This window comes from Lepidothrix coronata, unplaced genomic scaffold, assembly GCF_001604755.1.
Source record: "Lepidothrix coronata isolate B3197 unplaced genomic scaffold, Lepidothrix_coronata-1.0 Scaffold35, whole genome shotgun sequence".
Lineage (NCBI taxonomy): Eukaryota > Metazoa > Chordata > Aves > Passeriformes > Pipridae > Lepidothrix > Lepidothrix coronata.
The window spans coordinates 3273834-3418012 of NW_016690215.1; the positions used below are offsets into that span (position 1 = coordinate 3273834).

Below are 144179 nucleotides of genomic sequence, written 5' to 3' on the forward strand. Positions count from 1 at the left end.
GAGCACCATTATGTTATTAAACTACCTGTTTCGGGAACTGTGCAATAAAGTCAAAGTATTCTTACAAAGCATATTTTTGTCTCTAATACACCCCCTTTTGCTTTTCACTTATCCAGGTGCTTCAGCTGCTGTCATTTAATTGAGTCTTATTTTTTGTGGCTTGCAGGTGTAGCTATCCTGCGAGCATATAGCCCTGAGTCATCTTCAGATTCTGGCAATGAAACAAATTCCTCTGAAATGACTGAAAGCTCTGAACTAGCCGCAGCACAGAAACAGTCAGAAAACACTGCACGTATGTTTTTGACCACAAGTGAAGGCTACCAACCCCTTGTGGAAGAGCAGACTGAATTTCCTATTGCAAAGAATCAGGCTGGAGGGCCAGGCATGAAGCCCTCACAGCCTTTGTCTGGTCATCAGGCTGCAGAGCTACAGTCAAAAGTTGTGCCTTCAAAGCAGATTCTTCATTCTGATAACATGGAAATGGAGCCAGAGACCATGGAAACAAAATCTGTCACTGATTATTTTAACAAATTGCACATGGGATCCTTGGTGTATTCTTGCACTAGTAAAAGGAAAAATAAGATGACAGATAGCGAAGTAAAAGCACCCTCTGATGGCAATGCTACTGTGAAAAAGCAACAGGGAAATAAAAAAGCAGAGACTGATGAAGATCTAAAAGCTAAATTTGGAACTCTTTCAGCAAGAGACAGTCAACGCCTAAGCACTTTTAATGTGGAGAGAACTGCCTTTCGCCAAAGATGGTATGCTGCTGATGATGGGGCAGCAGATAAGCCAAGCCCAGAAACAGTGAATGGGAAAACTTTTCCAAGAGTTCCTGTCATTGGTAAAGCAGAAACTGACTGTAAGGATGAAGTGGATCCTGAGGTGGATCAGGATGATACCTCAGGGCTTAGCCAAGGTGAAAATTTCCTGTCAGATATGACTCCTGTGTCTTCAGCCAAAGACCTAAACGATGCAGAAGATACCGATTTATCTGCAGATGACCATCCTTCAAAGCTTCCAGAAGCAGAGCAGAGTGTGGCTAGGCTTTGTGAATATCACTTGGCTAAGCGCATGTCATCTCTGCAAAGTGAAGGCCATTTCTCACTGCAGAGCTCTCAGTGCTCTTCAGTGGATGCAGGATGCAGCACAGGCAGTAGCACGTGTGCTACCCCTGTTGAATCTCCTCTTTGTACCTCTGATGTTAAGCACATCATCTCTGACCCATCAATGAAGGGTATTTCCTATGTTCCAGCAGATGAAAGAGCTGCCATTCTTCCAAACCATGGAACGACATACAAAGACCTGCACCAGCAGCCGGAAGCTGTGTGTCACAGAATGACAGTGCCTGTTGTGCATTCAGCAATTAATGCTGAACCACTGTTTGGCACTTTGAGAGAAGGATGTCATCGGATCCCCAAGATAAAAGAAACTACAGGTACAGCAGTAATAAAGGGTTTCTTATGTTTATTTTTAAAGCTATATGTTAGCTTTGAGGACTAGGTAAGACATTTCTATTATCTTTACCTTGAACTATATCTTCAAGTTGTAGCAGATAATGGGGTTAGAACTTTATGTATCTATCCATTTTACTTGTACATGTTGAAATATTCTTAAGAGCTGCATACAGAGATTGACTTTTAAAAAAAACCCTCTCATTACAATTAAAAATATTTGGAGGGACACTGATGGTGAGGCCTCTTCCACTCTTTGGAAGCCTCTCCAAAATCCATAGTCACTTGAGTTCTAGGGTACTTGCTAGATTATAAGATGACTTCAGAAGGAATAATGATGTAGGAGAGAAAAACCTGTGATTCATTTTTTATGTATCCTATATGCTATTTCAGCAGGTTGTCAAAAGCATGCCAATATGAATAAAAAGCTCTAAATGTAAGGATGAGAAAATGTCACTACTTTATTAAGCATGTATTTACTTCACAATCTGACAGTAAGTGTTTCTTCAAAGTTAAAAAAAATGCACAGTTTTTCAGAGATAGCATTGGAAATTCTTTCAGTTGTATTTTAAATGTTTCTCTCTTCTTGTGGTTGCAACCCACATGTAGCAGTTCTGTGCGAACGCATAAGAATCCAAAAGTGCAACAGACTAGGAGCTAGAATGAGAAATACTCTTTCTCTGCCAAAAAAACCCCCATGTAACCAAACCAAAATTACCATGAACGCATCTTTCCATACTCTCTCAGGTGTAGTTAGAGGAGGTATTTTAATCTGAAAGAATTCATCTAATTAATAATAGAAAATATGCAATCCATATATTGGGGGAGATTTAGGATGTTTTATAGATAATTTTCTATTCCTTTTTTAAAATAAATTTGCTGTTCTGGAATGAACAATTAATTATTCATAATTTATAATTTGTTGATAGATTTTAAGAGGCATTTTAATGAAATACAAAAGACTAGTATTGAATTTTTTTATGGAATATTTTGAGGAATGGAAACCATTGGGAAATACCAGGAATCCATTTTTCCTGACTGATAATAGATATTTAAAAGTTCAGTGTCCAAATATTATCAGGGTGATGCTTAATTATTCTGTCTGCTCTTCTACTACCCCTAGTGTAGCTTTCACAGAGCCTGAAAAGGGAAGACAAGGAGGCATGCCTACAGCTTTTCCTAGACAGCCTCTAGCTGACTCCATCATGCTATCATCCATGCTATCAGAATCAAAGGTGCCAAGTCAAAATCAAGACTCTTGTGACATTCCCAAAGTAAATCAGGCTTGTGGGGCAACAGTTAGTTTACGGCCATATGACATGATAGGAGGAAGCCTCAGGATGCCACAGAGCAGGAAAGTGCTGAGACGCAGCAGCAGCATCATTGGAGGATCTGCAGGCATTGAGATGCTGTTTGAAAAGAAGGCAGCCACGGCCAGTTTGAAATGCCTAGACATCACCCGAAAGGACGAATCCAAATCGGAGAGAAGGGTGGAATTTTCCCTGGGCAAAAAGCTGTCAAAAAGTTATTCTCAGAGTTGTGTGTTCGTCAGCACTGATAAGAAGGACAGTAAGAAGTGTTCGGGCACAGGTGCCAGTCAGAAGGACTCCAAGCCATGTCGAACGTTGCCTTTGCGAAAGCTGGACACTAGCACCTGGAGGTGTCGTGGCCCCTTTAGCTATTGCTTCCTAAGCAGAGGAAATAATGACAACGATGATGAAGATGACCAAGACATCCATCAGCTCTCACATCTCTTCGAACATAAGACCCCCTGTGAGCTCACAGAACTAGCTGGTCAGTCGTTGTCCAGTGACAATGAGCAGAAAGTCTTGGAGTCTCCGAAAGCTGCTGAGCCCCCACAAGATGAGGCAGTCAATGAGAAGAGCAGTGCCGACACCCAAGGTGGCCAAATTGATGTGAATCTCAATGATGTGGCCTTTGATGCACGAATCACGCGAATAAATGTGATGAAAGAGAAGACTTATGCAATGCCTGATGGATTTATTGCAGCACAAAAGGATGCCAGTGAGCTACTCTCACTGGTCCGAGCAAGTATGGGCAAGAGAGAAGATTTACATCCAGAAACATATGACCTTAAACTTTCTAAGTACAAACAACTGTTATCTTTGGAATCGAGACAGTTGGGAAGTGCCTGCAGGAAAATGGCCATGGCTGATAAAAGCCCTGAGGAAATGCTTTTAGCTATGACTTCCAGCTTTCAAGTACTCTGTTGCTTAACAGAAGCCTGCATGCGTTTAGTTAAAGTAATGAACTCTGAAACACAGCAGCAGGAAATTATAGCTAAGATAGACGAGGTTGTAATAAACTACATTTGTCTTCTGAAGGCTGCAGAAGCAGTGTCAGGCAAGACCTCTGGTGATCCTAGCATTAAACTCTTGGCTCGACATTCGACTACCATGGCCGCTATTGTAAGCACACTAACACGTTCTCTTAAAATGCTTTTAAACAAATAAAATTCAAAAGTCACTTCATAATCTACCTTTGCAAAGCCATACATAAAAAAACTTTTATTTACTGTATGTGTATGAACTAGTGTAACAAACTCAGCTTTCTCTGTATATTTTGTTATTTTATATAAAATAGGTATGAGATTAAAAAAAAGTTAAAATACTGAACACTGACAAAAGTAATTAGTAGATCTGTCCTTCTGTTTATACAAAAACAAAAGCCAAAAAAAACCCTTTACCCAAGACCAGAAAAAAAGAAACAGAAAAAATCCCATATAGGAGCAAGTTGATGTTTGACTATTTTTCATATAGTCAAATTTATGGTTGTATGAAGTGAACTTCTAAAGCCTGTTATGTCAATGAAGTTGTTTTCTGTTTCATCCAAGTTTTCTCTTGGAGAATGCTCCATGTTTAGAAATGATAAATTAAATCATAATGTATATAACACAATATTTAATGTTTTAAAATTATAATTTTTAAGCATTGAAAATAGCAAAAAGACATTTAAAATCCAAGAGACTATTATAACTTACTAGAGAATATATATATAATAAATGACTCTTTTGTTCATATGGACTGAATTACCTGATTCTTCTTTTCTAGGAAATTCTGTACTTAAAAAAAAAAAGAGAAAAAAACAAACTATTGAATATACCAACTTCAGAGGGTATTTGATGTATTGAACATTAATGTTGGTATTTTAGACAGTGACGGTACTTGCGGAAGACTGAGGACACAGAAACCAGAGTGGTTGTGGTTTTCTCTCTGAAATGAAAGGTTGATGCCATAATGGTCAGACTAAAATGTATGGAGTGGGTCTATACACCCATTTCCCTGGTAAATGAGAGAGGGAGAACCATCAGGAAATTCATATGCTGTTTACTGTTTCATCATATACCTATGGTGCATCGGAACAACATGAACTGCATCTATTTTGTTAAATATTTTATACTTCATATTTTATGATTCTGAATGTTTAACTGTAAAAAAAGTTAGAAATAAAATGAAGTTTTCAGAATACAATAAATATCTCTGAAATATTTCCAGCTAGACACAGTTCTCTTGAATGATGACAAAGGCAAACTGTGAATTATCTCTCCCATCTGAACCTTTCTGGAAAACATTATGTAGTCTTGAGTTTGAGAGGCAGCCAAAGCAAAAGCTCTCAGTTCCAAGTGGCAAATAGGCTTTCATAAGAGCATCTGGTAAAACTTTTCAGTGACTGAGGAGCAGCAACCTCCATTCTCCAAGCTGATGTAGGTAGTTTTCATCTGTTTGTCACATACAAAGAGTATAACTGCTCCATTTTGAAAACTGACCCGTTCAGTTGAAGCACATGTGAAGCTTTCTGTGCTGAACTAGAGAGACTAAACCAAAAAAATTAAGGAAATATTTTCTTTCACTTCACTATGAAACCAAGACAGGCGTTTTCCTCAGATTGCAGAGAAACAGCTTCAGAAACACAGTATCAGAAGCTTAATCTGTTGTCCATAGGAGAAAAATCTGGTTTCTGAGACCAATTCACTTAGCACATGGACCCACTCTGGAGGGCAGCTCAGAGGTAGGCTATAGGCTGAATTACACTGTTGGTGGGTGACAACAGCTTGTCCTGTGTGGTGCTCACACTTGGTGCTCTTGTTCTGGCAGCCCAGAGAGTGGGACCAGAGCACTGCTCTGGTGCTGCAAATACTGTGGGTTTTGACTGTTTCATACTGGTGGAAAAAAACAGGATGAATTGTTGTATTGGTACATATTCCTTGGTTGTTTTCTGAGTTTATAAAAGTGTCATCAGTGATTTGGAACCATTAAGTTCCAAAAATTAATTTAGGATTGTCACAACTAAGCATTGACATAGTTCATAGGAATGTGTTGCTTTCAGCATTGCTAGTCCAGTCCTTTTCATTCCACTCCATTTCAAAAACTGATCTAATTAATTCAAAGGTAAGCAGATTGTTGTTGTTCTTTTGTTTTAGCGCTTTCCTGATTGTAGACGTGCTCCTTTTGCTCCCTAAAGCTAATCATGGCCTTTTTTTTTGTGTGTGGTAATATTTTTGGGGTTTAACTAGTGTGTGTGTGTGTGTGTGTGTGTGTGTGTTTGGGGGGGGGAGGGAGGGCATCCTCTCCTTTTTAATGCATTTTCATGGAATCATAAAATAATTTGGATTGCAAGGGTCCTCTGGAGTTCATCTTGTCCAACCCTTGCTCAAAGCAGGTCTAATCAGATCAGGTTACTCAAGGCTGTTTCAAGTTGTTTATTGGACACCCTCCAAGGATAGATGTTCCACAACTCCTCTGTGCAATCTTTAATGTTAAAAAATATAAAAATATAAAAATTCTTCATGGCTAATCCATTGCTTTTCATTATATCACTGTGCAGCCTCTAGAAGAGTCAGGCTCTTCTCTCTGTGCTTCCATCAGGCAGCTGTAGGCTGTAATAAAGTTTCCCCTGTGCCCTCTCTCCTCTGCTCTGAGTAAAGACAGTTCCTTCAGCCTTTCCTTGTATATTGTGTGCTCCAGCCCCTGACCAGCATGGTCACCCTCCACTGGACTCCATGGTGTGATTACATAAACCACCACCATGTTCTTGTCTCAGTTTTGATAAATAGGATCACCTAGCCAAGCTCTTTAAGGTATCTCTTAGCAGGCAGCTTCTTTCCCCAGGATTTCAGATATCTGCACGTGGTACCATGCAAATGTCTTTTTTGTGATCTTTCCACCGAGAATTGCATGCTGGCTTTTAAATGCTGCCTTATGAGAACTTGTACAATGGCACAGCTGCTGGAAATAATTTGTCTGCAGTCTCCTAGAATCACATGTGTTCACAGGCATTTTAGGTTGGTGTCTCATAGTTATCCTTTGTCAGGAAGTATGTTAATCTTTCTTCTGGGGCTCCAGGGAACCTTATTGCAGCTTTTCAAGACTTAAAGAAGGCCTGTAAGAAAGATGAAGACAAACTTTTTGGCAGGGTCTGTTGCAGTATGACAAGAGGTAATGGGTTTAAACTAAAAGAGGTAGATTCAGACTAGTTGTAAGGAAGAATTCTTCTATGATGAGGGTGGCGAGGCATGGAACAGATTGCCCAGAGAAGTGGTAGATGCCTCATTCCTGGAAACATTCAAGGTCAGGTTGGACAGGGCTCTGAGCAACCTGATGTATTTGAAGATATTTCTGCTCATTGCAGGGAGGTTGGACTAGATGACCTTTGAAGGTCCCTTCCAACAAAAACTCTTTATGATTGTAAGATCCTGTGATTCAGCTTGTGTTGTCCAGCTAAGGAGAGTCCTGGATGATAATAGACATACCTGCTATTAATTCTGGGGCATATGACCTTGCACATCAGTTGCTCCTGAATTATAACCTATTTTTATTAATCTTTCAGCATTTAGGTGACCTTTTCTTCCTATGTGGCGTCCTAATTGATTCCTGCATTAATTAATTGTACATCTTAACTTCATGACATCAGGGAATGTCATCAGTATGTACCTATTTGGACTAAGGCAGTAAAGAAATACTAAATAATGTCATCTGGAATATACTATATTTTTATAGATTTTTATATGTATGCAATTTTTTATATGTGTAGTGATTTTTTAACTTGACAAAATGGCAAGCATCTTCTTGTCTGAGTCCTTGTCTTCAGGCTGTTTTATAAATAACATTTGGCAAAATTTGCCATTTTGAAATTAAGAGTCAAAGTTGCATACCTACATATTTTTTCCTTCTTCGTAATCGACACACCATCAGTTCTTAATCACTGAAAGGTACAGAATGCTTCATGATGTCTTTGCTGCTCACCAGACGTGAAATAATCACACTAGCACATTATTTGAAGCTGGACTCTTGAGTAACTTTGTCAGAAAGTTTATATTTAAGAGAGACCCTGTGACTGCACTGAAATCCAGTTGAGGTTAGTAGTATTTTATCAGGGATTAATTTGGCTCAATAGGGTTTAACTATTGTAGCATTGTAGCAGCAGACGTTAAAAGCCAGAGCGTCATTGCACTAAGCACTAAACTGTTACAAACTGAAAATTTGGTTCGTGTCACAAATAGCTTATTGATGAACATGTGGCACTAACATTAACCAGCCTTTATAATTTGCCATTCAAAGTTCAGGATTAGCTTTTCTGCACAAACAGAAGGTGATCACAAGCTTCCACTGCACTACCTGTGGAACAACCCTAACAGCTTGGCTGAGCAGGGATCTTCTCTTGGAAATAAGGCAAAAACAGAAGGTGTATGCCCAGCGGAAGCAAGGTCAAGTGACATGGGAAGAACACAGAGATTCTGCTTGCCACTGTAGAGAAAATGCACGTGGCCAGAGCTCAACTGTAGTTGAAGCTCCCAGAAATGTGCGGGACAATAAAAAAAGTTTTTTCAAGTATATTAATGGCAATAGGGAGTATAGAAATATCATTGACCCCTTCCTTACAGGATGAGGATGGTCACCTCACAAATAGGGACAGAAACAAGGCAGAGGCATTTAATGCTTGGTTTGGCTCTGTCTTCAAGATGGATGATGGACCAAGGGGGTCTTAGTGACCTGAGCTGGAGGACCATGACTGAGAGAATGATCAACTCCTAGGTGACTCTTAAATTGTGTGGGATCTGCTGCTCCAGCTGGATCCCTACAAATCTATGTGCCCTGATGGGATTCATCACAGACTCCTCAAAGAACTAGCTGATGTCATTGCAAAACCTCTCTTTATGATTTTTGATCAGTCTTGGGAATCCAGAGAGGTCCCAGCTGACTGGAAGCTGGAGAACATTGTCCCAATTTTCAAGAAATGCAAGAAGGAGGACCCCAGAAACTACAGGCCTGTCAGTCTCACTTCAGTGCCCAGTAAAGTTATGGAGAAGATTGTTCTGGGAATTATTGAAAAACACCTGAAAGACAACACAGACATTGGTCACAGCCAGCACGGCTTCATGAGAGGAAAGTCCTGTTTATCCAACGTGATTTCCTTTTATGACAAGGTAACCCACCTAACTGATCAAGGGAAGCCAGATGATGTAATCTTTTTGGATTTCAGTAAAGCTTTTGATACTGTCTCTTACAGGATCCTTCTGGACAAAATGTCCAGCGCACAGCTGAATAAACACATCATGTAGGGGTTGAGCAATTGGCTCACAGGTCAAGCACAGAGAGTAATAGTGAATAGGGGAACATCGGACTGGTGACCTGTCACTAGTGGGGTTCCAAGGGCTCCATCTTGGGCCCTGTGCTCTTCAGCATCTTCATAAATGACTTGAACACAGGACTGCAAGGGATACTGAGCAAGTTTGCAGATGACACAAAACTGGGAGGAGCTGTTGACTCCCTCAAAGGCAGGGAGGCCCTGCAGAGAGACCTTGACAAATTACAGGACTGGGCAATAATCAACCACATGAAGTTCAACAAAGAAAATGCCATCTTCTGCACCTGGGATCCCTGGATGTTTCTGCAGACTGGGGAATGAGATGCTGGAAAGCAGTGCCACGGAAAGGGACCTGGGGGTCCTGGTCGCTGGCAAGTTGACTATGAGTCAGCAGTGCCCTGGCAGCCAGGAGGGCCAAGCGTGTCCTGGGGGGCATCAGGCAAAGCATCGCCAGCCGGTCGAGGGAGGGGATTGTCCCGCTGTGCTCTGCACTGGTGAGGCCTTGCCTTGAATATTGTGTGCAGTTTTGGGCACCATAGATATTAAGCTGTTAGAGAGTGTCCAAAGGAGGGCAAGGAAGATGGTGAAGGGCTTTGAGAGGAAGCCGTATGAGGAGCATCTGAGGTCACTTGGTCTGTTCAGCCTCAAGAAGAGGAGACTGAGGGGAGACCACATTGCAGTTACAACTTCCTTGTGAGGGGAAAGAGGAGAGGCAGGCAATGATCTCTTCTCTGAGGTGACCAGTGACAGGACCTGAGGGAATGGCCTGAAGTTGTGTCAGGGGAGGTTTAGGATGGATATTAGAAAAAGGTTCTTCACACAGAGGGTGGTCAGACACTGGTACAGGCTCCCCAGAGAGTGGTCACAGCACCAAGCCTGACAGAGTTCAAGAAATGTTTGGATGATACTCTCAGGGACATGGTGTGACTCTTGGGGATGGTCCTGTGCAGGGCTGAAGGTTGGACTTGGTGATCGTTGTGGGTCCCTTCTAACTTGGCATATTCTGTGATTCTGTCTTTTCAGACCTAGATTTGGCCAAAGCAATAGAGAGCTTGAGGCACTCATCATTAAAATCTGAACTAAAATAAATAAACTTAAATTAAAGAAATAAAATAGTAATTACATTTTCCTATAGGTGTTCTCAAGGTAAAATCTGAAATTGCATTAGACTCAATAAAAACTCTTCCTTTTGACTCTTCCTTTTGACTCTTCCTTTTGACTGTGAAGCAACAGATTCTGGGGAGAGGGAATTTTGGCTCATGAGATCTGGGAGCAAATCTTTGATTTCATTAGGGTGGAAAGGAAGGCAAACTAATCTAGTAGACTGTTGTACTGTAGTAAATGTAAACCTTTCAGTATCAACTTTGAAGTGCACTTCTTTTATGAGAAGAGACTGTAGCACATTTTTATGCAATAGGACATACTTAATTGCATTTTAAAGCTCATTCTATCATTCTGGAAAAAAAATAAATTTTTCTGAGTATGTGAGGAAGAGTAAAAAGGAATGTGTTATGTTTCCTGCTCCACTAAGAAAATATTCTACGTTCCCGTTTTGAAGTGGTTGTCCCATTGCACTGGGTTTATGTGGACCTTATTGCTCAGGTTTGGGGGATGTTTGCTCTTTATGGTACCTGCACTTGCAGCCATCTTCTATTCTCAATACATTATATTAGACACATGTTATCTACAACTGTTTCAGTTTTTCTCAATGGCCAACCAAGTTATTTCTTGTTTGTTTATTCTCATTTGTGTCTTCTTTCAGGAAGAAATTCATAACCCTGTGATTCCTTCTTTGACCTTATTCTTCAAAGATAACCTGTCTCTTAAGATGCAGCCATCATTTTTGGTGAAGGTGGTGTCTTTAGAATCACTTATTTTTTTATGTTTTCCTTATAAGAAACATGCTTTATTTTTTACCTTTAATAGCAAAAGAGCTTTATATTTGTATTCCAGGCTTTCTCAGAATTTACAGACTGTGTATATCTCTCAGAGATCCAGCAGTTGGATGGATGTTTGGTGTTTCAGTATTTGCTATAAAACTTAGGAACTGATACTTCCAACTGAGTATACAGCTTCTGTGAAACCGGTGAATTACTGAACAGCTATATGTATGCCATTCTTTCCCCAGACACTGTGCCATCTCTGATAAGCTGCCTCAAGAGCTGCAACAGCACTTGGTAGAGTCACTCTAGAAGTGCTGTTTTTATGAGGGACATCAAGAACCTCTGCTAGATAATTCGTGGCAGGAAATTTTATGAAGTCTCACAGTGTAAGCGAATGCGGAAATTAATTTGAGAGGGAAAAAAGAGAGAAGGCATCCTGAGCTCTACCAGCAGGTTTTCTTTCAATGTTTTATTCCATTTCTTTGTGGTTGAGAAGGAATTTAAACAATCTGTGGTATGATACTTTTTTTTTTAATGCCATTGTGCCAAGGGTGATGACAACAGTGTGAATACATGATCCGTGGTTACTGCAAAAGGAAAATCTCTGCAGTCTGGAGTGTTAAGGTGTAGGTGTAACTTCAGAACAGATTTACTTATAGACTGTGCATCCTAAAGAAGACTAATTACTGGAAGGTATGTTTCTTTCTTGAAGACCAATCTCTATTCTCTATTCTACCACTGAATTACTGTAAAGGATAATGGGACAGCAGTCTGTAGCAACAAAGACTGAATTAAGCTTATAATAATAAAATAGATTATTGTTGTTTCTTACTATAAGCAAAGGGCCAAGAGAAGATAGTTACCTCTAATACTGAATATGCAGAGAACTGGTAACAACAAGTAAAACAAGTAAAAATTCTTCCATATTGCTTATGCCTTTCAGATGACAGCATGAGGTGACAGTAAATGTCATCAACAGGTTTATCCTTGTAAATGTTCTTTTTCATGTGCTAAACTGTAAGTTTGTATGTAGGACAGGTTTGAAAGTGGTGTATCTAGACATTAATGGTAACAACCTGAAGGCTTTAGCCAGTGCTCCAGGCTTTGGTTTTAGCAGAAGTTCTGAGTTTCTTAATATAAATTAGAAGTCTCCTCCATGGAAGGAGGAGATCTTAGCACCTCCTGGGAATCCCATTTTCAGATGGCCAGGACTGGTTTTTGCTGAAACGGATGCCAAAGGATCCAGTTTTACTTTGATTCTTCTGTTGCCAATGAAATGGCCACAGATGCAGCTGAGAACCCAGTCTGTCCCTGGGTCAGCAATGCAGACATCGTGGGTGCCTGAAGCATTTCTGAATCTGTCATTTTCCTGAAATGGATCATCCTTTTATCCTCAGCAATTTCTGATACTCCTTCAATCTTCACGAACAGTCTGAAAAACTGGCAACCTCAAGAAAAAATAGCCCCAACATCAAACTTTTCCAAGTGCATAAGCCCATGCTTACTTCTCCAGCTTATCTTCTACTGCTTTCTGTAGTAAGAGGAAAGAAGTGCTTGTGCTTCCTCTCTTAGTTCTAGTCCAAAGTCAGCACGTTTTGCTGGAAAGTTTTAATGTTTTCCATCCCTGATGAATACTTATTTTAAGGCTTCTGCTACAGGTCGCTTGAACAGGAAAATAAATTATACACACAAATGCTGTACAACTAGTTGTACAGCTGAGTTTCTCCTTCCATAATGATGCTGAACAATCACTGCCTAAAGCAGCCAGTCACTTAGTCAAGTTTCAACAATGTAATGTCTCTGAAACATTGTTACCTATGCAGGACACTGCTTGGATTAGACACTTCAATATTGAATTTTGGCTTTTTATAACTGTGATTTCAATTTCCTTTCATACATTTCAGATAATTATATTTAATCCTTCTTGGTTTACATTTTTTTCCCCACTAGACTTTGTTATTTCATATTTTATTCTTCCCTCTTTTAATTGTTAACTCTTTTACACTTGAAAACCATGTCTTGAAAAGAGATGTATGTTTCTCATCAGGGATACTTCAAAATGTTTTACTTTTAAAAGCTGTTCCTGCCTTCTAGAAAGTAAAAAGTTTACTGCAGCATCTTCTCTTTAAATCACTGAAACAGCATATTAAAAAATAATCTTCTTTAAATAAATGGAAGAACTATGAGAGCAAGGCAGCAGTGCATTCCTTGAGGAGTCAGGAAGGGTAAGTATTCACTAGAACAAGTGAGGACATGCCTTTCAGCTGTTTCAGTTTGTACACTGATAGGACTTCTGGTAAAATATTGTGTCTGGAAAAAAACAAAAACAAAACCAAAAACCAACCTTTGACTTGGAGATGCTTCTAAGGAGCTTCCTGGCAGCATGCCCTCCATAAAGAAAAAGCTGCATCTGATGGAAAGGTTCAGGGACCTGCATCAAAACTCAATGTTGTGAAGAGCCTGTCGCGTTGTGTCTCTGAGGAGGCAGCCTGCTCAGCCCACATGGCTCTGCTCATGACATGAAGGTAAGATTGCAAATTAAATATTTTTTCACATTTTGTAAAGTAATTTCCAAAGCTGCTGTTCTTTTTTTCTGATTGATTTTTTCTTGCCAGTCTTACTGATTTAAAAAAAAATAAATAGCTTTCAATGTTTCTTCTCTCTTCTCTTGCTGTATGAAAGACCACATAAATGAGTAAATTAACTACTGGATGATGAAAAGAAAACTGATTCTACACAAAGGCTTGTCTTGCATGTAAAACAATACATCAGTGCAGTCAGTATAGGTTTGAGGTCTCCTATTACAATTGTAATATTGTGATTAAAAATTTTTAAAAGAAAATTAATTGTATGTAACTGAGTTACCCACTGGCAATATATTTAAAAAAAAACAACACATTGGAACATACTGTGGCCTGGTTGGGGGTTTTTAAATTTATTTGCTGATTTTTAAGCTTTATTTTTCTTTCCCTGCTTATTCTGAAATTCAGGAAAACACAGTTCTCTTTTCAAAGTTTGTTGAAAAGGAATCGTTTAAAATTACATTATTCCTCCTGAATGTCCTTATTTGTACTTCACAAGTTACACATTAATATGTTGAGAGTCTTTTTCCTTGCAGAAAGTTTGCACTGTTTATATCTCTTATGTCAATAGTACCTTTGGATTCAAAGATGCCTTCTTCTCACTGAGTCTGGTTGTGTTTTCTCAGTGCAGACAGGCAGCATCAAGACCCATCTTAAAAGCACTTGGGGTTTTGATAGTCTTTCTTTGTAGATGGCTGTTCCAGAACATCATTGCCTTTAATTTCTTGCCAAAGCCTAGGATAAAAAGCTAGTTCTAATACTACATTTTTGATTTAAATAGGTCTCTTCTGTTACTTGTGCATCAAATTCCAGATGAGATCTGACCCATCTTTATATAGTGGCAATATTTCTTCTCTGTCTATGGAAAATTTCTTGTCTGGCATATCACAGGATCCCTTTTACCTTTCATGCCTGAAGCATAGTGGTGGCTTAGAGTCGTTCTGTGAATTACTGTTATGCACAGTTCTTTCTCCTTAATGAATTAAAACTGATGAACTCCTGAGTTACAGTGGACCCTTTTTCCTCAGGGCAGAATTCATCTTGCTTGACTCTAATTGTCTAAATGCTGGGTATCATGTATAAATCATGGAAAAACTCTCTAGTCAATGCAGGAAGAGAAAGAGGCATCTCCAGAGGCGCATTCAAAGATGTCTGGGATAAATCACCTCCTGGATGTGTTTTTTTTCTCTCTTTCTGTTGACAGTATAGAGAGCCTAGACAACCAGTTCATCTCAGTGATGAATATATGAAGATCTCTGCTCCCCGCTCACAAACCCCATTTTTCTTCACACTGTACTATTTTAAATTTTAACTCACATCAATTAGTATTTGTCAGTATTTGTACTCTTCACTTTTGCTAGTGGCATGTGATCATCACTGAATTGAGTATGCCTCCCATCTTTGAGTCAACAAAGTGCTTTGAAAGGCACCAAGCACATTGTTTCTCCAGAAGAAATGCATTCAAGTCAAGTGATGTGCAGCTGTTTCCAGTATGTTTGAGGATGTTGTTTAGCCAGTTTGAACACATATCCCAGATTTTCAGACTTTTTTCTTGCTTAATTTTTATTTTTTTAATTGTTAACAATTAACAATTGTTAATTGTTTTAATTGTTTGCCTTATTCATACTTGCATTTCTTAATGTTTTGCTTTCGAAGTTTTAATAAGAATTCAGAGGAAAATTTATCCGAAGTTACTGGAGAAATTTGTGTGATCACTTTTCATATTTTTCATGCCACGTTATTCTGAAATTGGTGTCTTTTGTTTGATCGTCCTGCTGATTTAAGACTGAACAGAATATGAATTCCACCAAAGGTGCTTAAGAGTAAAGCTACAACTCACTAAGCAGTGAACAGTAAGAAACTGTTCCAGAACTAGTAATATTAAAGGGTTTCTTTGAGTTGCTAGGGCTGAATATTGTGCGCTTAAATGCATATGAGGTTCTTGAATCAAAATTTCTTTTACTGATTCACTAGCAGAATATGGTTAGGGAAAGAGGAAAATTTAGGATTCATTTAAGTAACTGGAGATGCTTTTATTGGAGGTCTTCAAAATATGAGCTGGTCATGCTGGCTCCTTTGAACTGGAGAGAAGTAGGCACTACTAGATGCTACTCATATCACTTGGAAGTAGAGATCAAAAATCTGTAAGTGAATTCACATCTTGGAAATGCCCATTTCTCTCTGATCAATTAATAAGGGAGTCCAAGTTAACCAGCTCAAATCTTCATGCTTGCCTTGTAGATGTTTAAAGTTTTTTGTTCTTACAGCCAGCAAATGAAAGAACTTAGCTGAGAAATGTCCATTAAGCTTTCTATGTTTTCGTGGGGGTTTTTTTGGTTTGGTTTGGTTTGGTTTTTGGTTTTTGGTTTTTTTTTTTTGGTTGGTTGTTTTTTTTGTTTAACATATATCACTAATTTCATAGTGTTTTCCCTTCCTACTTTTATGTCATGGTATCCTGTTAGCCCTTTTGAAAAGCATAGTCAAGCCAGTAGAGGAAAGCATGGAAGAATAACTTTGATTTTATCACGATCATGTCTGTACTCATTCAAACTGGGATGTACCAGCCTTCCCAGTCTCTCTGAATGCTCAGACCTTGCACTGTCTGCCAGAGCTCCTTGTACATGTGCAACACGTGGCCTTCCTAAGTGCTTTGTACCACCAGTGCTGGAGATAAAGCAATGAGCTTTGGTAAACTGAAAAGGAGGGTTTAGTTTCTGCATAAATCTCAATATTTTATTTAACCTCATACTTAAATAGGAGTGATTAACAGCACTTCATAATTGTTCACAGTTTAACAATAGATCTTTCTGAATCCTCAGTAGTGTTTGTACAGAAATTAAATAAATTGTATTTTGCAAGATTTACAGTAGGCAGAATTCACAACTAGATCTTTTCTCATATTTCGAAATCCTGTTTCAAGTAAATTACAGGTCAGTATTAGTAAATACTACCAGTAATAAATAGCAGAAAAAGAGGCAGATGGAGAATGTGAAACATTATTTCAGGAAGAATGCCATAGTTGTAAATGAGAAGTCAAAAGACTGTTTCCCTTTTCTTAGGCAAATGCCATGTTTTTTCTTAGAACATATGTTGATAATTTGGCAGAAGTGCACAAAATCCTTGCATAGTTCTTACATTCCAATTCGAAGCCTGAGGTTTTGTACAAATGGATCTCACACTCTCAGATGGGCCATTTTATGGGAATGTAACAGCTGTTTATTTACATTTATTGTTTAGGATGCACATCCATTTCTGTGAAACTACTCACATTGCATATTCACAGCTTTCATTAAATCTCTTTTTCAATTCAAAATGGCCAAGTAGGATATCTGCCTGAAGGTTAAACTGTTTTAAAAGCAGTGTTTGTTGACAAAGACCAAAGTACATTTTGATGATTTTGAAGTATTCTGCCAGCACTTCAGAAGAGAACTGCATCAAAAGCAAACCAGACCTCTTCGCTTTTTGCTTTGAATGCGCATCATCAGTGATGTCAGTGGGACTCTAGTAAAATGGTTGTTAATTAACTTATGTCCCTTCTTTCAGTGCTGCACAATAAAAGCACAAAATGTTGTAGGAGCAATCTGAAGAGCAAACAGTAGTTTGTTTGTTTCTTTATTAATAATTTATCCAGAAATGTTATCAAATTCTCCCAACCTGTGGCAACATTTCTAAGACTGGACCCCATGAATCTTGCTCCATTTGAATCATTATGATACAAGAGTTACTGTAACACTTGCTCCTGCGAACACTTCCTGACCTAGTTTTTGGCTGGCAGCTTAGAGAGACAGTCCCCTTTTGAGTTATACCTTTGCAAACAGAAAAAAAGAGAGGTTGCAAACCTAAAATGAAATTAATTTAAATTAATTTGAATTGAAGTTGTTTTATGAGCTGTCCTGCAAACAGACAATCAGAGCATAATGGTGGTTCTTGTATGAAGATCAGAAAGTAAAACAGACCGGAAAAAAACCCCAAACCCTAATTCCCCATATTATTTTATTCAAATTTGGAAGAAACCTGCATGGAATAAACATTGAAAAATAGATATTATTACAATATCCTTAATTTATTAAGGCAAATTGTTTTGTGAGTGAATAATTGTTCCCTTAATTTAAAACAATGATCAGCACTTGCCTCTTTAGATTTCCCCATTTCACTTAGTGAAAAATGTTGAAGTGTTGATACTGAGATTTGGTTTACATCAGGAAAAAACAGAGACTTTTTGCTCTTGTGTTATGCAGGCAGAAAACTATAGAGAATGCTGTGAGCCATCCTAGAAATAACAACTTCTTTGACAGAGAAAAGAGTAGAATCCCATTCTGTATAACCATATCTGGTTATATAGAAGGCAGTTACCATACTGCCTTCTTTACATACCTTTTCTTTCTACATGTACTGCTTCATATACCACTGACATCCTAGTGCCTGTGCAGTGAGCAAGAGTGCTGTGGAAATCATACATATGGGAAACAGCAATACAATTTTGCAGAGGAAGACAGGTTTAATTCTGAAATGTCCTAACTTTTGAGTACTTGACTTAAGACGTTTCCTGATACTTTTAGTGAATTTTTAAAGCAATTTTCTAGAGTTACAAACCCCCAACAAATCTCTTTACATGCTGTACTGATATTCACACAGGGTTTGTACCCGTTCCTCCTGGATGGCTGTTCTGCAACCTCGCTCCTTCCATAGCTAGAAACTTCATTTTTATTTCCATATTAAAACAATACTCATATTTGTTGCAACTGGGGCCTTTTAAACAGTTCTCTTCCAACCTCTGATAGCATCTTTCCAATTCACATGGTCAGGTTCCCTCTGGTTTTCTTTAGCCTAGTCAGCAAACTCTTTTAACATTTTGATATAGGAGATTCTTCAGAATATACTTAATCAGGCCATTGATAATCATCTATCTCTACTGACAGTACCTCATATGTACATAATATGATCTCATTAACATTTTTCAGTATCAGCACATCAGTAGCTCCTAATCATTCTGGCATTGATTAGTGCCAGCAGTTAAGGTTGTTACCATTATCTGTTGACACTGCACATTTATCCCACTTCTATCACTTCTAGTCCTGAATGATGTTTGATTCTTCCTAGATTTTATGCTCACCTTCCTCCCTAAACCAAAACAAAATGAAATGAAACAAAACCAAACAAAACAAATAACCAATACAAGACAAAACCAGCAACAAAATAACAGTTCTATAAAAATGCTGTCAAATCTATATTAAAGTACCTCAAAAGTGAGTTTGCTTAGTGTAAAGAAATCATCATCATGGCTAGGCTTCACGAACGAAGATTTGGGAAGGGCTCTACCCACATTTGCTACAAGCGTGCTGGTGGCTAAAGAGGCCAATGCAGGATAGACACATCCGGTTGCAAAAGGCACAGCAGAAAGACTCCTTGGATGGTATCGGCAAGGCACGATTCTTTCTGCATTGTCTTTTCTCTTCGATGGTGATCCTGCGTGCATTCTCAAAGAAAGCAGCAGCTTTATAGATGGTGTGTCTCCAGACCTCCAGATTAGAGGTCAGAGTAGACCAGCAATGAAGATCAGTGTGGCCAAGGCTGAGATGTTGCTTCAGGGAGTCCTTGTATCTTTTCTTCGGGGCTCCTCTCATGCGGCAGCCAGTGGCAAGTTCACCATAAAGCAAGATCTTAGGAAGGCGGTGGTCCTTCATCCTTGAGACATGCCCTGCCCATCACAGCTGTGTTCTCAGTAACATGGCCTCAATACTTGTAACTGCTGTCTGTTCTAGAACAGATGTGTTGGTCACAAAATCTGACCAGTGGATGTTTAGGATTGTACGGAGGCAGCGCTGATGGAAGTGTTCTAGGAGTCGCAGGTGGTTGGTGATAAATGACCCATGGTTCGGATCCATATAAAAGAGTAGACAGCACTAAGGCTCTGTAGTGTAAAGAAATAAAGAGGGAAAATTTCACTTAATGAGAAGTACAGAAGAGTTACAATCGAGATCCATGTTTCTGGGCATGTTTCTATCACCGAATGGAAAATATTGTTTAATTCTGCTGACCAAAATATTTTTACACTTTTCTACACTTCTTTTGTAAACACTGGAGACTTGCAGTAGAGTTAAAGACAGAAAAGAGGGAAAAGTAACAATCAAAATAATTTTCTAGTGTGAAAATGAGGCACAGTATTCTGCATTGAAGGCAAGACTCATAAAAAGCAAAGGATGTNAGAAAAGAGGGAAAAGTAACAATCAAAATAATTTTCTAGTGTGAAAATGAGGCACAGTATTCTGCATTGAAGGCAAGACTCATAAAAAGCAAAGGTTCTTTCCCAGTCACATGAGGTCATCACTCAAATTATGTACGGAACTAACAGATATTATGCCTTCTGAATCCCATGAAGGAGAGCTCAGCCATAGGACCTTACTCCTGCAATATCTGAGATGCAGAGTCACAGCATCAACTGAGGTTTGAAGGTCAGGTTGCTCTAGGACAAACTGATTTCTTCGTATCTCCAAGGACAAATATTTCACAACCTCTCTGGGAAACCTGTTACAGTGTCAAATCACTTCAAGGCGAAACAGATTTTCCTGTCTTTAATCAGAATTCCCTATGTTTCAGCCTCTATCAATTGCCTCTCATCCTGTTTTATTGTGTGCCTTTGAAAAGTCTGGCTCCACCATCTCTATAACCTACCAGTAGTTACTATATAGTTAGAGACAGCAGAGGAGTATCCTTCTGGGTCTTAGGATTGAACCAGCCCAGTTTGCTCAGCCTCTCCCCTTCCTTCCTGTGTGTTGTCCCTGTGACCATGCCAGTGGCTCAGTGATAGCTGCACTCCAGTGAGACAGTGTCTTTCTTGTACAGGGGAGTTCAGTGCTCTGCAAAGCACCTCTGAAGGGGTCTCATGAGTGCTGAGCAGAGGAGGAGGGAAGCACTTACCTTGGCTTGGTGGCCACACTGTTGCTAATGAAGCCAAGGATGCTGTTCATGTTAAACTTCCTGCTTTCAGCACCCCCTTTTCTACAAAGCTGTCTTCCAGCCAGTTGTCCCCTGGGCTGTACTGGTACCTGGGGTTATTCCTCTCCAGGTGCATGGCTTTGCCTCTGTACACCACCCCAGTACACAGACAAGCAAGTCTGCTGTTCTTAGCCCATTTGTGGTGGTGTTCCCAGAAGCCCAGTGCTTTTATGTATCCTTGTAGAAGAGTTCAGAGAGTATGTGAGAACTTCTAGTCAATAGCGTGGTTAATGTTTGTAGCCAGTGTTCATAGTTACATTCTTTTTAACTTTTTGTATAATTTTTGAGTTTTGACTTGGAGGATTTTATCTAGAAGATTTTATTTAAGACTGAGTCTTAAACTGAACTTGGCTGAACTTCCAGAATGTCTCACTGGAATGTAGAAAAAGTCTTGTAATGAGGGATGGGCTTCTGGAACTCTGTGAAGAAAGAGCAGATGTCTTACAATTATCTTAAGTTCAGTGTGCCTTTAACAACAGGCATGCCAAACAGCTGTGCTAGGCAAAACGAGAAAGTTACATAGTAGATGAAAGCTGTCATGAGAGTAATATTGATGGTGTTTTTAAGCTGGGGACATTTCTGTTTCACAAATAGCAAAGAAACAGAACAATGAAGCCCATAAACCAAAAACTCATCAGACACATGAATAGCTTTAAAGCTATTTCAATGTTTCAAAGGAAAACAAAGGTGCAGAGTTTAGGGAGTTCTCAAAGAATTGGGCTTTTCCTGCAACATGTCAAAGCCCAGTTGGGGAGGGATGGTGACATAGATTTAAAGATACCTGAAATCCCAAGGAGAGAGTTCCCAGAGGAAGCAGAAAAAGAACAATAGCAAAGAAACTTGTTGTCACTTTTCATTCTTAAAAATAGTGCAGACTAGGAGCTTTGCCAGCCCCAGCAAACCAAAAGTATTGAATACAAAAATGAATTTTTTTTCGAGCAGATGAAACATTGGCAAAGCTTGGTGGTAGGGAAAAGCAGACAAAACTGAAAAGTAGGACAAGAACTTCAGACATGAGGATGGGGACTCAGTGCCATTGGAACCTCTTTGCAGCATTGAGTTGTGTGGCCTATCCAAGTAGAATATCCCATTTTTCCAAGCAGGATGGGAAAGAAAGTGACTGGAAATGGTTCCAGTATTATATAAAAACTCATGCCATTTTTTCATTTAAAAGTGTGAACCAAGGCTGGGGAATAGGTAGAGGCAGGTGCAGCCAATGTGTTCACATTGAAGGGTCTAGGGTACTTCAAGATCTCTGCTGTATTACAGCAGTGCCACTACTGAGCATTGGTTGCTGGATGGTGATTCTCAGAAAAAAAGGGTTCTTTGAAGAGAGACGTTTTAAAATATTTCATTGAAAAGTTCCTGATTTCACCAGGAGAAATCAAGTAATTTTACAGTAAGACTGAGTCTTTTATTTTATTTTCATGGCCAAACTCTTAGTTCCCTTATACATTAAATATCTGCAAGTGGAATTGAGAAAAGACTGTGACAATTCTTTGCAAGAAAAATAAAACTCTTTTTACAGCCATGCGTTCAAGCAAGGCATGTGTTGAAGCATTAAATGAAAAATTTGTTTTCTTTTTGTCTGCTAGATCTGGTAATATGAAAGCTCGACAGCTTCTTATTACAGTCAGTCTACTATCTTTAGATTTCAGTTGGGGGGGAGAAAAAAGAAACAGTGTAATTGTTCAGAAGTATTTCTGATATTACCTCAAGTCTTCCGGAAATCAAAGCAGCAATCAAAATGAAATCAAATATTTGAGTACAGACATTTGTCCCTTTTCTGCACTTTTATTTTGAACAAGAGAAGAAATTAAATGGAAATGGGAACAAAGAACGAAAGGTAATACAAAGTATAAAATGATCAACAGAAAAAACTAGCAAGAAATAAATTGTCTTGTATCTACCTTGAAATATTCTGTACTCTTTGCTGTAGAAATGAATAGATATTTGCACGGATTTCCAAAGTGCATGTATGTGTCTCTATTTACAAATAAGTGTTTCCAAGACTGTGATTTCAAAGGTTTCCTGTTCTACAGTCTCATCAATTGTGTAGGTCCATAAGGCCCATTAGACTAAAGAATGGAGAAACACAGAGAAGGAAAAAAATCACTTCAATTGGGAGGTAAAAAGAAAAGTTGATTCTTTGCTTAAATATTTGTTTCACTGCTGCTATCCTAAGTTAGACCTACCTGGTTCACAACAAGGAAAAACTTTTAAGCTCTCCTGTTATTTTCTGTATATACAGCTCACCCTCATGTATTGCTGCAATATCACTGTCTGACCTCAAAAGGTAAAACTATCAGGTCATAAGAAGAATATTGTAAGTCATAGTGCATGACAAAGAAATAGTTACTGATAAAAAACCGGCAAATTTAGTTTTGTCAAGACTATTATAGAAGGAAAATTCATTCAAACTGGCAAATGTATCTTATCTCTGACATATTCAGGTTTGATACTTAAATCATGACATGACTTTTAACAAAAAGCACACAGAAAATAAGAAAAGTAACTTTTCTAAATTATTTTTTGTTTAGTAAAAAAAAATCTAGTGATAGAAGATTGGAATATAGAGATTACGTTCTGAAAAGATACAAAAAATCTAAAGTTAAATTGTGGTGCTGCTTTCAGTTGTCTTTTCTCATTCTGTATTGTCTAAAGCTAGGAAAACTAGATGCTGCTCCAGTTTGAACAGGTAATCCTGTAAGCAGCAGCATCTGCACTTGTTAGATGTATTTTGTGGCTTTACTGACATCTCTTGAGTGTGGAGGAGAACAGTGATCATTCTGGAATATATCCTAATTAATTTTGAAATGAATATTCACTTCTGTTTTTTCTGTGCAAGCACTCAATCAATATTTGATAGCCATATTGGCAGCCTGATATTTTTAGTGGTTTCTTTACATTAGTCTTGTCCCAGTCTGTCACTTTAAGCTTTTCAATTATTTTCAGTGTCTTACATAAGATTGACTGAAAGACTTAATCTTTTAGTTCATGTATTCATTAAAGATGGCATCAAAATCAATCCTTCATTAAAATCTGTTGAATGAGGCCAATGCTGCTAGAAAAATGTAATGCTACACCTCTATCCAGTGTGAATCAAATGCTTAATGAGACTATCTTCTGATTGCTAATGTCTCCTTATTAGCCAGTGTATGAAAGAAAAATTAATCTTAGTACCTTATCAGGTTAAACAAGCAAATCAGAAGGGGAATATTTATCTTTCTTTCAAGAGCTAGAACAATCGAGAAAAAGCACAGAAATCACTTAAGGAAAATCCTAGACATAATATTTTGCATGCAAATTATGAGAGTGACAGGAAGATCTGAACTTTCTCAAAGATTTTAGCATCTGTTTTGTATCAGCCTAAATGGAGATGAAGTGGAAAGCAAATATTTAATATGAGCCTCTGAATCCCACAATAAAATATAAAAATTTGGTACAGATTATTTTAACTAAATAGACCTTTAAAAATGTGAGATGAACTGACTCTGCTTATTCATTTTGTTACTTATTCTACTGCCACTTCTGGACCAAAAGAGCCTCATTCTAAATTTATGGATGCATCTTTTGTCACAGTGAAAGGCAAGGAGATTTGGTTGTTGCATCTGTTTATTTTCAAACAGAACTCCAGCTACATTGTTTTTGTGTTAACAATCAGTATGGCATTTAACAGACAAATACTAATCATTCCACCTTCACTTTATAGGCAACAGATAAACAATGGGCAATTCTACAACAGAATCCCTCTCATCCTAATGAAGATATTTAAAAGAAGCCAGATTATTTGTGCTTGAGAAATGCTGTTTTTTTTCTCCATGGCTTCTAAATGGGAGCTGTGTAGGGGGTCCAGGGTGCTAGTGCAATTATAGAAGTCTAGTTTGTAAATATGTAGATGCTGATGAGATGAATCCTACCAGCAGTTTGCTTCTCATTTGCAGGAATTTCTTTGCTTTATAGCCCAGTTTTATTTGAATGGGCACATCTTGAGATCTTTGGCTACACTGACTCAGTGTGAATTCCAACAGCTTCATGAATTACAGTATCTTTTTTTTTTGAACATGTAGAAGCTTAACGCCTTTGCTAATATTGACTGGTATTGCAAAAGGAAAAACATGGGTGGCCATAAAAACTGTCCCTAAGTGCTTTTCTAGGTCAAGAGCAGCACCCTAAATTCTTTTTGCAAACTCCCAGCAAGCCAAGGAAAACTTGTCACCAAGACAGTCCCCTAATGCCCCCTAATTAGAAGTTTCCAGTTTGCTTCAGCTCCCGTGACCCACAATTTTGAGGGCCACCCTGAATGAGAACAGTTTAGAGACTGTTTGTATACAGAAGTGTTGAAACTCCTGCCTAGCAAAGGCGATTGTCCTGGTTACTCCTGCTACCATCTGTATTTCGTAACTCCTGAAGGTCATCAACTGGGAACTGAATTAACAAGAAGAAAAAAACCCTCAAACAAATAACCCTGTTGAAAGGAGGCTCTTAATTTTGTCATAGATGAGGGGATTGAATCCATCATCAGCAAATTTGCAGATGACACTAAGTTGGGGGGAGTGTTGATCAGCTGGAAGGCAGGAGGGCTCTGCAGAGGGACCTGGATAGGTTTGAGAGTTGGGCTGATTCCAACCGGATGAGGTTCAACAAGGCCAAGTGCCGGGTCCTGCACTTTGGCCGCAACAACCCCATGCAGCGCTACAGGCTGGGGGCAGAGTGGCTGGAGAGCAGCCAGACAGAGAGGGACCTGGGAGTTTGGATTGACAAGAAGCTGAACATGAGCCAACAGTGTGCCCAGGTGGCCAAGAAGGCCAATGGCATCCTGGCCTGCATCAGGAACAGTGTGGCCAGCAGGTGCAGGGAAGTGATTCTTCCCCTGTACTCAGTGCTGGTGAGGCCACACCTGGAGTGCTGTGTCCAGTTCTGGGCCCCTCAGTTCAGGAAGGACATTGAGGTCCTGGAGCAGGTCCAGATGAGAACAATGAGGCCGGTGAAGGGACTCAAGCACAAGTCCTATGAGGAGAGGCTGAAGGAGCTGGGGCTGTTCAGCCTGGAGAAGAGGAGGCTCAGGGGAGACCTCATCAGTCTCTACAACTACCTGAAAGAAGGTTGTAGTCAGGTGGGGGTTGGTCTCTTTTCTCAGGCAACCATCAGCAAGACAAGAGGGCATGGTCTTAAGTTGTGCCAGGGGAGGTTTAGGTTAGATATTAGAAAGAATTTCTTTACAGAGAGAGTGGTCAGACATTGGAATGGGCTGCCCAGGGAAGTGGTAGATTCTCCATCCCTGGAGATTTTTAAAAAGAGACTGGATGTGGCACTTAGTGCCATGGTCTAGTAACTGCAGCGGTAGTGAATCAAGGGTTGGACTTGATGATCTTGGACGTCCCTTCCAACCTGGCTGATTCTATGATTCTGTGATATCCTCTGGTTGCTAGCCTAAGTAGGCAAGACAAGTCTATCTTAGAAAGTTTGTATCCTAATAGAAGAGACCATGTACAGGAAGTCATTATAAGAGGTGAGATTTAGGGCAGGGAACATTAGCACCAGGCTCCAGTCTTCTCCTTTCTCTCATGAGGTCTTTGATCTGGGATTAAGAAACAACTGTCCTTTGGAAACACTCAACAAGAAAAATTTTGACCCCCAGTGTATCTGTCTGCTGCAGCTGTGGGCACATTACTGCCATCTCACCAATATTATTTTTACAGCATCAACAGAAGCAGAAATCACAGAACCCAGGGCCTTTGGAAACGCATTGGCTACAGAAGTGCAGGACTTCAATCTTGCTCTGCTTTTAGGTATGTCTCCAGCACTGACTGTGCTGTGTCATAACCTAGGTTTTAAAAGCTGCAGAGGATCCCAGTATTTCCTGAAAATTCTTTTCAAATTCCAAGAAAGAAAAACTATTTGTGTAGTGAAAAATGGATGTGGGGAAAATACTTTATTCTGGAGACACATTTGAAGCAATGGGAAAGAAAAGGGGAAGAATTATTTTCTTCCCTAAATGCATTTAATTTCCCACAGAATACTTTTTAGACAAATGACTGGGGCCATAACCTTAATTGTTCAAAACTGTTAAGCAAATAATCTGTGAATTTATTTAGAAGTACATCAAGTTCTCTCTTACAGTACTGAGCTTTGAAAGTTCACAATAGGTTTCACATGAGAAGCATGAGACTGATGCTGGCAGTCAGTTTATTTGCTTAGGTTGGGACAGGAGCAAGAAGGGAAACACTGCAAATGTTTACTCTGCATAAAATAATTTAATCACATCCATTAAGCCTGCGAGACTGAGTCAAATCACAGAAGCTTGTAGCATTGGTGAATTGCTAGTTATTCTCTGCATAATTACGGATAAACATTAATGACTAACATTTTATTAATGCTATTAACATAATAATTAAAAAAAAATCAGTAAGAATTACTGTCTGTAACATCTAGAGGGAAATTAGTTTGAAATTGGTTCATGTGATTCATGTTTTTTTCATTAAAGTTTTCAATCTACTGTAAAATCCATACAGCTGTAAAAGCTGTAGATGATCACTTAATATATCAGCAAAGCATCTCAGACAGGGATTTATTCTGTAAAACCGTCTTGGCATGATGAGAGACTGTGTTGTGGTCTGAGCAGACAATTAGTAGGTGGCCCCACATCTGGACAAGAAAGGAACTTTAGGGGTAAATCCATGTCATTCATTGGTTCATCTTTTGGAACTGTCAGTTCCATTATGCTGAATTTTTCTGCTTTTAAAACATCACTTTTAAAAATACTATTTTGTGAAAATTGTTTAACTCTGACCTTTGAAAGGACACATCCTCTCTTTTCTAAGACTTTGGGGCTTTTTGGTTTTTTTCGTTGCTGTAATTATGACCAGAATTACATTAAGAAAAACAAACAAAAACCCCCCAAAAAAACAACAATGCAAACAAGCAAACAAAAACACCACAACCAAACCACACCACAGAAAGAACAAGACAGACTACATCGTTCCCCCCATCTGTCCCCACCCCTTCATACTTTTCTTCTTGGAGAAATCAAAAGAATTACCTTTCTCTATGGAGATGTGAAGGTTTGTTTTCTGATTTTGAAGTTCAAACAAATGTACATGTTTTCTTTGCTCTAACAGTAAAAACAAGCATAGGCATGCATCAGTATGTGTAACACTTAGTATTTGCAAAAAATAGTAAACTCATTGCCTGCACCACCTTAAAACAATTTGTGACTAAAGGTCAAATTCTCTAAATAGTTTTTGCTAAGAAAAGTGTTCAGGTTTAGAAACAACCAAGCACCATTGACTGTGAAGAAAGCAGTCTTATCTTTATATTTTGTAGTTCAGTGGTCAGAGATATCCAGTCATTGTTTTGTATATTTTTGATGATTTTAAACCTACTTTGGGTATAACCACAATATGTGTCCCACTGTTGCTCCTATGACAGCAAGTTTATTTTACACTGCATGCTTGAATAGGAGTCTCTAGCATAGTGGATGAGCCATTATATCAACTCCATCCACATGTAATAATTTCATTTACCATATGAATTTGTTCTGTTTGCATGTAGTTTTCACTCCTCATGTCCCATAGGATATGTCCCTTGGGCTAAATACACTAGATAAATGTGCACTGTGGAATACTCGTGTTCTCACTCTATCAGTGTTCATAAATCTGGTTGAGTCATCCAAAAATATTTTGGGTGTATATAAGGGCACAAATGAGGGCTTTAGAAGCAGTACTGAGCTGGGAAGAACCTAATTTAGTTTTCAGAGCATGGTTGCAATTTGTTGTATCTGAAATTAATAAACATGTGGAAACTCATAAGAGAATCAAACTAGACTTTTATCAGCATATTGTTACTTCCAAGGAGAGACTTGAGTGGTCCCACAGAGGAACACTGGGCATTCTCTGATCGTGTCTCACTGAATCCTTTCAAAAAATTATGGTTGGTAGGTAAAATTTGCATTCTTTTTTCTGCTTATCTTTAAATTTGAGCCACAAAGTAGCTAATTTTCAACTTGCTACAATAAATACGATTGCTGAATAATTTTGCTTTTAATGATCCCTTTAGGCTCTCAGAAATAGGCATTTGACCTGCTGGATATCAGTGACTGGAGAAGATAAATAATACAGGCGAGTTTGAAGGGCTTAGTCATGTAGTCATTCTATTATGTTGTGATCCAAGCAAGTGGTTTGCAAGTCATTGTTGAGAATTGCAGATAATCTTTTCCTCTTGAAACTTAGGCATGGAGGTTTCAGCAGTGTTTCTCTTTCTGTTTTTGGTTCTCTTTTTCTCTTCATGTATTTTAAGAGCATCTTTTCTTTTTCTTTTTGTTTTCATTCCTTCCTCAGCCTCTCCTGTTACCCAGTGTTTCATGGGTAACATTTACTTAAATATTGATCTTCTTTTGATAAATGTGATGTGAACTGAGTATTACTTGAATCTGAAATTGCCTTTGAAGAATAATGAGTCACTAGGTTTGAAATGGGACTAAAAGGATCCTCTTGTTGATGATCCAGAGTTTTATCATCTAAATCCTAAATACTGTTTATTTTACAGTATCACGTACTACAGTGCCAGAACATTGTAGAATGACAATGAGATAAAAAGTAATTGGGCCATTCTAATCTGGCTGTAGTATAACTATATACATAAAAATAAAATTTAAATATTAACATAAAATAAAATATAGGTTAAACAATCCAGTGCCTGAAACTGCCTTTGCAAAACTACTGAAGAACTTCTCTATGTTCACAATAAACTAGATTAAGCTACTTTCTGCAATAAAACTGAATTGACATTTTTATATCTTAATCATTCAGGTACGAGCATAAGGCCTGTCTGCAAAATACCAAAAAGCAATAATATTTTGTTCTTATGTATTCCAGAGGCTTTTGAAGGCCTTATGAATGTTCACTTAATAATACTAGAATGTTTTTTGCAAAGGGTAAAAGTAGAAATAAAAGGTTTCTTCGCTCTTTGGTAGGTCCTCTCCCACATCTCACAGTTCATACCTAGCCTCTGTGCTTCATGTCTATAGAGGTGGAAGAAGTGGCAACATCTCTACATACTTTTTCCCAGTGCTCTTTTGCTGAGTGATCTGGTGACTGGAGGCAAAGTTATCTGGTTGTGCAGAAGATGGAAGGGAAAGGATGCATCATCTTCCCTTGCTTTTAAGGATACTGGGGGTGAAAAAAGGCATAATACTGTTTAGAGCTACAATTCTGCTTCAGTACCCTAAAGGTTATTCTGTATTTCAAGGAAAAAAATTGAATAGAATCCAGCAGATTTATAAAGCTGTGTGATAGTAGTCATCTTCCAGCCCTCCCTCAGGATCTACAAAAAGCTGGGACCAATTCCTCCTATAGAAAGGCAAGGCACATACCAGCCTCAGCTGAAACACTGGAAGAAAACTGGCAAGCTTTCTTCTCGTGAGAACACAGCGCCCTCTCCCTAACGAGATCATTGTTCTGTCCATGTCCATTTGTGGAAGTGTTCCATTTGATTTTCTTTCCTGAAGGATGGGGGATATAAGGAGCTTAGCTAGACTACATAACCTTTTGCATAAAATCCCATAGCTACTCCAGAAGGAAGTAATGAAATTCATATAATTATAGCTGTATCTTATATAATGTCCATAATATACAACTTTTGTACTAAAAAATAAGGGGAAAACAGTAGCCTTGTCCCATAGACCTTGCAGTCAGGAATTTAGTTCTGAAACTGTGCAAAAATGAGATGTTACCAAAGCATTACATCAGGTTGAAACTGATTTATTTAATAAAAAAAAAGATTGCATATTGTCTTGTTTCTCTGTCTCTCTTACGGAGTGCTACTGAAACGGAGTATGCATGCAGCTGTGATCAGACCCAGATAAGAGTACAGAGCACCAGCCTACTGTGTGAAGGGGAAATGTTAAAAATGTAGCCAAACACACACATAGTGTGGAAGGAAAATATAATTCAAAATATGAAGACATAGAAAATTTTTAGAGCAGGTTTTACAATGGCCTCACCTTCCCAAGGTAATTAAAGCCTGACTCAGCTGTTACTTGTGCCGATTTCCAACCTAGTCAGTGATGTTCTTCATTGAATAATAATGTATTTTCTCTTAAATTACATGTAGAGGTTAGGTGCTCACTTTTACAAGAATGTTTATACCAAATGATAAGAATACTAGGGCTGAAAAGCATAAAGTCACCTTACACTGAAGAAAACCATGTATAGTTTATTTTTGTTCCAATCATTGAGAACAATGAAAAATGAGAACTAGGTTTTGAAACTGTGTAAGACCTGATAGCAGAAAGTGAAATTCTGTTGTACACAAGCACGTATACTCAGGTCTAGAGAGAGAAAATTAGTCCTTTTACCTGTAGTCTCGCTGTAGATTGTCAGCATTGCATAAACTTAAAAATTTTTATGCCTACAGAAGATAGACCAGCCCTAGCAGCAGTTTTGTTCTGCCCCTAGTAATGGCCTTTAGTTTGCTGGACAGCAATGTCTGATTTTTTTTTTTAATCTGGGCAAGCTTGTAGGGAACAAATAAATATTAAGGAGTTCTCCCCCAGTCCACAGTGTAGCCTTGGGAGTACTGTAGTTTAGTGTTAAGAGGTGCTTATTATTTCTGTAATTTTGAAGCACCTGCCACTGATAAAATACTTATGTGCAGAACATTAATTCTTTAAATAGAAAATCTAAATTAATGGTCCAATTCTAAGTCCTCAGCACAAAGATCCTTCCATGCTATATAGGTGATTGGAACTATTGGAAATGGGTGAAAGATTTCTAATTAAGTGTAAAACAGTGGCAAAAAGGTGTCTGTCTGAAGCAGAGAAACTCCTCTGGATGGTTTTAGACCAAGAATTATTTCAACTGATGACAAGACCTCTAATTTTCAGGTTGCTGGCAAAAGCAATGTTGCCTCCTTGGACATGTTAGGTTTGGCTTCACTCTTGTTTCCATTATTATGGGCAGGGAGGAGTCAGGAGAGGAATATCAAGGTTTTACCATCTTGAAAGAATTATTTTTATGTTATAATTCAATATGAAATCTAAACAGATTCTACAAAGAAGAGTTTCTACTGCAGGCAAGTTTATAATTGTCTGAGGAAACTTTCTGAGGAAGGAAAGGGATAGCTCCTCTCAGATATCTAGCAGTTCTAACTCTTGACTGCCTTAAAAATCAATCAGCACTTTTTTAAAATCATGGAATCACATATGTTTTAATGAACTTTTAAAGTCCAGACTCCTTTTCAAAGTAGATCAAATCAGATTGAGTTGCTCAGGGACTTGTTGAGTTTTGATTATCTCCAAGGACAAATGTTTCACAGCCTCCCTGAGTAACCTGTTTCAATGTCAGACCACCCCAAGGTGAAATAGGTTTTCTTGTCTCTGATCGGAATTCCCCATGTTCCCACTTGTATCCATTGCTTCTTCTCTTATCACTGTGCACCTTTGAAAAGAGTCTGGCTCCACCATCTCTATATCCTCTCAGTAGGTGTTTGGAGACAGCAGCAATATTCCTCTGTTTTTACTTCAGGTTGAATCAGCCCAGTTCTCTTGCCCTCTCCTCTTCCTTTATGTGCGCTGTCCCTCTAACCATCCCAGCGGCTCTGAGATAAATGCATTCCAGTCTGTCTGTGTCTTTCTTGTATTGGGGAGTTCAAAGGTCTGCACAGTGCCCCAGAAGGGGTGAGCAGAGGAGGAAGGAAACACTTGCTTTAGCTTGCTGCCACACTCTTGCTAATGCAGCGCACGTCGCCATATGCTGCCTTTGCCTCAGGCACATCCCTGGCTCATATTCAGTGTGTTCCACCAGGAACCCTAGATCCTTTTCTGTAAAACTGTGTTGTAGCTGGTCTGTCCCCAGCATGTATTGGGCTTTTTGCCCTTCAGGTTCAGGCCATTTACCTTTGTTGAGGTTTTCATGAGGTTCCCATTTCTACAGTCCATTGAAGTTTCTCTGAATAGCAGACCTGTCCTCCAGCATATCAGCCCCTCTCCTCCATTTGGTATTGTGCGTGAACTTCCTGAGTGCACCTCTGTTGCACTGCTCAGGTTGTTAATAAATAAATTAAACAGTATTAGCTCCAGTATCAATCCCTCAGGCATGTGGCAGGTAACCAGTTGCCAGTTGAACTTTGTACAGTTGACCACAACCCTCCAAGCCTGATGAGCGAGCCAATATTCCACCCAACTTATCATTCACCTCAATAGCACCCATCTCACTATTTTGGCTATCGGATACTGTGGAAGACTCTATCAAAAGCATTTCACATTCTAGGAATGTTTACATTTGTCTATCTTCTCCACTCCTTCTACGTAGAGCAATCCGTTTTAAGCACTGAAAATTAACTGTCAGTCCTGACACTGAAGAGAAATGTCTTAAACCAGTATGTGATATAAAATTCCACACTTAAGTAGGTCTGCTTTAAAATGGAAATGTTCTCTTCATATATGTTCCTCCTTAGAAATCAATGACCTTTCACTAAGGAGGTTAGCAGTTCTACTGGCAGTCTCAGCAGGCCCACGGCAGCTCCTACTTCACTTGGGAATTCAAGCACCACAGAAGCAGCACTTCTATATTGGTCTCTCACTCTCCTTCCTTCCACTTCATAATAAGTCTTCACCTGATCATGGGGCATGAAAGAATTTATTTTTAATGAGAATGAAGCTAATAAACACAAGACACTGTAATTTCTCTCGGGAGTAAAAATGAAGTAAAACTCCATGTGTTCAATTCTGCACATAACTAATGAAGCTATCATTGAAATCAGCCTGAGATATTAAAAAATAAACAAATATTAGTGATATATATTTAATTTGGTTTGATTTATATATGAACACAGGCAACATGAAGAAACATTTTGAAGGTGAAATGACTGAAGGTGAATTAGGGGTACCAGGTCTTTTTATGTTTCATCTAACTTTTAGTACTTGTTATGCTGGTGTTTGTGAAACTTGATTTGCATGCCTGTATCTAGAGAAGAAAATATTTCTCACATCAGTTTTGAGTAAAACACACAACTTATACAGCTGTCTCAAATAATAACACTACAGTGGAGTTGATTCAACCTTCTTCAGCATATTTATGGAAAAGAATTTTTCCACTTTTTGCCAAATCCTTAGTTCAATTTTCTGTGGATTTTTTATCCCCCAAATATTATAAAAAGCTTTCTTTTTCCTGGTATTATATTAAGGTTCTATGCAAATTTTTAAAATAACTAGCAATATTTATTAGCAAACATACTGTGGGAACACAAAGGAGAATGGAAGTTTTAGATGTAATCTAAATCAGTAATAGATGAATTGTTTTTCAGTCCTGTTTTGTTTCTAGAGTGAACTTTAGATCTCTTCCTTTTGGTGTGCTTCTTTTTTGTTATCAAGAGGTAGTTGATAAATAATTGTCCACTTACAGATCTTGTTCTGACATGGCATACTAACTCAAATGTGGAAGCAAGGAAGTCTTCTTGTGTCTCATTGCATAACTACAGCCAGAGAAACCACAAGGCAATTCCTAAAAACTTCCCTAGGCAAGTTTTACCCAAAGCTGATGGAAAGTTTGTGTAATCTGAATGCACGATCTTGCTTTGAAAGTAGAAGTAGTGCAGTAATGTTAGTAAAGTGAGCATCACAGATATCGCATCAATCTACCCTGTGACTTTCAAAATAGACTGGGGGCTGTCTACTCTCAAGGAGACTTTTCTTTAGTTTGACGTGACATTCTGGATTTGCATACTGTCAGAACACAGGAACATAACATTAGAAAGGCTGTACTGGGTCAGCTCAAATCTGAGAGAGACATACCTGACATTCTGCCTCTGACTAGAGTCAAAAGCAAGTGCCTGTGGTTGTGCAAGCATCATGTGAAAGAGTGCAGTCTCAGATTGTGATCTACTTTCTTCTCTTCTTTGCTTCTCTTTCCTTATCTTTTTCCAGTCAAAAAATGTCCATGCAGAATGGTTTTCTTTTGGAAAATGTGATTTGACAGAATTGAGACACAGCATGGTGATATGTTCATTTAGTAGAAGATTAAAGAATAAGATAGGCTCACAGGCTAAGCTGTAGTCCTATGACTGCCCCTACTTAGAATCAAGATGTATAAAAGACAAGATAAAATTTTCTAAATTAGCCTGAAGCAGAATGCACAAGCTTTTGTCTTACAAAAGAAACAGAAATCTTTGATCTTTTATCTTGAACTAGGCTATTTTTAGAGGGGTAGAAAACAGTCTTCTGGAGAGTCTTGGTCTTTTGCCTCTGATACCTGAATGGATGATATATAAAGATCGGCTCTATACTTCCACCTTACCTTGGCATTGATATGCTTTTTTTCTCCAATAGTGCAATCCCTAGTGTTTGTTTAATTCCAAGATTAGTCTCCTATCTTGCCTTTATTTACTCAGGCATGTGGTAACACAGAAGATGTTGAGACTGGCAGTTGTCTAACTGGGGGAATCAGAGTTAAAAGCCCTGGTACTATGCTGAGATGTAGTATTCACAGATGAAGATTATGAGCTACTGTTCCTTTGGAGTTCAAGTGGGCAAAATCATGGCAGAAAGGAAAAAACAGTGAAAAGGAATTAAAGAAAGAGGTATTACAGAGACTGGAAATAAACACTTGGGGAGAAAAGGAATTTAAACAGTATATGGTTGTTTTCATTGAAAAAGTTGGGAAATCATTTAGTAGTAGGAACTACTTCTCCCTGCAAAAATTAAAATGTTTCATGGTTCACTGGAAACTCAAATGGAAGGATCCCAGTCTAAACTGCTAGAACAAAACAACCTACCTACACTACCTAAATAATATTTTCAGTTTACCATTTTAGCTACTGTTATGTGGCAGAAGATTTATGCTCAAGACAAACAGAACCCAGATAGTACAGTTTTAGATATAAGAATCTTGAAAGGCACCTGAAAGGTACTTTGTAAGATGTCTGGGAAAACTGCAGCATTATGAGGTGGCATATATGTTTAAGTTTTGTAACTTGTCCTAGCTACAAGAATAACAAAATGATTGCTTACTGTAGTTGAAACGGGGCCACCAAAGGTTAGACTGGAAAAACAGTGGTGAGTTTTCTGGGTTTCTCAGCAGCAAAAGACATTTTTTTTGTTGGTCAATCAAAGGCAGTCTAAGAGAAAATCTGTTAGAGAAGCAGAAAACATCACTGTGTAGATAAGTAGGGGGCTAAGAACAGTCTAGACCATTGATGTGAAAATGTCCAGATAACAAAGCATGCAGTGAACAGTTAAATTTATGTAACCTGAAATTTAAAAATTCTTTCTTTTCTCTCCATTGATCATACATTGTATAAGGTGCATATGTTAGATGATGATTAGAGCTGAGAAAGGTGTGTTATGATGCACATTAGAAGACATTTATGAAAGGTGTTTGGCTTAGTGTCTTCCTTCAGAAGAAATGTAAGAAGGCAATAAGCTCTTTTACAGAATAAAGTAGTTAGACAGTAGGAGCTGGATCTGCTGACAAAGAAAAATGGAGCTAAGTGATCAAAGAGATTTCAATAGCAGCTGAACAGTACATCATAGACCTGCGGATCTGAAATAGAAGCAGCAGCTGAAATATTCAATATTCAGAAAATATCCAGAGGTAACATTAGAAATTATCATTGGAAGCCATAGAGCCAAGTAAGGAAGCAATGGAGATTTGGAAGACAGCTGGGAGGGAGATTACTGGAGCTGTGTGGAAGCTGGGTACGTCGAGGGGAATTTGGAAGCTGTGGGTGGCCCAGATCATGATGAAAATGGTAAGTTACTGAGCACTGGGAACAACTATAGGGGGTTTATGACAAAATTTTACACTTTCTCAGTAGGATTATTCATTTAACAACTTTTTATGTTTTTATACTTGCAGGATAGAACAAGCTTTGGAAGAACCAGATCAGCATTTGAAAACAATAGAATCACAGGTCTCAAAATGCAGAGATAATATGTTTGGACAGATGTGACTGTAATGCTGTCAGCTGCTGCTATTCCATATCAAGGCCTCTAATAGTAGCTGTTTATTCTTCAAGTCAAAGCGCTTGAAGACATGTGATTAGAGGCAAATATTAGCTTTTTTAAATTTTTTTTTAAGGGAGATTCTGAGAAAATATTGAAATCATCACTCAAATGTACACTAACAGTTACAAATACACACAACAAAAATAGCCTGAAACTGTTTATTTTAAATCAGATTTTTCACAATCAACTCTTTCAAGACCAGAGCCACGATTTGCTAACATTTGATAATTGAATGATGTAACTGAGGGCAGAAATTGGTCAATGGATTCTGTTACAAATTATGACTGTAAAAGGAAGGAATGAAGCACCTTGATATTCAGATTGTATTTCCACGGATCCAACAGGAATTTTGTCAGTACTTTTAAAAGGCTGATTTTTTTTCCCAACTGATTTTTTTTCCCATAAAAATATTTTGTAATCAGAAAGAGAAAAAAAAAACAGTCAGAAGTCATTGTGACACAAAAACTTCAAAAGCCCTGAGTTACTTTGACAGTTTTTCAGGGTGTAGCAATTTTTAGTATGAGAACTGGAAGGAGAATCATAGAGCAAGCTGTATGGTACGATTTGCAAAACCGCACTGCAGAGAAAGCAAGATGGGCAGAAATTTTTCAGTTTTATGTAAATCAAAGTCTCTTGGTAGTCCAATTTCTGCTTCTGATATTTAAAAGTCTCTTATTTTTCCTTGGCTCTCATACCTTTGCTGGAATTGCTTTCTGTCGCAGGAGGAGAATTACATATGCTTTCTCAGGTCCAGCTGACTCATAGTTGTTTCACTCTTTGTCCTGGCTAAATTGACCAATACTTACTGACAACTTGTTACCAGAAAACAGCATTTTCTTGTTCTTTGCTGATTATTACATCCTATATCGGGCATGACTGTTTCTAACCACAATGTGATGATAAAAGGAAGAAAGCAATTTCCTCTTGAAAGTTTTACTTTCTGCTGTTAGGCAGGTATTTTCCTTATTGTTCTCATTGAATCAAAAAATGATTTTTTTTTCTCTAGAATAGTAGAAAGCTTCAAGTGAGGATGGCACTAACTTTTGAATTCTGGGCTACTGTTTTAGTCTATCACAACCAAAGAAAAGATAATCATACTCAGCATGTCAATCAGCATTATTTCTTTTGTATTACAGCCTCCACAGCTAGTTTTAATGACTGCAGTTTCTATATTGTAGCTACTGAATAAACACTAATTAGCTGTTGGGCACAAAAGTCTTAGTAGACTGAAAAGAATTGTCTGGGCATCCCACTAAGCCAGCAAATAATGGAATATGTACTAAATGTGAGGACAAGAGTTTTAACTGGTAACTTTACGAGAAAAAAAAAGGGAGTGGATCATGACAATCACCAAGTTCATTGTAAGGTTCAGTACTGACAAACATATATTAAAAAAACTCTAGGCAGGCCAAGTTGTTTTCTTGTCTTTTTCTGATTTTACAGTCCATTTTAAAAGTTCTAGTGTTGTTTTCAGTCAACAATGAAGTATGGTTTTCCTTTATTATATTATTTTGAAGTTAAATTACCCTTTTCTGTCTAGCAATGCTTTTTGTTCTGATAATCCTGAGGTCATAGAAGCAAATTTTCCTTTTCACAGATTTGAAAACTGCAGTCTTAATGGAACCTGAGATGTCCTGTCATAGAAGCTAAAGATTTTAGAGTAACCAGTATTAAAAATCACAACAAAATCAGGAGAGTGGACAAAATTTAGAGTTGCAAGTAACTCAGAATAAAATGTAGCCTACAAAATTAGTTGTTGAAGAGGATGTATGAACTGGAAGAATCACAGGTTTAACCTTGAGATGCTTTTATGAGCCTACAGTGCTGACAGTTAAACAAATTTCTTTTTCATTGCATAAACAGAAAATACAAAGAGGACAAAGGGTGAGTGGGCCACTAAACAGTTATCATATACTGAGGTATTAGCAATGTATCAAACACTGGACTAAATTCTGGAATTTTGCTGTGGTAAGTCACAATACTTATTTTTCCCATTCTTGTCCATAAGCTGCATCCCTTGTTTATATTGCCTCTGCAATGATGTGATACTTAGCATGAAGTGTCTATGATTTATGCAAGTATATAGACCACCAGAGAATGGGAATGACAGCAACGCAAACTATTAGTCCCTAACTCCCCAACCCAAACCATTTACTACCCAGCTGTTGAATAAAACATTTGATTTGGGACATAAACTTGCTTGGTTTGGATTTTTATTTTTTTTAATTGAGAAAGTTACTTACTGGAATTCAGTGTAATTACCGATGGGACTTTTTGAGCAGCTCTAAAACTGTCTGTTCTAGTGAACTATGCAACACGGGTGTTTATTTAGTCATGGATTATCCTACTGACAGAACAATATTAAACATGTGTTCAAGACCTTGCTCCTTGAGGCAAAGGTTTGCTTAAGGCAGGAAAACTGAGAAAGTTCTGAAGTCACTTATCCAATGCTATTTATTTATTTGTATACATACAACCTAAAACAGCTCACCTGAAAGCTAAGACCTTTTTGTCTTTGTCAATTTTCAGACAGAAGTTTGGTCATGAGCTTATTTCTAAGCAACAATCGACAAAAACATGTTAGTGGAAAATGAACAGTGTGTATACAGAATTGGTCGTGGGTTATTTAAGGACAGCTCTGGTAAATAAAACTAGTTAGATATGGATCTAACTAAACACATACCTACCTATAGCTGTATTCGACAATTGCTTTTTTTAGGTGACGGTGTCACCTGAACCACATATTCATTCCCATAGCCGAGCTCATGTGAGGATCTTCCCTTCGTGCCTCCCTTCAAGTACGGGAGCGAAGCGCAGGCAGAGCTCTGCACGCCTAAGGCACAGCCCAGCCGAACGCTGCTCCAGAGGCAGGACAGCAGCTGGGGGGTCACCTGGGCTTGGAGCTCGGGACTTGGAAGAAGAGGAGGAGGAGGAGGAGGAGGAGGAGGAGGAGGGGCAGGGCCCCCCCGAACGCCCCCCCCGTGGTCGCTGGGGCCGTCGGCGTTACCTGTGCCCCGCGGCGCCCCCGGCTCGCCCCGCCCCGGTCCCTCCCGCTCCGGGCGGCGGGGCGGGGGCGGGCCCGCACCGCGGCTATTTGGCCCCGCACCGCGGTCCCCGCGCTCCTCTGTCGCTCTCGCCGCAGCCCGGATCTCGCCCGCCGGCCCGCGCTCGCCCCCGCCATGCCGAACATCGTGCTGTTCAGCGGCAGCTCCCACCACGACCTGTCCCAGCGGGTGGCGGACCGGCTCGGGCTGGATCTGGGCAAGGTGGTCACCAAGAAATTCAGCAACCAGGAGACCAGGTGCGTCCCCGACCTCCCCTCCCCGCGTTACCCGCTCTCACGCCCCGCCAGCGTCACGGGCGCGCCCTGGACACACCCCCGTGGCCGGGCTGCTGCTGCCGGCGGGTCCCGCCCGGTGTCACCCCCGGGTCTCGCGTGTGGGTGCCCCCCGGCAGGTGCAGATGCAGGCGCGGGGATACGGGGTGTTCCACTGTGTCATGGCCGGTCCCTTCCTGGTTATCCCACCCTCCCTGACCGCCTGCGGAGCACGAGCACTGCACGGGAGGCGTCCCGGCTGGTTTGTGCTGGCCCGGCTGGGCAGTGCTCCTGTCGGGTGCTCTTAGGGTGGAGCAGGGCTTGCACGGCCTCGGCCGGGCAAAGAGCATCCTGCCTCCTCTGAGGTGAGGATGGTGTTTGCAACAGGCAACCTGTGTCTGCGGCAACAGGTGCATCCCACTGCTCGCAGATAGTTAACTATGCGGTTGATCAGCTTTGTCTACCTGAAAAAAAATCATCTTGATTTTATGAACTACAGTATGTTATGTAGTTTTGTAAGGACAGGATGGTGATGACACTTTAAAAAGGGCAAATCACAGAATTTGTCGCAGACGGTCGTTATTTTGCATCAGCAGCCAGTTGTGCGTGTGGTGGACCGATTACAGCTCCTGTATGGCTTCCCTCCATAGCCCAAGACTGATGGTCATGCATGAGGGTAATACAGTCGTTGTGATGGCCTTGGCTTACTCCTAAAAGTACCTGGTTGGTTAACCGTGGCCAACGGGCATCTTCTGATGCGGTCAAACAAAGTTTAAGAGACAAAGGGTGCCTGCCTTCAAAGGTGTACCCAAATTGACACTTGCATGCTGGAACATCAGAACCATGCTTGATACTGCGGATAGCGGACGTCCTGAGCGTCATTCTGCCCTAATTGCCCACGAACTGTCACGTCTCAACATCAACATTGCTGCTGTCAGTGAAGTTCGTCTCCATGAGGAAGGTAGCCTTAGAGAACATGGTACCAGTTACACACTCTTTTGGTCAGGTGAACCCAGAACCGAAAGGCATCTCTCAGGAGTTGGCTTCATGATTAAAAACTCTATTGTCCCTAAACTTGAAAATCTGCCGACAGGTCATTCTGACCGCGTTATCTCCCTACGCCTTCCACTACACAACAAGGAACATGTTGTCCTCTTTAGTGTATATGCCCCTACTCTCCAACCCGACCCTGCTGAAAAAGATAAATTTTATGCTGACCTGTGCCACCTTACCCAAAAGGTTCCTGCAGATGATAAGATCATTAAATTTTATACTGATTCCTAAAAGTGCAGTCATACCATGCTCCTGGCCAGCAAATGCAGAAAATTACTCTGGCAACAGTGCAAAAAATTCTGCATGAAACTATCAGGATAGCTTGCTCACCTGGACTCTCTGAGAATGTGCTTGCCAGTGCTTTTTCTACCAATATTACTTCTCTTTACTAGTTTGTCATCTTAGCTTTCTGACCCACCTATTTTACTCAATTTTAATGAAGAATTTTAAATTCAGATGCAAGTGGTACGTTCATCCCATGAGCTGGTACGACTGTGCAGCTGTTTTCTATATAGATGTGTCAGTCTAGGCTGCCAGCTTATTCTGAAACACAACTTTCTGACTATAAGTAGCTGACTAGTCTCTGAAGTTCTTGTATGTTTATTTTTATCTGTTCTTGTTCTGAAACTCCTGAAAAAGTGTTTTTCCATTGCTTCCTTTGAAAGATTAACATGATGTATTCTAAAGTTGCTCTCACAAAGCTTGTCCTTCTCTTCTGTCTACATTTTTGCATTCTCAGTTTAATTGCTCTTGTTCTAGTTATGCTCACTGGCATTACTATAAACCCTCTTCCATTGGTGTTTATGCAACCTAATGTTTGCACACTCTAGCTCTTCTATTCATTCCTGATTAAATGAAAGCTTAAATCTTCTCTCAAGTCTTTCCAGCCTCATACTCACTTTATTGCTCTTTGATCTCTTTCTGCATGATAAAACTTAATTTGTGTATTTGGTTGCATGACTTTCTTGCTAACTTGTCTAATTTATTTTTTTTTAATGTTTGTTCTCCAGAGACACTTATCCTTATTTCTGCTTAAAACATAACAAACAGCAGAACTAAATTGATTTAGATTTCATCCAAGGTAGAAGTTTATCTCCAAAGTTTGCATATTTATTTTACGAGGTAAATTAAACTCTAGGCTTCAGGATGCCATAATCTCTAGTCTGTCATTCCACCTATTTTTCCAGGTGTGGAATATTGACCTCTGCCATTAACAAAGAAGGTAGTGGTGGCTACAGTATGTCAGTGGTTTGGCTAATCTCGTAGTGCCAGTTTATTTTCTTAGGCAAGTAGGGATGTAGTGTGGTAAAGATATGAGGAATGTACTTAACAGAAACATGTTTCTAGTTGCTTCTGTTGCAACACCGTGATGCTGACATTATCTTTCTTTTATTCCCTGAACTAAAATGCCTTACCACTTTAAAACTTTGTGTTTGATTTAGTTGGGTTTTTTGTTTTGTTTTGTTTTGTTTGGTTTCTTTGGGTTTTTTTTTAACAACTTTCTACTTTTGAGATTCTAATACAAAGTTCTTGTTTCGCCTTCAGCAAATAAAGTTGTATCCTCTATATAATGTTTTAAGTGGGTAATTTTTGCAATATCCATAGCAACTTATTTTGAGATACTGACTTTCCAGTTTTCCAGATTAATGTCCTTAATGAAAAAAAAAAAAAATTAGCAATAGTAATAAGAGAATTCCTCAACAATGTGTTTGAGATTAAACTAAAAGTAAAGCTGATATTGTGCTGCAGTGGTCCTTTCGTAAGGCATTTGGATTTTCACTGTGCCTATATAACAAAATTTCATTGTGTGTGTGTGTAAGCAAAAATTCTTCCCATATCAAGTGAGTCATGCACAGTCTTTTTTCCCCCCTTATTTTTGTTGCATTTTTAAATTTATAAACTAGTGTATTGGCATTACAAAATACACGTGCAGTATTGCAGAATACTAGAACGTGATAGTTAAAAAGCTCAAAGAACCTTAAACCTTGCCAGTGGCAGTCAGACAAAACCCTGTGCAAACAGATAAGCCTGGGTCTGAGGGTCAACAAACTCGTTTTGTCAGATCTGTTAAGTTAGCAAGTTGCAGAGAAGGTTTACCTTTTGTTAAAAACTCTATTTTGCTTTTTTGCTGCATTCTCTTAAATATAAATGATGCCTAAATTGATAGCTGTGTGCAGCCTCAGGCTTAAAATCCTTGTCAGAGGGTTTTGGCTGGAAGCTCTGTACTGGAGGGAAGAGCCATTATATTTCCACTCAAACAGGCTTTAGGTTTCAGTCTTAGTCCTTAGCAGGTGTAAGTGGGTTTGAGAAACTAATGCTGAGGTTAGCCAGGGATAGGACCACTACTGACAAGCACTGTGGCTAAATAGGCAGGTACAGTCCCAACTCCAGAACATTTAAAATGAGAAAGGCTTCTCTTTTTAGTTTATTCGGAGGCTGGTATATCTAGTGGTGTCACAGTTCTCTTTTGATTTAGACATTCAGTATTCTTGCAGGTGTGTAACTGATGAATGTAATGTTTGTGCTAGGGGAAATGAGGGAAATTGCTGGTAGACTCAATCACTGCCCCATTTTTTTCTTCCCTCCCTCTAAACTGTATGGAAATGCCTTCCTTCAGCTGGATACTAAAGTCAAGCAACCCTAACAAATGAAGTGAGAGAGCACCTCAGTAATATCTGGTTGTGGAAGATAAGTCTGTTTAGTATTCAAAGCTTCTGTGTCCGTTATGTGCCAGCCACAGTGCCATGGTAGGAGCTTGGGTGGCACCACCTAATTTATTTGGCAAAATGATAAGGGCTGCAGTGGGGGGCTTAGTCAGTTTATCTTCTTCAAACCTGACAAGCAATTGTCATCAGCAGAGTTGTGCAGGCTGGAGGAAGAAGAAAGGAATGGCAGTCCTTAAACAGGGGTGGCTGTTGTAGTCTCAGCATCATGAAACTCTGTTTTACAGACATGTAACCGATGCATACAGATATTAAACACACTGAAGCTTTTCACAAAATTGTCTCCAAATACCCTGAGATGGCATTTCATTATAGTTGATACACAAATAAACCCCAGTGCAGATATTTTTGGTGACTCAATTGATTTTTAAAAAAAAAAAAAATTGAATGTATCACTTCATAAATAAATATATTTTCTTACAAGATACGGTATTTTTCTTCTCTAAAGACTATTTATTTTAACTCTGCCCTTAAAGTACTTTTTATTCTCAAACTGGAGAAACTAGAGTGGTAGATGGCATTCTTTTACATCCATCTCTCCTGGTGAAAGAAGTTGGGGCTCCCACCCATTCCTGTGAGCTTCCTTGCTTCTTCCTGTCAGATTCAGTGTCTGAAGTGAATATTTTCTTGATCCAAGAGGAAGAGATTAGAAGTCCTGCCTGGTACATGTGAATTTGAAGGCTTCCTACCCACAGCCTTATTTAGCTACTGAAGCTGGGTTGTTTCAGAAACATCAGCTTAAAGTGAATGCCATTTAGCTTTTGCAGAGGGAAATATGGCTTGACTACCAAGGGACATTGCCTGCTGTATGGAAAAAGCTGTGCTATTGGTATGAGGGCCGTGTGTTTGTAACTAAATAAACAAAACTAGTATCTTGGACTGAAATTTAATCTTGGAAGTTAGGAAAAAGTAGCGGATGTTTCCCTGGAGAATTCATGCAAGGATGGGTTTGGGTCTCTATTTCACACAAAGTGGGGTAGTGAAACTGTTTTTTTCTATCAAGTAAATAATTGAAAGAATCAAGAACAAACCTGGAAACTTATATATCAGGAATGCACAATTCAGCACCTGGCTGTAAAATGTCCCTCTTATCTTCCCTTCAGCATCCTCCAAATCTTGTACTGCAGTTGTCTCAGATGAGACATGACCTGATTGCATCTCATGTAACCTGGTTTGAGTTCAGCTGATGTGGAGGCCAGGAGCTGCATCATCCTCTCTGGAGTAGATGGTTATGGTGCTCGCAGATCTCTACTCATGGAAGTTTATGAGTTTATGACCTCAAGCTCAGGTCATAAACTGATGTTACATCAGCTGAAGGCAGTGAGGATTAGGGAACATGCTGAGATGTGAATTGTTTCTTCGCACTGCCCAGCTGCTGAGCAGTGGTTGGCAACTGGAGTGGTTGTGATCTGCCTGTGTCAGTGGAGGCAGCTCTTTCCCTCCCTTCCCACTCAGTTACATTGTCATGAGCAAGGGGAGGCTAGAGACACAGATTTTATCAGATTTGTTGAATAAGATAAAGATTGTTTCTAGACTTCACGTTGTGTGTGTTTGTCATGGTTTAAGCCACAACAACGCAGTGTTTTGTTTGTACAGGGAATTGAGGATGCAGCAAATATAGCCATCTCTTACATCATTCATTGCTCTGTATCAGAAAAGCCCCCAAATCCTTCAATGCTTTTGTTTTGAGGCTTCCACTGTATTGACTGTGCACTTTTATCACAAAGATATCTTTATTATGTTTATCTATATTTTTATTTATCTTTGTGTAGATGATAAAAGCTTGAAATAAAAAAAAAAGATTGTTGAGAATAATGACTAACAAACCCACATGTCCTTAGCTGCAGAGTTTGGTACTCAGATTTTGGAGACTTTTTGCCCATTTTCAGACTTATTAGACCTTTGTTTCCAAATTTCTGAGGGTTCCTTTTGGACTGCATGTGGCTAAACACAGAGCTAGCTCAAGGAAGGGTATTTTCCTCTTGGCAATGGTAGGCTGTGTGCCAGAGTAAGAAGATACTTCCTGTCTTCTGATACTTACCACAGCAGTTCCCACCATTAGGCAGTTGTTAATGAAGATTTAGCAGAGGGTTTGTCTTAGAGCTTTTAGGGTGGAAGAGCCTAGAGTTGAGGGGAGACCAGGCGATAAGGGATCCCTGTAAACTTAAAACCAACTCTGGCATTTTTATTATTTCTTTGTTGTTTTGGGCTTTGCTAGTACCCACTTTATGTAACATCATGTCAGTTGAAATATTTGTCCACTAAGTTGGAAGCCTTGCGTTAAAAGACTTTACTCTGCAAAATGTGTTCCCAAAGGTAGGAGGTCAAACACACCCCACTGCTGAGCGCTTACCATTGGCTGGGTTTCAATGAACTGCAAGCTCAGCATGTGGAGGTTTTTGATCACTTTTGAGATATTGATTCTTTTTACACACTGTATGAGGACTCTAGACCTTAAATTTTTGCTTCTTCTCTGGGTATTAAAAGGGCCTGAAGTACACATCTACTTTATTGGCACCTAAATTGTTTAAGAAATCTTACTTCTTGCAAGCATGGCTAGAAACTTAATCTATTGTAATTATTTAAAAAGGTATGTAGAGCCCTTGTAAGTGCATGATTTGAGCAGGATCCTAGTTACAGATTTATTATTTACCATCCTAATCTGGCTCTGCATACTTATTCCCCTAATTCCTCACAACTGTTTGCTTTTTGGTTAGAAGGTACAAATTAAAAATTCCTATCACTGAGTTCTGATGGGAGTATACTGTAAATCTAGCTCAGGAGCTCAGTTTGCTGTTACTCCTGATCCTGATTTTTGCTTAATGGATGCTTCAGCCATTGAAATATGTTTGTAACTTAAGTAGATTCTGAGCCTTATCCTTAATTCATGGTTATTAGTTCATCTAAGTTTCTGCTTACTAAATTGAACTAGAGCCTTGTGCTTGTGAATTCCAAGCAACTCGCTCAAAGTTAATTCCTTTTGGGGGCTATTGATTTCTGTAAATTTCACTTTTAAACAGAACTGTGTGATGTCAGGGCTTTTAATGTACAGGTTCTGTTGACTCTTCTTGAATGAGACATTTATTTAAACTGTTACCAAATAGCGGAATTTGATTAAATTGCATAAACCAAACAGAGCTTGTAATCTTGAGGCAAGAGTTTGTTCTTATGTCCTTCCTCTGTGCCCTCACTATGTGAAATTGTTTAAATAACCTTCCAAACAGTTATGATATAGATGGGGGAATTTAGTAGTAATGTTAATAAGATAACTAACACAGTTTGACTCCTGTTAGCTTAGTGTTATCTAATAGATAGTTGAGATACAATACTTCACATATCTGATTCCATAGTTTATAGCCTTTTGTTGGTTGTCTGAATACGTAAAAAAACCCCAAACCAAACGAAAACAAAAAAGGAGGGGGTGAAAAAAAGCCGAAAACAAGCAACAACCAAACCCAAACTGCCATTCTCCCCCCCAAAACAAAACAACAACAAAAAAACCCCACCACCCAAAACCTCACCAGTGTTGTTAGTACAGGCTGTATCTGATGGAACACTTGCAACACAGTGACTGGTTATCCTTTATTCTCTGACTTGGTGGAGGTAAAATAAGCAGCTGTGTGTGTATCTCTTGGCTGAGTCTACACAATACCTCCCAATACCAATCTTTGAGAAGATAGGTAATAAGAGATACTGCTTGGTTGCACAGCTTTCTCTAGCTGATTGGGAAATGTGACTATTCACATTTCTGTGTGACAAATAAGAATGTTATTCTAGTCTTAAAAGCATAAAGAATTTTTTTTCAAATGCACCAAGAGAGAAAGAAGCAGCATGTTTGTTTTTTAAGTTGTTTACAAGAGGAAAAAGTTACTGCTAGCACAAGGAAAGAAAATACAATTAATGACAATGGAAAAAGCATCACTTCAGGTCCATTGTATTAACCAGACCTATATTTATCTTAAAGTATATTTCCTGACCTTCTGAAACCTCTTATTTTTTAGTGATGTGCTTAGAAATTACTGCTTTTACCAACTCCGAATGCTATAACTCAGTGTTCTTTCAGTATATAATGAACATTAAGATCATGTCATTTGGGTAGTTTTTTTTCCTAATGTGTAATGTCTGTTAAACTAGCTGTTGTTTTTTTTTACCTAAGTACTAAAATAATTTTTCTTTGGATGTATTCCAAAGGTGTGGTATGTGACAACAGTTGTTATAAAGCAGGTCTGTGAGTGCTGAGTCGAGTGGCAATTACAATTTTTTAGAGCCCTCATAATAACCATGAAGCTATAATAATGATTGAGGCTACATCCATCTAGTGGGTAGATGCTTTACTTAGAGCTGGATTTGTATTCAGAAGGGCTTCAACTTAAGCCTGGGCGGTTTTTCCAATTATGTAATATACTTAGTATCTTGCTGAACTTAAGTTATGTTGACCAAAAGTTTTTCCGCTCCAAAAAGGAAAACAAGCTACGAAAATATTTTGATCAAAATACTTTTCTCTAAATGACCCTATTTCATTGATCAAGAAGTTGGACAGGAAAGTAACAGTTTTATATCTGGAAAATTGTGTCTTTGTGCCATGATGAAAGCCTCCAAAAAGTTTCCTGACATATCTGCATATGACTCTGTCCCTGACCAACTCTCTGTCCTTCCAGAGACCTGGTGTTAGATGGTTCGCTTTCTTTTGGATCGTAAGAAATCCTGCTAGTAGTATTCTTGGGCAAAAAAATGTATTAAATTACAGAGAAAAATTAAGACAGGATCTTACTGTATCTTGTTTGGGACTGCAGAGGAGACGAATAGGGGAGCTAAGAACATGAACTTAACTATCTTGGTGCTGATAAATCAAATATTTGCTTACCCTTAAGATGTTTTAAAGCAGTAAACTCCTTTCTACAGAAAGCTAATGAATTTTACATTAAAAAAGTTGATAAACAAAAGTTTTTAGAACTGGGTTTGACCAGCACAAGCCTCAGCGTTGAAGGACTCATCCTGGCCTGTATCAGGAACAGTGTGGTAACAGGTGCAGGGAAGTGATTCTGCCCCTGTACTCAGTGGTCGTGAGGCCACACCTGGAGTGCTGTGTCCAGTTCTGGGCCCCTCAGTTCAGGAAGGACATTGAGGTGCTGGAGCAGGTCCAGAGAAGAGCAACAAGGCTGGTGAAGGGGCTGGAGCACAAGTCCTATGAGGAGAGGCTGAGGGAGCTGGGGCTGTTCAGCCTGGAGAAGAGGAGGCTCAGAGGAGACCTCATCACTCCCTACAACTACCTGACAGGAGGTTGTAGCCGGGGTGGGGCGGTGGGGGGAGGGGTTGGTCTCTTCTCCCAGGCAACCAGCAGTAGGACAAGAGGGCATGGTCTAAAGCTCTGCCAGGGGAGGTTTAGGTTGGATATTAGGAAGAAACTTTTTACAGAGAGAGTAATCAGACATTGGAATGGGCTGCCCAGGGAGGTGGTGGATTCTCTGTCCCTGGAGGTTTTTAAGATGAGATTGGATGTGGCACTTAGTGCCATGGTCTAGTAACCATGGCCATGTTGGATCAAGGACTGGACTTGATGATCTTGGAGGTCTTTTCCAACCCATTTGATTCTGTGAGCAGAGAAATTATTCTACCTATATCTTGGCCATTAGAAAGGTTTCCAGCTAGAAGCTTTTGCTCATTTGTGCCTTGGGTAAAGATGCTACCTTTTAAATAAAGGTCCACTATCTTTTAGCATTTAATAACTGTGACTAACTTAGTAGAGCATGGGTTTAAAAGGTCTGATCACCTCAGTATTTAGGAAGTCTGTTTTTTGTATGTTGTGCATGGATTTAGGGAAAAATGAAGATTATTCTGCTGAGTTTATACATAAGTTTTGGAGTAATAGATGTGAAAATTAATGTGGTTCAGCAATATGATTCTCTTGCTTGGATCTAGAATTGAGAAAGAATACATTCAATAGTTTTATTTTTCCTGTTCATTTATAAGCTCTATTTAATTTTTGAATTCTGTGGTGTGAGCAGTGACTGGTCCCAAAATTTGCCTTGAAATCTGTGGAAGAATAAAATTTCTTTTAGATACTATCATAAAGAACCAAAGCAAGTAAGTACAGTTAGAGTGAATAGAGCAACGGACACTACATGAGAATTGAGCCATGGTAAGCTGTTGATGAGCAGCTCTCGTAGCTTTCCTCTAAGGTTTTCTTCTTTTAAAAATACTCTACTTGAACATCATGGTGTAGATCTTAATGAGATTTTTGGTTTTGGAGTGTGGTTTGATATATCCAGCTTCTAAAATACACCTGCTTCCTATACATAGTAACATCATAATTATAGAAATATAATTGCCTTTTTTAAGGAGGTATTTTGAGGCAAGGAGTACTTAATGCCTGAAGTTGAATATGCTATTTCTGTACTTATCATCTAGGTAATTCTTTAAATGGCCATCTACCTGGGAGATGGCAAGGACACAGAACATATAGACTAAAAAAAAGCAGTAACAAATTTAATAACAATGTGAGCTGCATCACTGTTATAGCTGTAATTATGTGTTGGTTGGCGCTTACCTTATGAAGAAGATATTTAGGCTAAAGTAAATTTTAGACTGGCTTGTCTTGAAATAGTCTTTGTTACAAGGAGGCAGTTATCCAAATTGCTGTTAAAAAATAAAAATCCTAATCTAAATGGAGAGTTTATGGAAAACCTATGGAAGTTTGTTAAAACAAAACTGGTTTTTGTTTTTTTTTTTATTCTTTAGTAGTGCTTTTTAAGTAATTCAAGTGTTGAAATGATCATCTCCTGCTCTTTCAGTGTAGAGATTGGTGAAAGTGTGAGAGGGGAAATAAATGACAACTTAATGGAACTACTCATCATGATCAATGCTTGCAAGATTGCATCATCCTCCAGAGTGACTGCTGTAATTCCATGTTTTCCATATGCCAGGCAAGATAAGAAAGACAAGGTAGGTAAGAACTGTGTCATTTTGGAAGGCTTTTGTTCAGCTTGCTCACTTGGAATTTTTGGAGATTAATAATTTTCATAAATATTTAAGTGATTTGAAAGATTTGATCCCCCTCCCCTCCATCTCTTTTTTTATTTTGGTAAAATGTTCAGTTAATTTATTTAAAAGTGAATGAAGTGAGACAATTTTTATTTGCTTGTGTTTTGCTAATTGACATGCCTTCAGTTTGCAAAAATAGGTACATTATATGTGTGTGGTATATTGCAGAGTACTTTGCTAGCAAACCTCACCTTATGGGGTTGGTTTGGCCTGCATTTTCAAAGTTTTGGAGTTGGTTTGTTTGGGGTTTTTTCCATCTCTATATATGAAGAGAATACACCCTTTTTAGTAATTTAATTACATAGAATTAAATCCTAAATTTGAACTGCTGTAACAGTTATGCAGGTAGGTTTTAGCCTATATGGTTAAACAGAGTGAAATGGAAGGAACTGATAAAATCTGCAGTTCATAACAGTAATTAATAAAAACATTATTTTTTGCTGCCAGACAGATTAAAAAGAAGTTTTTATATTTATAACAATTACTTTGATATATGCAGACCAAAAATTGTGTGGAAATCCCATAAATACTCTTCTGATTTTAGTGCCCTTTTCCTGAATTTGATTTGTCATAACTGATAAATATATCAGTTCAGCCAAGTTGGTAACACAGTAACAAACTCTCTATGGCAAGTAAGACTGATTTTGAAAAGTAGACAACTAGACTTTTCTCTCTCTGATTGGTTATGTGAATGTTACTTTTACCTAAACTCATTTGAAAAGAAGTAATAAGAAATGTGATTTTGGCTTTAAAGATTGGATTGCAGTGATTATATTTTTGGGAAAATTTGCCGCTCTCCTGTACTTCCCATAAATGCACTGCCCCCTCCCTTTCACTTTGGGCATCAAGCCCATCCTGAAAGCCTTCTGTTGTTCTTTATATTCTTTTATTAAAAAAATAACAGACTGAGAAGTAATGCAGAAGCTAAAAATAATAGCTGTTATTACAAAACATGTAATGTGATGTCTGCAATGTCTAAGAACAAAACTAAATACAAGAGGTTTTTTCTGGTATACTCATTCTTTAAGTGCAGGCTCTGTAACACCATACTAATATTACCAAGACGCACTTGTTATTCTTCCAAAACTGGAATTCAGGAGTTAAATAATAATACCCTGTTCTTTACCTGCATCTTTTGGTACTTCATTTTTGCTGTGTTTTGTACTGAACAATGCTTTCCCTTGATCCGGAGAGGTGAAATACTTCTTTATATCAAAAGACCTTGAAAGTGAACCAAAAAACATTTTGTTGAAAAGGAAGGAAAGCGTCTCACTATGTTTTGATTTTACCAATTCGTATGGGAAAATCCCCCTGGACCATCCTCTAAGTTCTTGGTGTAGGAAAAGGATGAGTATATTCCAAATTTTCTGTGCATCTAGATTATGTCTTGTCAAGGGTAGTCAAAATCCATCTGGCAGACTTCCAAGAGACACTTAAACCCCCAGTGTGGTGGCACAGCATGCCATCACGGAGCATTTTGTATTTTGGAAATGGCATGTGAAGATGGATAGCCTAGGAAAATGATTTTGATTAACAGGGATTTAGAGGTTTTTTTCCAGGCTGTTCTGTGTCTCTAATTCCACAATTTTAGACAAAATGCGGTTTTTTGTTTATGTTGGGGTTTTTTTCTCCCCTCTATTTTGCAGTTGAGAAAATGTTTGCCATCTTTGGAAGTTAACCTTGGTAGTTGACCTCCATGTTGCAAAATAAGCTATAATATAGTTGTCGACATGGGGCAGCTTATTGACAGGGACATCTTTCCTCCTACTGTTGGATTGCATCACATGACTTGTTCTTTGACCCATGTTGAGTGCACAAGCTTTGTATGCTGCCTGAAGTGTCAGTAAAGTGCCAGCCATTTTCTTCCTATGATTGTACACAGATTTTCTTCTATGGTGAAAGATATTGCTGTAGTTTGCTTGACTTATCACTGAAGCAGTATAATCTTCACTAGTGCAATGCTATTTTCTGGTTTGAATTTAAGTTATTGACTTTAATTCATTAAGAACTAAATAGACTGGGTCCTTTCTGCTTAAAATAACCATGTATTCTTCATACCTCTCTGTAGTTATGATTGCTGAGAACAATAAAAGTGCTCTTGACTTGTTTATGTAAGGAAAGGGCTTAGCAGTACAAATCTTATTCTGAGCAAGGCCTTTGTAATCTACTTGGGAAATTTTAGCACTAAACCTGGACTAGCTTTAAATGGGAAATAGAAGTTAAAAAAAAGGCTTACTGAGAATCATAGAGAAGTTGGCAAATTAATTTAGACTCAATCACGTGCTTCCCTAAACCAGAATATTTCTGATGCATAAGCTAGCTAACTTAAAATTAGCTCAGGTGTGTCTGTGCTTTGGCCATAACTGCATTTATATATCCTGTAATTATGCTAACCTTCCAAGCTGTGGGCAGGACACATTTCTGTAGGATACTGCAGAGATGCCTTTGAGATAAGTTAGCAGTACAGTGACAGGTGAGTTTGGTGTTCTACCACTCATGTAACTTTGTTTTTTTGATTTGTAGAAGGGGTCCGTGGAGCGTTGGGTAGGTATCTTTTTTTTTTTTTTTTTAAATCTAACACTATGCATTTTCCATTAATGAGGCCTTAAAGGGTGAAACTTACTGGGTTATATTATGTATAACTAGGAACATTTCCAGTTTCACTTCTTGATTTCAGTTGTGTTTCACCTAGGCCATGACAGTAATCCTTTAGAATAATTTGCTTTAAGAAAACTCCTAGATTCTGGTTAAAAATTTATTTGGACATTCAAGATAATGGCTGTCAACTTCTGAAGCTTCAAAGCATATCTCATTTTTGAAATGATAAATTTGGGTAATACATTAGTGAACATTCAGTATCCATACACTTCACAACTGGCTTTCTTGGAAGTGAAAGTTCCAGTTATAAATCTTTTTTTTTTTTTTTTTTTGTTCAGCATGCATGTGATGAATATTGAGCAAGACAATGTATTAAGATGCTTGAAGGCAACAGAGCTTTGATCTTGGTGGACAGCTTTTACTTTCAGCTATGTGTCCATTGCAGTTACTCTTGTTAGGTTGTTTACTTTAGCTTTGTGGATTCCCCTTGCTCCTGGTAATTCAAGTGATTTTTCTACAATTTACTTTCTGTACCTAATTTAATGCTGCATTTCACACTAATAATTCTGAAACCAATCTAAAATTGTATCAAAGAATGGAACAATGAATACTGTGAATCTCTGTTCTTACCTCTCTCATCAGAAGCAAACCTTACAAACTGCAATATAAAGACAATCATGACTTCTCATCTTTGTCATCCAAGTTTCTGAATAATGAGGACAGGTTATCTGAAGTTCCCATGAATATAATGTCTTTGATTTTAAAATAATCTTCAATTTGGATCATACTGTAGCACAAAACTTACGTTCTATGCAAGCAATATTAAATTAATATTAATGCAAATATTAAATCCTTTTGAATGTGTCATGTGGGTTTTCTTTTAATGCACAATTTTGGGTAAAGGAAGCTGTCAGCTGCAAACTTCTTTTGTCTTAATGTCCTATTAGCCCATTCTTGAGAAAACAGATATTGGTGTCTGGCTAACTTTCCTTAGAAGACCCTCTGTCCACCAACACATAGGCAATCTGTGATGTGTGCATATCTGCTAAAACAAGTTACCTAGTGGTAAAACTTCAAGTTCTTCCTTCTGGGAAGGCAGCCTGCAAGGCCAGCAGCTAAAAGAAGTACCAACTGGTAATGTATACATTAGTTTGTGATGCAGGAAAGTATTTTGTTTGGGTCTTCTTTGTGATAGTGATACTCATGGTACTGATACATGAGAAAAACTGAATGGTATTCACATTGAACAAAATGAAAAAAACCAAAGGCAAAATTCAGTGTGCTGGATGGAGTGAAAATGGCAAACCACACTCTGAGAAGAATGTAATTTGCCTTTAGCTGCTAGCCTGAACTAGTTACTTGTTTCTACCAGTAGGGGTGGTCCTGGTTTGTCATCTTCTTTTCCCTTCCCTTCCACTTGAGCAGCTAACTCACACGGCTGCTGTTGGTTTACACAAGTCCTGGTCTGCAGCACAAGGGAAGTGGTGGAAGTGTCTAGCCTGGAAAGCAGGGATGGGACAAGCAGGGGAGCAAACTTCTAATTTCAGCATCATCTGTTAGTCCAGCTAAGTGGAAGCTTTAAAACAAATCTTTGCGAAGAGCTGGTAAGAGAAGACTGCGATAGAATAAAAAGAGTAGATACTAAGTCTTTCTTTTGTTAGACGTTGCCAGAGATTTGAGAATATTTTGAAGTCCAGCTTAAAAATGTCAGATGCTATGATCAGGAATTCAAATGGCACGAACAAAATGTTTGCTACTGATAATAGAAATATCCAGAAAGCCTTGGAGAACTTTGACCTTACAGAACTGAACTTAAATTAAGAGCACCACAGTCCTCAGTAAGTGGAAAATCAACTGTGCTGAAGTGCTAATGATAAATTCTTATGGAATCTGCATCTTCTGCATCTGAATTGCAGAGATCTAGGGGAGTGCTAGCTGTTGCATCTGCTTCTGTGTATCTTACACAGACCAAATGGTGGTGATGTTCGGTGAAACACAGGGCCCAAAAGGCATGGTTTTCAAAATGAAGAATTTCAGTAATGATGGTGATATGCTGTATCTAGCCATGAGAAAGGCTGCAGTATCTCAGTTTCTGTTCTGGAAGTATGTTGTCAATCTGTAGGTTAAAACAGAAATGACAAGTTTCCACCTAAATTAGCAGAAGTTTTAAGGAAAATATTGGTTCCTTGACAGGACACAGATGGAAAAGAATCTAAGTTAAATTGGAAGTGATTCAGGTCATTGTCAGTTATGCCCTTGAGCATCAATGGAAGTAAAGCAGAGATACTCTGTAATTGTTTGTGGGGTGTGGATGGAGAGGAGGTTCCTAGGAGGCTAAATGTTTGATAAAGAGAGTTCACTGGCACAGAATACTGTGCCAGCAAAAACCAGTCTGCCAGTGAGACAGACTGAATGGCAGTTTTGCCTTCATGCTAATGTTATTGCCAGCTATTAGCCCTATTTCAAGGTTGACAAAAAGAAAGCAGCAGGTTTTGTTTAGTATTTCTGTTAGAGAAAGCTGTCCAGGGCAGCATTGCTTTTTACAGAGCTTAAAAAAATCTGATAAAATTTTGAAGTTGCTCCAGAATCAAAAGTGGGGTATCTTCCAGTCATAGTTTCTATCTTTTTTTTTTTAAAAAAAACCTTTGCTCTTTGTTTTGCATGCTTTTAAAGAGCTTTTGACATTGGCATTAACTTGTTAATAAGATTTTTATTCTTCTTTTGTTCTTTTCACTTCTTAGGGTTTTTGTTTTTTTTTTCATTCCTCCTGTCCCTTTTGGGAATTCTAAACTCCTAATTGCATCCAAGAATTAAACATGAATTAACAAAAAAAGAATGAATAAATAAATAGGCTAGGGTAGAAGACCCTTACCAATAAGGATCTGCTATAGACTTTAATGTGTCATGAAGAAATACTTGATACTGAAGTTGTTTTAAAGCAGCATTCTCAAAAATTGGGTTCACTTTACCTTTGATCTATGGTTTTTGCAGTGCTTTTAGAACAGAGTAGTTGCTTTAGAGTTGGATGTCTGTGTAGGGTAGTGAATTAGAGAAATAGAGATTGTCTTCTGCTATAGGAAAGATATTTGGAAGTTGTAAGCAGAAGAACTGGAAAACTATATCCCCAATTTTATATCTTTTTAATACAAAGCATTGTTAGGCAGACTGTGCAAACTGATTTAGATATACCTGAATACTTTGCTGAGTTTCAAAACCCTAGTAGCAAGACAAGCTATTGACAGGATAGTTTGGCAAAAGTTCTGGAACTTTTCACATTTAGATTCCAAATATTCTAAAGAAAAAAAAAAAACAATAAAAGTAACTAAACTACTTCTTGCATCTAGTCAAAATATTGTTAAAATTAAAGCATTTGTGCTTTATTCCTCAGAGTCGTGCACCAATCTCTGCAAAACTTGTTGCCAACATGTTGTCAGTTGCAGGGGCTGACCACATCATCACCATGGACTTGCACGCTTCTCAGATCCAGGTAACTATTGGTTCTTACTAGTTGTGCCTAGGAGCTCTACTGATCTGATGGGAAAGGCTGGTAGTAATTCTCTGCCTTTTCTCATTGTTTTGATAGGCTATGTACAGGACTCCCAGGGTTCAGAGAAAGTCTCACTACCTGTTTCTAATTAAACTCCCTTTTAGAAAGAGACCAGTCTTGATTTTATGGGGTGATTTTGCAGGCATTTCAAATATTTGTGCACTGGAGTCTTCAGTAAAATTTGCCAAGGCTAATGTAAGAGCTTCCAAAACATAAAATATACTGGCTTGTGGCAAGTTCTCTTAATCTGAGCCTTGTCAGAATTATAGTGTTGCCCTAGGTAGAGTTTTGTTGTTACAACAAAGGGTACAGTATTCTCTTAAAAGAAGTGGAGATGAAGGTTGGCAACACTTACCTGGCTTACTGCTGAATCCAGCAAATCACAAAACTTTTTGCTCAGTAATAGAGCAGACATCATTCGTCATTCTCATGTGTACTTTGTTTTAAGATACCTTATTTTTTCTAGAAAATATCTTATCTTCCAGGTCTGGCATTCTGTTTAATCAGAATTTCTTCTTATGCTAGATGGCTGTCACTCAAATAAGAAGTAGTTTCATTTGTGGTTTAACATAGGATTCTTATCTTTACAATTCAGACAAAAACAAAGATTCTACTGCTCAAGTAATACTAGCTGGAGTCTTCCCTGTGTTGAAATACTGCTGTTCATGTCAAGCAGTTGAAATTTATAAAAGTTATGTATTACTCACTGGATTTTTTGAGAGCTTTTCACTAGCATAAATTTACTTGAGTGCCTGAAGGTGATCACCTTTTCTGATATTTTAAGCAATTGAGAACATCTGTTCTCTGATTCACTACTCTTGAGTGAGATTTTTAGAGACCTTAGAATTTGTTTGACTTGAGCAGCATTCAACAGTAGTATCAGAGGGCAAAATTAGGCCAGTGTAAAATGCTAATTCAAGTTCTACCATTCAAAAAGGCAAAGGCTTGATTCTTTCCCTGTGTCTTTGTTTCAGGTAAGATACAAACATATATTCATGAAATTCTTTCTTTTTTGGACTAGGGTTTCTTTGACATTCCAGTAGATAACCTGTATGCAGAACCTGCAGTGCTGCAGTGGATTAAAGAGAACATTCCTGAGTGGAGAAATTGTATCATAGTCTCACCTGATGCAGGTGGTGCAAAAAGGTACTATACAAGCTTAAAACTATTAGTTTTACATATAGTTAGTGGTTAATGAACTAGTTTGTCTAGTCTTCTATTTTTCTCTATGAAATGTGCGAGATATAGGGTACATCACTGATGAATCCAACTACATTGTAAAAACAGAATAATAGTCCTTCCAATGTTGTTCGTGCTTGAAAACATTCAGGACCTTTCTATACTCTAAAGAAAATATTTTTCTCTCTCCCTGGATGTGGCCTCATTAGCTGAATCCCTCCACAGGAGGGGAGAGATTTTTCCCGCTGCTTGCTTCTTTAGTCCAGTTGCTGCACCTCTTCCTGCTTCACTCTGGAATTGCCTAAGCTTCCATTCTCTGTCAAAACATATGGCCTATTCCCACTGTACCTGCTGGCATTTAGGTAAGAGCTTGCTTGACTCGTATTTCCTTTTTCTTTATGTTATTGCATTCGAGCTGTAAACCTATTGACCCTGAGTTTTGCATTATAAATACTGAAAAAAGGGAGTGAAGTGGCAAAAGAAAAAAATAGAAAACCTAGTTCGTTTCTTCATTCGCAGCATGTGTTACTCACTTAGCAGACTATCTTTTATTTGGTATCGATTGAGTGTAAACCAATGCAAAAGCTCAGTAGCACACTGGCTGGTGAGGTGATAAAGCATGCCATTGAGGCAAGGTGCTTATTCTCAGGTTTTATTGGTTGTGCTGCTGCTGCAAAGGGAACAAAGAAAAATGAAATAATAATCCTGTAAGTCCATAGCAATTTATATGTCTAAAATCTAGTATGGGGGAAAATGTGAAAGATTGTCATAATTTTCTTTTAATTGAAATCTTTGGGTCTTTTGTGAGTGTTCATGTTGTAATGATTAATAGGGAAATAAGACTGATTACAGCTCCATAGTTGTTCGTTTTTAGATTAATCAAGTTAAGGATGTAAAGAATATAAACTATAGAAAGCATTCTAAAGGTCAGATGACTCAGTCGATTAAATTTCTTTGTTCATTCCTGTCTGGATACTGTTATTTTCACATTTGTTTTTGTTTGAAATTGTTTTTGTTTGGTTTTGTTTTTAAACAAAATACAACCTTTGCTTAGAATTCAAGTCACAAGACAGCATTTTTTCCCCTGCCCAGTATTTATGATTAAGTTAATCATAAAAGTTTATTTTTTGAAGATCACTTTCACTGTATTTAATATAGATAGTTGCAGTCTATCTTTAGTATCTTTGTTGTAATGCAACCAAACAGTTGCTGGTTAAGTAGGGGCAGATGTTGCTTTCAATAAAGTCACAGCTTCTCCTTCACCTCCTGCAATGTAATGTAAAGAATATGGTTTGGCCTTTCCATTTAAAATATGTACAACTACAAAGTAATACTTAATGAAAAGTGAATAGAATGTGAAAATTGAACGTGAGTTGGCTCAAAATTTAATTCAGTAAGGATTAATTAAAAAAAATCCATGTTCTTGCACTTATTTAAAATATCTGAATTCTTTTTGTTTCTTACCATTTGTTTGTTCCCCAGCTTATTAAATGTTGTGACTGAAATAAGGCATGCAAATTCTATTGAGGCTCTGAGGTATTGAGACTTGATATTAAATCACACTATTCACAAAAAATTTCAAAACTTTTGGATTTTTTGTTTATTATGCAGTTGTTGAAATACTGTAACAACTCCTTCATATTTAAGTGGTAAAGAAACAAAACTGTATTCTCTATTAACCATGCATGTTAAGAAGCTTATTAACAACATTCTAAATATATTCTAAAAATACAGGTTACAAGGTTGCACTAGGATTTAAAAAGACAGCATGGAATTGTTTATTCCTGTGTCTTGATACCTAACAGCTCTGTTATATTAAACTGAAGACAGCAATCAGAAGTCTATAACAAGTTAAATTTATTACTGGAAGTTTGTCTGGCCAGCAGAGGTCACCCTGAATAGTTTTAAAAGATCTTTGTCAAGCAGATGTATGCTGAGGGAATTATTAATGAAGTAAGCTACTTGATTACTATTCAAGTACTGTGAAAAGAATTATTAATCTCTGTTACCTGTTTTGGTTTTTCCCCTTTGGTTTGGTTTCACATCCTGCAATGGTATTTTTCAGTTAGAATATTAAAGTGCATGCTCCGGTAGGCTTAGAATTTCCTCTGCTTTAAATTACCTAGTGTGACTTGTATTGCAGCAGCTTAATAAAAGCTTGTGAAAAGCTGAAATGTTTTCAAAGCCAGGCACTTAATGACAGAAAACCAAAATCAATTCAATTAAAAAATCAATTTTTGGAGTATAGCTTAAGACACTCTGGTTGTATTTATTAGCAATGAATTAAGATTATTTCTGCCTGTCTCATTCCTTGCAAAAGTTTTTGCTGTGGTAATTTGAAAGCCAGGAAACAAAAACTGTGTTTTGTGACAAATACATATGTATGACTGTTCTTTCTTTTAAAATGGTTCTCTAAATATGGTGTATTTCTTCCCATAACTCAGGGTTACTTCAATTGCTGATAGACTGAATGTGGAATTTGCTCTCATTCACAAGGAAAGAAAGAAGGCAAATGAAGTGGACAGAATGGTCTTGGTTGGTGACGTGAAAGATAGAGTAGCAATTCTTGTCGATGATATGGCTGACACATGTGGCACAATATGTCATGCAGCTGAGAAGTAAGTATTATTGTGAACTGGCTCACTGTTCTCACTGTACTGCAACCTGGAGACAGCTGATGAATGCAGTCTTCCTTCGTGCCTATAACCCCACCTGACATCTGTAGCATGAAGTCATTCTGATCCTTGAGTCTATAGGTCACAGTTCTGTGATCAAGCTGTGTCCTTCTTTAAAACATGGAATTGAGAAAATATTTACAGAAATACATTATTTGTTTTTAGGAAGAGCACAGAATAAATAAAATGTCATATAACTTGAAAGAGATTTGGGCTGTCTAATGCACTTTACAGTCAAAATCACAAACTGCCTAGCCAACAATATTTTTATTTATACTCCTGTCCTTAGAGGAAGTTAATTCCTGTCAAAAAGAAGGCCGTTATTTTTTTCCTGTTATGAAAGAAGCACTCTTTATTTACCTGCAGTAGATTTCTAGAGACCAAATTTTAAAACCATCAAACACCTTCAAAGTATCCGCAGTGTTCACTAAGAAAGATGCATTTGCTTGAGTGATGCTGCCTTATATCATATTGTTGGCATAAAGTAGTGCTTTTCAGTAAAGTCAAATCTGGGTGGGATGTACTTTGTGTTTAATTAGACTTGATCACCAAAATACTTCTTAGAACTCCTTTTATCTTAGCAACCTCGATGCATATCAAGCAGATGAACTAAGAAATGTATTTTCAGATGCAGCAGATCAACTTAAGTACAAACTTAAGCACATACCCTTGGTACCCACTCTGTCAAGCTGCATCTTCCTTGGAGGTTACTTACCTCCTTGCAGCTACGAAATGTATTGCTGAGAATGACCAGAAAACTTTGATTTTGTTAGTTATTCAAAATGAGATGATGTTTCTGTGGGTTTTTAATCTCTCTTATGCTTCCTCCTGTGCTTATGTGATGATCCGATAACGTGCCATTCTTCAGGGTCTCTGTTTGCAAGGCTAGAAAAGCAGTTAGGACATAGCTGAGCATTTAGAGGCATCGAGGCCAGTAAAAAACCAAATTGAAGATATTTTGACTTATGCACAAGGTGTTCTAGTTCTTTGATTTATACTTTTTTTTCTTCCTCCTCTGCTGCACCAGTTCACTGAGTGCTTGCATCAGCAGCATGTCTTCTCTCAACCTTGCAGCAAGCTAGGCTTTTAATCATTAACATTTGTTCTTCCTCAGAAACTCCTTCCAAGCAGAACTCTTTGAATTGCAGATGAAAATAAAGGTGGACGATAATGGAGACACAATAGGGTTGTGAATGCTGCCATCCAACCTACTTGATTTTAAGATAGAAAACTTGTACTGGAGTTCAGTTGTGTGTTGTGCTGATAGGGTCAAAATGCAGCAATTTAAATTAGTATCGCTGCTGCAAATAAGAACTCTTTTATCTAATTATCAGTGTAGGGGGTTGTTTTTGGGTTTTTTTGAGACAGTTCTAAACTTTTTCAGGTTATACAAATGTCTGAATTATTTTGTAGGTATTTTATGTGTAGGAATTTGTGAGTAAAATGTATTTTAGAGATTTGTATCTGGCTTTAGCTAGGTATGTAAACATGCATCACGTCATACTTTTCTTGTGTGTTCTACAGGTTGGTGTCTGCTGGAGCTACTAAAGTTTATGCCATTCTCACTCATGGCATCTTTTCTGGTCCTGCCCTCTCTCGGATTAATAATGCTTCGTTTGAGGCTGTTGTGGTAACCAATACAATCCCCCAAGAGGAGAAAATGAAACACTGCCCAAAAATACAGGTACAGTGGTATTTTTGTTTCATTTCTTTAAACTCTAGTTTTGTGTTTTACTGTTCACTGGTGCTAGAATTTGTGCCTTGAGAGGAAATTAATATTCTAAAATACATGGTTTGCAAAAAGTTTTACTAAAACATGCCAAAGAACTGTTTTAAGGGGATTCAGGTAGTACAATAGAGCATTGCAAAATATTTGATATTTGCTGCACCTTGAGTATGCTTGCTTGTGAAAGAGTGGCAAATGTAAAATTGACTGGATTTTGGTGTGGATTTTTTTTAATCAATATTAATCATACAATATTTTCATGCAGGAACTTATGTTATTGTGGAGGCCACAGAAATCTTAGACTTTTTTCTTGAAAAACACTAATGGAATTGTTCTGGGAAGTCATGTGTTTCACTGGAGGTTTTCTTTAGTATAGAGTGGAGAAAAGCATAAACGATTGGGGGTTTTAATGCATTATTGGATTTTTTAAAAGCCTAACATTTATTTGGTATTTATTGAAACAAGACAAGCACTTAAAAGGTGTACTTCCTCTAAACTGTATTTGTGTCAAGCAGACACTGCCATCTGATGGCAAGAATAGTGGGGGTTTTTCACAACATGACTTTTATCAGAAGTCTTAACGGTATTACTGTGCAGCAATCTTAGTCAGTGCTTTCTTACTCAGTTTTTGAGTTTTACTTTGTATTGGTGCAGTTATTATGTATATGTTCAATACCTAAAGTTTTAATGTTATAATTCTTCCTAGAAATAAGAGAGCACAATGGTAGATTGAATGTTTGTCTATATGTTTATAAACTGCATAGTTTTATTGTTCTTGGCATCCCATAAAATTTTTCTTATTGATTTTTCTTTCAGTTTATTGACATTTCCATGATTCTGGCAGAGGCAATTCGAAGAACACACAATGGTGAATCTGTGTCCTACCTGTTCAGTCATGTGCCCTTGTAACTGCAGGAGATTACACTGCATCTTTGCAAAGGTCCCTTAAGCTAGCACTGTTTTTAATGATGGACATCAACCACAAGAAATTAGTAACTTTGTACAATTCCAGAGCTTGTATGTTTAATTATTATATTTGTCTTGAAATCACCACTTCTTTGTTATAAATGGGCAATAAATCTCCATCTTGAAGCAACCTTATGAATTGCCTCAAGAGTCTGAAAGTCTTCTGTGTTGCTTAAGTTCTCTTTTAGGTGCCTGTCCTCACTTTCTGCCAAACTGCTGTTTTGGATCCATTTTTACATAGAGAACTACAAATTGTTCACAGATTTTAATGAGATGTATATGTGTAAGATCATTTTCCGTGTTCAGCTAAGTGCTGCAGACTTGAGTATCTTGTATCTATTAATCTGTTGGGCAGGCAGCTGGTTTTTTTGTTTGTTTTTTATATTTAATTACCATGAATAATATTTTGTAAGCCCTAACAGTATGTAAAGGTCATGCTAATTTTGAGTAACTGTTGACATACACATAGTATTAACTGTTTCGTAAACTTCATGTTCATATTTTACCCACAAGATACATGGGGCTGCTGTTTCCTTTTGTAAAGATCTCATTACATTAAATGATTTGCATAACATCCATTCCATGCAGTTACTGTCTGTAGTTGTAAGGCTAATGTTTCAGTATTCCTGGGGTTATTAGTATCCCTTATTTCAATAATAAGGACCAACCTTTAATCATTAGCAATTTGGTTTAAATTTCCTTTTTTCTTTGTAGTTTTTGCCGTTCTCGGATTGTGATAATATGAATATTTTTGTAGCAGTTTTCCTTTTAATATTGTAAATGTTTACTGTGCAAAGTCCAAACAGAAAACTTAAACACACTTACATGACTTGGTCTCTACGCATATCTACGTGATCAAAAAGTAGCTGAAATATTTATTGTTTTTATTTTCAAACTGCACAGTCAATAGATCATCAAGTTTCTGTTACAAAGTACCACAATACTTCACTGTGCAACCAGTGAACTATGGTACTCTACCTATATAAAATGCTGTTTTATAAAGTGAATTTTCTCATTCCAGCTAAGACAGCCTTTTATTTTGTTTGTTTGTTTCTCTGAGAATAAATCTATTTGGTCTTCTTTTTTTCCCCCCAAATAATTTTCTATTGCTTCTGTGGAATTATTCCTCCTACGTGGGAATGAGTAAAACAGAATTTCACCTGTACTGCTTTCAGTGATGAATACAGAAATGGGATATATAAGTTATTGTGATGAAAATTCAGTTAAGCCACTTGCTCTCAGAGGAATTCCTCATTACAGTTGAATTTTCAAAACTGTTATAACACAGTAGAAACGAATTTACAGAATTGTGGGGTTTTTGTACAGAAATTTCTTAAATATAAGATAATTTAACCTATTGTCTTGAAAATATTACTTAGCAGTTAAGTGGCCACAGACCTGGAGGGTAACAACTTTAGTATATCAAAGTTGGCAACTTAATACTACACAAAAGGTATACAATACAGTTAATGCATGATATCAATTCAGTTGCTTTATAGATCAGATCTTTGTTCCAAATAAAATGCTGAATCATTTGCCTTTTCTGTGCACAAGTGCTATAAATAAAGCTTCAAAATTACTTGTGCCAAGAGATTGCTTGCCCTTCTGTTCTTTTGAAACTTTTTTTGGAGACCATGCCCTGCGCACGCCAAATAGCATGAGAGTCGATGCCTACATTCTAACCTTGTTCATGAATTGTGCTGCAGCTGTCTTGGCCATACAGATGAACTGTTAATCACACCAGACTGGCACACATCTTTATAATAAGGTGTCCTTCTTCTTTTTATGGTCTGACAGAAGGGATACAATCTTTAAATTTCCTTGGGAGTCTGAGTTAACATTTCATGAGCAGTTGAAGTTTGTATTTCTCAGATGGTTGTAAGTAAACCTACTCAGCGCTATTTAACAGAATGAGATGGGGAAAAGAGCAGAAGGAAAATGGCAGAATTAAGCTTACTGTGTCTGCTGCCTTTTGCGCACTTGAAATGCTTATGAAGAGTTATGGGTGAATTCCAGCAGCTCTGTGAAAACCGCGTCCATTTGGACAGAATTAAAGCCGTGGAAACAGAGAATTGTGAGGTGTTTGGCGTTTAACGCTCTATGCTCCCCCCTCCATGCCTGGATTCTGGTCTGAAGATCAGCTGACAGTTCAGCCTGGTGGGAAACATTCCTCATTCAGCAGCATCATTTTGAAATGAGGAAAAAAAGCCACATTGCATTGCATAAGTTAGAGGATTTAGCTCATATTTGTCTAGAAACCTTATTTTGCCTTGTTCTCCTGCCCTCATGGAAGTATACGTTTTTGCCTTTCTTGGTAAGAGTACCTGACATCTGCAGCCTTTCTGGAACCTCTTGCCATAGACTCCAGGGGTTTTAAGTGTCAAATGTTCAGAGGCTGTTGCTGAAGCAGTGGACTGTTGGGAGTGAAATCTGAGCATGTTTTCACTGTACAAGTCTCTCTCTCAGTTGCTTGTCAGGCATCTGCTGTCAATGCCAGTGCTGTGGTCTCTGATGTGTTGAGTGGTGGCTGCCCCAGGCTGGCAGCCAAGCTCCACACAGCCTGGTTTGGGAGAGAATTGGGAGGGCAGATTCAGAACCTCAAGGCCTTTTTGCTCTGGTGAGCAGACTGTGGGTGAGCAAGAGTCTGGCAGGGGACACAGCCAAGTTTGCAGAGCCCAGCGGACCAAAGGGAAAACCCAAGCCATTATGGTTCCATGTGCAGCAATAAAATTGGGATGGAGAGTGGAGGGATGAGGGTTTGGCAAAACCAGATGTCACTGTGAGGCCAGCTGGGCATTGCTTTGCTGTCAGGAGGTGGTGAGTGATTATTTTTCCATCATCTACCCTTTTTTATTTCGTAATTTATTAACCCAGCTTTATCTCCACCTGAGAGCTGCTTTGGGTAACCTGTTCCAGTGCCTCACCACACTTAGAGCAAATAATTTCTTCTTTCCTCTATTTCAGTCTGAACCCATTCAATTTCAATCCATTATTCCTTGTCCTATCAGTACAGTTCCTGACAAAGAGTCCCTCTCTGGCTTCCTTGTAGGCCCCTTTCAGATACTGGAAGGCTGCTATGAAATCTTCAGGCCGAACAGCCCCAATTTTCTCAGCCTGTCTTCATAGGAGAGATATTCTTGTCCCCTTATCAACTTTGTGGCCCTACTCTGGACTTGGTCCAACAGCTCCATTTCCTTCTTATCAAAATATCCTGTTGAGTGGTAGCCCTCAGCCATAAAAATGTCATGCACAATTTTTGAAAAAGCAATATCAAATACTATAATAAATCAGAATACTAACACACTTGTATGTTTAATATGAGCCTCATTACACTTGCTTGTCCTAATCTTAGGCCTTTATTTCCTTTGAAGCTGTTTTCCTGATATGTGATTTGTTTGGGTTCAGCAGTGTCTGAGTTCCATGTTGTTCTGCAGAGGTTGTTTCAGTACTCCCTCAGTGCTTTTGCCTGAGAATGGCTTCATAAACCATGACAAGATTGCCTATATTAAACATTAAAAAAGGCTAGTAATGTCATCAATAGAAAGTAGGAGTTGAGGATATTTCTCTCACAAGTGCCATAATTCCTCTGAACCGGCCAGTTTTATTATTTGCCTACATTAGCATGCCCCACTGCTTCTAACATTACTGCCTTGGCACTACTCCTCTTCCTCATCCCCCAGAGAAAAGCAGGGATGCCCTCTCTGGCTACTCTATCTTATCAGTCCCTTAGGAAGAAACAAACAGGAGAGCTGTAGCTGCATTGCTGACCCTGGAGAGCCTGGAAAAATAGCTCCATCTTATTTCAGGTAGTTCTGGATGCCTTCTGCCTCTCTTGAAGGTAACTCACTTTCAGTAAAAGTGGCAGGCACCTTTGCTTCCAGAACACAAGTTTAACCTGTTGTAAACACCGGTCAGTCAGTCTTGGCATGGATGTAGCCTGGGGCAGCCTCAGCTTTCAGAAATGGCCAAGTCTATTTCTGTGGTACAGGAGGCTCCCTCAGGGGTACCTCGGCACCCTGGGTGGTTTGGGTCTCCTCCCTCACCAGAGCTCTGAGTCTCCTCTGCCCTTGTTTTTGGCCAATCTCCTCCACTGCTTTCTCCTTATTGTTTTGGTTGCTTTTAGTGTTCACTACACATTTCTGCACTGCTGTCAGCAAGGATCCTGCATTATATACAGAGATCATACATACAGAAACTTTAAGGCTTCTGCAAGTGATTTTGTTTTAATTTCCTCAATTTTCCTATCCATTTCTCTTTGTGGTTATTTTCGTACATCTGTCTACATCACTTTGAAGAGTCAGCTTTTTTATTTCAGAAGTGCACAACTGGTTTTCTTGAATAATTTCCTGGGTAAATTATGCAATCTTACACTGAATGTTGTATTAACCATGAATATGTGGAGTGGTATCATCATTCTTGATATGAGGGTTGGCACTATAAAGAAAAGATTTTGCTGCAAGACATTAGGAATAAAAAGAAAGGAAATGTGAGTTTACTGATCTGATTACAAGCCCACTGACAACCAAACCTCTACACGAAGGATTTAGACAATTAAGGACTCCTGCTTTGTTTTAAATTATATTCTTCTTTCACAAAGGCAGCAATATACATTTACAGTGAATCTTCCCCTAATTTGATGCAGTAGCTGCTTTTCAGTTTCCTTGTGTTTCACAACAGAGACAAAAGACATTTTGTACAGCATCTGATGGAAACCGAACTTTTGAAATCAGTAAATCAGTGACTCCTTGTGCCTTTAAAACCAAATTACAGTTCAGAAATCCTGGACTTCTAGGCTGCTGTACATTTACTCCCACCTTTTGAAGGAAAATATTGTAATTTTTTACCCACGTTTCTTAGGTAAAAAAAAAGAAAAAGGAAAAGAAAAAAAGACGGAAAAAAAGTACTCTGCATTTCTATTGGTGTTCAGCTAAAAGCTGCAGTTTCACTTTGAACAGAATTGAAACTAGAGCTCTTAGATGGGTGACAGCAAATTCCTAATATAAAAAAAAGTCAGCCTTATTCCAAAAGGAAATGCTAAGTGTCAGTACAGCTATTAAAATTTCCACAGTTTGTAGGTTTAGGCTGCAAGGGAGATCTCCAAGGATACTGAGCACCTGTCAAAGATTACAGGGTTGCGTGACTGGACACTGTGATTTAGAAAACCTTCTTGCAATCAAAGCAAGTGGACATTAAGCATCTCATGCTCCAGTGTCATGTACCAGGGAACGGCTGGGTGCTTGAAGAAATCAACATACACAGTCAAACTTGTGCCGACTCGTTCTCTTCTTTCATGATTAATTAAGCATATTTGGTGAATAATTATAAACGAGTGGAAGGTAACTTTCCTTTGTGGTCACATAGAGTGTGAAAAATCCAGAGTGGAATAACTAGTGTGTGGTGTTTGTAGTGCAGGTTTTCCTCCTACTAGAAATGTGTTGAATGTCCTTGCAACACATAGTAGGATTTTAGTAAGATTTCTGCATTAGTTACAGTAGCACTCTATGAAAACCTCAGTGCATCTTGCGTGAAAAGCAAAATCCAGTTATCAATAAAGAACAGAGTACAACAAATACTTTGTTGTAGTATTTTAGTATTCAGCCACAAGGGTGAGAAATAAAGTCCCGAATTAATATAGCTGGGAATTAATGAGCCTTTTCCTAGGCCCTGATTAAAATGGCAATGACTTTCTTGTTTTTGTGTTCGTGTCTAAATGACTCAGACTCTAAACACAGGGAATTTGCAAATATGACTGCAAATTCTTTTCCTGTTCATTCTTCAGGTTCCAGGCATCTGAAATGAGTTTCTCAGCTCCATCATGGTCAAAGAAATTATTAATTGCTATTTAAAATGTAAATAAAAATATGTAGGGAAAGAAGACATGAAAAACCCCACAAACTCCACCTAATAAATATCCTAATCATTGAACTAGTCTGTTCTGCTAAGCACAAAAACTTCTAAGTAAGAAACTCTCAGACAGACACTGTGTTCTGTGTAATGCTGGATTGTCACCAGCTTAAGTCTATCCTTGTAATTTTTAATTCTGACCCTTCTACACTCTCCCATGCAATTTTCACCTTTCTGTATGCTGTTTCCTATGCCCTTACCACTATCCTTTTTATCATGCTTTATTTTGGTTCCCTTCCCCAAAGTCTCATTCACTTAATAGACATTTCTTCCGTAAAGTATTCAGCTTAGAACTGTTCCAGTTCTTGAAGCTATTTATATCAGGAATGAATGCCAAAAAATAATAATAATTATAAAAATTACTAAACTTCTAAATCTAAATTATTTTTAACATCAATTGACTATGTCTGTATCTCTATTCATGCCACTTATACTAAAAAAGAGGGATGGGTAAAAGGAGGAACTTGATCTCCTGCAAATGTTAATTGTCTGAAGTGACTGGTTATCCTTATGTAGTGCGTTTGTCTCCCAGCTGATTGATTTTAAACTTTGTGGCCAAATACTTCGCAACTGTCCCCCTTCAGAGTTCCCTGTGGCTTGGATATTTATCTCCTCTGAGTAGGTCTTATAGTTCTTTATGGTGTGACACTGTAGCAGAGTAAAACACAGTTTGAAATGAAAACTTCAAAAATAACGAAGAAAACAGTGAATTGCAGCATATATATTGCAGAATAAAAGCATGTGAATTTATGAGTAATGTGAAAATTTGCTTAAAAGGGGGAAAATAAGAGTACTCCATTATTTCTTAGGGGTGGAGCAGAAAATGAGGTACTGTTGTTTTAAGTACAAATATTTGAGGAAGTGAGTTGCAACAGTTGTTTCACATTCAATTATTTCTCAAGTTGCAGTTGAGGTGAAGAGTAATAATAGAGCAGTGATTACTGCTGTTGTCTTGAGTAAGTTATGGCATATTATACTCTCCTCCGGACCTCATCTGAACCAGTGGGGACCACTTTTATGCTGTTTTCTTCTGCTCTGATTTACAGGCTCTTCAAACAAAAAATCTGCCAGATCTGGAAGCACACAGAAAATGGTATGTTAAACTTTCATTTTAAATTTGCTTTTACACCTCTTTTACTGAACAGTTGTGGAAGACTTTAAGAACATTTTCTGCTTTTCTGCTTTCTAACTGTTCAGTTTTACTATTATAATTAGAAGCTGCAGTGCATTATGAAAGGAAGGGAAAGCATTTATTTGCTCTAATACTTATTTGTACTGCAGTGCTACAGAACGTGTATAATAATGTCTTTTCTAATTGCTGTAACTTCTGAGGCGTTCATTTTTCTCTACACTTTCCTCCTGTTACTTCTTAAAATACACGTGAAATCTCTACAGAAAATCTTTCTTCAGAAACACCTAGTTGTACTGTTGCTGAATATTTGAAGAACACTCTAAATCATTAAGGGTTTTTGCACATGCCCATTAGGATCAGTAGATTAGTTTTTTTTGAACTTCTTATGAAGCCAAGCGTAGATCACAGAGACAAGAACAGTTCACATGCACACTCCAGCTGTACTTTTAAACAAGCTTCTCGTTGCAAAGATGTTGCTTGTTTCCCCTATTTAAAAGTCTTTTTATTTGTTCTGGTACTTAAACAGCTCCTAAGTGTTACACATGCAAATAGTCAGATATAACACCAGAATGCAACAGCTTACAGTTAAAATACATAATACATTACAAAGATATTGGGAAAGAGAAGACTATACAAAGCAATGAAGCACAAAGATGGTAGGAGCTAGGCTGGCTCTGCAACAACACTTAGGTTCCTAATAATACCGTAATACGTGAGAGTTCAAAATCTGAGCATTGTAAATGCTCCAAAGGTCTTCTTTGACTTCTTAAGAAACATAGAAACATATTTATGAAGACTTTTAAGGCCCATATTCATTGCACCTGATTTCAGGCACCTAAATCAGCAGTGTGAGTCTCTGGTGTGTAGTCAGTCAGAGTTCCTTCCATCTCCAGAGCCCAGCAGCACCTACAGAGGGGCTCCCTCTTCCTCTCTCTCTCTCTCTCGCTCTCTCTCACTCTCTCTTGCCCTCTCTCTCTCTCTCTCTCTCTCCTCTCCCACTCTCTCTTGAACGTCAGTGCAGCCCAGGTTGGTGACAATGAATTGAGGACCTTGGGTAAGCACCTGAAATTAAGGCCCTGAGTGCAGTGGCTGCTTGTGAGTTCATGTAGGAAGTTTGTGTTGTCGGTTTAGACTGCAACTACACCTTGCCCGGGTCCTGCTCTAGTGCTTGGATAGAATGGCTTAATGTGGTTTATCAGATCTTTAAAGGTTGAATCTAATTTACTTTTCCTTCCTTCCTTTAAAGTTAGAATGGCTCCTGGAGTCTGATGTGCAGCAACTGTCAGTATTTCCCTCAATGACTGCAGGTTCTTTGTCCATGGCTGGTGACGACTGGCACTTCATGCTCTGCTGTGTTGTGCATCAACAGATAAAGGTAATTGGCACCAATACAATGGAGCAATATGTCCTGCAGTGCAGAGAGTCTCTGCAGTTCCCCTACAGCCTCTCTGCCATGCTCCATGGGAACCTGCCTTAGATAATGTTCCTGGCCCTGGGGTCCATTGGCCTGCTAAAGCAAGAGATGGAGGAAGGCAGGTGCTGGAACATCATAGGCCATTTGGTTAGGATAGGCACTCTTTGGCTTTTCTATAATCTCATAATATCTTTTACATGCATAATATAGTGTATTTCCTGGAAAAAAGGATGGAAGGAAGGAAGGCAAAATATTTACAAGATTCTATAAAGATTTTTCTTTGGCAATGCCTCTTGTCATTTGAATAAAGACCTTCAGTTTTCCATGTAATAAATAGCAATGGTAGAGCCCTCCCTTCTCCCTTTCACATCCCTGACTGCATTAGTGGAGAAAAAAGAGTTTAAGAAAAAGATCTAGGGAGCTGGGAGGAAATGAATGCTTGCTATCTTTTCCAAATTTGCTCCCCACATACTGTGATTATTCTTATGCATCATTTTCATCCAAAGACTTTTCTACATCAGGAAATCAAAAAAGTTAATCCTCCTCTCAAGGGGATTGGCTAGACTGAGCTGAAAATGCTGGTAAACTCTCTTACGCAGTGGCGTCTGTCTGGGTGAGAGTCCAATGTGAATTCCACGATGAATAACCAAATGGTGGTTAGTTTGATTCCTATCAGCCATATTATTTAGCTCCCTTGCCTTTTCTTAGAGGATCTGCTGAAAAGAAAGTGGCACTGTAGCATTGCCAGGGAATAGGAAAGAATGTCGAATAGGAAAGGCTGGGGTATAGTAGTCCTAGGTTACATCTGTGGTGGACTTCTAAATTTTTTCTTCTGTACTGAGGTTCTGAATCCCCAAAGTGATGCCATTAGGCTGTGGACTCTAGATAGCAGAAGTGCAGTGCTGTGTGAGACATGATCTGCCTTCTCACACATCTGCTGCCCTGCAGGTCACTCTTCCAGGTACATGGATGCAGAGGTAGGTTTAGCATAGTTCTATAAGGTAACACAAAAGCAAAAAGTTGTCTAGGAGACACTGTAAACAGAGCATACAACAGGAAGGCTCGCTTCACCTCCAAGTCTGTGTCACCTGCAAGGCATGTCTTTGTAGCACTCAACAGGGTTTGCACAGACTGCTGGAGCAGGTCTCTGTATATTCTTGTGCCCCAGCTAAAGAGAAAAAACCATTTCCTTGTATCTTGGACATTTTACCTAATCATCCAATTTTCTGCTGCTTACCTGGGTTTTAACACTTAATCAATATTATCCAGACAAATCCTGCTTATTTAAGAGCCCTCTATGTGTCGTGCATCTCCAAGCCTTCAACACTGAGTTTTCAAGGGAGAAATGACCAGCACCTGACGCCAGCAGTTAAGATACTGGGCAGTGCAGCAAAATGGTCACAGCCTCTCTGCCTGTGTCACACAAGCCAAGGCTGGCAGCTTGCCAGCCAGGGTTTCTTTGACACTGACCACTGCTGAGGAAGTAAGGGGTAAGCTGTGACATATTAAAAGCTTATTGTCCTTCCCATAATACACATAAATCTATAAAGTAGGCAAGAGCACAAAGACTTGACAGACACTAAGAATGTTTGGAAAGTTTCTTTAAATGCCTGTGGGATTTTGGCTCTGGGTATTTAATGCTTATGAGTCTTATATGGAACATGCTCAATTTTAAACCTGTCTTTGATTTTCATTTTCACACTTCACATTGCTACAGTGTTTTCTCGGCTCCCTGTCCTTATTGAAGAGTGAAAATGCAAGGTGGTATTAAACCTTATGGAAATAAAGCCATAGACTGGCTTAGGTCAACTCTCCACCTGTGCTGACGCTTCAGTAAGTTTGAAAGTCTACACTAGTTTTTAAGGGACTATAGATTTTATCTATCATACACTATGAAACAGTAACTTTGCTCATCTACTCCAGTATGCAATGGCAATCTGCTGGAAGTTTAACCACCTGCTGTTTCCCCTTAAAAGAAAAGAACATTCACAGAGATGTAAATTTCAATCACCTGTGTTGCCACTTTTTCAGTAGATTTTTTTACCAATCCCTTATTTAGAGAGTGATATTTATATTAACGCTGCAATACATCGTGATAATAAAGTAAGGAATACCAACAAAATACCAAAAAACTTATAATCCTACCTGCACATCTACAAGTGTAGACCTATTTGGTCTGACCCAGTGTGTGGGTGAAATGTTTAATTACCTTAAACTAATACCTGTGCTTCCTTATTTTTAGGTACCTCGTGCAAAGATGTCAAATGCTTTGCTATTTGTCTTGCTCTTCCTGTTTCCGATGCTGCTGTCTGGAGCTTGGTTTCCCAAGACTTTGCCCTGTGATGTTAAATCTTCAGAAGGTACTGTGACAGTGGACTGCACCTACCGGCGTCTCACACAAGTCCCCAGAGGGATCCCTGAAAACGCTACCAACCTCACCTTGAGTATTAACCATATTCCCCATATCTATCCAACATCCTTTGCTCAGCTTAAAAACCTCATGGAGATTGACTTCAGATGCAACTGTGTGCCTGTCAGACTGGGGCCCAAAGATCTTGTCTGCAACAGAAGACTGGAGATTGAGAATGGCAGTTTTGCTGCCCTGACAAGACTGAAGTCACTGTACTTGGATGCAAACCAGCTGTTGGAAATACCCCGAGGTCTTCCTGCTACTTTAACCCTGCTGAGCCTGGAAGCAAATACTATCTTTTCTATCCAAAAAGCCAACTTGTCAGAGCTGGGAAACATAGAGGTATTGTATCTGGGACAGAACTGTTACTACCGCAATCCATGCAATGTTTCATTTGAGATTGAGGAAACAGCCTTTCTGGAGCTGAAAAAATTAACAATACTATCCCTGAAGTCCAACAACTTAACACACGTTCCACTCAATTTGTCATCTACTTTGAAGGAACTGTATATTTACAATAACAGGATTCAAGTGATTCAAGAACAGGATTTAAGTGCCCTTCCCAACCTAGAAATTCTCGATCTAAGTGGCAACTGCCCACGTTGCTATAATGCCCCATATCCTTGCATTCCCTGCACCAGTGGCTCGATTCAGATACATTCAAAGGCTTTTGATTCCTTGAAAAATTTAAGAATTTTGCGACTTCACAGTAACTCTCTTCAGAGCATACCCAGCAGTTGGTTTAAAAACATCAAGAACCTCAAAGAACTTGACCTCTCCCAAAATTTCCTCATGAAGGAGATTGGAGATGCTCAGTTTTTGAAGTTTGTCCCCAGCCTGGTGGAGCTTGATCTGTCCTTTAATTTTGAACTCAAGTTGTATTCTCCCTTCTTGAAACTGTCCGAGACATTTTCTTCCCTCTCTAACCTGGAAACCTTGAGGCTCAAAGGTTATGTCTTTAAAGAACTGAGAGAGGAGGATCTACGCCCACTGCTCAGTCTTAGGAATCTCACCGTCTTGGATCTTGGGACTAATTTTATTAAAGTTGCAAACCTGACAGTGTTCGAAGGATTCCCAGCTCTTAAGGTCATAGACCTCTCAGTGAATAAAATTTCTCCTTCTTCAGGGGAAAGCAACTCCAATGGATTCTGCTCTAATCTTGGGTTTTCTGTCGAGCAGTACAACAGGCAAGTACTACAAGAGATGCATTATTTTAGGTATGATGTGTATGGGCGAAGTTGCCATTCCAAAGATAAAGAGGCTGCTTCCTACCAATCTTCAGTTAAGGAAGATTGCCTGCAATTTGGAAAAACTCTGGATTTGAGCAGAAATAATATATTTTTTATTAACCCCTCAGACTTCCAGGGACTTAGCTCCCTTACCTGTCTCAACTTGTCAGATAATGCAATAAGTCAAACTTTAAATGGAAGTGAATTCTCCTACTTGTCTGGATTGAAATATCTGGATTTTTCTAACAACAGGGTTGATTTGCTATACCAAACTGCTTTCAAAGAGCTAGAACATTTAGAAATTCTTGACCTGAGCAATAATCAACATTATTTTCTGGCAGAAGGTGTTACTCATGTGCTTAATTTTGTGAAAAACCTAGACCATTTGAGGAAGCTGATGATGAATGATAATGACATTTCTACCACCATTAACACAGGAATGGAAAGTCAATCTCTTCAAATTTTAGAATTTAGAGGAAATCGATTAGATGTTTTATGGATGGATGGCAATGCTAGATACTTATCCTTCTTCAAGAATCTGACCAGCCTGGAAGAACTGGATATTTCCTTCAACTCGCTCAGTTTTTTGCCTCCCACTGTTTTTGAAGCAATGCCTCCCAAACTCAAGCTCCTCAACTTAACCAATAATCGATTGAAGAGTTTCAACTGGGGAAACCTCCACTATCTGAAGAAACTAGTAACTCTGGACCTGAGCAATAACCTTCTGACTACTGTTCCCCGAGAACTGTCCAATTGCTCCTCATCACTGCAAGAACTGATGCTTCGAAACAATCGTATTCACCATCTAACCAAACATTTTCTCAGAGGTGCTTTTAAACTGAGGTATTTGGACCTCAGCTCAAACAAGATTGAAATAATTAAGAAATCTAGCTTCCCTGAAAATGTCATCAACAACCTGAAGATGCTGCTTTTGCATGGCAACCCTTTCAGGTGCAACTGCGAGGCCGTGTGGTTTGTCTGGTGGATCAATCAGACTCAGGTGACTATTCCTCTTCTGGCCTCAGACGTGACCTGTGCTGGCCCAGGGGCACATAAGGGAAGGAGCGTGGTTTTCTTGGATCTGTATACCTGTGAGCTGGACACCTCGTATTTGATCCTGTACGCTCTATCAGCTTCAACCATCCTCAGCTTTATGGTGCTTGCGGTGACGAGCCATCTGTACTTCTGGGATGTGTGGTACAGTTACCACTACTGCACTGCCAAGCTGAAGGGCTATCGGCGTTTATCTTTACCAGATGCCTGCTACGATGCTTTTATTGCCTATGACAACGAAGATCCAGCTGTGAATGACTGGGTGATGGAAGAACTGGTTAGAAGGCTGGAAGACCAAAAAGCCAGGCAGTTCAATTTATGCCTGGAAGCAAGGGACTGGCTGGCAGGACAGCCGGTCTTTGACAACCTTTCCCAGAGCATTCAGCTGAGCAAAAAGACTGTATTTGTGCTGACCAATAAGTATATTAAAAGTGGCAGTTTCAGGACAACCTTTTACATGGCCCACCAGCGGCTTCTAGATGAAAAACTGGATGTCATTATCTTGATATTTCTTGAGAAGGTTTTGCAGAAGTCGCGCTATGTCCGTCTGAGGAAGAGGCTGTGTCGAAATTCTGTCCTGGAATGGCCAACTAACCCTCAGTCTCAACCCTTCTTCTGGCAGTGCCTGAAAAATGCCATAGCTACAAACAATTCACTGGCTTACAACAAGCTTCTCCAAGAAACTGTTTAGCTCTACCCTTCCCCATAAAATTTGTTATGATGCACATGCACCTGGCTTGGGATTTATTACTGCAGAGCAAGAGATAATGCACTACACCCTGGAAGTCACTGGTTTAGAACAAAATTGCCACTTCCAGCTTTCAGTTCACTAGAGGCCTCTAACATCTCCTGTGGTTGGGTCAAGTCTGGGTTAGACACTGTATCAACATACTCGACTACACAGACTGCAGGAGAGACCATGCCTGAAATTGCTGCTGTTCAGATATTGTTGGAGTAAATGTGATTTTCATAGAAAATTTTAGTTTCTCTATTTGAGGTATTTATGAAAAACAAGAAAAATGCTTGCTGGCATATTTGTCTCTGAAAATGCATTTAGTAAAACTCATGTTTTGATCTTACGAGTTGGGAAAATACAAGGTTTCTTCTCTTTTCGTGTTAGGCTTCCAGCTTCTGAGTCTACCACTTCTGTCTGAGTGGGGAACAGTTCTAATCTCTGGGGATAAGAAATTCTGTCGAGACTTCTGTCAGAGGTTTGTGTCTGGTACAGGAACTCTCCCATTGTTTCACTGCCAAAAACCTCGTAAATCTGAAGAAACTTTGAAGAATGTGTGTGGACTAAAATGGGAAGGTGTCTGAGAAACAAGTTCAGAAGGGCTTGTAGGCTGTGGGTGGGAAGGAGTTATAAGATAAAGGGAGTCCTTGTGCATGGAGCTGCTGCATGGGAGCAAGAAGAGGGATTAGGATAGCAGATAGGCAGAGGGAGAGGTACAAGGCAGATGGACAAAATCAATTAGACCACAGACACAAAGAAGTAGATTATCTTCCAGATCCCTTCCAATCCAAACCATTCTATAATCTCAGCTGCCTCTGGTGGTTCCTTTCCTAGCTTTCCCATCTTGTCCTTTCTTTAAATAGTTCCTTTTCGATAGGAACTATCGAATAGTTCCTTTTCGATAGGAACTGCCTAGGCAGGCAGGCAAGATCACAGACACAAACAAGAAAACTAATGTTAATATAATAATATTACATATAGTAAGGGGGTTTTTCCTCCAAATTTATCATAGTGGTGTTACTAATTAACAACAGAAGCAGGAGATAGAGCAGAGCCTATTTAGAAGAGTGAGTGTTTTATGGTTTTATTTTGACATTGGAAGAAGGATCTGGGGAACTACAGGCCTGTCAGCCTGACACCGGTGCCAGGGAAGGTCATGAAGATCATCTCTAATGCCATCATGCAACAAGTACAGGACAACCAGGGGGTAAGGTCCAGCCAGCATGGATTTATGAAGGGCAGGTCTTACTTGACCAATCTGATCTCCTTCTGTGACAAAATGACCTGCTTAGCAGATGACATTATTGTCTAGATATTAGTAAAACCTTTGACATTATTTCCCATAGCATTCTCCTAAAGAAACTGTCTTATCATGATGTGGACAGATGTACTCTTCACCAGGTAAAAGCTGGCTGGATGGCCTGGCCCAGAGAGAGGTGGTGAATGGAGTTACATCCAGCTGGCAGCTGATCACTGGTGGTGAAAAAGAACTTGGGGGTGCTGATTGGCAGCTGGCTGAACATGAGCCAGCAGTGTGCCCAGGTGGCCAAGAAGGCTGGTGGCATCCTGGCTTATATCAGAAATAGTATGGCCAGAAGGACTAGGTCAGTGATTTTCCAGCTACACTCAGGAGGCTGCACTTCGAATTCTGTGTTCAGTTCTGGGCCCCTCACTACAAGAAAGACATTGAGGTGCTGGAGAGTTTCCAGAGAAGGGCAACAAACCTGGTGAAGGATCTGGAGCACAAGTCCTATGAGGAATGGCTGAGGGAGCTGGGATTATTTAGGCTGGAGAAAAGGAGGCTGACAGGAGACCTTATGGCTCTCTATAACTACCTGAAAGGATGTTGTAGTGAGGTGGGAGTCAATCTCTTCTCCTGGGTAGCAAGTGACAGGATGAGAGGAAATGGCCTGAAGCTATGCCAGAGTAGGTTTACATTATCATGAAAAAAACATGTGGATATGGCACTTGAGGATACACTTGAAGGGTAAACATAGTGATAGTGCTGAGCTGACAGTTGGAATTGGTGTTCTTAAAGGCCTTTCCAACCTTAACAATTCTATGATTCTGTGGTTTCTCATGGCTGTCTGTAAACCTAAACAATTTGTGTCTCTAAATAGAACATGATCTGTAATACAGCTATCTTCATGAGGTAGAATCATAGAATAATACCATGGTTTGGGTTGGAAGAGACCTTAAAGATAATTCCATTCAAACCTCTTGCCATGGGCAGGGACACTTTCCACTTCACCAGATTGTTCAAACCCCTATCCAACCTGGCCTTGAATACAAGGATAGGGCATCCACAGCTTCTCTAGGCAACCTGAGTGTGTCACCACCCTCACATTAAAGAATTTATCAATTATATCTAATTTAAAGTTACCCTCTATCAGCTTAAAGCCATTCCTCCTTGTCCTATCACTACATGGCCTTGTACAAAGCCCCACTTCAGCTCTCTTGTAGAGCCCCTTTAGGTTCTGGAAGAAGCTCTAGGGTCTCCCTTGAGCCTTCTCTTCTCTGGGCTGAAGAACCCCAGCTGTCTCAGACTATCCTCATAGGAGAGAGGCTCCAGACCTCTGATCATCTTTACGGTCTTCCTCTGGACTTGCTCTGAAAGGTCCCAGTCCTTCTTACGTTGGAGGCCCCAGAGCTGGACTCATCAGTCCTCACAAGAGCAGCGTAGAGGAGGAGAATCACCTCAAAAAACCATACCTTTTCATGCAGCCCAGGACACAGGCTTTCTGAGCTGCAAGTAGACATTGTCAAGTCATGTTGAGCTTCTCGTCAACCAATACGCTCAAGTCTTTCTCTTCAGCTCTGCTCTCAATCCATTCTCCACCCAACCTGATTTTGTGCTTGACATTGCCCCAACCCACGTGGAGGATCTTGCACTTGTAGAGCAAGTCCTTGTTGAATTTCCTGATGTTCACACAGGCCCATTTCTCAAACCTCTCAAGGATCCTCTGGATGGCATCCCTTCCGTCCAGCATTTCAACCACATCACACAGCTGGGTGTCATGAGAAAATTTGCTGAGGGTGCAGTCAGTCCCACTGTCCATGTCACTGACAAAGATGTTAAGCAGCACCATTCCCAACACCAACCCCTGAGGAACATTACTTATCATGTACCTCCACTTGGACATTGAGCTCTTTGAGTGCAACCCTCCAGCTTATTCACCAAGTGGTCCATCTGTCACATCCACATCTCTCCAGTCTAGAGACAAGGGTGTCATGTGAGACTGTGTCAAATGCTTTGCACAATTGCAGGAAGACAATATCAGTCACTTTTCCCTCATCCACCAACACTCCAGCCCCAGTGTGAAGCCATATTGGCTGTTGCAAATCACATCCTTATTTTCCATGTGCTTTACCATAGTTTATAAGAGGATTTGCTCCATGATCTTAAAAGGCACTAAGGTGAGACTGATTGACTGTAGTTCCCCAGAATTTCTTTTTTTCCCTTTTTAAAAATGAGGGTTACATTTCTCCTTTTCCAGTCAGTGGGAACTTCACCAGACTGCCACAACTTCTCAAATATGATGGATAGTGACTTAGGCACATCCTCCCCCATTTCCCTCAGGACTGTGGATGCATCTCATTAGGTTGCATGAACTTCTGTACCTTCAGGTTCCTTAGATGGTCTTGAACCAGATCTTCTCCTACAGTGGGTGGTTCTTCATTCTCCCAGTCCCTGCCTTTACCTATTGCAATTCAGGTGGTGTGACTGGAGCACTTGCCAGTGAAGATTGAGGTAAAGAAGTCACTGAGTACCTCAGCCTTCTCCATGTCCTTGGTAACCAGGTCTCCCATTTCCTTCCGGAGAGAGCCCACATGTTCTCTAGACTTAATTTTATCACCAACATTACCTATAGAAGCTTTTGTTGTTGCTGTTGACCAAATCTGGGCTTTAGCTTCCTAACTTGATCCCTGGCTGCTCAGACAATTTCTCTGTGTTCTTCCCAGTCTACCTGTCCTTTTTTCTACCCTCTGTAGGCTTCCTTTTGGTGTTTGAGTTTGTCCAGGAGCTCCTTATTCATCCATACAGGCTCCAGCATTCTTGCCTGACTTCCTTTTTGTTGGGATGCATTGCTCCTAAGTTTGGAGGAAGTAATCCTTGAATACCAACCAGCTTTCTTGGGCCCCTATTGCCTCCAGGGCTTTATGGTACTCTACCAGGCATCTCTGAAGAGACTAAAGTCTGCTCTCCTGAAGTCCAAAGTAGCAATCTTGGTCTGTGTCCTCCTCCCTCTCCTAAGGGTCTGAAATGTTTTTATTATCACTGCAGCCAAGTCAGCCTTGATCTTCATGTTGCCCACCAGCATCTCCTTGCTGGTGAGAGCAAAGCCCAGCACAGCACCTCTCCTTGTTGTCTTCTCTACCACTTGTAGAAGGAATTTATCATTGATGCATTCCAGGAACTTCCTGGATTGCCTGTGCCTTGCTGTCTTATCCATACAACAGATATTGAGGTAGAGAAATTCCTCCATGAGGACCAGGGCTTGTGAATGTGAGGCTACTCCTACCTATCTATAGAGGGCCTCAGTCACTCAGACTTCCTGGTCAGGTGACCTGGAGCAGACCCCCACTATAATGTCACCTGTCCCTGCTGTCCCCTTAATCTTGACCCATAAACTCTCAGTCAGCTCCTCATTCATCTCCAGGCAGAGCTCCATGCGCTCCAGCTGGTCACTGACATAGAGGGTGACAACCCCTCCTCATCTCCCCTGCCTGTCCTTCCTAAAGAGCCTATATCCTTCCATTCCAACACTTTAGTCATAGGAGCCATCTCACCTAATCACCGTGATGCCAATAAGATTGTAGTCCTTTAGGTTTACACACTTTCCTAATTCCTCTTGTTTATTCCCCATACTGTGAGAGTTTGCATAGAGGCATTTGAGTCCCCAACTTAATCATGGAATATCTTGAGTCAGAAGGGACACATAAGAATTACTAAGTTCAACACTCTGCTCCTTGCAGGACTACTTAAAAATAAACCATATCACTAGAAGTGTCATCCAGATAGCCCTCGAACTCTGACAGGCCTGATGCTGTAGCCATTTCCCTGGGGAGCCTGTTCAAGCAATTGATCAATCTCTCAGTGAAGAACCTTTCCCTAATGACCAGTCTGGACTTCCCTTGACACAACTTCATATCATTCCTTGTGTCTTGATGCCTAAAATGGAAGAAAAATTCTCTTCTGGCCTATTCAAGAAGTGTGTCAGAGATTCATCTTTGTCTTGCTTTACCAGCTTCAAGCTACGCTCAAGCAGCTCACTGAACTGTCTCTTTCTCTGTTTTGTCAAGTAATGTGTCCATCATAGCCTTTAAATCATAATGGCAGTTCCGCAAGGGGGCAGATCTGGGGAGGATCAGGGATCGGATAATTGTAGCATTGGATGGATTAGTCCTATAAAATTATAGGACCCCTGGATACTCATGCACACCTATGTATTGCATGCATCTGAAGACCTTCATTAAAGAACTGCTCTCTATCTTATCTATACTAACTAATATTGTTTGGAGAATTTTTCTTCCATTTTAGGCATCATTATCACTGGTCACCAGAGAGAGGAGATCAGCACCTTCACCTCAGTTGCATCCCTTGAGGACACTAGACCACAATGACCACCTGTCAGCCTTCTCTTCTCCGAGGTGAACAAGCCAAGTAACTTCAGCTGCTACTCTTGTTCTCAAGGCCTTTCACCATCTTGATCACCATCTTCTGGACACGATCTAATAGGTTGAGGTTTTTTAATATTGAGGTGCCCCAAACTGCATGCAGTACTTAAGGTGGAGTTGCACCAGTGCAGTGCAGAGTGGGACAGGCACTTCCTTCGACTGGCTGTCAATGCTCTACTTGATGCACCCCAGGGTATTGCTGGCCCTTTTACCTGCCAGGGCACTCTGTTAATTCAATTCAACTTGCCATCAACCCAAACTTCCAGATCTTTTTCTGTGGGGCTGCTCTCCAACCTCTCATCCCCCAATGTGTATGTATAACCAGGATTAATCTGTCTCAGGCATTTGTTCTTGTTAGGTTTTGCACTGTTGATGATTGCCCAGCTCTCTAGTCTATCCAGATCTCTTTGTAAGGTCTCTCTACCCTCAAGGGAGTCACAGTTCCTCTTATTTTATTACCATCAGCAAACTTCCTTGGAGTGTATTCAATCCCTGTATCCAGATAATTTAAAAAAATATTCCAGAGCACTGGTCCTACAACTGAGCCCTGGAGAACCCCACTGGTGACTGGCCACCAATCTGATGTAACCCCATTTACGGCAACCCTTTGAGCCCAAACCAGTGTATTATGGACTTGTCTGGCTGCACACTGGACAATTTGTCCAGAAGGAACTATGAGAAACAGTATCAAAAGCTTTCTTAAAGTCCAAAAATCCCCACACATCTACTGGTTTCACTTTGTCAGCTAGATGGACAAGCTTGTCATAAAAGGAAATTAAGTTAGTTAAACAGGAATTTTCCCTTGTGGTTATGAGCTGGCTATGACCAGTGACTACATTGTCTCTCAAGTATTTTTTAACAACTCTCAGAATAAACTTCTCTGTGATTTTACTGGGCACTGAAGTGAGACTGACAGGCATGTAATTACTGGGGTCTTCCTTCTTACCCTTCTTGAAAACTGGGACAATATGTGCCAGCTTCCAATTGAATGGGACCTCTGCAGACTCCCAAGACAGTTGAAAAATAATGAAGAAAGACCCCATGACAACATCATCCAGCTTTTTCAGTACATTGGGATGAATCTTGTATGGAGCCAGGTGGAGCAACAAGTCTCATAAAGGTTCAGATTTGGCTGACAGTTTATCAGTCCCCCAGTCATGGTCTTCCAATACAGGGCTCCAGGGGTCCCAGGGCCCCTCATTGTGTTGAAGACAGAGCTGAAGAAGGCAGTAAACTCCGCTTTGCCTATGTTTTAGAATTACCCTGCTCATCCAAGGTGGACTTTTGCCTGTTTGCTTGACTTCCAACAGTTTGAAATTGCCTGCTTCTGTGCTCTGAAGAGATGGCTCCTAAAAAGTGACCAGCCTTCATGGAGCCCAATACATTCAAAAGCAGATTCCCAGGGGACCTTACTAATTTGCTCCTTCAGCAGTCAGAATTCTGCTCTCCCCATATCCAGTTTTGCTGCCAAACTGTTGTCTAAAAGACCAAGGAGAAAAAAAGACTCCGGGTTGGAGATAAGATAAGGAGAGCAGAGCTTTAATGAGCCCTTGGCCCACAGAGATACAAACCCATGCGCGTGTGTTCGGACACAGGTTCTATGATTTTATAATGATGTCCATCCAATCCCCATTCAACCACCTCCTGGTTCTGCCTCGTTCCACCCCGCAGCACATCCCCTTGGGAATTGAGTCTAGGGGACTTTGGGACCCCTCTTTCATCATCTTCATCCTCCTTGGAGCACATTGAATCCTTGGAGGCCCTCCAAAGTTCCGGGCTTAAAGGTCACTTTTGTCTCTGTTTACATCCTTGGTTCAGGCCTTAAGGTGCTTTTCTGCAATTCCACCCTGAAAAGAAGACTAAACAGCTAACAGAATTTGGAGGGATTGATATGGGATGGGGTTTGGTATGTGAAACTGTTAAGCTACAGCCGTTACTTTTACTGGAAAATACTGGTAAGAGATATAATACAGTGAGACAGTAAAAGAATGCATGTTAATTATGCTGGTAGAGGCCTCAGTGTGGAAATGATACCTGAGTTATGTGCTGCTGTAGTTACTTCTACTGGAAATACTGAGACATTAAAATCTACATCCACTACATAGCTACTTCTAAAATCTATAAAAATCAAAAAATCAAAAAATCAAAAAACTCTGAGGCATCAGTCCCCCCTTTAGAGACTGAACAAAACTTGTCCAATCTCTACTACTTATACCTAGCATTATACCAAAGAGATGACCAATATCTACATCATTGGTTCATGCAATGAGCTATTATACAAACTCTAACTATGCATATCACTGATATAAACAGTTGTTTTATCCATGTCCAGTTTGGTAACCATGAAGTAAGTTTGTGGAGAATGTCTCCCAAACCCAGTGAGACATCTTTGAGAGTTACCTGATGTAGAATTTTGGTTTGCTTCTGAATTGCAGCAAAATCTTTATTAATTCTTCCACTTTGGTCTATGTAAGAACAGCAACTGGTGTTGATGACCTTACATACGCCTCCTTGTGAGGCTAGTAAAAAGTTGAGAGCCATTTGGTTTTGTAGTACAATACGAGACAAACTGTGGACTTCCTCTTGTAAAGCTACGATTGCATCTGAAGCCTGATTTTGAATTTGTTCAATAACAATTGTGTTTTCCGATTCACTTACTCCTAAAGATGGGATCAAGGCCCTAACTATGCTGTGAAAAAGTGTGGGACATTCAACAATGTGAAGGTCAACTACTTTGTAGTCACTGTGACCAATCCCCTCTTGCCCATGAGCCCCTCTCTATTTACAAATAACAAATCTCAGTGGCCACATTTCATACCTCCACCAAGAAATTATCTTCAACATATTTCAGGAATGCTTGTCTCCATCATATCATATGGTATTGATATCTGGGAAGTTAAAATCACCCATAAGGACAAGGGCAGTTCATTCAGATATATTCCCTAATTGTTTATAGAATATTTCATCAGTGTTGTGGTCCTGGATGTGTGGTTGATAGTAGAGTCCCACAACATCCATCTTCATCCTTACCCAAAGACTCTCAACCATGTCATCACCAAAAGCAGACACCATACAATTCAACCCCTCCCTTATATACAGAGCTATCACCTGCCTTGTGTGCCCTGCCAATCCTTCCTGAGGAGCCTATAACACAATAACACAATGAATTAAGAGTATTGTTTTATTTGGTAAAGAAATTTCTTAAATATAAGATAATTTAACCTATATTACTTTGCAATTAAGTTGTTAACCCCCAACTCTAACCACATAATTTTACCAAAGCTACTGCCCAAAAAGTATACAATACAGTTAATGCATGATATCAATTCAGTTGCTTTATAGATCAGATCTTTGTTCCAAATAAAATGCTGAATCATTTGCCTTTTCTGTGCACAAGTACTATAAATAAAGCTTCAAAATTACTTGTGCCAAGAGATTGCTTCTGCTTCTATTCTAATCTTTCAAAACTCTTTTTTTTGGAGATCGTGCCCTGTGCAGACCAAATGAGGAAGAATGTAGGCATTGACTCTCATACCAACCTTGTTCATGAATTGTGCTGCAGCTGTCTTGGCCATACAGATGAACTGTTAATCACACCAGACTGGCACACATCTTTATAATAAGGTGTCCTTCTTCTTTTTATGGTCTGACAGAAGGGATACAATCTTTAAATTTCCTTGGGAGTCTGAGTTAACATTTCATGAGCAGTTGAAGTTTGTATTTCTCAGATGGTTGTAAGTAAACCTACTCAGCGCTATTTAACAGAATGAGATGGGGAAAAGAGCAGAAGGAAAATGGCAGAATTAAGCTTACTGTGTCTGCTGCCTTTTGCGCACTTGAAATGCTTATGAAGAGTTATGGGTGAATTCCAGCAGCTCTGTGAAAACTGCGTCCATTTGGACAGAATTAAAGCCGTGGAAACAGAGAATTGTGAGGTGTTTGGCGTTTAACGCTCTATGCTCCCCCCTCCATGCCTGGATTCTGGTCTGAAGATCAGCTGACAGTTCAGCCTGGTGGGAAACATTCCTCATTCAGCAGCATCATTTTGAAATGAAGAAAAAAAGCCACATTGCATTGCATAAGTTAGAGGATTTAGCTCATATTTGTCTAGAAACCTTATTTTGCCTTGTTCTCCTGCCCTCATGGAAGTATACGTTTTTGCCTTTCTTGGTAAGAGTACCTGACATCTGCAGCCTTTCTGGAACCTCTTGCCATAGACTCCAGGGGTTTTAAGTGTCAAATGTTCAGAGGCTGTTGCTGAAGCAGTGGACTGTTGGGAGTGAAATCTGAGCATGTTTTCACTGTACAAGTCTCTCTCTCAGTTGCTTGTCAGGCATCTGCTGTCAATGCCAGTGCTGTGGTCTCTGGTGTGTTGAGTGATGCCCCACACAGCCCAGTGTGGAAGAGGATTGGGGAGGCAGATTCAGAGGAGCTCTTGAGTGGAGAAAAAGCCAGGTTAATAAACTAACTAAAAAAATATGAAAAAGAAAAAAAGACAAGTGCAAAAAACCATCACTCACTGCTTCCTGCCAGCAGACCAACACCCAACTGACATCTCTGTGACAGCTGGTTTAGCTAAATCCCCATCCCTCCACCCTCCACCCCAATTTTATTGCTGGGCATGGAACCATAATGGCTTGGGTTTTCCTTTTGGTCCACTGGGCTCTGGAAACTTGGCTGTGACCCCTCCCAGACTTTTGCCTACCCACAACCTGCTCACCAGTGTGAGATGGCCTTGAGCCTCTGTAAGTTCCCAAAACGGGCATAATGCTGGTGTATTATAAACACTGCTTTGGTCACCAGTCTAAAACACAGCACCATAGGGGCTGCTGTGGAGAGAATGGGCTCCATTCCAGCCAGACCCACTACAGCTGTTGTGTGTGACAAATGAGGTGTGATTGTGGACACTCATCCCTCTCTTCTCCAGGCCTGAGTTGTGCTGTATTTGTAAGAAAAGGTAGAAGATGGAAAAGGATAAAAGACCTTGCACAGAACAGGTACGTCACAGAGATTTGCTGCATTCCCTGCTCAGATTAGGAGTTTTACTCACACACATATACATACACATAAAGGATCTCTAGCACAGGAGCTAGTGGGACTCATTGATAGAGCTTTAAACTAGCTTGGAAAGGAGAAAGGGGAAAACCCAGGCTCATCAGTGATGAGTGATGGGATGGTGTGCCAAAATGTGAGAAAACCACCACTAATGGAATGCCTCAATCTGCTTCATGAGGTATTGCCTACAATGTACCACACCTGAAATGTTTCTACACCAATGCACACAGCATGAGGAACAAACAAGAGGAGCTTGAAGCTTTGGCCCAGTCCCAGAGATTTGACATCATTGACATAAGTGAAACCTGGTGGAATGGGTCCTGTGACTGGAGTGCCCTGTCGGATGGTTACAGGCTCTTCAGAGGGATAGGCAGAGCAGAAGAGGTGGACGATTGGCACTGTATGTAATAGAAGGATTAGAATATATGGAGCTCATAGTTGGCAATGGCACAGTTGAGAGCCTCTAGGTAAGAATCAAGGGGCTCCTCATACAGATTCCACTCGAGGCCCTTCAAGTGGTATGGGAAGAGTTCAGTGATACTGCTTGCCACCGTAGGGAGAAAATTCATGTGTCCAAAGCTCAGCTGGAGTTGAACCTCCCAGAAATGTGGTGGACAAAAAAAAAGGTTTTTCAAATATATTAATGGTAACAGTATAGAAATATCAGGCAGTATAGAAATATCATTGGCCTGTTGCAGGATGAGGATGATCACCTCACAAACAGGGACAGGAACAAGGCAGAGGCATTTAAAGCTTTCTTTGCCTCTGTCTTCAAGACAGATGACGGACCAAGGTGGTCTCAGTGTCCTGAGCTGGAGGACCATGACTGTGAAAATGATCAACTCCTAGTCAGCCCTGAATTTTGTGGGACTCACTGCTCCAGCTGGATTCCTACAAATCTATGGAGCCTGATGAGATTCATCTCAGAATTCTCAAAGAGCTGAACGATGTTATCTCAAAACCTCTCTTGTTAATTTTTGTGCAGTCTTGGGAATCTGGAGAGGTCCCAGCTGCCTGGAAGCTGGTGATTGTTCCAATTTTCAAGAAAGGCAAGAAGGAGGACCCCAGAAACTACAGGCCAGTCAGTCTCACTTCAGTGCCCAGGGAAGTTATGGAGAAGATTATTCTGGGAATTATTGAAAAAGACCCGAAAGACAATGCAGTCATTGGTCACAGCCAGCACAGCTTCATGAGAGGAAAGTCCTGCTTATCCAACGTGATTTCCTTTTATGACAAGGTAACCCACCTAACTGATCAAGGGAAGCCAGTTGATGTAATCTTTTAGGATTTCAGTAAAGCTTTTGATACTGTCTGTCACGTATCCTGTACAAAATGTCCAACGCACAGCTGAATAAACACATCATGTGGGGAGTGAGCAATTGGCTCACTGTTCAAGCACAGAGGGTAGTAGTGAATGGGGGAACATTGGACTGGTGACCTGTCACTAGTGGGGTTCCACAGGGCTCCATCTTGGGCCCTGTGCTCTTCAACATCTTCATAAATTAATTGGACAAAGGACTGGAAGGGATACTGAGCAAGTTTGCAGATGACACAAAACTGGGAGGAGCTGTTGACTCCCTCAAAGGCAAGGAGGCCCTGCAGAGAGACCTTGACAAATTACAGGACTGGGCAATCATCAACCACATGAAGTTCAATAAGGGAAAGTACTGGATTCTGCACCTGGGATGGGCCAACCCCAGCTGTACAGACAGACTGGGGAATGAGATGATGGAAAGCAGTGCTGTGGAAAGGGATGTGAGGGTCCTGGTTGAAGGCAAGTTGAATATGAACCAGCAGTGCCCTGGCAGCCAGGAGGGCCAAACATGTCCTGGCAGCATCAGGCAAAGCATCGCCAGCCGGTCGAGGGAGGGGATTGTCCCCCTCTGCTCTGCACTGGCACCTTGAATATTGTGTGCAGTTTTGGGCACCACAATATAGGAAAGATATTAGGCAATTTGAGAGTGTCCAAAGGAGGGCAATGAAGATGGTAAAAGCCCTTGAGGGGAAACCATATAAGGAGTGGCTGTGGTCACTTGGTCTGTTTGACCTGGAGAAGAGGAGTCTGAGGGGAGACCTCATTGCGGTCTACAATTTCCTTGTGAGAGGGAGAGGAGAGGCAGGCCTCTTTTCTATATCTCTTCTCTGTGGTGACCAGTGTCAGAACCCAAGAGAATGGCCTGAAGTTGCATCAGGGGAGGTTTAAGTTGGGTATTAGAAAAAGGTTCTTCACCCAGAAAGGGTGGTTGGACACTGGAACAGGCTCCCCAGGGAAGTAGTCACAGCACTAAGCTTGACAGAGTTCAAGAAGTGTTTGGACAGGTCACATGGTGTGACTCTTGGAGTCACTGTGCAGGGCCAATAGTTGGACTCAATGATCCCTGTGGGTTCCTTCCAACTTGGCATATTCTATGATTCTATGTCTGTACCTATTAGCAGGGTCCATAGTGGGTGGCTTTGGCAGAATGATGATGGTGCTAATTTGTAGTTACAACTAAAGCATTTGTTGTAGCCGGATATCATGATTAGTATAGCACAGAAGTTATTTTTAAAATGGCACAGGATTTCTACAAACCAAGTCAATGTAGTACAATCTATAAGTAGCGTAATATAGAATTTATAATACATCCTTGCTTATGATTTCTAGTGACTTAAACCCCCTGCAGATCAAGTCAAATTTTGGTCCACAGTTTGCTGCATCAATATCACAATTATGATCTAGACTCACAAAATATGTATATGCGTCATTCATTTCATCCTTGGAGTATGCAAATGATGGTGGAATTGTCCCTGCCACTGGAGGGTGTTGGGTCCCACTGTCCAGCAGCAGCTCAGGTCCAAGTACCCCCATTATGCCTTGCAACTAATTGGATCTCTAGACAGTGCTCCATGTGCTGCTCCACTTTTCCTCCCTCTTCTGGGGTGGCCTGGTAAACTATGGGCCTGAGACCCTCCAGGACAATAAGGAGGGGAGGAATTGACCTGGTGCCCAGGAACCTTGAGGCTGGGAGGGAGGGGAAAAAATGTCTGTATGGATTTTCTTTAGGGTTCACACACCTCCAGAGCCTGAGAATGAGCTCAAGAGAATATGACCCACTCAGTCACAGGTGCTGCTTGCCTGATAAAATGTTGTTAGTTAACCACATGACCAGAGGGCAGAGTAGAGTGTACCAGTCACAGTGGTACACATCAACTCTTCACTTCCAGAGTTACTTTTGAGGAAAAGTGGGAGTGAGGCATGTGCTACTGCCCCTCAGCTCTGAGGAGACCCTTGAGGCTTGCAGGGGCAGGGTCCAGAGAACAATGGTGTGAGGGTAAAGGGAAAATCTGCCCCTGTGGCTCTGGAACAGGCTCCAGGGCAGCCTGGGAGGAAGGGCATGGGGAATGTGAGTGGAAGCCTGCACCACTGTAAGTGACAGGCCTTTGTCCTTGGTTACACAAGTTAAAACACTTAGGACATTGTTTAATGGTGTATCTGCAACCGTATCTACATATACTTATATATATACACTACACAATATATATTCCTATAGCATATAGATATTTTGTATATGTAAAACTATACATAGAGGTAGAAAGGAAATCAATTAATTTCCAGTGCAGTTCATGAATTTAGAATCAAAATAACCTCTATTGAGTAGTAGCCCTTACACATAGAAATGTCATGCACAGTTGTTTGAAAGGCAATATCAAGGCCTATGATAAATGAGAATATCATATTTCATGATCTTTAGAAGTCCATAAATTGATATTATTGTGTGTTTAATATGAGCTTCATTACAGTTGCTTGCTTGCTCATATGGAGCTGCTTTCCTGCTATGTGATTTGTTTGGGTCCAGCAGTGTCTGAGTTCCATGTTGTTCTGCAGACGTTGTTCCAGTACTCCCTCACTGCCTTTGCCTGAGAAAAACCAGGAGGATTACCCAATTCATGGTAGAATTATCTACATGAAATTTTTCAAATCAGTGGTCCTGCAGGCTAGTAATTTCATCATTAAGAAGTAGGATTCCACTTACAAGTGCCAAAATTCCTCTGAACCGGCCAGTTTTATTATTTGCCAGCAGTTCCTGCATTAGCGTGCCCCACTGCTTCCAACATTACTGCCTTGGCACTCCTCCCCCAGAGAAAAGCAGGGATGCCCTCTCTGGCTACTCTATCTTATCAGTCTCTTAGGAAGAAACAAACAGGAGAGGTGTAACTACATTGCTGACCCTGAAGAGCCTGGAAAAATAGCTCCATCTTATTTCAGGTAGTTCTGGATGCCTTCTGCCTCTCTTGAAGGTAACTCACTTTCAGTAAAAGTGGCAGGCACCTTTGCTTCCAGAACACAAGTTTAACCTGTTGTAAACACCGGTCAGTCAGTCTTGGCACAGATGTAGCCTGGGGCAGCCTCAGCTTTCAGAAATGGCCAAGTCTATTTCTGTGGTACAGGAGGCTCCCTCAGGGGTACCTCGGCACCCTGGGTGGTTTGGGTTTCCTCCCTCACCAGAGCTCTGAGTGCTTCTCTGCCCTTGTTTTTGGCCAATCTCCTCCACTGCTGTCTTCTCCTTATTGTTTTGGTTACTTTTAGTGCTTGCAAACACATTTCTGCAACTAGTATCAGCAACAGCAATTTGAAGAGTCAACTTAGGTATTTCAAAAATTGAGTAACTTAACTAGTTTCCTTGAATAATTTCCTGAGTAAATTATGCAATCTCACACTGAATGTTGTATTAACCATGAATATGAGGGGTTGTATCCTCACTCTTTATATGAGGATTAGCACTTTAGAGAAAAGATTTTGCTGCAAGATTTTAGAAATTTAAGTAAATTATCCGTCTTTGAGATGAACAGAGTAGAATCCTGATTTTGACAAATAAGCTAAAGCAACTTGTAGTTTTCATTTAGAATGCAAAGGGGAAAAAAACGGAAACGGGAGTTCACTAATTTGATTACAAGCCAACTGACAAACAAACTTATACATAAAAGATTAAGACACTTAAAGACACCTGCTTTATTTTAAATTGTATTCTTTGCTCAGTGAGGCAGCACTATACATTTGCTGTTACCGGTGGGTCTTCCCCTAACACATGATGCAGTAGGAAGTACTTTTCTGCTTTCAGTTACTTTGTATTTCACAGGAGACTAAAGAGATTTTGCGCAACGTCTGAGGAAAGTCTGAACTTTTGAAATCAGTAAATCAGGCACTCCCTGTGCCTCTAAAAATCAAACTATAGTTCAGAAGTTCTTGACTTCTGAACTTCCCTGAATTTACCCTGCTTCCAACTCGTTGAAGGGAAATATTTTACTTCCCACATTTCTTAGGTAAAAAAAGCCAAAACAAACCAAAAAACAAAGAAGTGCTCTGCATTTCCATTAGCATTGAGCTAAAGCTACAGTTTCACTTTGCATAGAATTGAAACCCCTTGAGTTCTTCATTGGATGACAATAAGTTCCTAATATAAAAAAAAAATCAGGATTATTCCAAATGAAAATGCTAAGTGTTGGTACAGCTATTAAAATTTCCACAGTTTTTAGGCATAAACTGTGAGAAAGATCTCTGAAATCATTGAGCACCTATCAAAAATTCCAGCATTGGGTGACTGGACACTGTGATTTAGAAAACCTACTTGCAACCAAAGCAAGTGGACATTAAGCATCTCATATTCCAGTGTCATGTACCAGGTATGTGGTTGGATGCTTGAAGAAATAAGTATTCTCAATCCAGCTTGTGTGCACTCTCCCATGCAGTTTTCATCTTTTTGTATTCAGTTTTCTATGCCCTTACCATTACCCTTTTTCTCTTGGTTTTGGTTCCCTTCCATATATCCCATTAACTTAATAGACATTTCTTTCATAAAGTAATCAGTTTAAGAGATTTGTCTGCTTATATTAGCATGCAAGTGATTCTTAGTAAGATCTGGGTCCTTGAAGCTATTAGCTACAGAAATAAACCCCAAATAATTATTATAAAAATTACTAGACTTTCATGCCAATTAACAATTTTTGTCTCCCTTCATGCAGCTTACAGTAAATATGGAAAAGAAAAAAAGGAACTTGAGCTTCTGCAAATATTTGTTGCTCACATGAATGTTACCCTTACACAATGCATATCTCCTAGCTGATTAATCTCATGGTCTCTGTTTAAATATTTCATAGTTGCCCTCCTCTGGTGTTCAGATGAAGAGAAAGAAGATACTGTGTATACTACTGTTGCCTTGAGTGAGTTATGTCATATTGTACTCTCCTCTACACCTCAGCTGAACCAGTGGGAACAATTTTTATGCTGTTTTCCTCTGCTCCAGTTTACAGTCTCTTCCAGCATCAAATCTGCCAGACCTGGAAGCACACAGAAAATGGTATGTTAAACTTTCATTTTAAATTTTCTCTTAGACATCTTTTACTGGAACTGTTGTGGAAAACTTTCAAGAACATTTTCTGCTTTTCTGTTTCCTAAATGTTCAATTTTGCTATTGTGGTTAGAAGCTGCAGTGCATTGTGACAGGAAAGGAAAGCATTTACTTGCTTTCATACTAACTGGCTATCATTTATCCATGCTACTGTACTTCAGAAAGAGTATAATATCATATTTGCTATTTTCTGTAACTTTTGAGGTGTTACTCTAGCCTGTAGCCCTGTCAACTCTTTACATACATACAAAACCCCTGCAGAAAATCTTTCTTCAGAAACACCTAGTCGTACTGTTGCTGAATATTTGAAGAACACTCTAAATCATTAAGGGTTTTTGCACATGCCCATTAGGATCAGTAGATTACTGCTTTTTGAACTTCTTATGAAGCCAAGCGTAGATCAGAGAGACAAGAACAGTTCACATGCACACTCCAGCTGTACTTTTAAACAAGCTTCTCGTTGCAAAGATGTTGCTTGTTTCTCCTATTTAAAAGTCTTTTTATTTGTTCTGGTACTTAAACAGCTCCTAAGTGTTACACATGCAAATAGTCAGATATAACACCAGAATGCAACAGCTTATAGTTAAAATACATAATACATTACAAAGCTATTAGGAAAGAGAAGACTATACAAAGCAATGAAGCACAAAGATGGTAGGAGCTAGGCTGGCTCTGCAACAACACTTAGGTTCCTAATAATACCGTAATACGTGAGAGTTCAAAATCTGAGCATTGTAAATGCTCCAGAGGTCTTCTTTGACTTCTTAAGAGACCTAGAAACATATTTATGAAGACTTTTAAGGCCCATATTCATTGCACCTGATTTCAGGCACCTAAATCAGCAGTGTGAGTCTCTGGTGTGTAGTCAGTCAGAGCTCTCTTCCTCTCTCTCTTCCTCTCTCTCTCTCTTCCTCTCTCTCCCTCTCTCTCTTTCTCTCTCTCTCTCGCTCTCTCTCGCTCTCGCTCTCTCTCTCGCTCTCTCTCTCTCCTCTCCCACTCTCTCTTGAATGTCAGTGCAGCCCAGGTTGGTGGCAATGAATTGAGGAACTTGGGTAAGCACCTGAAATTAAGGGCCTGAGTGCAGTGGCTGCTTGTGAGTCCATGTAGGAAGTTTGTGTTGTCAATCTGGACTGCAATCACACCTTGCCCCTGTCCTGCTCTAGTGCTTGGACAGAGTTTATCTTGGTTTATCAAATCTTTAAATGTTGAATCTAATTTACTTTTCCTTCTGTTGCATTAAGAGTGCAGCAATTCAGCAGACAACTCATGCCCTTGCTCTTCCCAGTTGGTCTTCAGAGAGCAGAGGGGCTGGTGGAGGCTGGACTTGATTTCTGATTTTAGCCAATTTATCACTCTTAAGTCTGGTCATGTTCTCAGATGCAACAATAATGTAGGTTACACTACAATCCTGTCTCCTTTACGAACAGAGATTCACCAACAGTGAGGATTACCCATTCATCACTGTAAATCTGGTCAAGTTCAATAAGAACTTCATGAACACAGATTAACTAATAGTGCAGTTTATTGGAGCAAGAGGTTATAGATTCTTTCATATTTCCCCAACAAATTCACTAGATCTGCAAAACATGAGTGTACAGTGTTATGTGTAAGTGCTCCTGGGAATACTCCAATGCAGTCAGAGGTGCAAATCTTACCAAAGAAATCTTCCCTGTTTTGGAGAAGAGAGAGAAGCAAGCCCATTGACTTTTTGCAATATGGTCATATTCTCATCCTCTGCCAATGAGGATTTCAAATCCAATTTAACCAATTTAAGCCAATTTATAATTTTGGGAGAAGTGGAGGTGAGACTGTGGTCAAATGTTCTGTTACTGCCTTCATAAATGAGGGACAGGGAGCAACCACTTTATATGTAAATGAAGGATATTGTGAGTGAAAAAGAGAGAGATTACAAAGACTGTGAGTCTTGCACAAGAGCAGAACAGAATCATGACACCTTAGCATCACTTCCTCTTCTACTTCTTGACTGAAGGTAAAAGGATCATCCAGTGTCTGCCTGATAATCACCCATTCAGCATGCCATCATGCCCGTGGTAATCCCTTAGCCACATATCTCATTGCATATCTCATGGAAATCCCTTCACAACATACCTCAAGGCTATAATGGAAATCCCTTCACCACATATCTCATGGCATATCTTATGGCTGCAGGCCTCATTTGTATACCTTCCTTCTTTTAAAGTTAGAAAGACTCCTGGAGTTTGACATGCAGTGACTGTCAGTATTTCCCTCAGTGACTGCAGGTTCTGTGTCCATGGCTGGTGACGACTGGCACTTCATGCTCTGCTGTGTTGTGCATCAACAGATGCCCAGTTAATGGCACCTATATGATGGAACAACATGTCCCGCAGTGCAGAGTCTCTGCAGTTTCCCTACCACCTCTCTACCATGCTCCATGGGAACCTGCCTTGGATAATGGTCCTGGCCCTGGGATCCATTGGTCTGCTAAAGCAAGAGGTGGAGAGAGGCAGGTGCTGGAACATCATCTGGTTAGGATAGGCTTTGGTTAGGATAGGCTCTCTCTGCCTTTTCTTTAGTCTCATACCATCTTTTACAGCCATAATGTGGTATATCTCCTGGGAAAAAAGGGAAAGAAAGTAGGCAAAATATTTACAAGATTCTATAAAGATTTTTCTTTGGCAATGCCTCTTGTCATTTGAATAAAGACCTTCTGTTTTCCATGTAATGAATAGCAATGGTAGAGCCCTCCCTTCTCCCTTTCACATCCCTGACTGCATTAGTGGAGAAAAGAGAACTTAAAAAAAGGATCTAGGGAGCTGGGAGGAAATGAATGCTTACTATCTTTTCCAAATTTGCTCCCCACATACTGTGATTATTCTTATGCATCATTTTCATCCAAAGACTTTTCTACATCAGGAAATCAAAAAAGTTAATCCTCCTCTCAAGGGGATTGGCTAGACTGAGCTGAAAATGCTGGTAAACTCTCTTACACAGTGGCGTCTGTCTGGGTGAGAGTCCAATGTGAATTCCACGATGAATAACCAAATGATAGTTAGTTTGACTCATAACAAATGACATCACAAGACTTGGAGATAATTCAATGTAAATTCACAGGCACTGTCTGGTTAGTCCGGGTTAACCTTCCCTGAGATATTGCATGAATGATTCTTGTGACTACCAGCCACAGTATTAAGCTACTTTGCCTTTTCTTAGAGGATCTGCAGAAAGGAAGGTGACACCACAGCACTGGCAGTGAATGGGAAAGGAAATTGTGGTAGAGGAAAGGCTGGAGTGTAGTACTATATTAGCTTACACTGAATTCAAGATCTGCAGTGGACTTCTACATTTTTTCTTCTGAGGCTCTGAATCCCCAAAGTGACGCCATTAGGCTGTGGACTCTAGATAGCAGAAGTTCAGTGCTGTGTGAGACTTGATCTGCCTTCTCACACATCTGCTGCCCTGCAGGTCACTCTTCCAGGTACATGGATGCAGAGGTAGGTTTAACATAGTTCTATAAGGTAACACAGAAACACAAAGTTGTCTAGGAGACACTGTGGTCGAAGTAAACAGAGCATACAACAGAAAGGCTCGCTTCACCTCCAAGTCTGTGTCACCTGCAAGGCATGTCTTTGTAGCACTCAACAGGGTTTGCACAGACTGCTGGAGCAGGTCTCTGTATATTCTTGTGCCCCAGCTAAAGAGAAAAAACCATTTCCTTGTATCTTGGACATTTTACCTAATCATCCAATTTTCTGCTGCTTACCTGGGTTTTAACACTTAATCAATATTATCCAGACAAATCCTGCTTATTTAAGAGCCCTCTATGTGTCGTGCATCTCCAAGCCTTCAACACTGAGTTTTCAAGGGAGAAATGACCAGCACCTGACGCCAGCAGTTAAGATACTGGGCAGTGCAGCAAAATGGTCACAGCCTCTCTGCCTGTGTCACACAAGCCAAGGCTGGCAGCTTGCCAGCCAGGGTTTCTTTGACACTGACCACTGCTGAGGAAGTAAGGGGTAAGCTGTGACATATTAAAAGCTTATTGTCCTTCCCATAATACACATAAATCTATAAAGTAGGCAAGAGCACAAAGACTTGACAGACACTAAGAATGTTTGGAAAGTTTCTTTAAATGCCTGTGGGATTTTGGCTCTGGGTATTTAATGCTTATGAGTCTTATATGGAACATGCTCAATTTTAAACCTGTCTTTGATTTTCATTTTCACACTTCACATTGCTACAGTGTTTTCTCGGCTCCCTGTCCTTATTGAAGAGTGAAAATGCAAGGTGGTATTAAACCTTATGGAAATAAAGCCATAGACTGGCTTAGGTCAACTCTCCACCTGTGCTGACGCTTCAGTAAGTTTGAAAGTCTACACTAGTTTTTAAAGGACTATAGATTTTATCTATCATACACTATGAAACAGTAACTTTGCTCATCTACTCCAGTATGCAATGGCAATCTGCTGGAAGTTTAACACCTGCTGTTTCCCCTTAAAAGAAAAGAACATTCACAGAGATGTAAATTTCAATCACCTGTGTTGCCACTTTTTCAGTAGATTTTTTTACCAATCCCTTATTTAGAGAGTGATATTTATATTAACGCTGCAATACATCGTGATAATAAAGTAAGGAATACCAACAAAATACCAAAAAACTTATAATCCTACCTGCACATCTACAAGTGTAGACCTATTTGGTCTGACCCAGTGTGTGGGTGAAATGTTTAATTACCTTAAAGTAATACCTGTGCTTCCTTATTTTTAGGTACCTCGTGCAAAGATGTCAAATGCTTTGCTATTTGTCTTGCTCTTCCTGTTTCCGATGCTGCTGTCTGGAGCTTGGTTTCCCAAGACTTTGCCCTGTGATGTTAAATCTTCAGAAGGCACTGTGACAGTGGACTGCACCTACCGGCGTCTCACACAAGTCCCCAGAGGGATCCCTGAAAACGCTACCAACCTCACCTTGAGTATTAACCATATTCCCCATATCTATCCAACATCCTTTGCTCAGCTTAAAAACCTCATGGAGATTGACTTCAGATGCAACTGTGTGCCTGTCAGACTGGGGCCCAAAAATCTTATCTGCAACAGAGGACTGGAGATTGAGAATGGCAGTTTTGCTGCCCTGACAAGACTGAAGTCACTGTACTTGGATGCAAACCAGCTGTTGGAAATTCCCCGAGGTCTTCCTGCTACTTTAACCCTGCTGAGCCTGGAAGCAAATACTATCTTTTCTATTCAAAAAGCCAACTTGTCAGAGCTAGGAAACATAGAGGTATTGTATCTGGGACAGAACTGTTACTACCGCAATCCGTGCAATGTTTCATTTGAGATTGAGGAAACAGCCTTTCTGGAGCTGAAAAAATTAACAATACTATCCCTGAAGTCCAACAACTTAACACACATTCCAGCCAATTTGTCATCTACTTTGAAGGAACTGTATATTTACAATAACAGGATTCAAGTGATTCAAGAACAGGATTTAAGTGCCCTTCCCAACCTAGAAATTCTCGATCTAAGTGGCAACTGCCCACGTTGCTATAATGCCCCATATCCTTGCATTCCCTGCACCAATGGCTCGATTCAGATACATTCAAAGGCTTTTGATTCCTTGATAAATTTAAGAATTTTGCGACTTCACAGTAACTCTCTTCAGAGCATACCCAGCAGTTGGTTTAAAAACATCAAGAACCTCAAAGAACTTGACCTCTCCCAAAATTTCCTCATGAAGGAGATTGGAGATGCTCAGTTTTTGAAGTTTGTCCCCAGCCTGGTGGAGCTTGATCTGTCCTTTAATTTTGAACTCCAGTTGTATTCTCCCTTCTTGAAACTGTCCGAGACGTTTTCTTCCCTCTCTAACCTGGAAACCTTGAGGCTCAAGGGTTATGTCTTTAAAGAACTGAGAGAGGAGGATCTACGCCCACTGCTCAGTCTTAGGAATCTCACCGTCTTGGATCTTGGGACTAATTTTATTAAAGTTGCAAACCTGACAGTGTTCGAAGGATTCCCAGCTCTTAAGGTCATAGACCTCTCAGTGAATAAAATTTCTCCTTCTTCAGGGGAAAGCAACTCCAATGGATTCTGCTCTAATCTTGGGTTTTCTGTCGAGCAGTACAACAGGCAAGTACTACAAGAGATGCATTATTTTAGGTATGATGTGTATGAGCGAAGTTGCCGTTCCAAAGATAAAGAGGCTGCTTCCTACCAATCTTCAGTTAAGGAAGATTGCCTGCAATTTGGAAAAACTCTGGATTTGAGCAGAAATAATATATTTTTTATTAACCCCTCAGACTTCCAGGGACTTAGCTCCCTTACCTGTCTCAACTTGTCAGATAATGCAATAAGTCAAACTTTAAATGGAAGTGAATTCTCCTACTTGTCTGGATTGAAATATCTGGATTTTTCTAACAACAGGGTTGATTTGCTATACCAAACTGCTTTCAAAGAGCTAGAACATTTAGAAATTCTTGACCTGAGCAATAATCAACATTATTTTCTGGCAGAAGGTATTACTGAAGAGCTCAGTTTTATAAAAAGTTTGACACATCTGAGAAAGCTGATGATGAACGATAATGACATTTCTACCACCATTAACACAGGAATGGAAAGTCAATCTCTTCAAATTTTAGAATTTAGAGGAAATCGATTAGATATCTTATGGCTAGATGGCAATGCTAGATACTTATCCTTCTTCAAGAATCTGACCAGCCTGGAAGAACTGGATATTTCCTTCAACTCGCTCAGTTTTTTGCCTCCCACTGTTTTTGAAGCAATGCCTCCCAAACTCAAGCTCCTCAACTTAACCAATAATCGATTGAAGAGTTTCAACTGGGAAAACCTCCACTATCTGAAGAAACTAGTAACTCTGGACCTGAGCAATAACCTTCTGACTACTGTTCCCCGAGAACTGTCCAATTGCTCCTCATCACTGCAAGAACTGATGCTTCGAAACAATCGTATTCACCATCTAACCAAACATTTTCTCAGAGGTGCTTTTAAACTGAGGTATTTGGACCTCAGCTCAAACAAGATTGAAGTAATTAAGAAATCTAGCTTCCCTGAAAATGTCATCAACAACCTGAAGATGCTGCTTTTGCATGGCAACCCTTTCAGGTGCAACTGCGAGGCCGTGTGGTTTGTCTGGTGGATCAATCAGACTCAGGTGACTATTCCTCTTCTGGCCTCAGACGTGACCTGTGCTGGCCCAGGGGCACATAAGGGAAGGAGCGTGGTTTTCTTGGATCTGTATACCTGTGAGCTGGACACCTCCTATTTGATCCTGTACGCTCTATCAGCTTCAACCATCCTCAGCTTTATGGTGCTTGCGGTGACGAGCCATCTGTACTTCTGGGATGTGTGGTACAGTTACCATTACTGCACTGCCAAGCTGAAGGGCTATCGGCGTTTATCTTTACCAGATGCCTGCTACGATGCTTTTATTGCCTATGACAACGAAGATCCAGCTGTGAATGACTGGGTGATGGAAGAACTGGTTAGAAGGCTGGAAGACCAAAAAGCCAGGCAGTTCAATTTATGCCTGGAAGCAAGGGACTGGCTCGCAGGACAGCCGGTCTTTGACAACCTTTCCCAGAGCATTCAGCTGAGCAAAAAGACTGTATTTGTGCTGACCAATAAGTATATTAAAAGTGGCAGTTTCAGGACAACCTTTTACATGGCCCACCAGCGGCTTCTAGATGAAAAACTGGATGTCATTATCTTGATATTTCTTGAGAAGGTTTTGCAGAAGTCGCGCTATGTCCGTCTGAGGAAGAGGCTGTGTCGAAATTCTGTCCTGGAATGGCCAACTAACCCTCAGTCTCAGCCCTTCTTCTGGCAGTGCCTGAAAAATGCCATAGCTACAAACAATTTGCTGGCTTATAACAAGCTTCTCCAAGAAACTGTTTAACTCTGCTCTTCCTTTATATATAGTTATGATGCAGAGTTAGCAAAAGATCTTCAATTTTATTTGCCAAAATTGTTGAACCATAGAAGATAAATCTAATTTTGATATTAAGCCCCAAAATGGAATGCACATTTAATTCCAAAGCTGAAAATTCACTTGTTGTGCTATGACAAGTTTAAAGAGAAACTGTTGCCAGAGCAGATGTTTAGCTGACATGTGCCTTGGTTGGCACTGACTGCTGCACAGGAAGAGGAGATGCCAAAATGGGAAGGTGTGAGGTAAAGTTCAGAAGGTCTTGCAGTCTTCTGCGTGAAAGTAACGAGGGGGAGGAGAACAGCAGAGAGGTAGAGGGACAGGCACAAGGCAGATAGAGAAACTCAAGTAAATCAAGGTGGAAGTGAGAAGAAAGAAGGAAAGGAAGGTAAAAAGATAAAAGAGAAAGTGGAAAAGGTGGGGGAAAATGCAGCTAAAGTAGGGTATGCTAGAAGTTAAAGAATAAGTACTGCTAATTTGCAAGTCACCTTTTCACTTTGCCTTTCACCTGCCTCTTGGGCTGTTGGCTGAGCTGGCTCCTTCCTGAAGACTCAGGGCTCCTCTCCAGTGTTGTAATGTCAGTTGTAGGAGCTTGGCTTCTCCATTTCCACCCAAGTCCTATGTTACAACCCCTTCTGTATCAACTGGGATGGTGTTAGCTGGTCCAGCCAGGGCTGGGGCCTGAAGACTTGCTAAAGTGACTGAGTCACCTCCACCTGCCCAGACTTTCTCCAGAAGAAAACATCATCAAAATCTGGAAGTACAAAGTGTGTAAGACCAAGTCATACTAGGAAAGCATATATCCCGCTGTTTCTTTAGATGTGCTGTGATGCTCCAGAGCAGCCTCAAGCTCTCCTTCACCTTCTTGTTCCCCACGCAAGCCCCTCTCCCACAGCAGTTGATAGGGCACCACTAAACACCTGAGATAGGAATGGGTCTGACTTTAGAGACATCCTGAAAAAGGGAAGAAACAATGCTCAGAAACATGAATACCTAGGCCTGTTCCCCACTCTGTTTCACAGAACACACTCATCAAGCACTTGAGAGTATTTCAACTGAAGCCTTTTGAAATGGCAGCCTGAACTTCTGAGCGTGACATGGGCAGGTTCTCTGTTTGTTGTGATGATGTCTGTTTTGGGAGGGCAGCACATTCTCACCTTGCAAGGTGCTCCTGTCTGCATCAATCTGGGTAGCTTCTCCTCTCTTGCTCAAAGTTCTTTTTCTTTTCTGGCAAGTAGTCTCTGTAATAACTCTGGCTGCAGGGGAACTGACACTCTTAATTGCTTTAAACCTTTTTTTCACTTACCTGTTCTGACTGGTCCTTTCTTTAAATAGACTCTCTTTTATTTAATTGTAGGCAACCAGACAGACAAGAACACAAATACAAACATAAACAGGAAAGCAAAACTTCATGTAATAATATTGCAGATAAGAAGGGGTTTTTTTCCTCTCAATTTGTCACATCATTTAGAAAGAAATTCTGTACAGAAAGGGTGATCAGGCATTGGAATGGGCTGCCCAGGGAAGTGGTGGATTCTCCGTCCCTGGAGGTTTTTAAGATAAGACTGGATGTGGCACTTAGTGCCATGGTCTAGTAACTGCGGTGGTAGTGGATCAAGGGTTGGACTCGATAATCTCGGAGGTCCCTTCCAACCCAACTGATTCTATGATTCTATGATTCTATGATTCTATGATTTTTATTGGTTAAATACAGAAGTAGGAAATAGGGATGGATCTCATTAAAAAATTGGTAGTTTTATGGTTATATTTTAATAACGTGTATTTCTGATGGTTCTGTTTGAAAGCCTAAACAATCTGTACCTCTAAATATGATAACATGAGCTATAATATGACTCTCTCCATAAGGTAATGCTTGAAACAGGAACCTCTGTTCCTCAGTTACTCATACACCATCTTCCTCTACCTCCCCACAACATCTATTTTGGAGCAGATCCTCTTTCACAGCCTCATTGATTAGGGAAGGAACACAAGGTCACTTAGCCTTTCTGAGGTTGAGGGAAGAAGTATTTTCTCCTCTTCCATTGAGAAGCACTCAAAGGATGGGTACAACATGAGTAGCAATGATTATATATTGGTACACATACTAAGGGACCTGATTAGGAAGGATATCCTCCTTGATTTGTTGCTTGTTAACAAGAGAGCCTCATGATTGAAGTGGTGGACATTTTGGACCATGGAGTAGTTTAATCTAAAATATCTGGTGACAGAAGGAAATTTGCCAGCAAAACTCTGGATTAGAGGAGAGCAGAATTCAGGCTGCTAAGGGAACTGCTTTGCAAGGTCCCCTAGGAAAATGGCTTTGAAGATGCTGGGATCTATCACTGTGGTCACATTTTAAACACCATCTCTTAAGGGCATAGGAACATGCAATTCCAAAATGTTGGAAGTCATGCTGGTGAGGCAGAAGGTCAGCTTGGCTGACCAGGGATATTTTTCTGGAGCTAAGGCAAAAAGAAGAAAGTGTATGGCCAGTGGAAGCAAGCTTGGGTGACTTGGGAGGATGTTATGGTTTAACCCCAACTGGCAACTAAGCACCATGCAATCATTCACTTCTTCCCAACAGTCTTGGGATGGGAAGGAGAATCAAAAAAGAAAAGTAAAACTTTTTTATTTGAGAAAAGAACAGTTTAATAATTGAAATGAAGTAAAATATAATATTGCAACAACAAGAACAATAATAATAATAAAAAGGGGAGAGAGAGAGAGAGAAAGAGATAAAACCCAAGAATGGCAAATGATGCACAATAGTTCCTTACCACTCACTGACTGAAGCAAAACCCATCTCCAAACCACAATAAGTTCCCCTTCCAAGTAGCTCCCCCAGTCTATATACTGGGTATGACATTCTGTGGTATGAAATATCCCTTTGGCCAGTTCAGGTCAGCTGTCCCGGCTATGCTCCCTCCCAGCTTCTTGTGCACCTTCTCTCTGGCAGAGCTTGGAGCTTGCTTGTCTCATGGTGTAGCAGTGTCTGAATTACAAAACACTGAACAGTCCTGTGGTTTCTATATGTTAGGGTTTCATGATGATGTAGCTTGTGATCTGGTGTGAGGTAATTAGGAGGAGGAGGTTTTAAGGGGTCTCTGGAGGTCAGAGTAGATCTGATTTCAACATATCAATAGCTTCTTTAGGCTCCTGTTCTGCAATAACATTGGAATGCTATGCAGCAAACATGATATCCTGTAAAGAAACTTTATAACAGCATCTTTAAAAAAAATTAACTCAGTGAAGATTGGGAGCCCTTGGTCTGTAGTAGATCACATTGTAGGTCAGTAGCTCCTCCAGACAACCTATTGTTTGTCTTGTGAATAATCCCTACCTTTTCAATTTCTCAATCTTGTTCTGAAAGTATCTGCCTACAGAAATTAGCTCTATGACAGGCTGTTCATTTGAAAAAAATCAGCTGTAGGCCAAATGTCTCCATGTACTCTGAAGAAGATATTCGGATCATTTAGGTTATCAGTTGCCTCTGGAGGAGCTCAACTTCACTGAAATATATGGAAGTTAGCCTCGTAATTTGGGAAGACTGATTCTGTGTCTAAACACAAAAGACATACACACTAATCCATCATTATCTTCAGAAGTATAAATGATAAAAATAAAGCACGGAGAAGTCAAACCGTTTCTAGTATATCCATCTGCTTCTGCTGCAACTGAAAAGCGAATCTGGATATCCAACTTCCAAAAGCAACCTGCATGCATTCCTTAGTTAATGAGCACTTAGAGATTATTATACATGGGATTATTTAATCAGAAAAATAGCCAAAATTGAGAATCAAATGTGTACCTGGTGAGAAATTCTATATTTGGCTGTGAAAAGTATGAGACAGTAGGAAGCCCCGCTAAGTTCTGTAAAACTGAGGTGGTTGGGGTTTTTTGCTTTTGTGGGAGAATATCTTTGTTCAAAGAAGTGTACCAGAATAGCCACTGATCAAAATCCGTGGCCTTATCTGTCTTTGTTTTCTTTCCTTTATTGTTTCTAAGACAGAATGTTAAGGGCAAAATTTTGAGCAATAGTGTCTCTGAGTAACTTGAGCTTTTTTTTAAAGAGAAACTGCCACAAAATCAAACCTGTTTTTGCTGATGCAAATTCAGAAACATTTGAGGAAAAAAAGTTTCAATTTTTTTCTAGCAATAGTATTATTGAAGGACTGGCAATAGATTTACATAATTATGGAAAAGCTGGCAAGCCGTACAATGGAAGGTTTCAGCTTTTGGTTTCTAAATATTTTTCTGAATATTTTCTTTTATTTTACAAGCTAAGTTCTAGTTTCACTGTCTTAGCTGTTTGGTTTATCTATGTTATACTCCCCATAGTAATATCTGCAACTATGGTATCATATATGTTATCAATATTTTGGTATGATTCCACAAGAGTGAGACATTCTGGAAGTATGTGTTGCTTAAAAACACATATACCCAGTCTTGTGTTTTCCTACCGACAAAGTAATTTTCAATTAAAGAGCAAAACTCTCAATGAATCCTTCTTTGTGAATATGCCTTCTTTTCCTGCTCTAATTTTTTATGCTTTTGCTTTGCTAACTGAAGGAATAATTGAAATCTGATATTTAACTGATATCCTGCAGTGACAAATTACTTTTAGTGTAGAACAACAAAGTAAAATTTACTGAAACAATGAACAAGAGAAGTTTTAGCTTATATTCTCATTTTCTTGTTTGCAAAAGATTCTTTCCCATAATTTACCCTGAATATTTGAGATCCACAAGTCTATATAGAATAATTACACTCATACAAGGCTATGGTCTTTTATAGTGCACCTGAATCCTGCATTCTGTTAATAATAAAATTCTTTACATAATAACTTTGGTCTAAGACTCATTTTTAGTTCTAGTATTAATTTAGAAGAAACTCAGTAACTAAGTTGTGCTCTTGTTTATTTATTCTGAACTTCTATTCGTGATGTAAAAGCAAGATACTCCAAAATAAGAATTGCAATGACCCTTACTCCTTTGGAAAAACAGGTCTCAAAATCTTTCCATAATTCCCTGTAGTTTCTCACCTTGTATGTTCCCCTCAGAAGTACCACACCTCACTGTGACGGATTGTGTTTTAATGTCCTAAAACCCACCTCATGCAACAGTGGCATCAGCTCATCAAAATCCCAGAGCTGGACTATTTGTCTTTGAAAACTAACCACAAGTTTGGGCTGCTGCAAGAAGTGGAAGGAGAAGTGATATATAGCCTGTACTTATCTCCAGGAAACTTAGACACCAGTGTGTCCAAGTGGTGGTGAAAAAGGAAGTAGCAGCTAGCAGCTTTAGTGTCCACCTCTGTGATATCGCTGAAATGACATTTTCTATTGTTTCACCCTGGATGTCTTCTGCAATTCCACACAAGACCACTCTAGCATCTGACATGAGAAAAGATGGACCCCCTCATGTGGGTGACCATCTTGTTTTTTGGTTTTGATGTGCACCTTAGTTGGTTCTGGAAAGGGAGATGGAAGAGTGAGGATGGTGACACGAATTGTAGGTGGGCATGTTGGGAGAGGGATATGCTGCACTTTGAAGGATAACTCTAAGTTTTGTAAAGATTGGGAAGTATGTCTTATAGTAAGGGATACACATAAAGAATAAGTTATGACATGAGTTTAGTTGTGTAATACTTATCTTGCACCCTATATATCCTATTGTCTCTCTTGTTCCAAGTAAGAAAAGGACTCATGTTACAAACATAGGCAATGTTTCCTAAACACATTTTTCAGTATCAGGAACAATGTCTATAAGATACTTCTTAGACACAGTTGCCAAGTGCATTTAAGGAGTAAATCAAAAACATTTTCCCTCTTAGTACTGCTTCCTCCCAGACACTCTTCTTCAGATTCCATGGCTGATTGTGAATAAAACCCTGCTTTGACATGAGATCCAGTCACAGAAATTGCTTGTCATAACCGGTGATTTTCTGGACTATAAACATATTTGGATTTGAATTTCCTTGAGATTGATGTGGTTGTAAGTGGCATATGTGTGGGCTCTAGGTGTGATATGCACCCTCTCTGGCACCAACCCTGGTCCCAGAGAACCTGCCAGCATGGGGTCAGCTCTGCAGGTGACAGAGAAAGAGAAGCAACCACCTCTGCAAAGAGTGTGGTGGAGCTCAGCTTTGCAGCAGCTGAGACCTTCCAGTGCTCTCCCCTTTGATTAAAGACTCTAAATCCAGAGTAGTTACACGTATACATTCTGTATACATATGTGTGTGATGTATGTGTATATACATATAAACACATATCCAAAAAACCTTCCACTTTAAAAAAAAAAAAAAAGAGTAATTTTTAATGTTATGGACCACAACAGAATTCTTCAGACAACTCCAGTTTCAAATTGTCGTCAACAGCATACCAAAATTAGTTAATAAATCTCACAGAAAGAATGTGGTTTACACACTGAAAGTAAAAAAAAACCCGCAAGAAACAGCATTTTTAAAGAAAGCTAAATATATAATGAGCTCTGAAGAAAGAGGAAGCACAAAAGAAACGTATTTTCTCAAAGCAGTATTCTATTGTTAGGGACAAAAGAAAAAATTAACAGTCTCAGTCTGGCACTGTTCTTAAAGCTCTTTAATATTAGTAATTTTACACACAATGAGTGATTACTAATGTATATTGAGAAAATATTTGTTTCTTTTGGTTAGGCCAGTTCTTCTTTCAAAAAGAAAAAGAAAAGTTCTCCTTTTCAAGTGTCTCACAGAAAGGTACTTCAAACTAGTGTGAGTGATACCACAACTGAAGCAGCAATAAGGGAAGAGATGCTCTACTTGCCCAGTCTGTGAGCAGCTGGCCTGCAAGCCAAAATTAAGAGGGAGCAGCTCAGAGTGCCAAAACCCAAATCCTGCCTCAGACAGCTCCCTCTTACCCAGGTTGTCCCTAGGGAGTCCCCTTTCTTCTGTATGATCCTGCACAGGGGTGGGGCGGGGGATGGTGCTAGAAAGGGATGGTGTGAATGCCTCCACTCTCCAGTTTATATTGTCCTTTCATGAGACAGCCTGCTGAAGACTCGCAAATGCTCTCTAATACTGTTTCATTGGGAAAAACAAAGCTCAAGCTTTGGCCTCCGAGCCCAGCCATTTTCTCATACCTATCTACACAGACTTCTCTGATTCTGCTGCAGGGCAGAGGGCTCAGCCAGGAGTTTAAAGGCAGACTAGGCACAATAGAGTCTAAGCCTCACTGGCAATTCTCCTAACTAGTCCTCTTTGTCTGGAGGTAGGGTTGAAACTTCACTGAGTGTAAGCTTGAGAAGGATGAGCAGAGATAGTTATGGAAGGACAAGAGAAATTCTACAGACCCAAAGACCACTTAAATGAAAGATGAACTAACAGGATAGCATGCAAAAAGCACTTAATACCTCATTGCCTTGTGAATTTATTATGTTCTTTCCCTCTCATTTCCATGTCTTCCTCTGACTGTCCTTAGCTGTGATTTGTTGTTATTTGTTTTATACTGAATAATGTGCAGGGAAAAAAAAAGCCTAAAATTATATTAACTCCTGTTCATAAATTCCTGATAACTAAAATAATTTAAAACTTCTCTCTCCTTCTCTCCCTCCCCCTCTCTGTCTTGTTTATCAGTGTCAATATGTTGTCACGTCTACAGCAGAACACAGTAGCTATTGCAACTTAGTTATACAATGCAACTATTTTTCAGGGACAGAATTGGAAAACTTCTTGTAGTATAACTGAATGGAAAATGCATGTTGGCCAAATGAAACAATACAAATTGGTGCATGAGATGAAGGGATCGAATGCACTCTCAGCAAATTTGCAGATGACACTAAGCTTAGTGGTGTGGTTGACACTCCTGATGGAAAAGGCCATCCAGAGGGACCTGGGTAAGCTCGAGAAGTGGACTCATGGGAGTCTCATGCAGTTTAACAAGGCCAAGTGCAAGGTGCTGCACCTGAATGAGGGCAACCCCCAATAGCAATACAGACTGGGGAATGAACGAATCGAAAGCAGCCCTGCCAAGAAACACTTGGGGTGCTGGTGGGTGAGAGGATTGACATGAGCTGACCATGTGCACTTGCAGCCCAGAAAGCCAAATGTATCCTGGGCTGCATCAAAAGCAGAGTGGCCAGCAGGTCAAGGGAGAGGATTCTCCTCCTTTACTTTGTTCTCATGAGACCCCACCTGCTGTGCTGCATCCAGCTCTGGGGTCCCCAGCATGGGAAGGACATTGACCTGTTGGAATGAGTTCAGAGGAGGGACACCAAGATGATTAGAGGCATGAAGCACCTCTCCTATGAGGCAAGGCTGAGAGAATTGAGATTGTTAAGCTTGGAGAAGAGAAGGCTTCAAGGTGACCTAATTGTGGCCCTCCAGTACCTGAAGGGAGTCTACAGGAAAGATAGAGACTTTTTACAGGGGCCTATAGTGACAGGAAAAGGGGGAATGGCTTCAAACTGAGACTAGGTATAATTGAGATCGTAGGAAGAAATTCTTTACTGTGAGGCACTGGAACAGGTTGCCCAGAGAAGTTGTGGATGCCCCATCCCTGGAAATGTGCAAGGTGTCGTGATTTGAGACCACGTTGGATGAGGCTCTCAGTAGCCTGGTCTAGTGGAAGGTGTCCCAACCCATGGCAAGAGGGTTGAAACAAGACAATCTTTAAGGTCACTTCCATCTCAAGCCATTCTATGGATCTGTTCTATGATTGGAATCTGAATTTGATGTATTTCAGTTCTTGAGGAAGAATATTGTTGAGACAGTTATTCATGAATCCTCACATTCTTCTGCCTGCTCATCACCATATGGCCACCCACCCATCACATGAACATAATGATTTTGCTTCTTATTTTTCTTAACACATTTTATTGTTCTCCTCCCTTATTTCACTTTCAATTCCTATTTTATGGGGAGCTTTTTCTGCAAGACAAACAAAACTGACATTAATCTCAAATGCCTCTATTCTCTTAGTCATTATGTTTTATTCTCATTTTAGATGACAAAATAAATCATGCTAACTATTCAATATGATACAGTCTGTGTGCATATGCATTAAATAAAGGCATACCCAGGAAATAGCTTCGTGTCATTCTGCAATGATGCAGAAGACACACGTCCATATTGCGTATTCAGACACATTTCTTCATCTCACTCCAATAAAACCACAGCATTAGCTGCCAGTATATCTTTGTCATTTCTACAACTAAAGAGTTACCTCCTTCATCATAAATTCATATTTATTCTCTTTTTTGTTAATTACGAAAGCGGTTTGAGTAATTTTTAATTTGCATGGTTATGTGTCACAGTGTCATGTAGGAATATGTATGCTAGAGAATTGCATTATATTTCAGGTTTATTGCTGCATGTGATCCAGCTGTTAATGTAAACAATTTTTGAATTATCCATGTAGAGGATTTTCATCACTTAAGCTTGTCCTTCAGGTTAATTCTTTACTCACTGGAGAGAATTTGAAAGCTTGTAACAGCTAATGCCAACACTTCCTACATGTTTTATTCATGTGAAGGTGTTTGTCCTCAAGTAAATGACCAGAGTACAATCTAATTTCTCCTTGGTCACTTTAATACAGACTGTGAGCACACTGCTTGGTCTACACTACAGGACTAATACCTTATTTTACTATGTGAAAAGTAGCATCAGCAAGCTTGCAGTTCAAGTGAGGCTTGGAAGGATTAGAGAAGCAGTTCATCGTAAAATCATGACATTTGAGAGGATTTTAGCGGTTTTGAGAAAATTTAGATTTTGATGCTGGATTGGAATTGGCACATTAAGCTCAAAGTATCTAACCAGGAGAGGTCTCCAACCTATGTATAGATTAAATGTAATTTTATCAAGTTTAAAAAAGTTAAGGAACTACATCTTAATGGCAATGATTAACAAAGACAGTATCTAGAGGCCTTCCACCTACTTTACCTGGCTAAGGCTCATGTCCAACAGCACCTTCTCCATTACAACACTTCCTCAGCTTCACAATCTTGAAGGAAATTGGTGGAGATTAGAACTGGGACTTTAGTGAGCCCTATGGAAAATATCTTCCCACAGAATTTGGGGCTGTCCTGCTCTCACCAACTGCAGTCCCCCAGTAAACTGACCTGGGTGTGGTCCTGCCTACCTGTTCTTCTACAACAGCTTGACCTGAGACAAAGTGCCTCAATTATACTTTTCCACTTGAACCTTGCTTTGGAAAATCTCCTATTCAAATGCATCCTTAAAAAAGCAGACTTTCATTCTGACTCCACAAAATACATTCTGTCTACTTTCAGAATCTGCCAGAGCTGTGAGTGAATCCTTTTTGCATCTGTTTTTTTTTCAGTCAGTTCATAGCCTCTGGAGAGGTTGTACAGAGCTCATCTGCCCTGGAAGAGCAGGATTTATCTTTCAATTACTAGAGGAAAATCTAGTCATGATATTGAAATCTTTCCCAACTCTCATAATGTCTAAAATCATTGTTGATAGCAGAAGTTATCATTGTTGCTATTAACATTATATTAATTATATTATTATATTAAAACATGTTTTCAAAGGGCAAAACGGAGAACACACAAAATTCTGTTTACCCTTTGATGCCTCAGAGAAAAAGGCAACTTGACAGATTACCTTTGCAGCTGTAGTCACATGCATCACCAACATGTTCTGATCAGACTTTCTGCAGCCAGTTCCCCCTTGCAAGTAGAGATGATACTGGAAACAGGTCTTCAGTCAGGCTAGTCACCCTATAGGTAAGAGTCTGTAGCAACAAGCTTGTGACAGACGTTGGGTCTGATGCAGAGCAGTTCTGTACACAGTATTCTTCTTTAACCATCACAGGTTTAAGCTGTTTTAAGTTCAAAATGATCTCTTCATCTTTGCCGACCAATCATGTACCACTACACTTGCTTTCAATTTATCTTTCTTCTCCACTCTCTAACGCTACAGAACTGTAAAATAACTGGCTCCTGTTTCTTAGTCTTTGGTTCCATTTTCCTTTTAATCTCTCTTTCGCTTCCCAATTCATACATTATCCAATAACACACTCTTAAAAAAAAACCAAAACAAAAGTAACAAAAAACAACCAAAAGACTTGTCCCCTTATTTATTCTGTATGTGGCTTGATACTGTCATGTTTTAATTAATCTATTTAGTTTGGTGCCAAGGACAGCTAGAGAAGGAGATTTTGACATTAACTGCTTGTCATCAGACATTTTGATATATTGGAAAAGGTTTACTGAAGGCTAGTTTTATATATTCTACAGTGATGCAAAAATCAAATACTTGAGCATGATTTGCATGGACATGATGTTTGCTGTAGGAACATGGGGTAGTTTTTCAGTCACCATACTCCAATTAGTGAGACTGCAAGTAAGTGGCATACATGTTTATGCCTTTCCCAAAAAGTCAAAATATTTCACTATTGGTTTAGATATTTCTTAAAGATGTAGTGATATTTTAAAGATATGGACAGATAAATTCTATTAAAGTTTTAAAACAATATTTTTCTTTTTGTACCAAACAGATACTGTCAAAACCAGGAGGACAAGTATTCAATTTCCCATGCATTGCTGCTAACATTTCCATCCTTTTTTTGCAATGCCTTGAGGGAACAATTCAAATCACAGGAACAGAGACAGCAAAGGGCAGCAAAGAAGTGTGCAACATCAATCTGAACTGAATCCTAATAAAGTCAATGGTAATTGCTCCATGGCTACAATGGCTTTGAGTTGGGTCCTGAGGGGCAGCTTTATAAAATAATGTAGGTGCTAGCATTTTTGTAAATCCACTTGATACCTATCTGCACGTTTACATAGCTGAATAATAGTGAAATTCTACACTATCAGATATCCTTATGTCTCAGACAAGGTCAGATGTATCCACTACTGCAGTCTGTGTTACACCTTTTTGAAGCTGTTGGGCACTACCACTTTATTTAAAGTGATTATGAGAAGTCATGAAACATCTCCCTGAAAGTCAGAAGGCAAATAGTGCTCTTTAACCGGCCATCGCTGATTTCTACATGAAAGGCAAAGGCAGTTCAGGAATGTCAAAGTACTTGGAAATAGAAGTTTTGCTGAGCATAGTCCTATGCAGGTAGGTGTTTGCCCGTGTGTGAGTGCGTCATGGGGTGAGGGAGAGCTGGGTGGTGTGAGACAGCTTGTAGGGGAAGCCTGCAAAAGCAGCAAGGACAGCACTGTGGGATGGGAAAGGAGCCAGCAAGAGTCTTTGTAGTTCCTGGCCAAGAGAACCCTTGTGCTGAGAAAATGAAAATATTTATAGTGGCTGAGACAATCTTTGTTGTGGACAAGAAAACAATACCTTGTCCATTCTTATGAATAAAAGCTTGCAGAACAATCAGAGCAAGAAAAATGTTTGACTCAAACCTGAGATTCTCCACTTATCTGGAGCAATCTACAAAATTTTAATCTCTGGCTAGATGTTTGGATTAAGAATTGCATACATTTTTCCAATGTAGCATCCAGCAAAGAAGGATGTTGTACCCTGGATGGTTAGTATCTCTGTCTATTTTTGTAGGGAGAGACAGCCCTTAAGGCTTTTGTTAGTACTGGTAATTTAGAAGCTTGAGCTGACAGTATCTTTTTAATATTCTGGTACAGTGTTTTTCTGTTTTGCCATGCCTGTTTCATATAATTTTAACCCTTTTTTTTTTTCATTGTAATGAAATCAAGGTCTGACAATGGGATTTTGAATGAATTTTGAGTGAGTGTTTGACAGATGAATTTCATTAACCTATTTATGCAAATTCCCATCTACTTTAACTGTTCAAGCAGAACCTTGGCATACAACTCTGATGAGGTTCATGATTTTTGTTGGCATGCAATAGACCTTCAAGATGTTCCAAAATGAATTACACTGACAGCTGTCAAATGCTTCCGTAAGCCCAGATAAATTTCAGTCTCCAAATACTGGTTGAAATCTGTCTCTAATTGAACTAAGCTTCACAATTTCTGGATTTAAAACCTGATGTCAGGTTTTTTTCTATTTGAAACCTGCCCTGTTTAAGGGCATATGATGACTGCACTGGTTGGACAATCAAGTTTCATCCCGTAGCTCATGTCCATGAAATTCAGGATCACCTATAAATTGCAGATATGTGGGTCACATGAAATCACAGGCATTTTCTGCTTTAGCCTTGTATATACTTTTCCCAACCCAAATGATGAGGACTTATCAATATAGGAGATAGCAGACAAGCTCAGAAATATTATTCAATGACATCTTATTTTGTAACAGAATTTGTGATACTAACCCCTAACCTAGAAAAAAAAGCAGAAATAAGTTCAATATAAAAATTTCCTACATTCTTCTTATTTTCTGCTCAGCTAGAGCACTGCTGCTGAGACACTCCTGTTGCCATAAGCATTCTCCTCACATCCCTAGCAAATATTGACAAGCCATTCTTAATCCCATTTTCATCAGACCGTAGCTCATGTTCAAACCTGTCTAATTACATCAGCAACACAGAATACTTTTTAATAGTATGAAAATTCTATTGAGTGTCCACCGAAAACAAATAAATGCTGACTCCACCCATCAGAATGCAAATACAGTGGAACTGCTGTGAGTTTCTGCTTCAGTGTGACTTCCCTAATGTTTTCTGAACTGAAAAAGTATAGAAGTGAGTCTGGTTAGTGTAGCAGCTGAGTATTTGGTTATTCAGAATTTCTGTTTGCACATCAAGGTTTATGAACCTTGCCCAATAACATGTAAGAGGTCAAAGATAAAAATTTGAATGAGTAAAAACATTTTGTTGTGACAATTTTGAAATTAAACATTCTAATTTTTCATCTTGAAATTGTCTGTAGAGAATGAGAAAGTAAACAACTCCCAAATGGCTGTTACTGTTTCAATAAATATGTCATATTAGATTACTAGTCCAAAGGAGATCAGAAGTAGCTATTCAGGAACAATTCAGAATATCCTGTACCCTTCACTTCTGAGAGCTGAGTGTTGATGTACTCATATGCAGAGGAGGGAACTGCATTCTGGTCATCACAACTCAACTATCTTATTGACTCTGTTACTGACTTCAAATGCTGAGTCTGGACAGAAATAAGGGGAAGTGGATCTTTTTCTATCTTTGCTTAACTAAGTAGCAAATTTGAATCAGCCAGAATGCCTGGCTGCTCAAATAGTTAAGTCTGCCCTTCTACATGAAAATTGAATAGCTTCATGCATGTTAATGAATTTTTTAGGCAATTGTCATTCTTCTTATAGGAAAAATAAAAGTATGTCATCCCACAAAGAACAGCACTGCTCACTCTTTGCCATCCACATGGAGGTTGGAGTCGCCAAGTGCTGCTTACAAACCACTCCAGGAGGTATTTGCACAAAATAACACTTCCTCCTTCAGACAGCTCTGCAGCTGTCGGACAGGAAGGATGCCGTAGTCGGAAAAAAAAAAGAGAAGTCTACCACCATACTACTCTCCTAAAATGTGGTTAAAGGGCACCAAGCAAATAGAAGCAAAGAGACAAAACATGACACTGGTGAGATTCTTGCTCCCTGATAGCCTCGGAGAGGAGTTTGTCATAGAGATGGTCTGTCCAGCAGAGGCGATGTGCCTCAGTGCACAAGATTTCTTTCATTCAAAATCTGAGATGCCAGAGGTGTATTCGAGAGTGGGGAGAGATTATTTTGGATCTCTCTGTGGAATTTGGTGCTTTTATTACAGCTTCAGTTTAAATACTCAACTCATTAGGCTGCTCCCTCTGAAAAGTAGATTTACACACCTTGAAAATACTTTTAAGTATTTAACCCCAAAGGGTGATTCTTTAAATTGCTTGAGGTTCCTTTGCTCTAGCAGGGAGCCAGTAAAGACATGCATAGGTGCAACAAAGTCTGCATCTATCAAATGATAACCACAGCTACAGGCGCACGCAGTGAGTGACAACGTTGCCTGCCTTTGCAGTGGTTTACAATTTACCAGAATATTCATCTCTGACAAAACTGCCCTCACTTAAGACCCAACGTGTCTCTTCTTGCGGCAACTCAATGAAGGCTGATACCATGACCGATGAGTAGGTGGCATTAAACCACGGCCAGATGCAGCTGGCACTGCTTGACTGGGTTGAGGAGCTGTGCCAGCTGCCTCTCTTATTCCCCTGGGCTGCCTGTGGGCGGTTTGCATGTCCCTCTGCCCCCTCTTTTGGAACACTGCCTGGGGAAGGGCACCACCAGCAGCAGTGGCTCAAGGGATTGATGTCTATTTTCCAACAGAGTGCTCAGTGACGCCAGGAATTTGAGACATTGCTGAGCCCAAGAGCAACCATGCTCACTGTGAATTGTACTGCTGGGTAAGCAGAGTTCACATCAGCCCCAGAGGTATATTTAGAAAAGCCTTCACCTCAACGAGAAAACATTCAAGAACAGCTCTTGCTGGTGAGTCCTGAGCAAGTCACCCAGGTAATTTGGTGGTAGAAAAGAGAATAAGAATTGTTTGTGTGTGTTTTGTGATGGCTTGATTAGACAGCTTTGAACTTAGATTGAATGCTGCTTTTGTGTTTTTCTGAAATTGATGTGTATATGTCACCTATCCTACAGACCATTCTGTAAACAGAACAGTTCTACTCATCTATTTTAATGCACTAAATGCAATTTTTGATAGATTTTATAGGATTTTGAGTGGAGATTATATTCTTCCATTGGTTTATTCTTGCTATGTAAGTATCTAGAAAAATGTTTTCATTAAAGCTTTTGCTTACTGCTCCCTAGGCGTCATTTATCTCTCTCTCTCTCCTCTGCCATTCATCTATATTAATTTATTTCCCAACTTTTACTAGCAGCATTTAAAGAGTTTTAGGAGTCTAGTTTATCTGTTCCCATCCTTTTACCTGTGTTTTTAGAAATCATCTAGATGAATTACTTTTGGTGTCTTTTCTGATAATTTTGACTTTGAAGTTTAATCATTGGAAGTTTCCTTTAATAAATAAAACTCTTACTTATTAATACAAAACCACCTCTCTTTTCAGAGCAAATCTAAAAAAGAAATACAACTGAAAAATATATTATTACTCTAAAAACATGTAAGCATATGACTTTTTATATGAAGATATTTTAGCTGTGCTTACAAAGATCAATACTACTTGAAATATTACTCAGTTCATCTATCTATTAATGGAAAGAGCCGCAGTTTATTTTCCAAAAATCTCTAAACAAAGTTCCATTCTCTATCTTTTTAACAAGATTAAAATATTTGATTTTTTAAATATTTACTGTGCTGAATATGTGATGTTATCCAAATAAGTCCATCACTAAGACTTTTAAAAGTTCTGATTTCAATTTGGACAAACTCAAAGCTCCAGAATGTATCCCAGTATTTCAGGTGTTCTTAATAGCAGCATGAACAACTATCACAGGGTAATTTCACTCTGTTTCCACTGAAGCAGGTAACACAATGTGTAAGTCCCTTGGTACATATAGTTCCAGAGGGGTTTGCACTTTCTTAAACAACTTTTTGAGAAAGTCCTAACGAGCTATTTCTGACTGGTGTCCATTGCACCTAAACAACATACTATGTCCTCTAAAACAAAGGAAAATGGTAAAACTGAAGATATTCCTCCAGAGACGATACCTTAATTACTGTTTTGCTTCAGCACTTCATGTCCAGCAGATAGATATCATTCTTCAGATTAAACATCCTACATGCACCTGAACATTTTTAGGACAAGAAGCCACTAACATGCCCGCTCATGTCTTGTCACAAGTTGTATCTTGTATCTGCAGCATCATATTTCTTTAAACATGGAGTGAATGCAATTGAAAGCAACTCTCTACCATTTTTGACCTTGCTGTGCTTTGGTTCATCATGTGGAATGGTCCTGAAGCACATCTTCTGGTTTCCTCTCGGCTGAAACAAAGGTGAAAGACATTATACATAAGCACAGCTCAGTCAGTCTAAGGACTGAACTACAACGCCTCTAAAATAAACCACCTTGAAATGCATATAATGTTGACAGGGGGCTTTCATCACCAGCTGTTTTACCCTCCAAATTATTCCTGTTCTGGCAGACTGTGTGCCAATGTGACTGATCACTCAGTATGAGTAATGTTAAATACTGCCCACAAAACTAACCCAAGATAATATTAATTTCTTTAATGCAATTTCTTTAACCTTATGAGGGAAAAACTTATTAAACCCATAAACAACTAGGATCCATGATATTTATGAAGTAACTAACAGTTTTTCTTGGGACCTTTTCATAAATGCATGCTTTGTGTAATTAAAAATGATCTAGAATGTGATTATTAGAACTATAGGACAAAATTATCATATTACTGCTGTTATTAATGGGCCATTCTTCCAGCTGTTCTCTCGAGAAAATCTGTTCAGACTGTTTTTCCTTTCAAATAAAATATCTGCATTCAAGACTATCTGTCTTGCTTGCTCTTCGTGGCCCTCATGGACCAGAAATCTTTTATTACCATTACCCCAGAAAACTACCATGTACTTTGGAAGCAGAAGTCATCAGTTTCCTCATAGTCTTTCACTGAAGCTTGAAGGTTTTAACAATAAGTGGAAATAAATGATAATGCAGTCACTTTGATATTTGCCTATATTTGAACCCAAGGAATTTCAGATTACATCTTTCAGAAGTAAAGATGTATTAAGTTATTAATCATAATATATCAGATCATTCCTATCCCATTCTGTTTCCGTTTTTTTTTCCCACTTAACAAAATTAGGGAAATTACCTCTCAGTAGCAAGCCACACGAAGTATCCAAGGGTTTTTCATGCTTCACTGCTGCACTAGGACCAAGTGCACTTCACACTATCAGGAGTTTGCCCTGGGAATTTGACTTACAGAATATTTAAGTTCTACTTTTTCTCATACAGCTTTGTATGAGCAAGAACTGTTACTAAAGCAATCCTCATGGAAAAAATTTTGTTTCAGGAGATGGGGCTTTTGTGGATCTCACTGATTCAACCATTCTTCCTTGTTCAGCATCTTCACCAGAGCACCTCCCCTTCTGCTTTCATCAGGAACAGAACAGTACCTTTGTTTAACTAAATAAAGAGCATTCGTAGATGGGATGAAAGTGTACTGTTTAATGTGGAATCTCTTGATCCAAGCAGGCATTATCTGAGGTGGTAAAATGGTCCTATTGTATATGAGCCCTATACGGGTAACACATCCAAACGCTTGCTGGCTTTGCAAAACCTTTAACAAATTAAACATTTGAATTACTACCAGCCCTTCCCTAGCTGTTGTACCTGCCATCTGGCTTCGTAGCATACCCCGCTGAACTGTTGTACAATTTACATTTAATTATTTCAGGAACGAAATAGCTTTTGAAAAATTCTTGCAGTTATCTTTAAATTTTGAGAAAAAAAATATGATGATAGTATCTAAATCTCACTCAGTCTTTTTCTTCTCTAATATCTTCAAAATGATTAAATATTCCATGATATGTTTGAAGAGCTATCATCTGAACATCACTCAAAAACTGTTTCCCTAAAATAGCTAGACTTTTTTTTTATGGTATAAACTTTTTAAAACAACCCAACTTCATTATCTTTCAGTGTTAAGAATCTTCCAGAAATTCATTTATAAGATGTCACCTTGAGGACAAGATAAGACTAGTCTGTTAGATTGACTTTGTGAAAACATGGCTAAACTTGATCCTTTCATGAACTTGCTAGGACAAAAGCACGGACTATTTATTTTAGCTGCTCTCAGACCCCACAGTACCTGACCTAGAAAAACACTGCCTCTTAGCTTCAAAAGCCTCACATTCATTAACTCCTTTGGGGAAATTACCTGATTGAATCTGTCTATGAATTACAATGGTCAGGCTGTGAATGGCACTGAATTCTACCTATGTGATTTCAAATATTTAAGTATGTCTATCAAACCACGTATTGGATTTAACTTGTACTTTTGCATTACAAAAAAATTAGAAATCTAAAACTATTTGAGCTGAGCCACAATAGGCAGGACTTACATCTCAGCCGCCTTTTACTGAAAATCTCCCTTTCCTGAATGTTTTTAGCTTGTGTTGGAATGCGTTTTCTACATGTATAGACAGCCATCTAAGCAGTAATCCTCCTGAGGAATCAGTGTTCTAAGGAAACTACTTAGAAGTTTTATGAGTCGACAGATAGATATGGGAAAGACATGCATTTTTAAATATCCATAACCTAGCACACGTTGGTATATCCCACATTAAACAGGTAACATTCCCCACTGAACCATACTTACTATGATAGTTGTGAGAAGCAACGAAGTGAAAGCTTTTGACTTAACACCCTTCAGCACATTTACTCATGTGAAGCAGAATGAGCAGAGTTTTGGTGTTATCATGGCTGTTGATGCTTCTCCTGGAGATTCCTGTCACACTCTGCTGATAAGGCTTAACAGGATTTCAGAGGTTTCCGCAGGATGTGCTATTGAAATAGAATGTCCTTGGTCTGAGTTTCAGCATGCTATGAGAGCCAGTCAACCCGCAGGGCTTGAAAAGACACATAGTGAAAAGGCAGATGGACAAATTCATGCCTTCATCAGATGGACACAGCCTGCTAACACCTTTACACCACAGGCAAAACCAACCACATGAACCATAACCTGAGGAGGGGGGATGTCCTACAAGGCAGACTATTGCACATGGCGCAGATAACAACCCACATTACAGTTGAGCTGGACAGTGTAGGCCTGTGTTGAGCCCTGCTGTACTAAGTAGGTCTTGGCTTTGAGGACTGTGCCATGCTACGCACATCTTTGCTGGATGATAAATGCAGCCAGCTCGTCAAAACCGAAAAGGCAGCACCTATTTGTTACCAGCCATGATGCCAAAAGCATGTTCATGACTTTATCTTGAAGTAAAGCAGCACGTTTTCCTATAAACATTCTTTTTTTTTACTACAGTAAATATGATGAATAGATTTGCTTTGCTTATAAGAAAATCCTATAAAAACTCTGAAGACGACAGTGCTGGTGAACCTCACCATAGATGTGAAGTCTGAGCAGTGTGCTATGGTATGGTAAGAGATCTACCTTACATTGTACCATTTGGGGTTCCCAGCATCAGATGCTATAAATTGTCTCACTTTTGTGGGATATTAATAACATGGCTAACTTTCCTGATAGTGCTTTTGCCTTTCCTTCTGGGATCCAAACAGAACCAGCACCTCCTAGTGCCAAACAGATACCGAGCTGGTCTGCAGAGATTCACTTGATTTCCTACTTACTGTTATTAGCATTATTGTGCCAGAAATATCAAAATATTTATTTATGGGATGCCCATTACACCCACTGGTCCTGCCCAGCAAAAGGCCTGGCTGTATGTCCATGGCCACACAAAACGCTCCTGTTGACACACACGTTGTGTAGGACACCCAAGAGGCAGCAATTGCTGACCAAAAAGCACCAAGCCTCACCAATCTTCAGTCTGGCCTGGAGGAAATGGGGAGAAGCAGGTCTTTCTGTGCTCAGAGGGAAGGTCCTGAGACCCAAGTGCAGCTGGCCAGCAGCTGGGTACAGCATGTACAAGTGACAGAAATGCAATGCTTGCCCACACATTTGAGACAACACAGACAGATGCTGCTTGTAAGATATGGAGAGAAAGGCATCACCTTAAGGTTCAAAGAAATTTTGAGAGTGTTTACTGCTCATGTTTAGGACATCTGTTTGCTCATTCCAAATGAGCCGGGAGTGCTTTCTAAGTCTCTCTACCCTTTGCCTTAATTGTCCACGCAATGTAGATAATGGGAATTGTTTTGCAAATAATTTTTTTATTTATAAAATGCTTTGAGATAATGAGATGAAAGACACAGGGAGCCTCATCTTGCCAAGGGGAGATCTGTCAGGATCTCCCAGTTAATATTCAAGCTGCTGAAATTATTAATGAGATATTGCTATTGAGCATTTCAGGTGATTATGCCCTTCTCACACTGGCTGTAAGCAAATATTAGGACCATTTTCCCAGATTTGCTCTCCCTGCAGGCCTTGGTATTCAGCCACATCAGTTTTTGTCTGGCTCTCTTCCCTTAGTGAAACTATCATAGAAGCTGGCTGATCAGATAGTCAGGCACAAAAAAAGTTAATTACTTCCAGTCCATCTGAGGGGAATCCTCAAAGGCACCTATGAATATGAGCCCCAAAAGACCATGATCTTTAAGATAACAGGCAACTATAGGAAATAATTCACAGTCTTCAGCCAGGTTTTTCCTACAGGGCATGGGACAGACAAAGGCACCTTAAGGTGGAGTTCAACACAGACATCACATTGAGCAGAGTCATCCTTATGCCAAGCAGTAGGAGATGTGCCTTAGGAGAAAGATATGCTTGCAATCTTGCCCACCTCCTGTGATTTATGCATCTAACCACCAATCTGAGCAGATGTTGGTGTGTTTATGTCTATCGAGATGAATACAACATAGCCAGGATTGATCCTTCTCCTCACGTCAGTGGCAAAAATAATGAAAAAAAATTTTTTTCTTCCTTTCTGATTAGAGGGTGGAATTATTGCTAGTGAATTGCAATTTGCCAATTCAGGATCATTTTTTTTTTTAATTTTCGTATTTATTTTTTGGTAATTTTTCTCTACTCAGAATCTGCTGCAAATCCTGTGAGCTGTGAATTTGTCCTTAGGTTAATAGCTGTGTCTAGCAGAGTGGAAGAGACACTCAGAGGTTTTATTCAAATTAATGCTGAAATCTGGGTGCAGCTTGCCTCACAGAGGAACAATTTATTGCTCTGATAATCAAGGAGGGAAGGAAATAAATACTCCTTCTCCTTTGGTAGCAGAAAAACCTTTCACACACCCTATTGTCAGGGTGGTCCTGAAGTACTGCATCCAGTCTTTGGATGTGAGGTATTTAAACAGCTGGAGGTTGGACAGCTGTGTTTCTTTCTCTTTTATAAGGCTTTNAACATCTCAGTGAGCTGCATCCTCACTGATGGCCTCACTAATGATACAGCCATTTTCAGAGTAAATGCTATGAAAATAACTTCATAACATCAAATATAATCATAAACAATATCATTCACCAAAAGCCACCAAAACTGAAACCAAAACAAGTTTCAGCCACCTAAGCATCTGGGTACTTTCTGTCTCTAAAAAGCTTGACCAAGGGAAGGAAAAGAAAAGGAGCTGTTAAAGTACTCTGAGGCTGGAAGGAATAAATTATACCACTGTCATTATATACAAAGCTACAGGGTTTTTATTTATACTTTTATTTATAATATTTAGTATGAGCATTTCAAAGTCATGCTTATTTATTATCTTACTGTCAGCGTTGCCCTGGAGAATAATATTTTAAACAATCAGTGACATGACTAGAGGTGTGCACTCTATTTAAGATCTATGAGAGCAATAGACATAAATGTTCACACACATGAGAAAAGCTTGAGGCTACAGTTAATTGTGCCATATATATATATGTACATAAATATTTAAGGTACTAAGCAGAGAAGCTGAGTTGCGTGGGCCCAATGCTCAGATAATTTCCTCTCCTTTGTACTTTTCCTCCTGAATAGGTCACCAGTTTTGTAATCTTTTCTGGCATAACAACTCATCATGTTGCTGTATCTCACTTGGTCATCCTTTGTTATATTCCCATACCAGCTAAGTGTAGAAATCACTCTGTTAAAGTCAGTGTGACTTCCAGTTCGTCGAGGAAAAACACTATGAAAACAGATCACTTCTGCCTATGCATTGGCCCCTCTGGGTCAGCTAATCAGTAAATAACAGCTTCCAGTTTTGCCATTATGATGCAAAGATAATTTTTTATGTCAGAGAGATAAAAAGAATGAGTATTTTCATTTTTGAAGCACAGACAATGCTGACAAGAATTTGAGAAATCAGAAGTTGAGTATGCTCTTCCCTAGCACAGATTTCTATGCACACATAACTTTGTGTATGTGTCATTGGAATCAATCTCACAGCTCCTGACTGGAAAATCATTATGCTTCTGGAAAGAATGTTTTACGAAAATGTTTGCTTTTTAATAGTATACAAGCTGGGATTGTCTTATCAGGTCTCCCAGGTAATCCTGTAATTGTGAAAAACAAGAACTTTTCAATATTTCTGAAAAGTGTATTTGTTTAGACAACTGTGTATTTTAATCTAATATTGAGGGTGGGCATTGAAGCACAGTAATCTTGTTCTATGGATATTTTCCATCTTTGCTCTAGGCGATTATAACACTAAGAATATTAATAATTATATTGATATTGATATTAAGTTTGGTTGTTCTTGATATTTTAAAACCAGCTTTTTTGCATTTAAATTGTAGAGCACAATCTTTTCTGTTGTTAGACCAGTTGAACAGCTATCATATTACCACTTAATCAGAATTTTAATGACTACCTTTTGATGATAGTACTTTCATCTTTCACCTCGTATTCTTCCCCTTTTTTTCTTCTTTGCATGTTTCCTTATCTGAATATTCTCTGCAACATTTTAATGGCTTCTTTCTAACCATATGCATGTATTATTTTGCATAATAATGTCCTTAAACATTTGCTATATTTTTGCTTTTCCTTTCCTTATAAATATTATTGTGCTTCAAAATATTACTGTAGTTTTGAGACTGGTACATTTCTCTTTCTGTGATACTTAACTTTCCTTCAAAAAAAAAAAAAAGGAAAGGAACAAATCTGACATAAAGCTGAAATAAAGATGCCTGAATGCTAGTGCTACAATCCTGATCTCATACACTGAATGTGAGCCTTTTTCTTGTCTTCATCTGCCTTTGGAATATTATATTAGCCATACAAACACATCCCTGTGTGCAAATATATTAAAGTAACAAAAGTCTGATCAGCCTTTCAGAGAGATGAAAGATTTCTAGCATTTTTATCTACCATAAGCAATAAATCCTATTTCTGTTAAGTAGTCTCTATTGTCTGTGTTGTTGATATTTATTGCAACAGCAATGAAAAGTCAGGTGAACTTTGTGATCCTTACTGTGCAAATACCCTCCATGAATTCAAATTCAATTGCTAGACTCTATGTTTAAATGGTTTGTATGGAATAGTAAAACCAAGGTATACTAATGTCACTATAAAAACCAGTCTATTAATGTGTGCATTTATGTTATGACTTTTTCAAAGCTAGTGCCAAGTACCTGTTAACAGAAAAACAAAAGTATCTTTTTTTTTTAAAGGAAACCTGAATGCCTCAGTCACAAGTCTGTTATGAATTGTGCTTTGCTATTTCCAAATTTCTGGCTGTATCCAAGTATCCAAAATGCTGCCACTTAACATTGTAATGAAAATTCCTCTGTCATTCTTGGTTGTAGTATACATCAGAACATGGAGATGTAACTGAACTGAAACTCTCAGACAACTGCAAGAAGAATCTTTTAGAAGATTCTTTTCAGGGGCTGAACAAGTTCATGAAAATAAATCTACACAGGAACCACTATCCAAAGGCATTTTGAAATGCCTCATGATTTATGCAAGAAAATGGTGAAAACTGAAGATTAATCTTTTGCAAACTTTGCAAATCCTAGGGAATTACTGGCTGATGAAAACCATTTACGTAAAATACCAGCTGGATTTCTATTTCCTTGAACTACTCTGTATATGTACACTTTCCATCAGCAACACTTCTTTCAGCACTTATACAGTGACAGAACTATTAGAGGAGAATCAGATCACGATAATCCCTGAAGAAAAAGAACCAAAATTTTCAACATTCCACAAAACAAATGAACCCCCTTAAAATCCCAACCCTTTCTTTGCAGATCATTGCTTCTTCCACACCTTACAACCATAACTCTCTGTAAAGAGTCTCCTGAAGAAAACTGCTCCCTTGCTGAGGGGCCTGTGCCTGAGGGCCAGGACCAGCCAGCAGGACAGTGCAGGGTCTGCTGTGGAGAGGTGTGTGTGGGGGTGCTGCTTCCAAATCCTGGCCTTTGCTCCCTGATACCCAGGACACAACTGACGTGGAAGCCTCCCACCAACTACATCTACCAGCTGGCTTTACTCTAAACCCTGCTCTTCCTGAATTCAACTACTCAACAGAAGATAGTAGCCTGGGGTGAGTTTTTATTCCATGTTATTTATAACTTCTTGACTCATCTTTTAATCACTGAAGAAAAGTGCAAACTCAGATGTATAAACATGTCTGACTACTCCTGAAACCTGCTTCCCTCCAGTATGTGTATTTAAGTTGTTTGATGTTCAAGGACTTTATGATGAACAGTTAAAGCCCTACAGAAATCTGAAAAATCTTCCTAAATGCAGTTTTAGACTCTTATTTATTACACAAGTTGATTTCAGTCTTTCACATAGCTAAGTACAATTTCTTTGTCTGGCAGCAGAATATCACCTTTATCGCAGTGTAGCAACAATAGCGCTATTAGTAGAAAATCAGTCAAAACCAGATACAGGCCTGGAGTAAATAACATACCCTTGCCAGCAGATAAGCCCAGCAATGATATATCTTTGCTAAAAATTCAGTGCCACATCTTGACGAATTCTTCAAAGTTCAAACAGTCTTTTCAGCACTGACAAACAGAAATTGTTTATTTTCTTGGTGAAAATAAACAACACTTTACTGTGGCAGGGATAATACATAAGTTGAGTTTTATCTATCTTTTTTTTTTTTTAAGACCTTGAAAGCAACAAAACAGGATTTAAGATTTAAGGAGGTCTACCTCAAGTGTATGCACATGAATAAGGAGATGCCAAGAGGACAGAATGATGGTGGAAGCTCTCATACTTTTTTTGGAAATCACATGTAGATGTCTCTCTGAAGTGGTGTGCAGTAGTGTCACACTCAGAAGAAAGGAAGAACTGGTCAAAGATGTGAAGGTCAGGGGCAACCTTGATTGCCATGACCATTTGATGGTGGAGATCGGGATCCTGAGTGGAGGATTCTGCAAAAAGCAGGGCCGTAACCCTTGTCTTCAAAAGAAGGTGAAATGGGTTACCCAGAGAGGTTGTCTAGTCTGCTTGGAGTCATTCAAAACCCAGCTAGACACAATCCTGAGCAACCTGCCTAGATGCTACTGTTCTGAGCAAAGGGGATCTCAGTGGTTCCTTTCAGCCTCAGCTACTCATAAAGTTACCTGATATTTTACACTCACAGAGACTATTTTAGGTATAAGAAACGAGAAATGTCATATAATGTTAGCAGTCATAATAATTTATATTATTGAAATATATATATAATCATCTTGACAAGAGCATTTCTGTATTTTGGGTATTTTTACTTCAACATAAGAAGTTTTCCCAGCTTTCTGATCGACTTTTTTTAGGGGGCTAGCAGCACATCTAATCTCTGATTTTACAGCCACTTTCATCACATAAAGCAAACAACCTCCCTTACTAATAAGTAAAATTATTTAGAGCAACTGGGCTACAAAGGGAATCCTTGTGACTGTGCCTATGCAATTCCTGATTTCTCTAAGGGGATGTATGTAAATGTTAATGTAAGCATCCCATGACTGGAAACTGCTCTCATCTATGTAATACCAGAACATTAAGCAAGTTAAAGCATAGTGAATGCAGACCTAAGTGCCCAAATGGGGTTTCAGCACTATGTTGCTTTTTCTCTTCTTTTATTATTTTGACTGCTACAACAGCCATGCCTGACAAATTCCCTAGCTCTGCATCCATGACCACACAAAGCACTCCCTACCACACAGCCAAGAACCAGCAGTGACCAACAGGGAAAGCACCAAGCTTTAATCTGCCCTGGAGGAAAGTACGTCCTGCTACATCTGGAAGAAAGGGCCTGAGAGGTGGGAAAGGCAGAAGGTCTTTTCTGGCAATCTAGAAAGAGCATGACTCACAGAAAACAGAAGCTTGTAGAGTAGATTTTTATACAGACTACACTGAGTGGTGGGATGGAAAAATTAACCTTCGCTGTTTCATCAGCATGGAAAAATCACTTGAATTGTGAAGGTAGCTATAATTTCACTGCAAAGTAGTTCTGCAAAGACTGAAGAAGTTTGGAAGAGTTAGAATCTATAAAGCTTTGGCCTGATTCTGTGAGAAGTATGATAATATTACATAACTTGAAGTTTGCATTCATAAATGTTATACTGATGATTTTTGGGGGTAAAATACTGTGGATTTAAATGGCTAAAATAGTTATGATTTCACTTGCCAGTGGAATTCCTAAGTGCTTTTTGTCTTTGCTGGCATTTGATTAATTTATTCTTCCTCTTTCATTATTAATTTTGAAATAATTTTTCACAGTTTGAATCGTTCCCTGTCCCCCAAAGTACTCAACCACCTGCTCGTCTTTCAGTGCATATTCCTTCTAATGGAAACTGGTTTTATACTCTCTCTCATTTAAATCCCCAAAGGCACCAAATCAGTGGTGGAAGTCCAGACTTTTCATGGCTCATAAATATCATTTATTTAAAGTGATTGAAATAGAGCTATTTAATAATAGAGAAGAAACACAGAGGAAGCATACAAGGAGGCACTTAGGGCCTTCATCAACAGACATGGATTTGCTCCTTAGAATATTAATTGCTTTAGAAGAATACATTTCTGTTATAAGGGAGATATTTCTGTCTTCTCCAAAGAAGATATTAATATTCTTAAAGATAATCTTTCTTTTTTTCTCCTTTCTTGATGATAACCTTATGGACTTCAAAACTGTATTTAAGAAAAAAAATCATTTCCATATAAAATCAACCTTTTTGTGCTTGTCTTCCTTGAACTTAGTGGAAAATCTCCCTGCAATTGCAATGGCACAAGTAGATTAGCTGGGACACAGTTATGGGTATGTGCTTTTGAAGACTACTTAAATTAAATAATACACATAACATAGGCTGCTGATAAACTATTACACTTCCAGGGGGCCTTTAGTTTTGTGCTAATTAGAATATTCATATTATCAATCTCTGTTTTACAAGCAGAGAATGTTCTCATGTGGCATTGTAAACGCTTATGTTGGCTATGTTGGCTTTTCTACAGTCAGAGACAAGCTTTTCCAAAAGCTCCAGGCCCCAATATTTGGGATCATGAGCATCTGCACTGAAGATAAGAGGAGCTTCAGGACTGGGGCACCTACCCTTGATCTGAAAACCAGTGAGTGTGAATAATCCTGCTGCCATCTCTCTGCCTCCTTCAGATCCTTGAATTATCTAAGGTCTTCTCTTTTCATCTCCATCATCAGTGGTTCATTTCCAAACTATGCATAAGGAAAGAGATCGTCAAAGTTCCCTACTTTCCAAAGGCTTCCTTGAAAAATCTAAAGCAGACTGCACACAGAAAATTAAATTAAGACTGGAAAAGAAATAATAATTTTGAAAATGATTTAGGAGTGATGAAAAAAGGCACTCAATCCATACTTCCATAAGCTATGTAGAATGAAAGCCATGCAATTGGGACTGAAATTTGTCAAACACTTCAAAAATTTATTAAAAGAGTTAATAAAGTGGTTTTCCTGCTATTTTGCTTCCTATGGTATCAGTAATGCAGAATCAGTCTTCTACCGTGGCAAAAGAATCTGAAACATTAAACAACTATTCCCAAATAAATACAGAAAATTTGCCAAATCCTGAATCCAGGATAAGTAAAGGAACTAATTTATCATTTACTTTAAATTCAGTTTTTACAAAATTTTTAGTGACAAAATAGATGAATGATTTTAAAATAAAATTTCAGGTCTATACCAGAATGTGAAATAATCTAGGTTTGAAAATTTCTGATGTATCACATCAAGGCTTTTTTACTAAATATTGTCAGTAAAAGAATTTGTTAAAACTATAGCATTTTAACTATCTAATTTCACCATCCATTTAAATTTATCAAAATGCCTGTTTCAACAAAGAAATTAACTCTTCTAGGTTCAGGGAGTTTCCACAAGTAGCTTCATATTTTATTCTCATTTCCTTGCTACTAAAACAGTGGCAAAAATAGACCAAGTATAATTATTTACATACTCTTTCTATATTTAATTCTAGTGATGCTTAATGAAAGCTTGAGAAATCAGAAACTTTCTGACTAATTTTTGACTTTCTGACTCTTTTGCTGGGAAGTGTCACTACTGGTAGCTGATAGAAAATTCCCCAGTAGTTATGGATGCATTTGCAATCTACAAAGAGGTCCCATTTTCATTTTTCTTCTGTGTTGATGTTTATAGTTAAATGAGTTAAAACTAGCATTATTGTGTATCTTTGTTTAACTATCGATCAGAATGGACCGTTGGATTGGGAATCCTTGAATAAGATTTGCTCCATAACGGCATTAGTAGGCTAAGCATCAGTAATATGTTTACCTCAGAGTAATTTGTTCCCTTTCCAATGGAGATGTTCTTCTGATAGATGTCCCGGAGAATGACATTTCACAAAATCCATGCTCCTGTGATTGGCAGAAAGTTCTTCTTGTGACTGATTCTTTTTAATTCCTTATTTTTAATAATGGTTATAGGGCAGTTCAATAATGCATGTTACCTAATGTCATCTTGTGACACTAAAAAATGTAATATCTATTTCTATAAGCATCACTGACAGCAACCAGGTAATGAAATGGGTAATAGAAAGATCTGTACAGAGAAACCCATTTTCTGGACACCTCAGTACTATCATGTTAGCCTTAAAAAAACAGAACTCTCCTGCGTATTCTTCAGTACCATCTACTGGTACTGTGCCATAACTTGCAGTTTTCTTATAAACTTTTCTGCTAAAAAGCCAAACAGACTTTTGTTTTTGCTTTTTAACAGTCTTTTTATGAACAGCACCTTGGGAAAAGTTAAGATTTTGAAACATTCTGAAGGAGTTCTCCTATACCAAACTGTATATTTATAATTTCTGGCCCATAGTGATAATGCATTTCTATTTCCAGGTCAGTGTCCTGTTCCTATGTTGCATTTACCATCTTATCATTCTTTTAAAGACAGTGCAATTTACAAGGGCATAATTCTTGCTCCAGGCAACTTAAAGAGTCATTTTCACATCTATAAAAAGAAAGCAAAATACCAATTTAGCAAATATCCCTACTTCTGACTTACTTTCCTTGTGTTTTACTTGCCTCAGAAGCAGAGCCTATTTGAAAGATTGTTTTGACTACCTTTCTGCTTTGTGAAATTCCTAACATTCCTTCAGCTGCTCAGGAGAAAAAAAGGATGCTATATTAAAGGCCATCAATGACCAGAAATACTTCACAACTACATAGACTGACGGGGTTTCAGATTTCAACATAAATCCTTTATCAACAGTGGCGAAAGTATGTAATATACATCTATACCTTATAAAAATAATTTCCCTCAAATACACTAGCAACTGATCAAATAACATTATTTTTACTGTTGTTTTAATGTGACAAATTTCCATCAGAACAAATCATGAAGTCAGTCAGTGGAAACTCCCCCTAGAAATGGCATAACAGCTGACTAATTTCCTTTCAGTATGGGCCTAGAAATACAGAGCTACAAATAGTATTAGGAAACAAAATTAGAAGGTAGAGGTTAAGCCCTCAAGATTTTGAAAATGCCAAAATTAGAAACTGCTTTACAGTCTCAGTTTTGCTCATTGCACCAAGCGACATCGCTTCTAAGCCACATGGGGACCTTTTTCTTCCACATCTCCCAGGCTCAACCATCTTGTTTCATCAAATCTCATCACACCCCCAGGCTCAGGTTCCTTTCCCACTTCCAACCGCAACTGAACTACCTATCTTGCCCTTTTGGTGGGCAGGTCACACTGTGCAGCTCTGGCCTTCTTTCATGAGAAGGAGAAAAGGCACATGATGAAAGGAACCGCATCAGTGTTGCAACCCAGGCAACAAATCTAGGAGACAGGGAAAAGCTATTGATACTTCTCAGTTCAGGCAAAATAGCAGAGGAAAATGCTTTTTGGAGATGATTGCATGCATTATGGACAGTTTGTCATGCTGTGTTGGGACCACAGAAGGAAGACACTTACTCTGCGTAGCATGTGCAGCAATTTTGGCTAAGCACACTCACATGCTTTGCATGTACCTGCCAGACCAACTGTTGTAAGACTTCTTCTGAATGATGGAAGAGTTTAAGGTGAGGTGGTCATTCAGAAAAGAAAGAGGAGGATTTTCAGGGAAATATGCTCGAATTTTAGATTTGGAAGGTATTAGTCATTACTCATTACAAAGATCCATTTCAGACTGGGAAGACAAATTGCTTCTGCCCCTCCTGCATATGTAGTCTGCACCTGGACTATGGGGCAGGAAAATCGACAGCCTGATAGGCTCCCATGTTTTGAGGAAGGGTGGCTAGCAGGGACTGCAGAACTGCCTGAAGCAGATGCTTATGGAAATATCTCAGCCCAGTACTGCAACATGTAAAAATGATGGAGCTCCTGTCTGTGTAACTGTGGGTCAGTAATGCTGGCTGGAAATTTTCTGTTTGATATGTTAACAAATACTGAGCTAAACAGCAGTAGTAGTTGTCAACAAGAAGCTTGAGAGCAGAGATAATAGATATTTATGATGGAGTTATAGAAGGGCTTTGCAGCATGTTGCCATAAGGAACATAACAGACCTGACCGAAAGCATCCTAGTTAGAGCACAGGGCATCCAGCTGGCTTTGGAGCCCCTTATGGAGAACATGCACCCAGATTTAACCCTCTGGAGCCTGGTGTTTCTGCCAGAGCATGGATGATGCCCTAAAAATGCAAGTGTACTCCTCTTCCTGATGATGAGTTCCTGGAAAGGGCTATGAGCTGATCTCTGGTAGATTTTAACACTGGCAAACTCCATCTACATGCAATACTACAGATTTCAAAGGCAGTGGCTCTGCTCCATACTGAAGGGTATTCCCATGATTGGTGGGTTACATGTCCTCCCTTCCAGTTATCCAGAACCAGGATGTGGTGAGAGAGAAGAGGGGGAGGATGTTAGTTGACACTTAGTGCAATGGTCTAGTTGACATGGTGGTGTAGGATCATAGGCTGGACTCAATGACCTGAGCGGTCTTTTCCAACCTGTTGATTCTGTGACTCTGTGACCTGTCAACACAGGGAATTTCAGATGGCTGCAGAGGGTGGCTTTTCTGCAGCTGAACTGAAAGTCTGATCACAGCCAGAGACAAGTAACCACAGGTGCCTCCAGGATGGATCCAGAAGCTGCTCAAAGCCTGCAGCTTTGCACCACAGTTACTGACCCTGAGTAGAATGTATGCGATCATGGGCTTGTATGGCTGATCAGGTGTGTGGGCACACCTCAATGGAGATGCTTTCCTAGATGGAACCTTTGTAGCCTCATGGCAGCTCTGCAGCCAGAAAAGGGGCAGAAAAGGCTGCAGCTAACATGAACCAGTCTCTACTGGCACTGTAAACTTCTTTAGGGGCTAATAATACAGATAAATTCAGCAATTGGCCTCAGGGTGACTCATCTGGCAAACTTCAAATCCCTGCCAAAAGGGACAGTGGTGACAGAGATTCTCAATGAAAAGATTTTGCATCAAATATCTGCTTTAACCAGAATCTTGGGTATGAATAGATCTACCTGCAACTTCTTAAGTGCACAGCCACAAAGATTTGAACACAATACCTCTGAAACACCAGCAAGAGCCCTATTGCTTGGTGGAACTGTGGAAAACTGGAAAGAAAAATGTGCAGAGAGCTCCTGGCAGTGTTCATGGAATGCTGCTTTTTCCATCTGGAGGGCACGTTTCTTATGCCAGGATAACGCTGTGCCTCTAAGCACAAGCAATTCCTTTCTCCCCTGTTAACCACAGTCAGGTTTAACAACCAGCCTCTGAAAAATACTGCTGCTATAGAGAAGAAAGGCAGAGAGGGACAAGAAAAAGTTTTTTAAGAGCGTGGGCACACAAGCACGTTGGCCATGAGAGTACATGAATGCAGGAAGCAGATGATGGTCACGGTTGCCATCTAATGGCCAGGAATCAGAAAACAGAAACCGGGCAGAGATGATACAACTGCAAGGCAGTGATGAGGAGGGGTGAAGAGGTAAGGGACTCAGGAGTGCAGGCTTGGGGCTGAGCCTTACTGACTGCTCCTATTTCTAACTGAAAACTCGATTTGTGGGATTCACATGAGGAAATGGCAAAAGGTGTTTATTTTGACACAGAACTTTCTACTGAGCCGTGCAAATAATGTGAACTGCCAAGCTATGCTTATCATATAATCACACATTCTTTAGCGCAGGAAATGTTGCAGAATATCTATGTACTTTTGGCTATCCTTTAGAAAGTAAGAAGTAGAGAAGGAAAGGAAGATCTGTTCCCGTTTATAAAGATGCTGCAGACAATGCACCTCCTTGGTTAAAAAGTATTAACTGATCACCAGTGAGAATCTGTTTCCTTCCCAAAACCTTTCCAGTGTACTACAAGTTGGGGGAAAAGTTTTTACCTGAAGAGTGCAGTGTTTCCCTAAAAATATTGTAGCATGAATGATCATAGATACTGTAAAAAAGGTAGTCTCTGTTCAAAAGCTGTTTTTTACTAAAGACAGCTTGAAAAAAAACCCCAATTATATTGTCTGAAAGAAGGTGCCCTTGCTAATTATAATGCTAATCAGGGAAATTATGCCGTAAAGTTCAAATACACACAGCTGTAACAATCTAATTACAGTGACACTTTCTGGCAGAATATCTATATTTAACAAAGAGCAGAAATGTTGCATTTAGCATGTGAATAGACAGTGAGACTAATTGTGTGCTTAAAGTCAAGTAAATTATTAAGTTATTTCATAGATCACATCATGCTTAATATCCAAATTACTGCCAGGATTTCTTCCTTTAAAAAAAGAAATCTATTAGTTGTTTAAAAAAAATTCTAACTATTTTGAAAAACAAACTTACTTCCCTAGAGGAGTTTGTTTTCACTGGTTTACCTGGAGCATCATCAGATTGCCAGTCTTGTTTTCCCATGTGAGTTATGTTGAGATTAATCCTTTGATTTATTTTTTTTTTTAAGTTGAAAGGAGGAAAAACACTAAAAATTTTTATTTGAAAAGAAATATTACCCATGAGTTATGATGTCTGTTCAACAAATACAGTACATAGTTCAAGAATGCAGCCAAAAAACCTCAGGAGGAATCCTTCAGGCAAATGGAATGAGTAAATACCATCAGAGAAATGGAAGAAAACCACATTTGTCCTCATCTATGGCAATGAATTCCACATCCACTTAATCTGTCATGATGTAATTTAGTAAGAATACTGTTTGGACCAAATCTCTACTTCTACACCTTGCTAAAGCACATATAATCACCCTGCTTAGTTAAGACACAAATAATATCGGCTGCACTCATCAAAAGATCAACCATTTTATTTCTGGTAGTCCTTCATCCGTTTCAGAGTGGGACTACATTTCTCCCTGGTGTATTGAGTAAGGGGTGCACTTCCCTTAATTTTAATGAGTAAATTGGGCTCGGGTCATAGTCAACAATGAGAAACAGATACTTCCATAGAGGACTTATCTGACTTGTTGTAGACACTTACCTTACTCTTAGGGTCTTTGGCCCTTGGAGGTGCACATTCCCTGTATGGCTGCACAGAGGGAGCCTGGAGTGACTAACTTTGGATCACTAACTATTTAAACAGCTGGCTTAAAGAAAATAAGTCCCAGCCATATCTTTAAGAGAACTTCCTTTTTCCCCGCAGAAACTATGGGGCTTAGTATGCATGACATTCCTGAAAGGGTGAGGGGAGGGCAGGGGATGGAGAAAAAAAGAAAAAAAAAAAAAAAAAAAAGGTTTTTTGCATTCTGTGTTTCCTTTCCAGTTTCTTTCTCAAAACGGATGTGGGGAGCCATTAAATGGCAGCTCAGCCAGCCTGGCTCAAAGCTCAGTGTGACAAGGTCATGCAGAGGTGGTGAATGAATGTACTATCAATTCAGCACAGTACTGCTGGCTGCTTCGTCTCTGAAGGGGTCAAACAAGCAGGAAAAATGAAGAGAAACAAGACTTTTTGCAAAGAAATGAAAAGAAATAAAAGTATATGTGCTTGGAATTTCATACCTTGGTATTTTTAAGCTTGTCACTATCTTTAAGTGTCACTATACTTTCAAATCCAGTCTGGTACTATTGTTGGAAAACTAAGAAGCAAGCAAGAACAGTTGTGCTGGCAACTATATAAACAGTGACAGACATGCCAGAAATTTTTCTGTGGGCAGAAGAAGAATCTGGCAGGTATGCAAAGGGAAGGAAAATGGGACAGTTAGGAATGTGTGAGAAGGCTTGAAGAAAAAGCGGAATCAGGCAAAGAGAGGCACACATAAGAAAAGATAAACTGTTCTTTGTTTTATTCTGCACTAATGCACACACATATATGCACATGAATGTGCACATATATACCCATAAAACTGCATGGTATGATGATATTGTATGATATTTTATGATAATGAAACTTCTGGCTTTTCATGGCTTGAAGAACATATTTTCTGACCTTTATAGTAAACTCAGGATTATTTTTTTCTCACAGAACTACAAAATATAAAGAAACTCCTTTAAGTAGAAGTAGATATACATTGATCCTGTAATAATTATACAAAATGTGAAGGAACACAGCAATATTCTTTTTTTTAAAAAAATGAAGTTCTAAAGTTCACAGGACCTTACAAAGTATCAGTTCATATTCAAACTGGTGTGAGTGGACTGAGTCAAGATGATGCACTCCATATCTTGCCCTGGGAACCACTTACTGTCTTCACAAGACAAAATTAAAGAAATAAATACTATTTTCCAAGCTACTAATCTGAATTTTTTTTTCTGCTGCAGGAACTGCCTGCATGACACCATGAAGCAGGTGTGCTAATTTTAAATGCAACTTCCATCAGGATATGGAGCCTTTCAAGGATCTCACCAGCAGCAGGCTGTCTGCCTGAGAGAGCAATTTCTCCTTAGAGCTGGATAGAAAAACATATATGAATATGTTTAGCCATTTACCTTCATATTCTACCCAGACATAGGGTTTAAGTAATTTGTAATGGAACAACTCATTTCCTCATTGTGTCAAACGCCACTGCCAAATACACAGGAGAAAGTGTATTGTCCTGTGAGAGGCTTTGAGTAAGCTTTACAATATGGATTAGGGAATAAAACATGTAAGCATCTGCCTGAATTAATTATTGGCATCTGTTAAGAAGATCCTTATTCAGACTGTGTAAATCTGATTGTTCCTTTATCCATATGAAAATTATATTATAAAGCCAACAGATTTATGTACTGGAGCATTTTGGGCCAGGACAGACACCACAGAAAGCCTTCTCTCAAAAACAGAGGGATGAAATTTGGTCCCACCTTTGGATCTCAGCTATGCAATCTCTCTCCCTCAGTGACTCTTGCCACGTGCTGCAGTTTCAATCTCCATCCAAATGGAGTGGAGAAGCCAATCCTTTAAACCAACTCTCAGAGCTGCTTGTGCCCAAAACTCAGTCATTGCATCAACCCTAAGACTTGTCCTCTGTCTTTGCTGAAGGTCTTGCTGGTGTCAGGGTGATGGTGCAGTAGGACACAAGAATCTTGCTGCAGGCAAGTTGGTGTGAGTGGAGTGAGAAGGGACTGGTAGCTGCAGTCACAGAGGTGTAAGGGCTCGCAGGGTGAGGGGGTGTGGGTACAGCTGTGCCCTGGGCTCAGATGTGCTGCCAACCAGCAGGAATCATAGAATCATAGAGTCACATTGGAAAAGACCTCTAAGTTCATTGAGTCCAACCACTAACTCAGCACAGCCAAATCCACCAGAAAAACGTGTCCCTAAGTGCCACATCTACACATCTTTTAAATACCTTCAGGAATGGTAAATCAACCACTATCCTGGACAGCCTGTTCCAGTGCTTGATAACCCTTTTGGTGAGGAATTTTTTTTTAATATCCAATCTAAGACTCCCATGGTGAGACTTGAGACCATTTCCTCCCATCACTTGTGACTTGAGAGAAAAGAGACAAACCTCCTCAATAGAACCTCTTCTCAGGCAGTTGTAGAGAGCAGTATGGTCTCCCCTCAGTCTCCTTCTCTCCAGGCTAAACAAGCCCAGGTCCCACAGCTGCTTGAAAGGACTTTACGCTCCAGACCCTTCACCAGCTCTGTTGCCTGTCTCTGGACATGCTCCAGAACCTCAGTGTCTTTCTTGTAGTGAGGGGCCAAAAGGCTTTATTTATTCCTGACCTTAGCAACCCAACCACTTCACTTCTGTGAGTGCTGGGAGCTTAGGCTTGATTGGGCTTTGATAAGATGATGAGATGTGATGAGATGTGACAGAAGTTTTCTTTAAAAAAAGAAAACTTAAAGATGGAACAGAGCTTGCATTGAACAGTTGCATGAAAAATCCTGTTGGCTAGCAGAATTCTCTCCTGGCTTTTAATGAAGAAAGTTCTGCTGTTCATCTGTCTTTTTTCATGTTAAAAGGAAAATTATCCTTCAATTGCTATTCTTCAGTAGCAGAATTATCAATACTACCCCTCTAAAATTTCCACAAAGGGCCAAGCATTAGACATAAAAAAGTCTTTCCAACCAAAGATTCTTTGCATTAAGATACAATTTTTGGATCTTTATTTCACAAGAAAGGCTTCTGTTAATATCAGTGTGGCCAGTGTGGGAAGAGGACGTTCATGGCAGGGGATTAGCATTAGCTCCATTGATTTCTTTGTGCAAACTGTAACACTTTCTGCTCAGTAATACTGCAGACTGTGACCCAGGCTTACACCCTCAGTTTCACACATCCTGCCCTATTCCTGGAGTCCTTAGTAAGCCCAGCGATTTGTCTGGAAAATATAGGAACGGGCAAGAGTCTTAAGATCCCCATAAAACCTATTTCATGCGGGCACCTCCTCACTCAGCCAACAGATCCCAGGTTAAGTGAACACATCTACTTAGTGTTGACTTTACAGGGAATTAAGTACCTAAATATCCTTAAGTATCTTAATTGGCTACTAAAGATCTCACCTAACTTTAGCTATTTAAAAGTTGACTACTGTGAAGCAGCTCTTCTATATTCTCCCACAGCAATGGTATGGCAGCAAGAGGAAACTCTGGAGAGTGATTCATTTCCCTTATCCTCAACCTCTATCCTTGGATCAGATGAATCATGTAAGAGAGACAGTTGCACTGATTGTGGGAAGAGTCTGGGTTACAGCTGCAGACTGACTTTAGGTAGGGTGACTCGCATCCTCTGTGATGTTTTCAGCAGCAGTTGGGGCAATCAGGGAGTGTCCGTTTTTTCTGTGAGACTATGTTTACCAAGGTGCTTGTGTTATTTTTTGAAAAGACTGTCCTTCAGGCTGCTAATAAAATTCCCCCTCTCAAAACACCTCTCACCTTGGTAAAGGACCAATTGCTGACTCTTCCTCTTAGTGGGCATGCTTTGTAGGGGTTTCCAATCCTGCCTGTATTTCCTCAGTTTGGTTATAAGAAAACCACACAGGAGTGGTCTAAGGGACTCTCATGGAGTCAGGATATTTTACACTCATTGCCTTCCCATTATCCAAAGAAAGAAACTGGATTGGCTTGAATCCCTGTTGGCAGTTCTTTATCATGAGGTTATCTTCTGTGTATTTAATTTTATTTCTGAGGCTTGAAGTTAAGCAGTTAAGTCTATCATTCAGTGTTTTTCTGTATTCCATCATTTAAAAGTGGATATAGTCTTCGACCTTTACTGCTTTTCAGAGACCTCTCTTGTCTTTTCCACATTCTTTGAAGAACCCTGTATGCCTAAGTTATTACTTTGATTTGCTCCATAAGTATCTTAAATCAAATTTCATCAGAATGATTCAGCTTGAATACATTTATCTCAACCTCACTGTCTAACCAATCTTCCCTTAGTTTGAATGCTACTTCTGTCTTCATCTGTCTAAACTAATCTGATTAAGACTTTCTCACAGTTTGCCTTTTGGCACCCAAAGGCATAAAGTATTTTCTCCTTTTGCTTAGAATTTCTTAGGGAGGCCTAAGTTTTAGCCACTCATATTTGCCCAAAAATTTTTTTCATGAATGTGGGTACTTAATGTGTCTTGCCCCATATTAAGGGAGATGGGCATCATCAAATAAATGAGGGAGTGGTAGGGAATAAGACCTTCTGAGACAAATCCTAGGAGGTACAGCAATTACGTGGGGAATGGAAGATCCTGTATGTATAAAGCCTCATGCCTCACTCCAGAACACATTGGGGTTCTCACATCAGTAATGAATGTAGAAGCATTCATACAGCAGTCTTTGCATGGATCCTTCCAATTCTGCCATGTTGGTCCCTTACCATACTCAGTCATGAATATTTACGTCCAACCTGTTTTTCCAGCTGTTTCTAGTGTATAGCACTATTTTTCCCTCCCTATCGGAGTTCAGAATCACCATAAAAGATCTCTCCCATAGGCTTTTTTCTTTTTTTTTTTTGATAAAGCAGTTACCTATTCTCTTTTATTCTCTGTTCTACTAGTCCTTGCATTGTAATGTGTTAGGAAGCATCATCTTAGTATTTTCCAGAAGGAATACTAACACATTATAGAATATTTTCTGAGCATATGTTAAAAATCCAATTAAAATTCAGCTAGTGAGTCCATACAAATAATCAATTAAATAAAATATGTGAAGCGCAGTCTAGCCACAAAAGTACTTACCCAGCAGTTGACTGTAATGAGATTATGTGGATTCCTAGCAGATCTGCTTCTTCAAAGCTTAGGGGGTGACTTACTGACTTGGAATATTGCAAATTAAATTGAAAACAAGTGAGTGCTCCTCTCTCTGACTGTGGGTTCCTAATTGTTGGGTCCCTTATTCTCACCAAGAACAGGAAACTGAGAAGCCTCAGCATTTCCTCTTGACTGAATCCCTTCATACTCCTTGCCCATTCTCTCTCCCCTTAGGAAGGAAAAACACCATAAACTTTGCCTTTGTTGATTTTAATTTTAAAAAAATGGACAAAACTAGTCTTCAAAATCTGTTTCATCTTCAAAATTAATTATCTTCTTTTCCAAGTATAGCGTAAAAAGCAGCTATTAGCAAAGTCAGCAAATCCAAATCAAGTCATTTATGGAGCACATAACCACAGTTGGAAGCCCATATACTTAGATGGTTAGAAGATGCTGAAGCAATTGTGCCCAGCAGTGTGAGCTAAAGAAAATGTTTGACCAAACATGAACAAAATCTTTTGTTTCTTGTTGAAGTATTCTATCAATTAATTGAGACAGCCAAGAGAGTATCATCCTGATGCTATCAATAGAGTTGCATTCCTATTTTTCTGATAACCTCATATTAATGTGGGAGAGGATATATAGTTACAGATTCCTCATATCAGTGAATTTTAGAAAAGAAGCTTACTACCTAATTATTAGCAGTATTCCCTTAGTGCTCAGAGCCTTCCTCATGGCAGCATGTTGGATTTGCAAACACAGAACAAAATGATGGGTTTACACTCACTGCAGGAATTGAAGCAGTTGTTTTGCTCACCAGTAAGTGATAAATTAAGTTCTTGCTAGGACTCTGCGCAAGCATCAGTAGGAGAGAGTCACTTTAGGCCACTGTAAATCATTACTCACTCAACAATGAAAGCATCCCACATTTACAAACTCCTAATCCCTAGCTACCTTGAAGTATTTTAAGCAAATTTGAGATTTTTCAACTTTGTAGTACAGATGGTGATAGTAGTAAGTGGCATATGAACTTTAAGTTTGCGCATGAATCCATTGTGTGGTCTATGTTCAAATTCAGAATCATCTTTTAATGGGTGAAAATATGTGGCTGGGTGGATGTTCCTGGGATGCAGATGGGAGAGTTGAGTAAACTGGGAGCTGTGCCTCAGTCATGCAAATGGCAGCACATACTGCTACCCTTGGTGTTCAGGAGGGATGGGGTGTTACAGGATGATGAATTTTTCCAGGAAATCCATTTTGGCTGAGGAACTTAAATTTGACCCCTTACATAATTTTTCCCATGTCAGTAATCCATTCAAATAGGAACAATTCTCCACTGCTCTGCTGCTTTGCTTTCATTTTAGTGGTGTGTGAACTGTATATGCTACATTAACCCTTATTACATTGGTAGGGTATTTTCCAGCAAAGTAAAAGATGTTAATGTGAATGACCCTCAGGCTAAAAAATATTTTATATATATATATATATATACACACATATATACACACACACTATGCTTAATTTTTATGTTGTATATCATATGTATTACATACTCTATATTCTATGTTGTGTTTATGGTTTATAATATATATATAGACAATATGTAATATGATTGTATATCGTACTATACATATTATATATTATACATATATATTCACTGTGGGTACATAGACATGTATATACATAAGGATTATTCTCATCACAATCTCTGGCCACATTTTCACAGAAATGGTGGAAACAATCACATTTTTGAGGAGTCAGACTTCTGGTGTGTGTTAGTCATGGTCTGATCAAACATTAAGGAATTCTGAAGTGATTTAATTTCTAGATCTTTGATCAACTTAGTCAAGAGCGAGGAACTCGGTGCTCAAAGTAGCTCATGTGCCTGTTTCAGGACACATATGGACCTTTTCTGCTGAAGCTGCTCTTCAGTATCTAAAGCTTGTGTTTCCTCGAATACTGATGTTCGTTCGACCTATGCAAAATCATGGCAATGACCAGTAAAACTTGAACCCTACAATTTATACATATGCAATCACATTTCCTCCAAATAAACCAGTGTGGCAGGACTAACACTAGCAGATATAGTGTGAAGTTTGAGAGAAAATTACCCCTTATGGAATTTGCAAGTGTGTCTAAACGAACAAGTTAACCTCTACACTCCATGTGTATTGCAGAGACAGATATGAGACTTTTCATCTAGTACATGTCTCCCTCCAACTGTACTGTGCAGGCGTGACTTGATTTTAGACCTGGATTCTTGGAATATTTTGTCTATTATAACAAGTATTGCAGACGTGTAGCACCAAAAATGTGTGTGTCAATACAAACCGCAGCCCGCTGGTGGCAGCAGTTCGTTACGAGTGGACAAAATTGCTTGAACAGCACGGAGTCTGCACACATACACGTAATTTATGGGGAGAGACAACCAACTCTTACATAGTTAAATCTATAGTGTT

At 39.4% G+C, this 144179-nt stretch overlaps 4 protein-coding genes across 13 annotated transcripts in view; all 4 read left to right on the plus strand.

The window, feature by feature from the left end:
- FRMPD4 (FERM and PDZ domain containing 4) overlaps nt 1–4949 on the plus strand; it is a 299178-nt gene extending 294229 nt beyond the window's left edge. For 4 of the 5 annotated variants that reach the window (XM_017812340.1, XM_017812343.1, XM_017812341.1 and 1 more), the window contains 2 exons: nt 167–1438; nt 2583–4949. In XM_017812340.1, coding sequence (XP_017667829.1) covers nt 167–1438; nt 2583–3928 — 2618 coding nt within the window. In that variant the 3' untranslated portion in view covers nt 3929–4949. Of the gene's footprint in view, nt 1–166; nt 1439–2577 lie in introns of all 5 variants that reach the window. The other variant, XM_017812344.1, reaches the window with a different exon arrangement.
- Nucleotides 4950–33879: 28930 nt separating this feature from the next.
- Nucleotides 33880–63921, plus strand: PRPS2 (phosphoribosyl pyrophosphate synthetase 2). 3 transcript variants are annotated; one of them, XM_017812254.1, is made up of 9 exons: nt 33880–33894; nt 34348–34355; nt 50433–50557; nt 53180–53200; nt 56643–56741; nt 57823–57947; nt 60425–60598; nt 62180–62339; nt 63198–63921. In XM_017812254.1, exons 3-9 carry the CDS (start codon nt 50453–50455, stop codon nt 63288–63290), a joined length of 777 nt encoding a protein of 258 aa, XP_017667743.1. In that variant the 5' UTR covers nt 33880–33894; nt 34348–34355; nt 50433–50452; the 3' UTR covers nt 63291–63921. The 3 variants fall into 3 exon arrangements, with proteins under 3 accessions (XP_017667743.1, XP_017667741.1, XP_017667742.1); XM_017812252.1 differs by lacking the exons at nt 33880–33894; nt 34348–34355 and adding an exon at nt 39633–39824 and having other exon boundaries at nt 50407–50557; XM_017812253.1 differs by lacking the exons at nt 33880–33894; nt 34348–34355; nt 53180–53200 and adding an exon at nt 39703–39824 and having other exon boundaries at nt 50407–50557.
- A 3251-nt stretch (nt 63922–67172) lies between these two features.
- LOC108495980 (toll-like receptor 7) lies at nt 67173–79147 on the plus strand. 3 transcript variants are annotated; one of them, XM_017812249.1, is made up of 3 exons: nt 67173–70344; nt 71634–71758; nt 74040–79147. In XM_017812249.1, the coding sequence occupies exons 1-3, from the start codon at nt 70215–70217 to the stop codon at nt 77178–77180; spliced, it is 3396 nt and encodes a 1131-aa protein (XP_017667738.1). In that variant the 5' UTR covers nt 67173–70214; the 3' UTR covers nt 77181–79147. The 3 variants fall into 3 exon arrangements, with proteins under 3 accessions (XP_017667738.1, XP_017667739.1, XP_017667740.1); XM_017812250.1 differs by having other exon boundaries at nt 70319–70344; nt 71630–71758; XM_017812251.1 differs by lacking the exon at nt 67173–70344 and adding an exon at nt 73515–73630 and having other exon boundaries at nt 71665–71758.
- A 15084-nt stretch (nt 79148–94231) lies between these two features.
- On the plus strand, nt 94232–103745 carry LOC108495960 (toll-like receptor 7). 2 transcript variants are annotated; one of them, XM_017812214.1, is made up of 2 exons: nt 94232–94291; nt 99089–102229. In XM_017812214.1, the coding sequence occupies exons 1-2, from the start codon at nt 94289–94291 to the stop codon at nt 102227–102229; spliced, it is 3144 nt and encodes a 1047-aa protein (XP_017667703.1). In that variant the 5' UTR covers nt 94232–94288. The 2 variants fall into 2 exon arrangements, with proteins under 2 accessions (XP_017667703.1, XP_017667705.1); XM_017812216.1 differs by lacking the exon at nt 94232–94291 and adding an exon at nt 98021–98680 and having other exon boundaries at nt 99089–103745.
- The last annotated feature ends 40434 nt before the right edge of the window (nt 103746–144179 follow it).

Excerpts from the sequence above, each read along its gene's own strand:
- LOC108495980 (XM_017812249.1), top strand. The coding sequence starts at position 70,215 with ATGGCATATTATACTCTCCTCCGGACCTCATCTGAACCAGTGGGGACC. Across the intron at positions 70,345-71,633 it reads CTGGAAGCACACAGAAAATG|AATGGCTCCTGGAGTCTGAT; the intron begins GTATGTTAAACT and ends CTTTAAAGTTAG. Across the intron at positions 71,759-74,039 it reads TTGTGCATCAACAGATAAAG|GTACCTCGTGCAAAGATGTC; the intron begins GTAATTGGCACC and ends CCTTATTTTTAG.
- PRPS2 (XM_017812252.1), top strand. The coding sequence starts at position 39,703 with ATGCCGAACATCGTGCTGTTCAGCGGCAGCTCCCACCACGACCTGTCC. Across the intron at positions 57,948-60,424 it reads GATGCAGGTGGTGCAAAAAG|GGTTACTTCAATTGCTGATA; the intron begins GTACTATACAAG and ends CCCATAACTCAG. Across the intron at positions 60,599-62,179 it reads ATATGTCATGCAGCTGAGAA|GTTGGTGTCTGCTGGAGCTA; the intron begins GTAAGTATTATT and ends TGTGTTCTACAG.